This window comes from Dermacentor variabilis, unplaced genomic scaffold (genome assembly GCF_050947875.1).
Source record: "Dermacentor variabilis isolate Ectoservices unplaced genomic scaffold, ASM5094787v1 scaffold_16, whole genome shotgun sequence".
NCBI classification, from domain to species: Eukaryota; Metazoa; Arthropoda; class Arachnida; order Ixodida; family Ixodidae; genus Dermacentor; species Dermacentor variabilis.
In genome coordinates this window covers 8,012,182-8,156,360 of record NW_027460324.1, presented here as the reverse complement: position 1 = coordinate 8,156,360, position 144,179 = coordinate 8,012,182, and the positions used below count along the sequence as shown (strand labels likewise).

At 48.2% G+C, this 144,179-nt stretch overlaps 1 protein-coding gene across 1 annotated transcript; it reads right to left on the bottom strand.

Moving 5' to 3' along the window:
• Window positions 1–75,064: 75,064 nt before the first annotated feature.
• LOC142568065 (uncharacterized) lies at window positions 75,065–134,811 on the bottom strand. The gene is made up of 2 exons (XM_075678148.1): window positions 134,756–134,811; window positions 75,065–76,242 (listed from the first exon to the last, which is right to left on the bottom strand). Exons 1-2 carry the CDS (start codon window positions 134,762–134,764, stop codon window positions 75,904–75,906), a joined length of 348 nt encoding a protein of 115 aa, XP_075534263.1. The 5' UTR covers window positions 134,765–134,811; the 3' UTR covers window positions 75,065–75,903.
• Between the last annotated feature and the right edge of the window lie 9,368 nt (window positions 134,812–144,179).

The window sequence follows — 144,179 nt, the reverse complement described above, 5'->3', positions numbered from 1 at the left end:
GGACTTGCTGCAGCTGTAGCGAGGACCCGCCCTTAAGAAGTTCCTGCAGTTCGGCGTCCGTAGTCTGAGCCTCGGCGAGGACATCAGCTGTTATCTGCGAAGGGCTAATAGCTGCCACATGTGAAGGCGCGTCGGCGACCACGTTGTCCTTCCCGCTGACATATTGGATGTCGGTAGTAAACTGGGCAATGAAAGAGAGCTGGTTCTGCTGGACCGGCGGGAGTTTGTCGCGGCGTTGAGAGAAGGCGTAGGTCAGAGGTTTATGGTCGGTGTAGATAGTGCAGTGCTGTGCTTCGAGAACGTGGCGAAACTTCTGAACTGCTTCGTATATCGCCAAAAGTTCTCTGTAGTAAGCTGGCGAATTCGACGGGGTGGGCGTCGTGGTTTCGTCGGTGGGACTGGCCGCAGAAGGGGTCGTTTTGCGAGCTGAGAGTTTCTTGGAGAACTCCAAGGGAAGCCAGGTGTTGTCTACGCGCTGCATAAGGGCGGCGCCTACGGCGATGCTAGAGGCGTCCGTGAAGAGCCCCAAGGGAGCGCCTGGCACAGGATGGGAGAGAAGTGTGGCGGTGCAAAGAGCAGCTTTGCATTTTTCGAAAAGTTGCGTTAAAGCCGGTGGCTACGTGACGGGGGGTTTTCTCGTAGACCAGCCAAGGCATCATGGAGGGGAGCCTGGTAATCGGCTGCGTGTGGCAAGAAACGCCTGTAAAAGTTCAGCATGCCGAGGAAACAGCGAAGGTCTTTAGCGGTGGTTAGTTGAGTGTAATTTTGCATGTCTGAGATGCGTTGAGGTAAGGTTCGAGTTCCCTCTGATGAAACTTGATGGTCGAGGAATTGGACGACTGAAGCGCCGAGCGTGCTCTTTGTGACATTGACGAGTAGGCCGTGGTCATAGAGGCATTGGAAAACCAAACGAAGGTGCCTGTGGTGTTCGTCGGTGTTGCGGGAAAAGACCAATATGTCGTCAAGATAGACGAAGCAGAAGTCGAGGCCGCGGACGGCTTCGTCGATGAAGCGTTGAAAGGTTTGTCCGGCGTTCCTCAGGTCAAAACTCATGAAGGGAAACTCGAACACGCCGAAAGGAGTAATGATTGTAGTTTTCGGGACGTCGTCCGGATTGATTGGTATCTGTGTGTAGGCCTTGACCAAGTCTAGCACGGAGAAAACGTGGCAGCCAGAAATGCAATGGGCGAAGTCCTGTATATGGGGAACGGGGTACCTGTCCGGAATGGTGCGGGCGTTGAGGGCACGGTAGTCCCCACAGGGCTGCCAGCCTTCGGCCTTCTTCGGGACGAGGTGAAGTGGCGAGGCCCATGGGCCGTCGGAGGGGCGAGCGATTCCCTCCCGGAGCATGGCTTCGAACTCTGCTTTGGCTATGCGCATGCGGTCCGGGGCAAGGCGACGGGAGCGACAGAAACCAGGGGGCTTCGGGTGGTCCGAATGTAGTGCACAGTGGTGTGTTGCACATCACGTGGCAACCCCCTGGGGCGCGTCAAACCGGGAAATTCGGCGAGGATGGCGTGGTACGGTGAATTATGTTCGACACTGAGTACCTTGATGCTTGGCTGGTGGGTAGTCGTTCGCTGTCCTGGCGCAGAATGTCCCGTTGTCGCGTCGATGAAACGGTCGTGGCGGCAGTCTGGAAGGAGGTTGTAGTGCGCCGACAGGTCTCAGCCGATGATTGGCTCGGTGACGTCGGCGATGACAAAATTCCAATGAAGGTCACGGCGTAGGTTTTTAAGCTGGACGTGCAGGCGGAGCGAGCCGCAAGTTTTGATTGTGGATCGGTTTGCTGCGCTGAGCTCGAAAGACATAAAAGGACGGAACCTTGAAGATGGGCTCGCGGGTAGCCGGAAATGTCGGAACCGCTGTAGGCAAGGAACTGCTGCTTGGTAATTTGATCGGTGACGAAGATGCGACGGCCCCGAGGTTGGCAGCTCGCAGCCGTGGCTACGAGCTACCGTTGGCGTTTCCCCGATTTCTAGCGGAGCAGGGTGGTCGACATCGTCGTGCTGTGTCCCCGAAGCGTCGATGGTAGTAGCACCGGTTGTCGTCACCAGGCTGCTGCGACGGGGTAGTGTTCTGTTCACGGCTTTGTGGGTGGCGCGTCGGCAAGTGTTGATCTAGGCGTCGTTGAATGGACCTGAGGAGTCGGTTGATATCGTCGATACGGCGCGCAAGCTCTATGGTGTTCAGCGGTGCAGCGACAGCCTGCATAGCGGGCGACAACAGCGGCAAAGAGACCTCGATGACGTTATCAGCGATTTCGGCAAGTTGGCCGAGAGGTAGCGTAAGGTGGAGCCTACAGAATTTCCTGGACGTGCGGTGGAATTCGTTGAAGCCAAGGTGTTCGCAGTAAGGAATCCTGGACTTCCATGTTGCCTGCGAGAGCACGCATGTGGCGGAGGAGCTGCGAAGGCTTGCGCTCGGCAAGTTCTGCGGACTGAAGTTGTCGCACTTTCTGGTCTTCCGAGAGTGACAGGCGGCCAATGAGTTCAGTCTTGAGGTGTTCGCAAAAGGTTGGCCATTGGTGGGTTGGCAAGGATATCTCGGACCTTGTTCGCGTAGCGAGCATCGAGGTAGGCGACGACATAATCGTAGCAGGTCCGGTCATGCGTGATGGGTGCGAGAGAGAACTGGGCCTCGACTTGGGCGAACCATACCTCGGGCGAGTCGGCCCAAAACGGCGGAAGCTTGACAGCGACACGCCAGACGCCGTGCGGGGCAGCGTGCGGGATTCCATCTTCCGGGGTTCTGACGTCTTCGGCGGAGCAGGCAGGATGCTGCTGCACGGAACCATTGAGTTCGTCGTGCCATTTCTGAAGCTGTTGCTCTTGCTTCTGGATGACCTCTAGCTGCGCGTGAAGCTGTCTGTTGAGAAGTTCGAGCTGTCGTTGAAGGGCGTCTTGTTCGTCCACGGCAATGCGTTCTTGTTAGTTGTCCGGGTGACCAGATGTGGGATGTCGTGTCTGCCGAAGGACGAATCCCAACATAAAAACGTAACGACTATTTATTCTACTAACGATGGCAGCGGACGGGCATACCAACGCTACGTTCGTCCCAGTAGCGGAAGGTAGAAAGGGGTCTTTCTCAGCCAGGAAGCCTGTTTTTACAGCCACCGTTGGTGACGCATACCTCGGGTGACGTGGCGGTGGCGTTATGTTTTATCGACCATGCAGTCCAGCATGCAGCTGTGTTATGCTGGGCCAGGTGATAAGAAGACGGAGGGTGCGCGGAAATATGCGCGGAGTGTGTCGCCACAGGACATTTAAAGGCCTATCCGATTGACAACGTTTCATCTGAGTTCCCAACTTGCACACTGATACCTACTTGAAGGGAGTTCGTATTGTGGGCCTTTCACATATGTCCGACCGTCGAACAAAGGGTTATTCTGAATCTTTCCTATTTCGAGAAGGCGTCTTACCCCCCTCCGTTTCCTTCCGATTCACAACCACACAAAAGAAAATCAATCATTGCATTGCAAGAAACCTGGTTACCAGCAGAAAAGGCATTTCATCTAAAAAGTTATTGTACATTTTGTTTAGACCGTTCCCCTTGTGGTGGCGGCTGAGTTATCTTTATCTCTTCAAAAATTGTGCACCAGGCTAAAATGGATTACCAGCTTATGACTTCAGAAAGCGAAATGCTAGCTCTAGGCATTTCTTTTCCAGGCCTGATCCCATTGAGTAGTTACTGTTTATTACCCCGGAGGTGTTATGAATACTAGTCTCCTAGACACAGTAATTACGTCCTGCAGAGAAGAAATCATTTTTGCCGGCGACTTTGACTGCCACCATACTTCGTGCGGGTACAAGACCAATTCAAGTGGTAAACGTTTGCGGGATTGGGCTGCTAACATTAATTTATCATGCAATATTGCACGAAAACCCATATTTATTTGTAGTAAGCCACTTACCGCAATACGTCTCACTTTAGTCAGTTATAATTTGTCAATCTCCACTTGGTCTGCTATAAACTTGGGCACAAGTAGTGAACATCTTCCTATTTTTTGAGCTCGTATGCCCAGTGGCTCTAATTTCCATGCATTCAAATACTGCTGTTAATTGCAGCACATTCAAAAAGTCCTGCACATGGCTTTAGCGAATCACCAATTGGATAATGAAATAGGTCAGAAATTTATTGTCTCTTTTTAAAAGGTCCATAAAAATCCGAATTCACTTTGCACTGCAATAAAACCGGCCCTTGGTGGAACGCAGAGTGCTCACGGGATCACAGGATAACGTAAGCAGCGTTGCAAAAACTACCCCATAACGAGTACCCTTGCAATTGGAGAGACTAGGTTTGGGGCAGCAACATTTAAAAGGACAGTTGCAAATGTGAGTGACAATAGAGATGGTGAGCATTTCGAATTTCTTTGAAAGACCACCAACAAGGAAGCGCTCTGTCGATTTCTGAGAAATGAAAAGGTCTTTCCGGCACAAATAAACACCGTCTCTGTGGTTCCAACACCCCTTAAGATTGGCCAAACTTCTGGAAGATATTGCTAAATGTCAAGAATGACGCTTGAAGTTGATTTTGCCCAATCATGCTACACTGCCTATTCATGGCGAAGATTTCGAAGGAATTACAATATGATACTAGAAAACGTACTAAGCCAGCTGCATAATTCAGGGCCAGGCCCCGATGGCATTACTAAGGCAATAATAAACAACTTTATTTAACATGTCATCGCACGCATTAGTTACCACGCTAAACCATTCTATAAAAAATTCGTAGATCCCCCTAAATGAAGACTCGGAACAGTAATCCCATTAAGAAAGCAAGATGCCGGTTACGAAATAGATAACATTAGGCCAATATCTCTAGCATCTTACCTAGTAAAACTTGTCGAAATGATCCTACACGACTGCATAGGTAATTGGCTGATAGAGAACATGATTTTGAGCCAAGACCAAATTGGCTTCAGACGCTTGTGCTCAATTTGGTGTGCCCATGTCTGCATAGCAAAGTCGTATTAAACTAGCTCGCGGTAAGAAAAATATTGTTACGTAGGAAGACGCAGACGAAAAGCTATATACAAGTATATATACAGGGAAATACGCCACACTTGGCCAAGAGGCAACATCCCGCGCTAGCCTCTAATCGTCGTCGTCGTCTTCACACTGCTCGCCTCTTCGTGATCGCAAATACTGTTCCGTAGCACTACCCCCGGCGGCAAAAGCGCCATCCCGGAGCGACTAAAGGCCGGACTCAGAAGCAGTGTAGTAGGCCTTGAGCCTACTGACGTGCACGACATCACTAGATGCCAGAGTAGAGGATGAGGTTGAACTCACAGGAGCAATTTCGTAGGTCACAGGCGTCACCTGGCGCAGCACGCGGTAGGCCCCTGTGTATCGCGAAAGGAGCTTCTCTGAAAGTCCGACGGGACGAGAGGGCAACCACAGGAGCACAGCGCACCAGGCGAAAACTGTACGTCACGATGGCGGGCGTTGTACTGACACTGATGAGTGGTTTGCGAGGCCGTCAGTCGAGTACGGGCAAGCTGGCGTGCATGGTCGGTGAGGGCAATGGCTTCGCGCGCATACTCGCTTGTTCAGATCGCAGCAGGAGGAAGTGCCGTGTCTACGGGCAAGGTCGGTTCGCGACCGTACAGTAGATAAAATGGAGAAAATCTGGTTGTGTCGTGCCTCGAAGAATTCTACTCAAATGTGACATAAGGATGGGCAATGTCCTCGTCGTGGTGGTCCTTGAAAACGTACTTGGATAATATATCGGTAAGAGTACGGCTTAACCGCTCTGTCAGGCCATTGGTTTCAGGATGGTATGAAGTAGTCAGCTTGTGTTGAATGGAGCAGGAACGCACAGTGTCGGCGATAACTTTCGAGAGGAAGTTACGACCACGGTCAGTAAGCAGCTGTCGCGGGGGGCCATGAAGCAAGATAATGTCACGCAAGAGAAAGTCCGTGACGTCAGTGGCGCAACTGGTAGGGAGAGCCCGCGTGATAGCGTATCGGCTGGCGTATCAGTTGCGACGGCTGCCCATTTGTTCCCGGAGCATGACGTGGGAAAAAGACCGAGGATGTCTAATCCAACACGAATGACTCGTTCCACAGGGATGGTGATCGGCTGGAGATGACCGGCAGGTAGCACCTGAGGTGGTTTCCGACGCTGAAAGGGATCACAGGCAGCAACATAGCGTCGGACAGAGCGAGCGAGACCAGGCCAATAGAAGTGGCGGCGGACGCGATCGTACGTGCGGGTTACCCCATGGTGTCCCGCAGTGGGTGCGTCATGCATCTCAAAGAGCACAGTCTGTCATAGATCTTTTGGCACGACAAGAAGGAGATCAGATCCGTCAGGGAGGAAGTTCCTTCGGTACATAATGCCGTCCTGGAGGACACATCGGCGAACGGATGCGTCGGTAAGTGTAGAACGCAGACGCTCGATGAGTGCTCGCAGCGATAGGTCTCGGTACTGCTCATCGGCGATGTTAGCGAAGGCAGACACCGAGAAAATGCTGTTGGCGGTAATACTGTCGGCGTCGTCAGGCTCGTCCACCGGGTAGCGAGACAGGCAGTCAACCTCCTTGTGTAGTCGGCCAGATTTGTAGATGACAGAATACGAATATTCCTGGAGGCATAAGGCCCAGCGACCAAGTCTTCCTGTGGGATCTTTCAGTGAGCATAACCAGCAAAGCGCGTGATGGTCCGTGACAACGCAAAAAGGGTCGGCCATATAAGTATGGGCCGAATTTCGCAACCGCCCAAACTAGGACCAGACACTGACGCTCAGTGATGGAATAGTTGCACTCTGCGGGTGAGAGGAGCCTGCTGGCGTAAGCGATAACACGGTCGTGGCCGCGCTGGCATTGTGCCAGTACTGCGCCAATTCCGTGACCACTGGCATCAGTACAGATTTCGGTAGGCGCAGAAGGATTGAAACGGGCCAGAACGGGAGGCGTTGTGAGAAGGTGGATTAGATAGGAGAATGCAGAAGCCTCGTTACCGCCCCACTGGAAAGGGGCATCCTTTTTCAAAAGCTCGTTTAGTGGTCATGCTATGGCGGCGAAATTTTTCACGAAACGACGGAAGTACGAACAAAGGCTGATGAAGCTCTGCACATCCTTGACACACTTCGGAACAGGGAAGTGCGTAACAGCATGGATCTTGCCTGGGTCCGGTTGCACTCCGTTCGCGTCAGCGAGATGTCCAAGGATGGTAATCATGCGACGGCTGAATTGGCACTTCGATGCGTTGAGTTGCAGACCGGCTCGACGAAAAACATCCAGCACTGCTGAGAGGCGCTCGAGGTAGGTAGCGAATGTTGGGGAGTATACTATAACGTCATCCAAGCAGCACAGGCACGTGGACCATCTGAAACTGTGAAGAAGGGAGTCCATCATGCGTTCAAAAGTGGCAGGACTGTTACATAGACCGAGCGGCATCACTTTGAATTAATAAAGACCGTCGGGTGTTACAAAAGCAGTCTTCTCGCGGTCGAGATCGTCCACGGCAATCTGCCAGTAGCCGGAGCGAAGGTTCATAGAGGAGAAATAGCGAATACCGTGGAGGCAGTCAAGGGCGTCATCAATCCGAGGTAGGGGATACACATCCTTTTTGGTAACCTTGTTAAGGTGCCGATAATCCACGCAAAAGCGCCATGAGCCATCCTTCTTTTTTACCATCACAACAGGTGACGCCCATGGACTACATGACGGTTCCATGATGTTCTTGGCAAGCATTTTGCGAACTTCGGTGTGAATAACTTGACGCTCAGCTAGTGATACTCGATACGGGCGGCGATGAATAGGAGGGGCGTCGCCGGTATTAATGCGATGTTTAACAGCTGTAGTTTGGTGCAAAGGACGATAGTTAAAGTAAGAAATATCGTGGCTGGAAAACAGAACGCGGTAGAGTTCACGAGCGTGCTCGGACAGCATGTCGAGCGCAATCATTTTCTGTAAGTCGGCGATGGTACAAGTTACCGACTGCGATGGCAGAGGAGCATCGGCTGAATTGTCGTCTACTGCAATACATGCTACTGATTGATCATCGAATAAGCAAAGCAGTGCCAGAGACATCCCGCGTGGCAGTACTTGTGTCGTCAAGCCAAAATCGACCACTGGCAGGCAGACGGAATTCGCCGTAATAGATAAAACTGTATTAGGTACTGTGATCCCGTGTGTACGGAGGACGTCTTCCATAGGAGCCGCGATATAGTGACCATCGGGGATGGATGGCGATGACACTAAGTCAACGTAAGTCAGTGCCTAAGGTGGCAAGCGAACGAAGTCGACGGAACTAAGGCGACAGCGGTGTGGTTCAGCGGGATCCAGAACAGGCAGGTCAAGGCGGAGAGTACTGGCGGAACAATCGATGAGATCAGAATGTGCGGAGAGGAAGTCTAAGCCGAGGACGATGTCGTGGGGACAGTGGGCGATGACTGTGAATAGCACGATCGTGTAGCGATCGGCGAAGGAGACGCGGGCGGCACGCATACCAATTACGGGGGCTCTTCCGCCATCGGCGACACGGACAACAGGCGTCGTGGCGGGCATGATTATTTTTTTTCGGTCGGTTACGAAGGTCAGCGCTCATTACCGACAAATGCGCCCCAGTGTCTGTAAGAGCAGACACAGAAACACCGTCGACTTGCACGTCAAGAAGGTTCAGATGAGTGGGCAACGTCAGTAGAGGATTTGGCAGCGTAGGGAGCAATGCAGTGTCCCCTCGAGGTCCTACATCGTCTAGTTTTCCGGCTGGGAGTGGCGTCCGACGGGAGTCGGCAAATAAGAGCGACGGGGCTGGGGAGAGCGAGATTTTCGTCGATTTGGCAGCGTAGGGAGCAATGCAGTGTCCCCTCGAGGTCCTACATCGTCTAGTTTTCCGGCTGGGAGTGGCGTCCGACGGGAGTCGGCAAATAAGAGCGACGGGGCTGGGGAGAGCGAGATTTTCGTCGTTGTGGCGAAGGCGAACGAGAATAGGGGCGCTTCGGCGCAGGAGAATCAGTGGCGGCATTATCGGAGCGTGAGGCATAGAGGTGAGAAGGGCCACCTGGGGGCGAGAGTAGGCTGTATAAGTAGACCGGGTCGGAGAACTCCAGCGACTGCGACAGTTCCGAGAAATGGGCCCGATTCGATGGCAGTGAAAGCAAATGGGCTTGTCGTCAGCAGTGCGCCATTCAGATGGGTTGCGGAAATGTGGTGGGGAAGAAGATGCGAAATGGGGCAGACTCGAAGACGCCAGGTGGATATCAGGGCGATGGGCCGAGCAGATGGTGTGAAGACCCGTGTTTTCGAACTACTGGCGGGCAACTGCTTGGATCAGGGAAACCGTGACTGCAGGTGCTTTGGTGGGGCTGGAGTCGAAGGCAGCCAAATAGGCGGCCTCTATCTCATGCCGGACGATCCTGGTAACATCGCCAGTGTTGTTGGGACGTGGAGCGTCGACACAGGAAGGTGCCGCTGGTGTGTTGGGCCGACGGGCAAACTGCTGGTCAATACGTCGGCTTTTAGCGAGTTCCAGGTTGCCGCACTCTTTTATAACTGCATCCACCGTCACCACGTTGTTGAAAACGAGCAAGTTGAAGGCGTCATCGGCATAGCCTCTGAGTATGTGGGAAACCTCGTCTGACTCAGTCATGTGTGCGTCAACTTTGCGGCACAGAGCCAAGACGTCCTGAATGTACGTGATATAGGGCTCTGTTGACGTCTGCGCACGGCCGGAAAGCGCCTTCTGCGCGGCAAGTTGGTGACCGTAGGGGTTGCCGAACAAGTCTCGGAGCTTTTACTTAAGCGAATCCCAACTGGTGAGCTGATCTTCGCGCGTCCGAAACCAAACTCGAGGTGTGCCACCGAAGTAAAAGACTACGTTGGCGAGCATGATAGTAGGGTCCCACGGGTATTACGGCTGACGTGTTCGTACAGGCTTATCCAGTCCTCGACGTCTTCCCCATCTTTGCCCGAGAATACGCCAGGATCCCGGGGAGCGGGGAGAGTGATGTAGATCGTCGAAGTGGCAGCAGGTGTCGGAGCCGGAGCAGTCGAGTTGTCGTCGCCGGTAGCCATGAAGGAAGGCTCGATGTACCCTCCGCTGCGAAGCTCCGTGACGAGGTACCGGGAACGTCCACGTCCACCAGATATGTTACGTAGGAAGACGCAGACGAAAAGCTATATACAAGTATATTTACAAAGGAAATACGCCGCACTTGGCCAAGAGGCAAAAGCCCGCGCTGGTCTCTAATAGTCGTCGTCGTCTTCACACTGCTGGCCTCTTCGTGATCGCAAATACTGCTCCGTAGCAATATGTAGCCTTAGTCACTCTGTATATCACTAGGAGTATGACAGCGTAGAACATGTAAGCCAAATAAACGCGGTTGAGAATGCTGGTTAGCCTTAATATTTTGTCGCGTGGTTTTATGAATCATTAAACGGCAGGAAATTTTACTGCTCTCTACGCGCATTGTCTTTATTACGGTACAGTCAAGAGGTCTACCACAGGGATCACTCCTATCACCATTGCAGTTAAATTTTTTACTGAGTACTGTACCTTTGCAACAGGATGTGCATGTGTATTTATATGTCGACGACATTGCATATTTTGCTGAATCGGCAGACTTCCACACTTTGTACCAAATTGTACAGTCTTATATGAACCTCCTAGATATGTGGCTCTATATTAACCTCTCTCTTTAAATAAGAAAACGCGCCATACTCGTTCTCCCTTAAAGCGTTCCTGTGCCAATTTCGGTTCTTTTTCGGCAAGACAATTTTCCGTAGGTGAATTCACTTAAACATTGGGCTGTAATCTACATTGAAAAGCTTAATTGGAGTCCGCATATGCGGCATATTACCTGAAAGGGAGTACACGCACTAGGAATGCTCCAGTCTAAAATCAATGTTACAGGAACTCTCTTGGAGGGAGCATCTGCTTGTCCTATATTTCCCAGTCTTTTCCAGAGTAGATCGACCCCCTTTGAGAGAGAGCAGAATAACTCCCCCGATAGTTTTATACTTCACCGCAAGGGAGTGCTTGTACTCTTCCGCAGAGTGCTAATACTCTCCCCACAAGGGCAATAGTACTCTCACAAACAGAGTGCTTCTACTCTTCCAAACCGAGTACTTCTCCTCAAAGCCGAGTGTTTCTGCTCCCCCAAACAGACTGCTTGTACTCCTAACAGAGAGATTGTACTCCTTCAGAACATAATGCTAGTACTCTTCTCAATAGCGTGAAAGCACTCACGATGTAGAGCCATGCTCATCTTAGAAGGGATTCCAAATACTTACTTGTGGGGAACATTTTATTCTTTCATAAGCAGTTCCTGCACTTATTCTTGGGGAACTGGATGTAATCTGCAGTCACCGAGTTACTCAAATGAAACATTTTTTGATCAGTCACACGACAAACTGAATAATAATTCGAGAAACACACTGACACACACGTGAAATCAGATTACAATGATGTCCATGAACTTTACAACGCATCCTGTAATAACATATAAGTACATTCTCTAAAGTTTCATCAGCAGTGTAGTGTAGAAATATCCTTCATCTTCAATTGCTTCCATCTTTTCAAAAATAAAGTATAGAATGGAAAGTTGAACATAGAACAAACGTGCGCAAACTCAAAAAGTATTGTCAGACACTGTTGAAGCTTGGGTAAGTTGGTTTGACATTCTTTTTCAACATCGCAAAGTGCATCTGCCCGTGGATTTTGCATGCGGTTAGCTCTTGTGCAATGAGCTTGCGAAATGAACCAACTACCTGAAACAAAAGTTTTTTTCCTATTGAAGTGGTTAAGGCACACTAAAATAAGAAAAATTCACGCGCTTCACAGAATATTCGTCTCAAAATCAGTATATATTGTTACGCGAAGGACGAGTCAGTAGGACGAGCTACTATTTACAGGTTATATTTAGAACAGCGGTTGCAGCGCTGACCAGTTAGATGCACCGCGCGAGCCCACTTCGTTCTTCCTCCTCTTTTCTCGAGAGATGGCGCCCACGCGCCTCGTTCAAACAATCAGATGCCACTCGCGTGTAGCAAAATCCCCCGGCGGCAGAAGCGACGTCCCGGAACGTCTAAATGCCATAAGTGGGAGGGTGATACTGCTTCAGTCGTGTAACGAGCACGATATCACTGGACTGGGAAGCAGATGGGGCGTCAGGAGCGATCTCGTAGGTGACGGGAGTCACGGCACGAAGCACTCGGTATGGGCCTGTATAACGAGACAGCAGTTTTTCTGACAGGCCGACCTGACGTGACGGAGACCATAGAGGTACCAAAGAACCAGGCGGGAACCGCACGTCTCGGGGTCGCCGGTTGTACAAACCCCTTTGACTACCTTGGGATTTCAGAAGGCGGTCACGGGCAATTTTCCTTGCGTGGGCACAGCGGGCGATGGCGTCAATTGCATATTCCCTGGTCGGTGCCGCGTGAACAGGGAGGGTTGTGTTGAGGGGCAGTGCTGGGTCTCGGCCGAACACAACAGAAAATGGTGAATAACCGGCTGTGTCGTGGCGCGACGAATTATAAGCAAATGTGGCAAACGGTAGAGCGAGGTCCCAACCAGTGTTGTCTGAAGAGACATATTTTGCGAGCATGCCTGTGAGAGTGCGATTGAGACGCCCCGTGAGGCCATTTGTTTGCGGATGGTATGACGTGGATGGCTTATGCCTCGTGGCACCGGAGTGCAGTACGTCCGTGAGAACTTTTGATAGGAATGTCCGGCCACGGTCTGTGAAAAGTTGTCGCGGTGCTCCATGTAATAAAATTACGTCGCGTAGAAGAAAACAGGCAACATCTGTGGTGCAGCTTGTAGGAAGCGTTCAGGTGATGGCGTAGCGTGTGACGTAATCCATGGCCACAGCGGTCCACCTGTTCCCAGATGTAGAAAGAAGAAAAAGGCCAAGTAAGTCAAAACCAAGCCGAAAGAATGCTTCCGCGGGAATTTCGAGTGGTTGATGGTACCCAGCAGCGAGTGTCGACGGTGTATTGTGGCGCTGGCATTTCTCACACGCAGCTACGTATCATCGAACGGAGCGAGTAAGCCCTGGCCAAAAGAAGCGTCGGCGCATCCAGTTGCAGGTACGTGACACACCCAGGTGACCGGCAGTGGGGAGGTCATCAAGTTCGTTGAGAAGAGCCAAACGAATGTGTTCAGGGATCACAAGGAGTAATGCAGGGCCGTCGGGGTGAACATTGTGGCGGTAGAGTACGCCATCTTTAAGTGTGAATAAGCGAAGGAAACTGTCGGCCAGTGACGATTCCAGGCGGTCAATGATGATACGCAAGGATTGGTCGCGGCGCTACTCGTCGGCGACATGGAGCAGTGGGAAAACAGAGAGAACACAGGCGTCGGTATCAGTATCAGACGTAGAGGCGTCGTCGACTGGGTAGCGAGAGAAGCAAACTGCGTCCTGGTGGAACAGTCGATGAAGGCAGAATGTGTCGTGGGAAAGTCGAGCCCGAAGATTAGGTCATGAGGGCATCTGGTCAACACGATGAACAGGACTGGAACTTGGCGGCCAGCAATGTCTATGCGAGCAGTGCTAATACCACTGACGGCAACAGTGGCGTCATTGGCAATGCGTAAGGCTCGAGTGATGGCAGGGGCAAGAACTTTCTTGGGGCGACAACATTGGTTAGCGCTCGTTATGGACACTGGGGCTACAGTATCAATTAATGCCGTCAACTAAACACGATCTACGTCTACTTCAATTAGGTTCGTGTTGGTGAGGAGCGTCAACGGAGCATTTGTACACGACGAACGTGATGCAACACTACCTCCAATAGGTGCATGGCCTAGTTTTCCGTCCATTGGTTCGGCGAGGAAAAGCGGTGAGTTTGGGGTGACGGGGAGCGACGGCGTTGAGGCGACGGCGATCGCACGGAGGAGCGGCTGTCGGGAGCATCAGAAGTAGGGTACAGACGGCGTAGTGAATAACGGCGAGCGCCGGCGTATGGGCGAGGAGCAGGGAATGAGCTCCAGTACGGCGGCATCCAAATCGTGTAGCAGTGGCGCGATACATGACCAACGTGGTGGGAGCGGAAGCAGATTGGTTTGTCGTCTGGGGTTTGCCATTCAGCAGTATTGCGTGGTCTGGGAGCGAACTACTCGTCATTACAGGTTGGGGACATGAGAATGGGTGCCGAATCAGATCGGGAGACAGAGCAGGCGGTAGGGATGCCAAGTTTTAAAATTTCTTGCCGTACAACAGCTTAAATACCGGAAATAGTGGCGTCCGCTTGGTCAAAGGTACCGTCAAGGGGTCGTGGAGGAAGGGGTGCCGGACTCACCGCTTCAATCTCACAGTGAACGATTCGTGTGATGTTCTCTTGAAATGGTCTAGTGGCGGTAAGAGCGGAGCAAGAGGACGTGGTAAGGGTGTTTGGGAGCCGGGAAAACTTTGGGACGATGCGGCGGCTTTTGGCTACCTCGAAGCGGCAGCATTCTTTGACGATGGCATCGATGGTAGAAACGTCGTTATAGACGAGCAAATTGAAGGCGTCGTCCGCGATGCCTTTTAGCATATGGCACACCTTGTCAACCTCGGTCATGTGCTCGTCGACTTTCCGACAAAGCGCCAGCACTTCCTGTGTGTAGGAGACATATGCTTAGGTCGACGACTGCATACGGGTGGCAAGCTCTTTTCGAGCAGCCTGTTGGTGTCCTGACGGGTTGCCACATTGGTCGCGAAGCCGGTCATTGAAAATGTTGCAGCTGGAGAGCTCGACCTCATGGGTGCGAAACCTGCCAGTCGTCGATGTCAACGTCATTTTAGGCCGAGAATTTCCCTGGATCACGGAGACTAGGAAGCGTAATGTAGGTTGTGGTTGGCTACGCAGGTGTAGGTGGCGACGGAGTGGTTCCGTCGGAAGCCATGGCTGAAAAGACGACGGTGCGGTCGCTTCGGAGCTCCGTGGCGACGACGGGGAACGTTCCATCTCCACCACAATGTTACGCGAAGGACGAGTCAGTAGGATGAGCAACTATTTACAGGCTATATTTACAAGAGCGGTTGCACCGCTGACCGGTTAAATCCACCGCACGAGCCCACTTCGTTCTTCCTCCTCTTTTCTCGAGAGATGGCGCCCACGCGCCTCGTTCAAGCAATCTGATACCACACGCGTGTAGCAACATGTTTTTGGGAAGACGAATACAGTGCCTTACTGTACACTATATCTTAAGTCCGGAAATTTACTATGTGCAAAAATGCTTTAATTTTATTTTGCCTTTTAAACATTATGTCTGCAGAAGCCATCAATCTAAGGGGATTTTGTTTGATTAACACCATGTGTTCACATCCGCCAATTGCTGAACAAGTATTCCACGCAGATGCTCTCACTTCTTTGCATTTAACACTTCCCTGCCTCCACTACCATAACTGGCTGGCAGGTAGATTGAGTCACCCTAATCAATATCTCAAATACCTGTCAGGAGCACACATGACTATTTCAAAGGACAAATCACAATTTTAGATGTAACAAATTATTTTTCAATTCCAAGCAACTCTGTGGCTTGTAATTAAGACATAAGTTGCGCACCACGGTGCACAGAGTTAAAAGGCCCTGGTACTTGCTCCCGCTTAGGGAGCCACGAGTAGTTCCCATGAACTTGTTTCGTGAGCATGCACGTAAATAATAGTGACTCATTAATCCTGGGTTGCTCTGCCCCCAATGCTTTCCCTTTCTGGAACCTAAGAGGAAGCCGCACATTCAAAATTAGGTGTAAAAAGAGAAAAAGGGAAGACATGAGCAGCGGTCTGCTTCACGTCAGTGTTTAAAATACAGTGACAGTGGTTTGCGTGTTAACCCTTGCATTTACATGCTGTTAAATTATGTCAGCAGCTAACCAAGCATGAGCTGTTGCTTTTTATAGTCAGCACAAGCACTGTGCTCTTTGCAAGTGCCTACTATATCACTAAACAAAACTGCAATATTGTTTTACCACTACTTTTTGTCACGAGATTATATCTGTTGCGAGGCAAGACAAAAAGCGGTCACTTCTTACAATACGAACCAGCTTTTCTTCAAAACACATGTCTAACTTTTCAATGACACTTACTTTTATGTGTGGCTCCAGAGCGCATACTTATTCTTGACTTTCCCATCAGAGTCATAGCAAAAACTTCTTTGTCAAGGTGACTGCCTAGAGCACGTGAGAAGTTTCATCTTGGTGTGACATACCGTCTTCCGAAAGCTTTAGTGACCTTTAGTCAAATGGTACACCCAATGCACCCACATTCTATTTTTCCGGTCCCAATTGCATGGCAATGTATTTTGATTCTTTGGAGTGCGCCCCTCTGCACCATGCGGATTCATGCTGCACTGGCTCTTTAACATCCTTGTGTTCTTGCAGCTGCCTTCTTGCGTTATATAAACCGGGTGCCTGAAAATATCGCGTGCGGAAGTCAACACAAGGACATGGTGTAAAACAACATCAGGATATTCATGAAATAAGATCACTACACTAAAAGAAAGTCTTAGCTCTTAGTCTTCCTACTAAAATACATGCGAAACATGTAAATGACTGCAACAGTCAACTGCTAAACTTCAATTTTTAGATTTAGAGAAAAAAGAAAGAACTGACAGTTCATCCTCGTTCAGCACCAGTGTTACAATAGTACTAAATAGAATGTTGGTCATTGTCAGATGTCATAGTTTGTCATTAGTCTGGTGTGTCACAAAAAACCACTTGGGATCGGTCCTAAGCGCGTGGCCCTCGCTCGCACCATGTCTCGTTGTGCCTATAAGAATGGGCCACAAGATTTCTTATGCGAAGCTTACCCACATTTCAAGACTAGCAAGAAATAGTTCAACAAGGGATGTTATGCCAAGCTTACCCACATTTCAAGACTAACAAGAAACATTTCAACAAGGCTTGTTATCCCAAGTTAACCCACATTTCAAGACTAACAAGAGACAGTTCACTGCGGCATGCATCTAAGCTTACTAAAAGGCATAAACTAATTTTCATTTGTGAGGTGTGCAATGGATTTCTTTTTTGACAGACTCAACTATTGCTACAGTTTGAAATCTAGCATTCGACATTCATGAAGACATGTAAAAGTTGACATGGTTATTAGTTTATTAGCCCAACTCTTTGTTTTGTGTGTGACAGACGACTGGTAACACAGAATTAAGACAACGATTTATTTTGATACTTTATTTCTCCACTAAAAATATAGAAGCGCTACATACATTTTGATCAGCCATGCAATAGCAAAATGCGCAGATTACGCTTGTAACCGCCAGAGGAAGGGTGATTTAACTGTTCACATGACATTACTATGAAGCACCAATTCATAATAGCAAATGCACAGGCATGTCCAAAGCAGTAGGCATATGCAAACTGCCCCTGCAATTGTAGTTCCACGCAGTAGCTTTTATATTCGATTTCGATGCATAATTCGCTACTTGAGAATTCATCGAGTTCGTACACTAAGCACCCTTTCACATTCGCACCCTGCTCGAAACCGCAACACGAGACATAAAATCACACATATAATCACACCATTTCGATATATGAGCAAAAACAGCTCAGTCTTATTCAGCCTAAAATATGAATTCATCATGCGTTTTCTGCAAGTGCCAGATAACGCACCTAACTGACCTCTCACATCATGCAGCTGAATGCCTGCGGCAAAGTTTCTAAGTAGTAATGGCGCTGCACGTAACTTCAGTGGTCGCAGATTGCCCATGGGCGAAAAACGCCGTCAAGTGCGCAGCTTATAAGGAAAGCACGCCGCCCAGCAAAAGATGTCTTCTGTTATACTTCTTTTTCAACAGCGTTTCGTGCACAGTAGACTGCCAAACTGTTGTTGCAAGTCTGTTGTCAATCGCGTCGGCTAAACGCCGAGACGACTTCTTGGCGATGGCATGTGATATACGCAAATGTGCACGTAAGTATGAATTCACTTACCGTGGAGGATTAGTTCTTACATCCAACAAATGACGAACGACTGTCTTGTTTTCGCGGCGACGCAAGATGGCGGACACACGATCTCCTTCGGATGACATTCATTCCTGCCCACTTGACGCATCGCCTTTCTCCGGTGCTGTGCTGTTCCGCGATGTTGTGTGCGAGAGCGCTGGAACAACTTGCAGTGAGAGTTGAGCGCTGGCTCCGCTTCCCATTGCACTGTCACTGCCTGTTCTTTTAAAAGCAAAACGGTGTGCTCTTTTCTCAACGTGCGTGAATGATACATCGCCATGTTCGGTGCCAGCCTCCGGCAGTTGAAGCGAGAGCTTACGCTACGTTTTCTTCTCTTTTGACGCAAGGGTTGAACGGGCATTCTACTCTTTCTCGGAAGGGCAGAGTGAAAAAAAACATTTAACTCTCTCCTTGCTGACGGAGTTAATAATGCATTTCACTACACTCGACATCTTGCGAGAGTAAAACAATGCTTTGAAGTGTAAATCGGCCCCCTTACTTCTGCGACACTCCCTAGTTTTTAGAGTGCGTATACTTAGCAGCAATCGATCAGGGTTGCGTCGGCATGTTCTCATTATGAGATATTGCATGTATGTACGCCCGATAATGGAGTTCGGCTGTGTTTTGTTTTCTGGCAGACCTGTAGACAAAGTTGTGCCTCTGCTTCTATTAGAACGAGAGGCACTGCGTTTATTTCTTGGGCTTCCGAAATTTGTAGCTAACGATATCTAATATAAAGAACCACGCCTGCCTTCCCTTCTCATGCGATTGCATATCCTAACAGTACCAGCATTTCTAAAGAGATATGCGTCACCAAAGAGCAGATCACAATATCTTTTCCTTAGTGGTATCGCTCACGTTGCCCTCAAGTTGTTGTCGTACAAAAACTATTGGACCCATTAAATATGCACCTATGTGAGGTGGTGTTACTAAATTCCTCGGTTCCAGCTGCTAAAATCAAATTTGATGATATTTTTCAAAATAATTCTGAACATCTTCCCTATCAATATCTGAATAGCATTTTGGAAGACCACCTTGCACACCTGTGTACAACGACCGTTATGGCAACTTATCCTTCCGTCTTTGAAGAAAAGGAAAGTCTTAACATTGTATCGCTATATCTAAATTCGTATTTCTAAATTCGTCTACCCGGCTTCACGCCTCTTTCAGGCGGAATTATTAGCATTTGTCTTAGCAATACGCAAACTACCGTCATCTCCGTCATCATCCGTAATATTAACTGATTGCCTGTCTGTCTGTCTGCTCTTCACTACCACACCCAAATTGTCAAATTCATTAGAAACGTTCTATCCTCTTCTCCTAACACTTGCGTCTCGTTCGTTTAGTGCGGGGGCCTGGCCGCAAAGGTCTAGCCCAAACTAATATGCAGATGCACTCGCAGTAGCATCCCACGATGATCATATAACCCCCATTTTACCTACGTCTGCTTTCATCACTGTGGCGCGATTCAGAAGATATGCTACTAGAAATACCTTCCCACAATCACCGTAGGCAACATCTGATTTCCCGCATGTCAGTTTTCCTTGGAACAACAAATGGTGCTCCTCTAGAAATATTGAAGTCACGATTACAACACTACGGTGCCTGGTCCCCCCACTGAATTTTTACCTGCACAGGTCCGGTCTTGCTATATCGTGTTTGTGCCCTTTATCCAATGAGACTGAATCTCGGGAACACTCCTTTTCAACATGCCGCCGTTTCATTATGCAACAAAAAAAAATTTTTCGAAGAATTTCCTGAAAGCTTGGCTTGAATTTCACTCTTCCTGTCACCCTTTCATCTGGGGCTACCGTACTAGGTTACAGTCACAGAAACGTTTGTGAAGCCGTCTGCATCTTTCTGGGTGAGACAGAACAACATGCATGTTAGAATTCTTCTAATTACTTATACTCACAAAATTCACAAAATATCTAGATAATGCATTATTCATACCTATAACAGTAGACACTCTATACCCCAATTGCAACGTACTTATTTTATTCCACCCTAATTTATTCGAACAAATGCTAACAGTTCCTTCACCACCCGATTCATGGCCCATCGCCCAGAGTGGGTTGGGCTATTTCACTAGGGAACAAGAACAAGAAGAAAGGGCTGTGCGACGAGCGTCGTTAGTCCAAACTCACGAGCTACCGTAACTCACCTCCCTTGTATTACTGTCATTTAAGCTTAAATAAGAAATGTATATCTTAAATCGATCTACGCATCACGAACCAGAAAAGAGCTGCCCGCGATTGGCCCAGCTAGGTTTCTTTCATTTCGTGCTTCGCCCTAGGAGACGTGCCTCGTCCTAAGAGGCCCAAAGCTTATTTTTTGCAGTACAGTGGAGTAGCTGACGGTTATGTTTTCGTTACTGAAATTCATTTAGGTAGTCGTAAATATTTATCAAACTCGAGGCGTACTATCTTAATTAACAAAGTGTCAGTGAGGCATTTGTAGGCACAGCCAACGAAAATCTGACTGCGGTAATTTCAGCGACGCACTAATCGCCTACAAATTTTTTCCGACTGACAAACAAATCCTGAGAAATATGGCGAATACCACGTGACTGCGCTCAAACCCCCATTATAAAGCAGCGCCCTCGAACAGGATCCCTCTGAGTTAGCGAGAAACAAATGAAGGAAGTAAAGAAAAAAATCACCCACCAAGCGCTCCATACAGATGGTTAACCGGCAAAGCTAAAATATGCGGCCCCAGTGCTTGTCACTGGGTTAATCCCGACGGTTCATTAAACCATGGCTTGTTAGGCTGTTGTATTCATATAAGAGGTTCGTCTAGTGAGGCGAGTCTAGCAGTGTGATTAGAGGAATTCGCGGGCATTGAAAGGATATAATAGGGCTCAGTGTGGTTAGGAGGACAAATGAAGCATATACAGTGCTAAAAAGCGGGCACGTCCTGTGCCACCGGGGCTTAGCCGAGAGACGAGAACTAGGAGTCGGATTCCTGAATAATAAGGATATAGCAGGTAACGTACACGAATTCTATAGCATTAACGAGAGGGTGGCAGGTCTTTTTGAGAAACTTAATAAGAGATACCAATTCAATGTCGTACAGGTCTAAGCGCCTGCATCCAGTCATGATGACCAGGAAGTCGAAAGCTTTTATGAAGGCGCGGAAGACGTGAAGCATCCATTGCGATTGATCCCCTGAGTTACTAAGCAAGGCAATATCATCAGCGAATCGCAATTTACTAAGGTATTCTCTATTGACTCTTATCCCCAATTCTTCCCAATCCAGGTCCCTGAATACCTCCTGTAAACACGATGTGAATAGCATTGGAGAGAGCGTATCTCCCTGTCTGACGCCCTTCTTTATTGGGATTTTGTTGCTTTCTTTATGGAGGCCTGCGGTGGCTGTGGAGCCGCTATAGATATCTTTCAGTATTTTTACATACGGCTCGTCTACACCTTGCTTCCGTAATGCCTCAATGACTGCTGAGGTTTCGACTGAATCAAACCCTTCATCGTAATCAATGAAAGCTATATATGTAAGGGTTGGTTTATTCCGCACATTTCTCTATCACCTTATTGATAGTGTGAATATGATCTATTGTTGAGTAGTCTTTGCAAAATCCTGGCTGGTCCTTTCATGGAGAGAAGTCCAGGGTGTTCCTGATTTTATTTGCGATTACCTTAGTCTACTTGGCAGGCAACTGACAGTTAGCTGATCGGTCTATAATTTTTCAAGTCTTTGGCATGCCCTTTCTGATGGATTAAGATTATGTTGGCGTTCTTCCAAGATTCCGGTACGCTCGAGGTCATGAGGCATTGCGTATGCAGGGTGGCCAGTTTTTCTAGAACAACCCGCCCACTATCCTTCAACAAATCTGCTGTTACCTGATCCTCCCCAGCTGCCTTCCCCCTTTGCATAGCTCCCAAGGCTTTCCTTACTTCTTCCGGCGTTACCTGTAGGATTTCGAATTCCTCTAGACTATTCTCTCTTCCATTCTCGTCGTGGGTGCCACTGGTACTGTATAAATCTCTATAGCACTCCCCAGCCACATGAACTATCTCATCCATATTAGTAATGACATTGCCGGCTTTGTCTCTTAATGCATACATCTGATTCTTGCCAATTCCTTGTTTCTTCTTCACTGCGTTTAGGCTTCCTCGGTTATTGAGAGCATGTTCAATTCTATCCATATTATGCTTCCTTGTGTCAGCTGTCTTACGCTTGTTGATTAACTTGGAAAGTTCTGCCAGTTCTATTCTAGCTGTAGGGTTAGAGGTTTTCATACATTGGCGTTTCTTGATCACATTTTTCGTCTCCTGCGATAGCTTACTGGTATCCTGTTTAACGGAGTTACCACCGACTTCTATTGCACAGTCCTTAATAATGCCCACAAGATTGTCGTTCATTGCTTCAACACTAAGGTCCTCTTCCTGAGTTACAGCCGAGTACCTGTTCAGTAGCTTGATCCGGAATTCCTCTATTTTCCCTCTTACCGATAACTCATTCATCGGCTTCTTATGTACCAGTTTCTTCCGTTCCCTCGTCAAGTCTAGGCTAATTCGACTTCTTACCATTCTATGGTCTCTGCAACGCACCTTGCCGAGCACGCCAACATCATGTATGATGCAACGGTTAGCGCAGAGTATGAAGTCTATTTTATTTTTAGTCTCACCGTTCAGGCTCTTCCACGTCCGCTTTGTTTATCCCGGTTGCGGAAGAAGGTATTCAACATCCGTAAATTATTCCGTTCTGCTATTCCTAGAACCAATACCATATCCCCCGCTGACTTGTCTCCAGCCTGTTCCTTGCCTACCCTGGCATTGAAGTCGCCCATCAGTGTAGTGAATTTTGTTTTGACTTTACCCATCGCCGACTCTACATCTTCATAGAAGCTTCCGACTTGCTGATCATCATGACTGGATGTAGGCGCGCAGACCTGTACGACCTTCAATTTGTACCTCTTACTAAATTTCACAAGACCTGCCACCCTCTCGTTAAAGCTATAGAGTTTCTGCGTGTTGCCAGCTATATCCTTATTAATAAGGAATCCGACTCCTAGTTCTCGACTCTCCACTAAATCCCAGTAGCACAGGCCGTCCTCGCTTTTTAGCAATGTATATGTTTCATTTGTCCTCCTAAGCTCACTGAGCCCTATTATATCCCATTTAATGCCCGCTGTTTCCTCCAATAGCACTGCTAGTCTCGCCTGACTAGATAACCTTCTAGCGGCAAACGTTGCCAGGTTCAGATTCCAAGGGCGGCCTGTCCGGACCCAGGGATTCTTAGCACCCTCTGCTGCGTCACAGGTCTGACTACCAGCGTGGTCAATTACTTCGCAGCTGCTGGGGACTGAGGGCCGGGGCTTTATTGTTGTATTCATATAGGAGGTTGTGGCCATGTACTGCACCAGGGTGGCCAATCCTGTTATGATCAGGGAGTGTGTTACCGGTTGTGGCCACCAGGGTAAGGCCGCACTCCAGGCCTGTTGCAAGCGAGGCGGATACTTTACCTCTACGCCATCGCTGCATTTATATATATTGTGAGCATTATTCATACTCTTCATATTCTCACCTGTACATACTCATCATCACCGTTTTGGGGCCTCGTGGTGGGGCTCTCACTCGAGAGAATAAAGAAGAGACTGGCTGCCTAAACCTTGTCTCACAAGTGGTGGAGTGTGCTGCCCGGTTCCTTCGCCCTCTCGCTCCCGGTCTCTATCCAGCTTCACCTACGCTACATCCCTGGAGCTCTGCTCGGGTCGCCGCCTCTACCAACTGCACTCAACCATGTCGCAAGACCAGCAGACCCGTACCACGACATCCACCTCGCCTACTCCTGCGGGAACCCCTTCTTGGACAGTCACCAGCCCTCAGAAGGATCCACCGGTATTTGCTGGGCTTCAAGGTGACGACGTTGAAGACTGGTTGGAGCTATACGAGCGCGTGAGTGACTTTAACCACTGGAACGAATCAGCAAAACTTGCTCACGTCGCCTTCTACCTAACCGGAATTGCGAAAACTTGGTTTTACAATTATGAGCTCGATTTGGTCAACTGGAGCATCTTTAAACACCATCTACGCCAGATTTTCGCGAACTCGTCTGTCCGCTCCGATATCGCTAAGAAGAAGCTTGCTGAGCGTGTTCAGCACTTAGGCGAGTCCTACACTTCGTACTTAGAGGACGTCCTCGCCCTCTGCCGCCGCGTGAACACCTCTTTGGCAGAGAGTGACCGTGTACGCCACCTGCTCAAGAGTATTGGAACTTCGGCATTCAATGCTCTTGTAGTGCTGAATCCCACTACCGTCGCCGACATCATCGGTACGTGTCAGCGTCTCGATGAGCTTCATATGCTCCACTTACACCCTGACACATGCATGTCCATATGCACGTACATACATGCATACATGTATGCATGTATGTACGGCGAGCTACGTGCCACATACATGCACGTAGCTCGCCGTCCAACGACGGCGAGCTACGTGCCTTGATTCGCTCCATCATCCGTGAGGAACTGCACGCCCAAGCTTCGTCAAACCCTCCTAAGGTCCATCTGACGCCTCCTGGTGGCGGCCTACGCCATATCGTGAGGGAAGAGATAGCTGCCGTGACCTGCCCGCAAATCACGAGCCCGCACCCTATCCATACGCCAACGTATGCTCAGGTTGCCTCTATAGTGCCACCCTCCCAGCAGCCACCACAACAGGCACCTTCACCGCACATGTCCCTGAATCCTATCACTGCAAGACCATCGCCTGTTCCGTCGTATAACGCATGGAGCCCACCTCGACCAGTTTGTTACTACTGCGGTATCCGTGGCCACATTTCTAGGTTTTGCCGACGCCGTCAGCAAGATGAAAGACGTGGCTATGACGGCTTTGAAAGGGATCAGTTTTCTGGGCCTGTACCATGACGTTGGCGTTCTGACTACGATTATTATCCACGACGTTCCCCATCTCCACAGGACTTCAACACTGCCGATTCATTGCGTTTCCCGCGTCGTCGCTCTCCATCCCCGATGCGGCGCTCTTCTTCCCCTCTACGATCGGCTACTTCGTCCTCCGATCACAGCCGGAAAACTAAATGGTGCAGCTTCAGAAGGGAAAGCTGCATCTTTTGGACAATGTGAAACTCCTCCGGAACGCCCGTCAAATGTACTTTTGGTGTGTGTTGAAGGTGTCCGAATCGAAGCCTTGGTTGACACAGGTGCATCGCTTTCCGTTATTACTGCTGACTTGTGTTCTCGATTGCGAAAAGTGAAGACACCGTATAATGGCCCTCCCCTTCGTTGTGCTAATGCAGTTCTTGTTCAGCCTTCCGGTGTTTGCACTGTGTGCGTTTTCATTGATGGCATCCTCCACCACATTCAGTTCGTCGTGCTGTCTTCGTGCACTTATGCGTTGATTTTGGGATGGGACTTCCTCTCCTCCGCCTCAGATTTCATCTCTTGCCGTCAGCGAACTATTCATATGACGGACACTGAATCTTCGTCTGCTGTCAATGCTGATAGCCTGCGTTTTGTCACGTCTACCGACTGTTTCCTTCCCGGGAGCAATGAGCATATTCTGACACTGACTTCCGACACTATTATTAATATTGATGTGTTCCTTGCACCGAGCGGTTACTGCATTTCTGGTGGGCTTAGCCTTACTCCTAGCCTAGTACGGTTTCAGGACGGTAGAGCGTTAATCGCTGTTCACAACCCTACTTCTTCGCCAGTTGTGCTCTCCCAGGGCTCTACTGTGACATGCTTTACTGACACCGAACCTCTTTCGCTGGTACCGCTCCACACCGAATCACCAGCTTTGTCTACCACAACTGATTATCACACTGCTGCCGCTGCTCTGACGGCCGCGATAAATCCCGATTTGACCACTGCGCAGAAAGAAGACCTTCTGGCACTCCTGCACAAACACAGAGCCTTATTTGACGTCCACTCCAAGCTTCTGGGGCGCACTTCCGTCGCAGTACATCGCATCGAAACCGAAGGCAGTTCGGTTGTACGCCGCCGCCCGTATCGCGTGTCTTCCGCAGAACGGAAAATCATTGTGGATAACGTTGATGACAAGCTCAAAAGAGACATCATTCGGCCATCCTCCAGTTCTTGGTCGTCTCCTGTCGTGCTGGTTCGCAAGAAAGACGGCTCTGTACAATTCTGCGTCGATTATCGAGCCCTTAATAAGATCACGCGCAAAGACGTATATCCGATGCGAAGAATTGACGATGCCATTGACTCCCTCCAGGGTGCAGAATATTTCTCTAGTCTAGACCTCCGATCCGGATACTGGCAAATCCTCATGCACGAAGCGGACAAGGACAAGACAGCCTTTGCAACACCAGACGGACTTTACGAGTTCAATGTCATGCCATTCGGTTTATGTAATGCCCCTGCAACAATTGAACGCATGATCGACACAGTTTTACGTGGCCTTAATTGGAAGACGTGTCTGTGCTATTTAGATGACATTGTTTTTTTTTCTACAACTTTTCGTCAGCATCTTGAGCGCTTGGACGAAGTTTTCACATGCATATGCAACGCTGGACTTCAACTCAACACAAAGAAATGCCATTTTGCCAGAAAGAACATCAAAGTGTTGGGCCATCTTATCAGCAAAGATGGCGTTCGACCAGATCCCGAAAAGGTTGCTGCCGTGCTTCGCTTCCCTCGCCCTGAAAATCGAAAGCAATTAAGAAGTTTCTTGGGCCTGGCATCCTACTTCCGCCGCTTCATCAGTCATTCTGCGGCCGTGGCGTCGCCGCTACACAAGTTGCTCACGTCGGGCACTGCTTTCCCTTGGACAGATGACTGCGAACTTTCTTTTTAAGCCCTCAAACAGGCATTAACCACCGACCCTGTCCTCTGTCACTTCGATGAGAACGCACCAACTTGCTTGCACACCGACACTAGTGGCCATGGGATCGGTGCTGTACTCTTACAGCGTGATACCACCTCACGAGAGAGAGTTGTTGCCTATGTCAGTCGCGCACTCACAGCTGCCGAAAAGAATTACTCGATCACAGAACAGGAATGTCTCGCAGTAGTTTGGGCGATCCAAAAATTTCGACCATATCTTTACGGACGCCATTTCACGGTCATAACCGACCACCACGCCTTATGCTGGTTGTCGTCAATCAAAAATTTGTCCGGACGACTTGGTCGCTGGGTGGTACGCTTACAAGAGTACGATTTTGACGTTGTCTACAAGTCTGGGAAAAAAGCATCAAGATGCCGAAGCTCTCTCTCGCTGCCCGCTGCCACTATTAGCTTCGAGTACATCTCTCCATTGCTCGCCACTTGATGATGAGACTAAGTCGTCACTCCCGTTATTACCGTTATTACCTCTATCGGCTACTGACACGTTATCTTCCAATCGTGTCAGTCACCTCGCCTCGTGTCAACGTTCTGACCCCTACTGCAACAGCATTATCTAACGCCTGCGCGGAACTATATCTGCACCAAATGCCAGATTACGTCGACAACTGCAACTATTTAAGCTTGACAAGGATGTGTTGTACCGCTACATATACAACTCCGACGGACACCGCCGGGTACCTATTCTTCCACGTTCGATGCGCACACAAGTCCTTCAAGCCTTGCACGACGACCCATCTGCTGGCCATTTGGGATTCCACAAAACATACCACCGCGTTAGGAGCCGTTTCTTTTGGCCAGGCATGTCTACCTTTGTGGCCAAGTACGTCGCTTCTTGCGTTCAGTGTGAACAGCGGAAACGACCGACTTCGCCTCCTGCAGGGCTTTTACAGCCCATCCCATGTCCCGAGACACCCTTTGCCATCGTTGGGATAGACCTAGTCGGCCCTCTGCCCATAACGCCGGCAGGTCATCGATGGATCGTGACAGCTGTTGATCAGCTCACACGTTACGCAGAGACCGCTCCTCTACGCTCTAGTTCGGCCTCCGACTTTGCCACCTTCTTTCTAGATGCCATTGTGCTGCGCCATGGGGCACCTCTTGTACTGTTAAGCGACCGCGGCAAGACTTTCATGTCAACAATGCTCGCAGAACTACTCGGAGCTTGTGGCACAGTTCATAAGACGACATCCGCATATCACCCACAAACAAATGGCTTAAGCGAGCGATTTCATCGCACACTAATAGATATGATATCAATGTATATCGGGCCAAACCACGACAATTCGGACAAACCTTTACCTTTCGTGACTTTTGCTCACAACACCGCTATCCAACGAACTACAGGATACTCACCTTTCTACCTAGTTTACGGCCGTTCACCGACATCCACCATCGACGCCGCTTTCTTCAAAGCCCCAACTAACACCTCGGCCAGTATACCCGAACAGTTCGGCTCGAGACTTGAGGAATGCCGTCAACGTGCTCGCTTCAACACAGAAGTCAGTCAGCTAGATCGCAAGCAACGTTACGACATCTCTCGTCGTGACGTCTCCTTTCATCCTGGAGAGGAAGTGCTCCTTTGGGCGCCCATTCGTACACCCGGTTTATGCGAGAAGTTTGAATCCCGCTTCCTTGGACCCTATATTATTAATGAACAAACATTTCCCGTGAACTATCGCGTTACTCCCGTAGACGTTTCTTCCGACCATCGTTGTCGTGGTTCGGAGATTGTTCACGTTTCGCGCCTAAAACGATTCGTTCGGCGTTCCCCTCCTGGCTAAGTCGGGGCCTGGCTGGCCGTTTGCGCGTGCGGGGAAATTAGTGTGAGCATTATTCATACTCTTCATATTTTCACCTGTACATACTCATCATCACCGTTTTGGGGCCTGGTGGTGGGGCTCTCACTCGAGAGAATAAAGAAGAGACTGGCTGCCTAAACCTCGTCTCACAATATATATATATATATATATATATATATATATATATATATATTTATATATATATATGTGTCATCTTGTATCTGACAATAAAATTTCAGTGAACATTAAGTGCTTGACCTCGTTTTGTGCCTGTGACCGCTGCTCCACACACTTTAAATGGAAAACCAACTAGCCCAAACAATCACCCTTCTTTATAGCTGTTGTCTTAGCGGAGATAAAGAGCATGGTTCACTTTTGCTACAAGACCTGTCACCACAAAAGCGAATTCACAACGTAAGTGGAAATGTTTAAAGGTGCGTTTTGTTTCATCGAAGTGGCCATGTCTTTCTCTAGTGAGCAGAATGTAAAAATGATCCTTGCCTAGAGAGCTGGAAATGAAAAGAAGAGCAAGCCCGCAAATATATGTGAGTCTTGGAAGTGTGGCGGAATACACCAAACGCGTTGACTATCCTCGGGAATGATGAAAACCTGAGACAAACCGGCAGCATCAACAAACAGCGGCGGGGGACTCCATCTTTGAGTCCTAGATTACGCACTGATGTTCTAACATTTATGGCCTCAATCCCTCGTGCAAGCGTGTGGGACGTAGCTGCCCAGGGACTCACCGTTGATGTCTGCTTCATGAGGGGTTCCCAAGGCTCAGAACTCGCTCGTCTTTTATTCCTGCTTTATAATATTGATCTCCCCCTACACACCTCAGTTATAATACGCCTTTTTGCTGAATATTGTCCTCTGCATCATAATGTAAATCTCGTACATGTCATGTTGACCTTAACTATTATTTCGCCGACTTCTACAACTGGTTTAAAGCTGAGCAAATGAGTATCAACTTTTCCAAAACTGTCTCCATGTCCTTTACACGACGCTCATACCTTTTCTTCTTTGTCTATGCCTTTACCAATATAACTTTAATAAATCGAGTGTTCGAATTCAAATATTTAGGTATCCTACTAACACACGATTGGTCATGGTCGAAACAGATTGATGTCACCTGTAACAAGGCCTTTAAATGACTACGTTGCACACATCGCACGCTGCGTTTTGGTCAGCAAGAATCTAAAGGTCTATTATATAAAACCCTTATTCACCCCATGCTCGAATATGGTTGCGTGGTATGGAATCGGTTGAAACACTGTGACGTCAAAAAACTAGAATCTGTGCGGAAAAAAGGCAATGCGCTTTGTTTGTAGGAGATGTGAGAAGAACTTTTCTCCGTCTAACATTCTTACCCTCCTCGGTCTCACTCCTCTTGCAGAGCGTCGCAAACTTGAATGACTAACATTAATTCACACGTTAATGAATTCAACTCATCTCTCATATCTAAATTACTATTTCACTTTGTACCAACCCTCATCTACGAGGAGTCACCACGCTCTAACTATTTCAATCTTTTTTGCCTGCACTGATTCCTTCAAATACATCTTTCTTCCACCAACAATTGGTTCGGAATTATTTACCGGGCAACATGCGCTCACTACCACTGCAACAATTCGCACAAGGTTGTTTATAAATGCGTGTATGTTTGTTGTTCATCGCACTCCTGCGTAGCCTCATTGAGGCTGCAGTATGTATAAATAAAACAAATATATATAAATAAATAAGTAAATGTTGATGATGATGATGATGATATGTAGTGTTTAATGGCGCAAGGGCCAGGTTTGGCCAAAGAGCGCCATGACAAGTGGTGATGTTGACGATGTATTGTGGAGATGTGACTTGGCTGTAAAGTGGCCTAAAAATTGTCGCTGTAAAGTGCGTAAAATCTACGTGCTATAAAATTATGGCGATGACTAATGACGATTACTATGAACATTAAAACCCATCGTAGAAGAATGATGCAAAATCAAAAATATGTAGGATGTTAAAATTACATGGAGCACTGCTGCCTCGCCAGAGCCCTTGAAAGACAAGGGCCTAGAGGCATGTGCTATACTAAAGAGATATCGCAGCGGCATCCTCTGAGGAGAGGACCCGCTACGAACATGTGGGGCTAAAAACATGCAGGACGACATCTTTCAGGAAATTTAGTACTGTGTTGGTGTCAAATAAAGGTTCTGGGCCGAGTAGCATTACGGGATGTAGGGGGATGTGCTGCCGGTATGCTAGTGAAAAATGTTTTCTTCTTTCAGATTCGGCTGCCCGACACTCCAGGAGGACGTGGAGGACGGTCAGCCTCTCCCCGCATCTACCGCAGGTTGGAGGATCATTTCCAGTGAGTAAAAAGTTATGTGTGCCAAATGTGTGTCCTATTCTGAGGCGACAGAATAGGACATCTGTCCGGCGTGATTTTGTTACAGGAGGCCAGAAACCTAATTGTGGCTTTATTAAATGCAACTTATTATTTGTTTCCAGGTCCCACAATCGTTGCCAGTAGTTTCGCAGTTTCATTCTTAAGAAGGGTTTCAGGTCTGTGACAGGGACTGCAGCGGTAGAATTAACAGTGTGTGATGCAATTGATGTGGCCATCTGGTCCGCTAGAACGTTACCCTGGATGCCCCTATGGCCAGGCACCCAGCATATAATCACATGCTGGTTAGATACATATGCTTTACATAACACGGAATAGAGTTCAATTAAAACAGGATTTTTGCGCTTACAGAACGATATCAAAGCCTTCACAACACTTAGGGAGTCCGTAAAAATAACTGACTTTTTGAGTTTTGAGTTCCTTATATGCTTCACGGTCGACAATATTGCGTAGGCCTCAGCCGTGAAGATACTAGTTTCCGGATGCAGTAAATCGGATTCCGAGAAGGATGGACCGACGGCTGCATATGACACCCCCTCGCGTGACTTCGATGCGTCTGTGTAAAACTCCGTGCAGGAGTGTTTGTATTGCAGTTCCTGGAAATGCATCTGGATTTCAATCTCTGGAGCGTGTTTTGTAACCTGCATGAAAGATATGTCGCATTGTATCATCTGCCACTCCCAAGGAGGTAGCAGCTTAGCTGGAGGCATTAGGCGGAACTCGAGGGGTGGGACATGCATTTCATCACTAAGCTCCCTCACACGCAGCGAGAAAGGCTGTCTTACGGAGGGACGATTGCGAAAGAGTGTAGCATATGTCATGTCATTAACGGTTTTAAAACAGGGATGTTCAGGATTTGAGTGGACTTTCAGAAAATATGTTTGGCTGATGTACGTTCTCTGGATATGAAGTGACCATTCATTCGATTCTGCATATAAACTTTGTACGGGACTCGTTCTGAAAGCTCCTGTGGCTAAACGGATACCTAGATGGTGAACAGGGTCTAGCATCTTTAGCGCACTTGGAGCGGCAGAATGATAGATCACGGCACCATAATCTAATCGTGACCGAATCAGGCTCTTATAGAGATTCATTAGGCACGTCCTGTCACTACCCCACGTAGTCTGCGATAGAAGTTTCAATAGGTTCATTGTTTTAAGACATTTTTCTTTAAGATGTTTTATGTGTGGGATGAAAGTGAGTCTACTGTCAAATATAACACCTAGAAATTTGTGTTCTTTGTTTACAGGTATCTGTTGTCCACACAGTTCTAAGCAAGGATCCGGAACCAGGCCTCTCTTTCTTGAATACAGAACACAAGAACTCTTGTGAGGATTGATTTTAAATCCATTTTTCTCTGCCCACTGTGACACCTTGTTCAAACCGTGCTGTACTTGTCTCTCGCAGACTGTGAGGTTGCAGGATTTAAAACCTATTTGTATATCGTCTACGTAGACGGAATAGAAAATAGCTGGTGGTAAAGATGCACGAAGCGTGTTCATCTTTACGACAAAGAGCATGCAGCTGAGTACGCCACCCTGGGGTACCCCAGTTTCCTGTATAAATGTACGCGACAGTGCAGGACCTATTTTCACTCGAAATGTACGGTTCTCTAAGTAGCTCTCTATAGTATTTAGCATATTGCCGCGGATACCTAGCGCGGAAAGATCGCGCAGGATTCCGTACCGCCAGGTTGTGTCGTACGCTTTTTCCATATCCAGAAATACAGATAAGAAAGATTGCTTGTGCACGAAGGCATCGCGAATGCTCGCTTCGATGCGCACAAGATGGTCGGTTGTACATCGCCCTTCCCGAAAACCACATTGAAATGGGTCAAGCATTTTACTGGACTCTAGGAGATGCACGAGACGGCGATTGATCATTTTTTCAAATACCTTACAGAGGCAACTTGTCAGGGCTATCGGGCGGTAACTTGCCACTGAGGAAGGATCTTTGCCTTGTTTCAAAACCGGGATCACAATAGCTTCTTTCCATGTAGTCGGGAAGTATCCCGCAGCCCAAATCGTGTTGAAAATTGTGACTAGTGTAACTTGGGTGTCTTTATGTAAGTTTTTGATCATTTCATACACGATTCTGTCAGATCCCGGTGCAGAGCTGTTGCATGCGCTCAAGGCAGCTCTCAACTCGGCAATGCTAAAAGGACAGTTGTATGGTTCATTCTGTTGACATTTTCTCATGAGTGGCTTACATTCTTCTATTTGTTTATGTTTGAGAAATGATTGCGAGTAATGGTTGGCACTTGACACGCTCTCAAAGTGCTCCCCAAGTGAGTCCGCCTGATCTTGTAGGGTATCGCCTTCTGTGTTTACCAAAGGGAGTGCATGTGCTTGTCGCCCTCTTATCCTATTGACCCTGTTCCAGGCTTTCGCCTCATCTCTGAACGAGTTAATACTCGATAGAAACTTATGCCAACTTTCTCGTCTGGCCTGTCGGCGGGTTCGCCTGCCTTCGGATTTTACTTTTTTAAAGTTAACTAGATTCTCTGCAGTGGGAGAAGCGCGTAGCAACCCCCACGCCCTGTTCTGTTTTTTACGAGCGATCCTACAATCGTCGTTCCACCATGGGACACGCCGTTTGCAGGCCAAGCCTTTTACTTCTGATATGCATTTAAATGCGACATCTATTATGAATGCTGTAAAAAACTCAACTGCAGCGTCAATTCCTAACGAAGACAGGTCAGCCCATGAGATACTAGTTAGAGATCGAAATTTCTCCCAATCAGCTGTCTCAATCTTCCACCTAGGAGCGTATGGTAGATATTCGTTTTCTTTATATGATCTTAGCAGTATAGGGAAGTGGTCGCTACCGTAAGGGTTGTCGGTAACTTCCCATTCAAGTTCACGCAGTACAGACGGGGAGACTAAACTAAGATCTATTGACGAAAAGGATCGGTTTGCAAGAGAGTAATACGTGGGTTCTTTCTTGTTGAGAAGGCACGCTCCGGAAGAAAAAAGGAACTGTTCAATAAGGCGACCTCGCGCATCTATACGAGAGTCGCCCCACAGGGAGCTGTGCGCATTGAAATCGCCAAGAACAGCATAAGGTTCTGGCAATTGATCGATCAAGGAGTGAAATTCATGTTTGTTCAGTTGGTAATGCGGGGGTATGTAAAGGGAGCAAATGGTGATGAGTTTGTTTAGTAGGACAACTCGAACCGCCACTGCTTCAAGGGGCGTTTGTAGCTGTAAAAGTTGACACGCAATACTTCTATGAGTAAGAATCGCAACACCACCCGATGATGCGACGGCATTATCGCGATCTTTGCGAAACGTAACATAAGTACGGAGAAAGTTTGTGTGTTTAGATTTTAAGTGTGTTTCCTGTAAACACAGCACTTTTGGATTATGTTTCTGGATGAGTTCTTGCAAATCATCAAGGTTCCTAAGGAGACCCCTGATGTTCCATTGAATTATTTGTGTATCCATGTTTAAGGTAAATTGGTGCTGTGTTTACGGAAACGGAGTGGATGCCTTATATTACAGAGCCCTTTCGAGGCCCTGTAATAGGTGTTTTGTTCTTTCTGAAGCGTTCGAGCGATTCTCGACGCTCCTTAGGCGTTTGGTGCGCCTTGGGGACAGGTGTAGTGTCCATTGCCTCGTGTGAGGCGCCGGACAAGCGCTCTTGCGAGCGAGAGGTTTTCAGAGGGAGTCCCGCCTTGGAGGGCAAGACCCCTGCGCCCACCAGCCCGGAGGTCGATGGGGCTCCCTGAGGGATTTGGGTGCGCTGGCCGTTGCCAGCGCTGGAAGGGGCCTCGGAGGTTGGGGCAGCCTCGGCTGCACCCACCTTCGGGGTGGATGGTCCCTTCTCCTCGGTTGACGGAGCAGCGCTAGCTGCAACCGCCGCGGGGGCAGATGGCGTAACTGCCGACTCACTGCCTGTGGGTCGGACAGCCGCCGGAAGCCGTTGTGACGCTGCCCCCTTACGCGCCACATCGGCAAAGCTGCTCTTAGACAGGTATGACACCCGCCTACGTGCCTCCTTGAAAGATATATTTTCTTTGACTTTGATTGTGACAATCTCTTTTTCTCTTTTCCAGGACGGGCAGGACCGCGAGTATGCGGCATGCTCGCCCTCACAGTTGACACAATGTGGAGTGTTCTGGCACGTTTCGGAGGAATGTTCTTTGTCACTGCACTTGGCACATGTCAGCCGGCCTCGACAGTTCTGTGAACTGTGGCCGAACCTTTGGCACTTAAAGCATCTGAGAGGATTGGGCACGTATGGCCTAACACGAAGTTTGATATAACCGGCCTCGACGGACTCGGGGAGGACACTTGAACCGAAAGTGAGTATCAGGTGTTTCGTATTGATATCTTTACCGTCTCGCCTGATCTTAATTCGCTTTACATTTATGACATTCTGTTCACTGAAACCCTCCAAGAGTTCAGCTTCAGTTAACTCTAGCATGTCATCGTCCGAGACAACGCCGCGTGTGGTGTTCATGGTTCGGTGCGGAGTAACTGTTATTTGGGTCTCCCCAAATGAGACAAGTTTCGCCAGTTTCTCGTACTGATTCTTATCGTGGAGCTCCAAGAGAAGATCACCACTTGTCATTCTCGACGCCTTATATCCTGTTCCAAAAACTTCAGTTAGAGACTTCGAAACAAGGAACGGTGAAATGTTACGCACTAGTTTGTCTGGGTTTTCTGAGTGGATTACATGATATCTAGGAAAGTTCTGGACTTGTCGTCCGAAAAACTGAAAGAGATCTTCGGTGCGCCCTCGTTTGTGAGGGCGATCAGGGAGTTTAGGAAAAGCGTTTTCCATGAGTACAGTAGGGTTTTCGGCCGCGATGCCGACCACCCACCATGGAGCCCAACAGGGGGACGTGACAGGAGTTTCTGCTAGAGAAACCCTGCCAACGCCAGCCGTACATCGCTGCTATAACCAAATACAGCATAACCAAGGCTGGCTAGCTACACAAGGTTAACCCTTGCCGCCGGGAGACTAGGAAGTTAGCAGAAGTGAAGAGAAGACAGGAAAGATGAAAAAGGCGAGAGAGAAAGACGAAGATTGGAGAGGAGGAAAGGAAAAGGCGACTGCCGATTTCCCCCGGGTGGGTCAGTCCGAGGGTGCCGTCTATGTGAAGCCGAGGCCGAAGAGGTGTGTTGCCTCCGCCGGGGGGCCTTAAAGGTCCAAACACCCAGCTTCGGCTCAACCCCCAGGATCCCCTTTTCCCCAGACACGGCTAAGCCGCGCACGGCTACACGCGGGAGGGTCCAACCCTCGTGTGCTCGGGTACGTGGTGTCGCAACACACCAAACGCCTGCTGACGCAGACGCCCCTGCGGGGGTAAATGTTGAAGTAATCAGTTTGGAGGACCCTAACGAAGGTTGTTCACCCGTACCGCCTTAACCTGCACCAATGTTCGGAAGCTAAGGATCTGTAGAATAGTCTAAATCGCTCAATTTTAGTCCTCACAAAAGCCGATCAGTCACCGGACTTTCTGAGCAACATCACGTGCTCAGATGAAGCCAATTTTCACGGAAAGGGCCAAGTAAATTTGCATAGTACACACTATTGGAGTCACTACAATGAACACTGGGTAATGCGCAATCGCCACCCGTACCAGTGGTGCCGATGGTGAAGTGCGGAATTTACGCCAGTCCAAGAATCAGTCCCATCTTCGATCACACACTGACTGGACAATGTTACGTAGAAGAAATCTTTGGAGGAGTGGTGGATCAGTTTCTCAACGAAGTCCCGCTGTCACGTGTACCACTTCTGTGCTATCAGCAAGAGGGAGTATCAGCACACCACAGCAGACGAGCACGAAACTGGCTGGATGCGACTGGCTGGATTGGCTGGCTAGGTCACCTCACCTCTCACTTATCAATTAATTTTTGGGGGGTTATGCCAAAGGTCGCGCTTACACGATCGATACGGACGTCAGATTACCTCAAGACAAGGATAACGAATGTCTGACGTAGAATTCACGCATCGGTCATCAAGGAAGCCACTCAAGATGTGGTAAAGCGGACTCAGTACTGCGTAGCCGCAGAAAGAGACCTATTCGAACACGTCCTCTAGGCTGTATCTGGTGTTCAACGGCGCTTACGAATTTATGGATAGAGAGGGCACACTGACAGCTGATGTATTTTCCGTTTGTTTTTTGTGCAGGCCAATTCGGCTCATCTAGAAGTAGTTATTTACTTTCTTGAACGGATCGGTTTTGCCTTTTCTCAACACGCGGATCACTTCCCGGGCTGTTTATCTCGCTTTTATCTTACGCAATGAACCTGTTTTTGCAGCATGTATACACCCACATGAAAACAAAAACCGTCACTTTAATTAAACTGTGGTCCGCAGCAAGTTTCCCGCGCAAACTATTGACACGTGTACTTGTTTATATTTTTTTCGGGTGAGAACTTTTCGCCGTCTACCAAATGTTATCGCTCAGCGCGCGACGCGCCCGCATGTACCGAAAGTTTCTCGAATGTTCTCGATAGTTCTTTCTGCTGTCTGTTCTCACCGAAGCTTGTGTAATCTGATCGCATGCGCGACGGGAATTCTGTAGAACTTTCTGAAAGACAGGTGGCACCAGCGAAAGGAAAAAATTATTATGGGGTTTTATGCCCCGCGCTGAGTGACTTGGCAGCGGTGGCAACAACGTGTCTACATCGTTAATGGTGATACTTCCCCTGTTGCAGATCGCACTTCACCTTCCTAAGCAATCCCGCGGCCGGGAGCCTGGAAAAACGACAGTTCTGCTGCTGGGAACCGACGCCATTTCTGTAGTAATCACCACCGCGTTTGTTCATCGAATTCGAGGCGTGCTACAGTCAGCACGCTACCGTCAGCCCTGAGCCAATCTGTGCAGGCGCTGACTGGGAGCCCGTACAAAATTAAACGCGAGCGCGTGGATCATTCGACTACTTGGCAGTGGCGGCAGCCACGTGTCTACATTGTTAATAGCAAAACTGCTCCTGTGGCCAGGTTAGTGCAAGATTACTTAAAGTTGAAATGGATTGGACCAAATGCTACTGCCGCTGCTGCCTCCTCTGCTGTTATTGATTGCTTGTCTAAACGCACTTTATGGCATTTTGCAGAAATGTCCGATCACGAAAACCAAGTGTCTAGCGTGTGTTCGTCCTATAAGTTACCTATTTGTGACGATGGGCCGAGAGTCACATGCACGGAGTGTCAATACGCATATCATTTCGGTAAATGTGCGGGCGTGACAGAAAAATCATTTAGAGCAAATACCAATGCTGCAAAGCAATCGTGGTGCTGTCTACTGTGCAGGGAAAATGTTTCTCGCACAAGTAACAAAGAAGGCAATGTTTCTGATCTTGATGTCAGGCATGCTCTTGCCTCTATCCGCGAGAAACTTGATAATTTGCCAGAATTAACAAGAAAAATGGCAGAAATGGAAGAATCTGTGCAACATATTGCCGCAGCAACGCGCGACTGAGGCAAAGAAAGAAGGAGTGTGCGCGCGCGATCTCGGGGTAGTCTGCGCCAGCTGGGCCTGGCCTGTAGCTTCCCTCTCGGACCTCGTTTCACCCTGTAAATAAACTAATTCGTAACATCTTTGGTGGACGTGCGGGGTAAATCTTGGGCGATCCTGGACGACCCAGCTCTACCAACTGTCCAACGGAGTAGACGCTTGGCCGATTTGCGACCACATGCAGCGGACATGGCCGATTCCGGAGAAGGTAATGACGACCCCACCTGCGGCGGACTAGACAGCAATCACGCAGGTCAGGCTGGCTACTGGACGCTGCGAGAGCCACCCACCTTTTCGGAGAACGCGAACGAAGACGTCGACGACTGGCTTAAACACTACAACAGAGTAAGTCGCCACAACAACTGGAGCACTACGAAGCAGCTCGATAACGTGTTTTTTTTTCTCGCTGGAACCGCGCTCCTCAGGTTTGAAAACCACGAGAGCGTTTTGACAAGCTGCGTTAATTTTGTAGAAGAATTCACCAAGCGCTTCGGGGACCCGATCTCTAAGAAAAAGAAGGCTGAGCAGACGCTTTCCCAACGAGCTCAATTACCTGGTGGAACGTGTACAACGTACATAGAGGCTGTTCGGAAATTATGCGGAATCCTCAGCGCTACCATGACAGACGAAGACAAAGTAGGACATCTACTTAAAGGAATCGTTGAAGATGGTTATAATTTTCTTATAACGAAGGAAGACCTTAGTACTCCGTCTGATCTGAAGAAACACTGCCGGGCGTTCGAAGCGCTGAAAATGAGAAGGATTGGGCCAAAGTTTGGACGCTTGGACAATGTTACTACTATTGCAAGTGTGTCCATCCCCAACCCACGACGACATCTCCTTGGTGATTCGGCACGTGGTTAAACAAGAGCTTGAAGGCCTTAAAGTTGTTGACGATGCTCACGTGTGCCATCAGTGTGCATTTCATCATCACTCTCGTGTGCCACCGGCCACCTGGGCATCTCAGAGTTACCGAGAACCTCGCAGGACTTATGCTGATCGTACGGAGAGCAGCAACTTGCCACCGCAACCGACAAGTCTGGGGCACCGACAAGATGCACCACAACGATTTGTTCCGCGGGCTCTTCCCTCCTACAACCAGCCTGAGAGTGCGTTTCTACCCATGACACCCATGTCACCGGTGTCACCCGCGACAAGCCGCGACTCCCGCACTTGCTACAGCTGCGGTGTGCCTGGACACATTGCTAGGTATTGCCACCGCCGCCAGCAGCGTGCTCCACGGTTTAATTCCTACACATCCCGCGTGCCCGCTGACGAGCCCTGGCCGTATCCCAGTTCCTTCCAGCGGCTACAGCAGGGACGCGCTAACCGCAGCGACTCCCCGTTTCCGATCGCAGCCTCACACCACCACCGACACGACAACGGCGCTCTCCATCACCTCGTCGTCGCTCGTTATCACCGCCGGCGTTCTCTCCGTGTCACAAGATGTGTGTTTGCCCCCTCAGACTGCAATGTTTGTACCTGTCAATACTACTCGCCCTCGTACAGGTTCTTGTTGTGGTTTAGCGAGCCCGATTATAACAATGCGCTCAAGAAAAATGCGATAGTCCTTCGCTCCCCCGTTGTCACCACTGATGGTTGTACTCGTTTGCGGATAGTGAACGTAGTAGTAGTATGTTTATTTGGCCATATTATATACAATATGCCCTCGAGGTGAGGCTAAAGGAGGTAGACCAAGCATACCTCCTGACAAGGCCTACACCCCGATCACACATCATGGAAACGGGGGCCGAATGAACAAAAGAAAAGAAAAAAACAAAAAAACAATGAGCAAACATGATCACAATAGAAAAATAGTTAATGATAGACAATAATAAATATCAATTAACAATAAACAAAACATTATACAGAATTATACAGAACAAAACAAGTATACAGAATTAGCTGAAATTTAACCCGGGGGGGAAAAGAATCGTCAGTTTTTTCTTAAATACAGACACACTATAACTTTCTAAAGCAATCTGAGTAAGAGACTGGTAGGCATTACACAATGTTATAATTTGATAATCGGTTGTTTGTTGACCATAATTTGTTCTGGGTCTTGCAGTAGATAGGGCAACGGAACGTAGACCATACGCAACGTTTCGTGAATTATAAGTATTAGAAAAAGAGTTAGAGTCATGCTTAATTTTATAAAAAATGTGAAGAGCCAAACTAAAATTGTATAAATGAAAGAAATTGCGAACATGAAATGTTTCGAAAAGATTTGCTTCAACAGATGAACTTGAACTTAATAAACGTAGAGCTCTTTTCTGGAGAGAAAGCAATTTGTGTGAATCAGTTTGTGTGAATCATAACATTGCCGCTAGAACTTAAACTGGCAAGTTTTGATCAACAAGCCATAGTCAGCTTCGGAACGGTCTAAATGTCAACTGCCGAAAAAAATCCAACCCCGATTCCAACCATGATCATTCTGCAGACTTTAGGCGCATGATTAACAAGCCGCTGTCGTCTAGTGAGCAGTGTCTGCTGGAAGCTGTGCTCGCTCGCTACGCCACAGTGTTTGATTTTGCTCAAGGCCAACGGGCGTCCCATACACCACCGGCGTCTCGTATGCAACACCGCATCCATACAGGGCAAGCAACGCCAATTCGTCAGAAGCCCTACCGCGTTTCACCTCCAGAGAGACAAGTCATCGCCGAGCAGGTCGAAGAAATGTTACAGAAAGGAGTGATCCAGGAATCGTGTAGCCCTTGGGCTGCTCCTGCGATCCTAGTCAAGAAAAAAGACAACTCATGGAGAGTCTGTGTTGATTATCTCAGCCTAAACACCGTCACAAAGAAAGGCGTGTATCCCGCACCTCCACCAAAGATGTTACGAATGATATTTATTTACAGGGTGAAACGAGGTCCGAGAGGGAAGCTACAAGCCAGGCCCAGCCGGCGCAGTCTAAGAAGTTTGATGAATTTGAAAGACATGTTTCCCGCCAGGACACTGAGATCAAGGCGCTGAAGAAGAAAGTAGTGGAACTGGAAGCAAACGACGACGTGACCCAAGTTTTCTAAACGTAGCTACAACAAAATGTTAATGACCTTAGATACCGATGCAGGAAACTTGGAGATACACGGCATTGCAGTTGCACCCAAAGGAAATCTACTTTCCTCATTAAACCCAATTGCACCAAAACTTGAAGTCCCGTTCTAATGGCAGAAGACGTTCAAACAATACACAGATTGCCTGCTCGACAGGGTAGGACGCCGGGAATAATCGCACGTTTCACCAGACAGACAACAAGAGACTCAAGCTGAAAGCTAATAAAAAAGCCGAAAATGGTGAACCACGCATCATTATCCGGGAATACATGACTCGATATAACAGAGACTTCCTTCGAACTGAAGGAGAAAGGGCGAAAGAAAGTTAGCGGTTATCGTTTTGTCTGGCATACGAGTGGGAAAATCCTCGTCCACAAAGATGAAGGAATGAATGTCATTCATATCAAAGGAGCAAACGACCTGGACTATCTCAAATAAGTGCTGCGTAAGCACAGTATGTAAAGAAAGAAAAATGATACGCTGTCTGTATCACCTTCCGACTGACCTGAACCGCACTGCTTCGTCTTTTTCACCTACATCCATTAAAGCGGTACATATCAATGCACGATCGGTGAAAAATAAAGCACAATTGCTAGAAGAATTCTTTAGTGAATTTCAATTCAAGTTCTCCGTGATAATGTTGAGTGAAACATGGAGCACTAGCGCAGATAATGTCTATAAAATGGCAAATTATAGAGCATTCTACCTTAACAGACCTGTTGGTCGTTGCGAAGGAGTAGTACTACTGCTGGAAGCGAATGAAAATTCACATCCAGCAGTCGTGCATCCAGCAGTGCATCCAGCAATGGGCTCTGAATTGCATCCAGCAATTCTGAGCCCATTCAGTACAATTACACCGGATTATGAGATCATGTCATTGTGTTTGGGTAAATTTCTTTACTCCGTCTGTTACCACCCGCCAAGCGGAAATGTAGCTTCCTTTTTTTTAATTCTATGACGATCTTTTGTGTTACGTAGCGGACGGTGGTTACACGCGTATTGCTGGAAGTGATTTCAATCGATGTGAGCAGGGATAATCATGCTACTAGAGAATTTAAGATGTTATTGCCTTCGAATGGTTTTATGAATATGCTCGAAATACCTACTAGAATAACAATTGAAAGTCGGTCTACTTTAGATTTGTTCATTACTAATTTCTCCCATCCTAAAATAGAGATTGGTGCCTTATCATGCCCTTTCAGCGACCATCTACCAGTCTTTTCGTGTATGGGGGCGGTAAACCAAACATTAAACAGCCAGAAGGTATTAGATACCAACATATAACCAATGTTACTCTTTGTGATTTTCGGGATGCTGTTAAGCAAGTTGATTTGACGCACACTGCTTGCCTTAATAATGCCAATGAAACCTATAATAAGTTTATTGATCTCTTTAAACAGCTATACCACTCCTACTCTCCCTCTAAAACATGCAAACAGTCTCGAAAAATTCTCAAACCGTGGATCACCCCTGAGTTTCGGAATGAAATCAAGTATAAAAATAAGCTATACAGAAGGTTTTTAATGAGACGTGCGGTAGAATATCTGCATTTATTTAAACAGTCCCGAAATAGGTTAACAAAGAAACTGCCATCACCTCGAACGGAATGTTACAACATATATTTAGAAGTGAAGAAGGGCCGCTGTGATGTGATTCGGACCCGTCTAAACTCGTTGCTACATCGCATTCAGCCACAAAAACATGTGCGCAATTTAAATTTAAATGTTGGTGGTAAAGAGCTAACGCGAAGTGAACTCGTAAACGCCTTCAATGATTCTTTTACAAAAAGAAAAACTAATAGGTCGTTGTCGGAAATATAAGAGTAGATAAACTTTCATAATGTTAATACAATATTTTTAGATCTTGTGACAAGGGATGAAATACTAACTTTTATACTCAGCCTAAAATGTAGCAGGTGCCGAGATATTGATGACATTCAGATAAAGCCTGTAAAATACGTTACAGGAATCATAGCGCCAACCATCATATATATTTTTAACCTTTGTTTCGCTACATCGGTATTTCCACAACAAATGCAGATTGCAAAAGTAACTGTTTTACTTAAAAAGGGAGATAGAAATGATTTCGGCAATTATAGACCTATGTCCGTACTACCTGTCTTCGCGAAAGCACTAGAGAAAATTTTACACTCTTGATTTACCAAATATATAGATAAATGCAATTTGCTAACACCATGTGAACTCGGATTCCGAAAAAACAAATCTACTGAACTGGCGCTTTTAGAACAAAAAGAGTATGTTCTGTCACAATTCGAAAACATATCTTTTGTGATTGGAATGTTCGTCGACTTTTCAAAAGCATTTGATCTTGTAAACCATGAATTACTTCTAGAGAAACTATGGTACTACGGAATCCGAAGACAGGCTGCAAAACTAATAAAATCCTACTTGTCGAAAAGAAAACAAACAGTTGACATACATAATGCATACTCAGAAGTAAAACCTGTTTATTCTGGTGTTCCACAAGGCAGTATATTAGGACCACTACTTTTCAATATTTACCTTAATGACATTGTAAACATTAACCTATGTGCCGCATTCATAATATATGCACATGATACAAGCATCTTTTTTTTCTCCGGAAGTGACATTTACGAACTGATACAATCGTGCAACACGACGATGATCTCGCTGAAAAAATGGTCCCAATATAATCATATGCGTGTTAATGAGAGCAAGACAAAAGCGGTAATCTTCAGGCCGAAAAATAAACCGGTTTCTCCACGCAAAAGTATCCTATTTAACTCCAGACAAATAGAAATAGTTGATAATTTTAAGTGTCTCGGTGTAGTATTTTCTTCAACTATGTCATGGACAGCACATGTGGACCAAATTGTCAAACAATTAGCTCAAATAACTCGCGCAATAGGCTGCATTAGATACATTCTTCGTAAGCCAATTAAACTGCTTGTTTACAATTATTTATTTTATTCTCACATTAACTATTGCGAGCTGGTATGGCGCACTGCAACACCGTCCTGCCTACAGACAATTTATATTTTGCAAAAAAAAAAGTTTCTTGGCAATGTCTTTAATGCAAATTATGGAACAACCACCAAACGCTTTTTTCTTGAAACTGGCATAATCAAAATCTTTAATTTGTGTCGGTATCGACTCGGCGTTCGTTTTAAAATAGAAACAAGAAATAATATAAGTCACATTCGGCATTTGGCAAACTTACAAGAAAATAAAAAGAGTTACCCTTTCAGACACCCCGAAAACTGGTTGGTGCCAACAGCACGCATCATATACGGGGAAATAGCGCCTTCAACACACACTTGCTTCCCTTGTCGACGCGTACGAATCTGCTAACATCTACTTGTTTACCTGTACCCAACGAGGTATACGTCCGATCTGCAATTCATATGCAAAACAATGTACCACTGAGTAATATTTAGGTGTAGTTAAGCTTAATATAGGATGTTTTCCTTGTTCTATATTTATTGTGTCCATTATCTTTTGTCATTGGTGCTGTTATTTGATGCATGTTATTTGACGAATATTTTAAAGAAGTGTAACCACGCTTGTGACGCAGTAATTTGGTTTCTGCACATGTAAGTGCAAATAAGATTTTGTTTGGTCTTCTTATGTTCTTGCTATATTTTCTTATTTTTTTAACATGAAGCCGTCATGTCTGCGATGAGATTGCCTGTCGCTGCTGCTTTGTATTTCGAGGTAGCGGCCGAGTCAAGCTTTTTAGACAGCTTTTTCTGCAACTCCCCTGTCTGTATCTCTTGATGCAGAAATAAATTATTATTATAAAACCACTTTCTGATTATGAGGCGCGCTGTAGTGAAGGACTCCGCAAAGTTTGACCACCTGGGCTTTTTTAACGTGCACCTAAATCTCAGTACACCGGTGCTTTCGCACTTCGCCCCCATCGAAATGCGGCCGCCGGGGCTGGGATTCGATCCTGCGACCTAGTGCTCAGCAGCCCAACACCATAGTCACTGAGCAACCACGGCGGGTACCAACAATTAGTCTGGAAACTTCGATAGCTCATGTATAAAAGCCGATGGGCTTCACCGCCAGATTTTGATGATCTCCGACCGTGTTCGCCGCTATCGCTGTGCTTTGAGAGTAACTTACTTCTTGTGGACACAAGTTCGCCCAATAAAAGTTGGTTTCCTCATTTACAGAGTTACAGCTGTATTATTCGCCCTCACTACTACGCGGTATGTGGTGCAGGTGCTAGTGCGTTCATGTACCGAAAGCCCCCGCAAAGCCGTGAGCCAAGCCCCAGCGAGGAAGACAACAGCAGCGTCATCAAGGACAAGCGAGCTAGCCGCAGGCTGCAAGGACTACGCCCGGAGCACGTACTTTTACCTAAGAAGACCAGGAAGTGCACGGCCACGACAGCAGCTACAATGATGTCCGTAAGTGTCGCCAACACCTATAATGCTGCAGCAGCCCAGGAAGCCACCCGGAAAGCTGGCTGGAGACGCATGAGAACGTCGCTACGTTTAACAGCTGGCAAGCCGCGACATATGTCTATTTCGCATTGCAAGACGCCGTCAGTACGTGGTTCGAAAATCGAGAAGCCACTTTAACGTCGTGGGACCTGTTCCGAAGCGGCTTCCTGCATACATTCACAAGCGTCGTACGCAGAAAGCGAGGCCCAGCTCTACAAAAAACATGAGTGCAGCTGCACAATGAGACCATCGCGATCTTCACGGAGGAGGGGAGAAGTCTATTCCAGAACGCCGACCCGGAAATGTCTCAGGAGACGAATGTCTGCCTACACATGTGTAGTTTGAAAGAGGAACGTTTCGCTTGAATGGGGGGGGGGATACGAAGCCCACCGAAGACGGCTGTCGCGTTTCTTCGCGAGGCCACCAGCATCGAAACGACACTGGGAATGCGAAACCGGCAATTAAATCGCCACACGGGCTCAACAAACAACGCCCGAACTCAATCCCTGGGCACAGACAATCTACTCGAGACTATCAGAGCGGCCGTGTGGAAGGAGCTTCAGAAGCTGCGTCTTTCATGTCAACGTCAAGTAGCTTCGATTGCCAATGGCGTGCACGAGGAGCTCCAACAATCACTCCGAGTACCACAATCGCCACCGTAGCCCGCCGTCACGTTCGCCCTCCGCGCGTGCACAAGGGCCCGGAAACACCACAGTTCCGTCGTCCGCCACCGCCTTTAGGCCAACCTATCGCCCCGCGCAGCATTCTAAGGAAGACTGAGGTTGCACGAACCCCCGACCACCGTCCACTCTTCTAATACTGCAAAGAAGTCGGCCACATCTACCTCCGATGTCCTTACCGCGAGATGGCACTGCGAGTATTCGCGGTCAATGCACCGCACCCTGAGGAAGGTGAACGCCCTCGTGATATCGCCGACTACTTTGCCGCTACTCAGTGAAGCCCTCGAGAACCATCCCGTTCGCCGTCAACACGCCGCTACCTGCCGCCGCAGCACCGTCCATACACTGGCCCGCCCTAGACTGGTCGGTAAGCACATATCCGAAATCTTAAAAGCAGCAACCGGCGGATGTGCGGTTCCACTTTGTTGAACTGACGAAGACCCTCCGCCGCCGACGAAGACGCCGAAGAGACTATCTCGACGAGATAAACACCACACCTCACCATCCCGACGAAACTTCGTAGCAAAGAACGCACCAACCAAAGATCTGACGACGCGATGTACCAGCCACATGTACAGACGACGCATTCGTGATCAGACACCAAGACCTAACGGCAACGCAAGACAAAGAACAACCAACCTCGACGAACTTTTCGACGTCCAAGGAGTCATTGCTTTGGTAAACACAGGAGCCGACTAGTCTGTCATCAGCGAATCATTCACCACCAAAATGAAGGAAGTCAACTCTGCATGAAATGGCTCTCACATTTGCACAGCTGGAGGACACATCATAACGTCAAAGGGAATCTGCAGGGCAAGAATTACAGTCTAAGACCGGACCTACTCTGCAACACTCGTTGTCCTCCAACAGTGCTCGCGAGACGTAAATCTCTATATGGACTTCCTGAACCAACAGGGCGCCATCATCAATCTGAGGTCAAATCAATATAACGTTGTCCACAGACTAAGTGATACCGACGGAGAGGCCTTCCAGTCAGCGTGTCTTGAGTACACTTCAGTACCAAGTCAGCATCCCGCCTCGCTCCAGCATTGTTATTTCCGTCGGCAGCGAAACACCCACCGACGTAGAAGGCGTCATTGAGGGTTATCAACGTCTACTAATAAACCATAAAATCATGAAATTTGCGTCACAAGAGGGATCGCTCAAATGCACGGAGTGAAAGCGAAAGTGATGCTGACATACTTCAGCCAGGAGTTCTGGAGGCCAGCACTGTGTTTGTCCTGTCCAATGCTACCGCATATACCCCGACGACCGTAGCTCTCCAACCAAACTTTGACATAAGTCCTAGTCTCCCCCTGCGTAAACGGTAACAGCTCAGAACCCTTCTCCAACGATACAAAGACTGCGTTTCGACCTCATCGAGGATTCCACAAACACCAGTGACAAAGCATCGCATAATAACCGAAGAGTGCACTCGACCACTCCGTCAGAGCCCTTATCGAGTTTAGACGGGAGAACGTGAAGCTATTAGGCAACAACTCGACAAAACGCTGCACGACAGCATCATCCAGCCATCGAAAAGCCCACGGGCATCTCCTTTAGGAATGGTGAAGAAAAATGACGGAACATTACGCTTCTGCGTCGATTATCATCGACTGAACAAGATCACGAAGAAGCACGTATATCCTCCCACGGATAGGCGACGCATTGCGTCGGCACTGCAACGCTAAATACTTTACATCAATTTACAGTGTTCACGGAATGAAACGCGTCAATTTAGAACTAAGTAATGCACATACTTTCGTTTCAACGAGCCGCAGTTCATGTCACATCGACGTAATTCTGGCGCGTACACTTACATCGGAGTCCTCATCATCCGGTGACCAAATTCCTAGCGACATGACATGGTGCTCTCGCGTACTTTGCACATATGTAGGGTTCTACTAAATGCTCCGTGTCCCATTTCATTCCGTAGGCACTGTACTTCAAGTCTGGACATTGGCAAATAGAAGTCGACGAAAGGAGTCGCGAAAAGAAGGCCTTCATCACCCCAGACAGCCTCTACGAGTTCAAGGTTATGCCATTCGGACTGTGCTCGGCGCCTGCAACGTTCTAGCGCGTGATGGACACGGTTTTAGCAGGATTGAAGTGGCAGACCTGTCTCGTTTACTTGGATGACGTCGTCGTCTTCGCCGAAAATTTCGAAGATCACCTCAGGCCGCTTGCGACAGTACTAGATGCCATCAAGTCATCAGGGCTTACTCTGAAGCCGGAAAAATGCCGCTTCGCTTACGATGAGCTTCTGTTCGTAGGCCACGTAATCAGCAAATCTGGTGTCTGTCCAGACCCGCAAAAGACAGCTGCCATCGCACAGTTCTAGCAACCCATCGACAAGATGGCAGTGCGTAGATTCCTTGGCATGTGTGCCTACTACTGGCTCTTTGTCAAAGACTTTTCACGCATCGCTGAGCCATTGACACGTCTAACTAAATGTGATGTTGAGTTCAAGTAGGAAACGCCGCAGGCCGACGCATTTGAAGAACTCAAACGACGCATGCAGTCGCCGCCGGTACTTGCGCACTTCGACGAGTACGCCGATACAGAAATCCATACTGACGCCAGTAGCCTAGGCCTCGGTGCCGTCCTAGTCCAGAAGAAGGACGAACATGAATGGGTGATAGCTTAATGCTAGACGGTCGCTGTCAAAAGCGGAAAGCAATTATTCTACGGCCGAAAAGGAACGCCTTGCCATCATTTGGGCTACAGCAAAATCATGCCCTTACCAATATTGCAGGCCATTCAATGTCGGCGGTGACCATCATTCGTTGTATTGGATAGCGAATTTGAATGACCCTTCAGGACGCCTGGCGCGATGGAGCCTCAGACTGCAAGAATGTACAATCTACAAGTTCGGACGAAAACACTATAATTTCGATTGCCTATCGCGCGACCCCATTGACCCACCACCGCAAAATGACGAGTAACGACGCCTTCCTTGGAATATAGGTGTGGAACACTTCGCTGAACAACAACGAGCAGAGCTGCAGCTTAAAAGCCTCGTCGAGTGTTTGGAAGGGAACACCGACGTTGTCCCTAGCTTAAATGCCCTCGCTTAAATTCTCTTAGTTCTCGCATCAAAACAACGTACTCGTGAGTAAGAGTTTCTGAATAGTCCGCTCCAACTACCTTCTTGTTCCCCCAGCGCTGTGTGCAGAAGTACTGCACGCCCTACATGACGATCCGACCGCTGGGCACCATGGATTCTCCCGGACGCTATCGGGGATACAGGAAAGGTATTTCTGGCTGTGCCTGATCTCCGAAATTGCCCGTTACGTCAAGACATGCCGAGACTGTAAGTGATGGAAGAACCGCCGATAAGGCCAGCGGGATTACTACAGCCGATCGAGCCTCCTTGCTAACCATTTCAGCAGAGCGGGATGGATTTGTTGGGACCCTTTCCGACATCAAACTCCGGAAATAAGTGATCGTCGTGGCGATGGACGACCTCTCCCGCTTCGCTGAAACGAAAGCTCTGCTAAAAGGCAGCGCAGCCGAAGTGGCAAAATTCTTCGTCGAGAACATCCTGCTGCGACATGGCGGCCCAGAAGTCCTCATCACCGACAGAGGAACGGAGTTTACAACGGAGCACACCCAAGCCATTCTGCAATACAGTCAGACAAGTCACAGGAGGACAACTGCCTACCACCCGCAGACGAGTGGTCTGACGAAGCGCCTGAATGAGGCCCTGGCCGACACGCTAGCAATGCACGTCGACGTCGAACGCGAAGCCTGGGATACCGTCCTGCCGTACCTAGCTTTCGTTTACAACACGGCGGTGCAATAAACAACGCAGATCACGCCGTTCAAGCTGGTTTACGGCAGGAACTCGACGACGACTCTCGACGCCGTGCTGCTGCCGGTCCCGATGAACAGAACCTTGACATCGCCACCTATCTCCAGCGCGCCAAAGAAGCCCGACAGCTCGCCCGCCTGCGGACCAAGAACCAGCAGAGGACCGAAACACGACCCCACAACCTTCGACGTCGCTACGTTGAGTACCAGCCCTGCGATCATGTTTGGGTTCGGACCCGAATACTGAAACGAGGAGTCAGCGAGAAGGTTTTACACCGCTATTTCGGACCCTACAAGAACATCCGACGCATTGGCGCACTCTATTATGAGGTTGTGCCAGACGGCCCTTCTCTATCACAGCGGCGCCGCTCCCGACCTGAAGTAATTCATGTTGTGTGCTTTAAGCCGTTGTACCAGCACTAAGGAACTTTGGGACTTTGCATAGCTGAACTTTGGACTTTCTTTTTCTGGACTGTGCTATTTTGGACTTTGTTTCTTTGTTGTTTTCCCAGTTGAATAAATACACAAGCCCGGTTTGGTGTGTTGTGGTGTTTTCTAGTGTAAACACCAGCACGGTCTGGTGTTACCTGGTGTGCACACAAGGGTGGGCTGATGTGTTTTGGTGTGCACACCAGAGTGGCCTGGTCTGTTCTGGTGTGCACAACAGAGTGGCTGGTGTGTTCTCGTGCGCACACCAGATTGGCTTGTTGTGTTATGGTGTGCACACCAGAGTGGCTTGGTGTGTTCTGGTGTCCACACCAGAGTGTCTTAGTGTGTTCTGGTATGCGCATCAGAGTGGTCTGCTGTCATCTGATGTGCACACCAGGGTTGTCTTGAGTGCGCACCACAGTAAAGTCTAGTGTTTTTTGGTGTGCACATCATGTTGAACAAAGTTTAAGCTTGCATATTCTGTATCATTATGTTTTAATCTTTGTCCATCATCCCCTAATACATATTCTGTTGTTGATTCAACTGACAAAATAAAAAATCACCACAAAGCAAAACAAGTTATGTGTCATGCAGGTGCCACCAGAGCAAATCTTTATATCTTTGTTTAAAATCTTAATATGATGGCTGCATGGATTCAGTGTATTCTGAGTGGTCACCTGAACGTTGCCACTTATGCTACCGTATGCTCACTATTTGTTTACTATTTTCGACACCTTGAGTAAACGAATATAACCTACATACTCTGACTACATGATCTCACGTTTAATTGCAGCTTTTATTAGCTACAAGCAGTTGGGTGTAGCTGACTGAGCCATTTATATCGAATTTGCAAAATTGCTCATTATGAGTCCAACGCTAAATTCATGTTACATTGTAGAAAACAGCAGTTGCATCTCAACGCCTTGTGGAGGAGGTATATTTGAATGTGAAGACTGTTCTAAAGCACACACATTTTGTGAATGTGATCATTTTATTCAAAAGTGCACTTTATTGCTTCTATTTTGGTGACATTGCAGACGACGCTCAGAGTGACTTGCCAGGCTTGTGGCCGTGTGTTAGTCGAACGACGACACGAAGCACAGGTAACCTATGCATGGCTATAGAAATCAGTTCGAATGCTATATTTGTGCTGTTTTCTTGAAGGCCATTACGACTGTAGGAGCCAGCCATTTGAGCATGAACATTTAGGTAGGTTCAGTGCATCATGTTCTAGTACCAAGGCATGCCGATTTATTCCGTTATTGCATCGACACTTGTCTTCACGAATAGGGTTGGAGAGACGCGAGACAAGCAGCACCCATGCCCGCTCGCCTCTTATGGATGCCTCTCTTCCAAGAAACGACTTCTAACAATAAGGTGAGACTAAGTATATTGACTGCACTGTTGTTACTTATCTTGCCACAACTTGCAGGATCATATGGGCTGAGCAGGGCTTCATTTCCCACTGCTGATGTACTGGCTAGCAAGTGCATATTACTTTTAGTTGATATTAAGCGATAATTTGAATGCCAAGTTTGGTCATGCTCTGTCATACAAGAGGGCCTGACTATGTATATTGCTTTCTGGTACAATAGAGAGTAGATTCCGTTGCAATTTAAAACGACAATACTGCTGAATGAGCTTGCAAAATGTGATTACATTCATACTGCAACCTCGACATTAGCATAGTATGCAACTGCAAAGTTGTGAACTAGAAAACCTTCTTTTGCAATTGATGGGCATTTAATTGGCAAAGAACCTCATGTGGGCAATTCACTCCCAATGGTTAAATTACTTGCAGCACCTACCTCAAGGCCCACAAGCAGGTCGGTTCCAAACGTAAATGGGCCATCTGGTAAGCAAATAACTACGTTCTATTAGAGCGGTGTTCAAATTTGAGAGATGCTTTCCGGTGCTACCTATTCTGCCTGTGCATAATGCATGCCTAGATTCCTTGGGCTTCCTTTAACATAATGGTTAGCATCCAAAACTACAGTTGAGTGTGATATCCTGAACAAAACTTAAGACTTGTGCACATGGATTTTTGATATTGATTTGAAATAGACAAGAGACTACGAGTGTGCGTCATCTGAGTTTTCATTGGCAGCTTGCCTTGTCTAATACAGGTAGATGGCCTCTGCCTTGCATCTCAAGTTGACTGTATGCTTCATCTGCTAAACCTAACCTACTCTTTCTTCATCTCATCACTCTGTCTGCATAATCCTCTGCTGCCCTCAACTGCCTACTCTTCCTTTTATATATTACCGTTCATCTGGTCTACTTATTACATACATGAGACAACCTTACCAGTTTCACTTCCCCTTATTCTAAACTAGAATGTTATTTGCCGACCTTCTATATCTACATATATTTTTTTGTTTCATTGCGCAATGCATGATTGGCTTTTTTTTCAATTTTCTTCGTCACCAAAGTTCTAGCTCTATAGGCTAGTGCTAGCAGAATACAATGACTACATACATTTCTTTTTGAATATGTTAGTAAGCCGCAGATATTTTATTATATTGTTATTGTTACCTCAATCTTTGTAGATTGTGAATACCAGGTCTTCAAGACCTTGCAAACAATTTTAATGAGGGCTGAGCACCAAGGGGGGCAACTTGATGTCATTACATAGCAGCTATGCAGTGGCCCCTTAACAGTTGGCCCCGCAAAGGATGTAGTCCAAAAACAATTCGAGGACATCGAGGCATTTGAAGAATTTGATGCCTAGATATCAACAAATGAAGGAACAAAGGCGCGCCTGGTCTGATGTTCTCTTCTTTACGTGCTGTATGAAATGTATTTGCATATAGGAAATTGACATTCCAGTGCACGTTTTACAGGAATAGTTGTGGTGCAGGCGAAATGTAGCACGGACACTAGGAGGCACATAAAAAAGACAACACACAGCGCTACTAGCAACAATGATTATTCTCAAAACTATACTGCTTCTGTGCCATCAGCCTCAAACAAACATAGATGACGTGGAAGCACTGAGACATGCGCTGTGAAAGTCACACTATCAAAATTGGCATCGCTTACGCAGGAAAGCTAACTCCTTGGGAGCTAATGCTATTGATGGGTTGTTAATGCAAAATTCACCAAGTACGTCGATATACTCTCCCTCAAAGATAAATAGGGTAATCTCTTCTTTATATCGAGCAACAATGATGGCGAAAACATGATTATTGTTGGCCAGATTGATTGCTGAGGCCGAGCATATTGACGTATTAAGTGAATTTTGCATTAGCAAGCCACCAATAGTGTTGTCTCCCAAGGAGTCAGACTTCCTGCATAAGCGGTGACAATTTGTTCTAGTAGATTACGTGGGTCATGAATATAGTTCGATAGTGCGACTTTCATAGTCCATGTCTCAGTACTTCCACGTGATATATGTCTGCTTGCCACTGATAGTATATGAGTGGTCTGGTTTTGAGAATAGGTTGGTGCTAGTACCGTTTGTGTTATCTTTTTATGTGCTTCCTAGTGTCCATGTTACATTTAGCGCTGCATCTAAAGTATTCCTGATGATTCACCAACGAGCCCCCCCCCTCATCACTACCCATGTTTTACAGATGCAGCAATTTCATGGTCTTGGCGGCAGCTGCATAGGACCCGCAACACGGCGCATTTTAGGAATTTTGCTAAGCCAAGAAGCAGCTGTGCAGTACAGTTGGGTTAGCAAAAAAAGAAAGAAAAGTTTTTCTGCATTGCAAGTGGCTGACACAACTACAAGTAAGGCATTGGCTGCCTGAATGTTTATGTTGTACGTAAAAAGAAACTTGGTAAAACTATTTGCTTTCTCGCTTTCAAAGGTCAAACTTGTGCGGGTTTACATACTTCGTAAATTTGTCAAGCTGAGGAGTGTTAAACCAGCTGAGCCAAGTAGTATTGTACTAGGGCAAGCTATGATGGCTAATATGTAACTTCCTATTGTTTCTGGATACTGTTATAGTTTTGCTTTGAGCTAGTATACACACAAATTCGCATACGTAATCTGCAATGCATCTTTCAGGGGCTGTAATGCAAAATTTTTCTACATAAAAAAGTGATGTCGAGCGTGTAATAAAGGTGTGGCTGCGCCATTCTGGGGAAAAACTGCGAAAACAGCAGGCCAAGGCTCCCACGTCTGATGGGGAGTTTTGTATTTAGACTATCGTGAAAATACTTTAAACGTTATTTCTTGCATGAATACTTAACACATGAGGGCGAGTGTTTTCGTGCTTACGGGTTTGATCCCCGTATGACAATTTGGATGCTTTCTGGCATCCAACATAGCTGCATGGGCTGCCTGTTTGAGAAGTTCCAGATTTCTGTACTTGCAATATTTATATTCTTGCAGAACCATTGTCAATATCAGGGCTCATCATCACAGTATATGATTTTCTTACTTACTGGATTACTGGATTTGCACTCAGATTTTTCCTATTAAATTCCTCAATGTTCAAGTACAGAGCCCAATTTCAAGAAGAATCACACTTTGTTCAAGAAATATTGCTGGCCTTGGCAAGGGCCAGCACAGTCATTCATATCATTCTAGTCAGGAAATTGTACTTCATTGAAGAAATGTTGGCCTTGGAAAGTGCCACTACAGTCTTTCATAATAAACTCTAGTCATTGGGAAACTGGTTATATTTGTGTTTGCTTAAACAGGTACCATGACCAATACCCGTATGCATTGCCTGCTACAGATACTTTTCATAAGCAGGTAGATTCATTTTCGTTGGTACAGAAAAATTACATTTTCTTGCAGCCGGATTTCATCCATGATTCAAAAGGCAGAACTGACATTATCTGGGCACGGTGCTCATGGCACCTACAACATTGAGTTTCGTGCGATAGATGAAGTAGCCGATTCAATTTACAGCCACACGTCAGACAATTAAGCAGCACCAAAGCTTACTGTGCATATGTGTTAAAAGCTAGCTGGTCACGGCAAGAGTTTGTGCTAATTTCATCACGTAATGCCCTGTCGACATTTGCTGCTTGTTATATGTAAATTAGCCTTGTATCACCACCATCAGCCTGGCTACACCCACTGCAGGGCCAAGGTCTCTCCCATACTTCTCCAACTACCTCGGTGATGTGCTAATTGTTGCCATGCTGTTCCTGCAAACTTTTTAATCTCATCCGCCCACCTAACTTTCTGCCGCCCCCTGCTACGCTTCCCTTCTCTTGGAACCCAGTCCGTAACCCTTAATGACCATCTGTTATCTTCCATCCTAATTACATGTCCTGCCCATGCCCATTTCTTTTTCGTCATTTCAACTAAGATGTCATTAACTGGCGTTTGTTCCCTCATATAATCTGCTCTTTTCTTATCCCCTAACGTTACACCTATCATTCTTCTTTCCATAGCTCGTTGTGTCGTCCTCAATTTAAGTAGAACCCTTTTCGTAAGCCTCCAGGTTTCTGCCCCGTACGTGAGTACTGGTAAGACACAGCTATTATAAACTTTTCTCTTGAGGGATAATGGCAACCTGCTGTTCATGACCTGAGAATGCCTGCCAAACGCCCCCCAGCCCATTCTTCGGATTATTTCAGTCTCGTCATCCGTATCCGTGGTCACTACCTGCCCTAAGTAGATGTATTCCCTTGCCACTTCCAGTGCCTCGCTACCTATCGTAAACTGCTGTTTTCTTCCGAGACTGTTAATAATTACTTTAGTTTTCTGCAGATTAATTTTTAGACCTACGCTTCTGCATTGCCTCTCCAGGTCAATGAGCATGCGTTGAGATTGGTCTCCTGAGTCACTAAGCAAGAAAATATCATCAGCGAATCGCAAATTACTGAGGTATTCTCCATTAACTCTTATCCTCAATTCTTCCCAATCCAGCTCTCTGAATACCTCCTGTAAGCACGCCATGAATAGCGTTGGAGATGTCGTATATCCCTGTCTGACGCCCTTCTTTATTGGGGTGTTGTTGCTTTCTTTATGTAGGACTATGGTGGCTACGGAGCCGCTATGGGTATCTTTCAGTATTTTTACATACGGCTCGTCTACACCCTGATTCCGTAATGCCTCCATGACTGCTGAGGCTTCGACAGAATCAAAGGCTTTCTCGTAATCAATGAAAGCTATCTATAAGGGTTGGCTATATTCCGCAGATTTCTTTATCACCTGACTGATGGTGTGAATATAGTCTATTGTTGAGTATCCTTCACGAAATCCTGCCTGGTCCTTTTGTTTACAGAAATCTAAGGTGTTCCTGATTCTATGTGCGATTACCTTATTAAATACTTTGCAGGCAACGGACAGTAAGCTGCTCGGTCTATTATGTTTCAAGTTTTTGGCATCCCCTTTCTTATGGGTCAAGTTTATTGCTGTTCTTATAAGATTCCGGTACGCTCGAGGTCATGAGGCATTGCGTATACAGGGTGGCCAGTTTTTCTAGAACAATCTGCCCACAATCCGTCAACAAATCTGCTTTTACCTGATCCTCCCCAGCTGTCTTCCCCCTTTGCATAGCTCCGAAGGCTTTCTTTACTTCTTCCGGCGTTACTTGCGGGACGTCAAATACCTCTAGACTATTCCATCTGCCATTGTCGTCGTAGGTGCCACTGGTACTGTATGAATCTCCATAGAATTCCTCAGCCACCTGAACTATCTCATCCATATTAGTAATGATATGGCCGGCTTTGTCTCTTAACGCATCTGATTCTCGCCTATTCCTAGTTTCTTCTTCACTGTTTTTAGGCTTCCTCCGTCCCAGAGAGCATGCTCAATTCTATTCATATTATACTTCCTTATGTCAGCTGTCTTACGCTTGTTGATTAACTTGGAAAGTTCTGCCAGTTCTATTCTAGCTGTATGGTTAGAGGCTTTCATTCATTGACGTTTCTTAATCAGATCTTTCGTCACCTGCGATAGCTTACTGGTATCCTGTCTAACGAGGCTAGCACCGATTTCTATTGCACAAACCTTAATGATGCCCATAAGATTGTCGTTCATTGCTTCAACACTAACTTAAAGCCGAGTACCTGTTCTGTAGCTTGATCCGGAATTCCTCTATTTTGCCTCTTACCGCTAACTCATTGATCGGCTTCTTATGTACCAGTTTCTTCCGTTCCCTCGTAAAGTCTAGGCTAATTCGAGTTCTATGGCCACTGGAGCCGAGCACGTCCACATCTTGTATGATGCCAGGGTTAGCGCAGAGTATGAAGCCTATTTCTTTTCTAGTCTGGCCATTCGGGCTCTTCCACGTCCGCCTTCGGCTATCCCCCTTGCGGAAGAAAGTATTCATAATCCGCATACTATACTTTTCTGCAAAGTCTACTACTAACTCTCCCTTGCAATTCCTAGACCCTATGCCATATTACCCCACTGATTTGTCTCCAGCCTGCTTCTCGCCTACCCTGGCATTGAAGTCGCCCATCAGTACAGTGTATTTTGTTTTGACTTTACCCATCGCTGATTCGACGTCTTCATAGAAGCTTTCGATTCCCTTGTCATCATGACTAAATGTAGGGGCACAGACCTGTACGACCTTCAATTTGTACCTCTTATTAAGTTTCACAACAAGAACTGCCACCCTCTCGTTAATGCTAGAGAGTTCGTGCATGTTACCAGCTATACCTTTATTAATGAAGAATCCGACTCCTAGTTCCCGCTTCTCCGCTAAACCCCGGTAGCACAGGACGTGCCCGCTTTTTAGCACTGTATATGCTTCTTTTGTCCTCCTAAATTCACTGAGCCCTATTATATCCCATTTACTGCCCGCTAATTCCTCCAATGGCACTGCTAGACTTGCCTCACTAGATAACATTCTAGCGTTAAATGTTGCCAGGTTTAGATTCCAATGGCGGCCTGTCCGGACCTAGGGATTCTTAGCACCCTCTGCTGCGTCACAGGTCTGACCGCCGCCGTGGTCAGTTGCTTCGCAGCTACTGGGGACTGAAAGCCGGGGTTTGATTGTCGTAGTCATATAGGAGGTTGTGGCCAAATACTGCACCAGGGTGGCCAATCCTGCTCTGGTGAGGAAGTGCGTTACCGGTTCTGGTCACTGGGATGAGGCCGCACTCTAGGCCTGTTTATGCAATTTTTTCAACGCACCGAATTTTTTTAATCCGGTGTAAAATTGCGCGGCATCCGGATTTGAGCCACGGTCCTCTTGCACGCGAGGCGTATGATCTACGTCTACGCCACCGCTGCACATTTGTATATTAGCCTTGTATATAACCAGCAAGCCGAGGGTACCAAGGCATTCCATTCATTAATTATCGACTTCTGGATGGAGCAAGATATGTGGCCCATAAGCATGCCTTAGTGTTGTGTTCTGGTAAAAGCTAAACGAGGTTATTGAATGCGAAAATTCAGCATTCAAGCAAGCCTAGTGTGCACCCTGAGAAGTCCTCAAAACATCCTAGATAAATCCTTGTGAACTACCTGAGGATGTTCCGAGGCTGCGCACGAGGACCTTTTTAGGCCTTTGCAAAGACCAGTAGAGGATGTCCTCAGGACGTTGCAATGTCTTTGCGGGGACATACTGAGGACATACTCAGGACGTCAGTGCCTTGTCAGGGAATTCATGGCAAGCAACCCCGACCCTGCATTGACTATCGCAAACTGAATACGAAAACGAAGATGTTTCTTGTTGCTAATGTTTGGGCCTTGATCGAGAAAGTTTCCCCGGCACATCACATTTCTACGTTAGATATGGAACCCGGCTTCTGGCAAGTGCAACTCACGGAGAACGCCAATCAGCTCGCCACTTTTTTGAGTTCAACAGGAACATATCGCCCTCTGGTGCTCAATTTTTGGCCTCAAGAGTGCACCGTTTGTGTTTTCAAAACCAATGAATAAAGTGCTCACAATCACCGAGTCTCTCGCTGTGCCTTATCTCGATGACATCGCTGTATTCTCGAGCATTTGGAACATCTGCAGCAGGTGTTCCTTCGAATCCATGAAGCAGGGTTGACTCTCAAACTGAGCAAATGTTTCCATGCAAGCACTAAAGTCCATTAATTTAGTATAAAAACAGACTAACTTGCGTTCCTTTTGCGGTTTATCTGACTACTACAGAAGTTACATTCGAAACTTCCCACATATCGCAAGTCCTCTTACAGACGCCCTGCGCAAGACCGAGCCTCCTATATGCGTTGGAATACGGCACGAAAGGGCGCATTTGCTGCGATTAAAAAAAATTTTTGTTAGCGATCAGGTTCTCGTGGCACCAGATTACTCTCTGCCTTTCTTAGCTCAATGTGACGCCATGGAGTGACCGCGGAATGGCGTTGTTCTAAGTTAGGTGAACGAAAAAAGCGAGGACCACCCTGTTGTCTATGTGAATCGAAAGCTAACGTCTCGCGAGCAAGCCTACAGCACAAAAGAAAAAAATTTGCTTGCTTGGTGTGGGCTCTCAAAAAGCTGTCATGTTATCTTAAAGGATCTTCCTTTGTCTTTGAAACCGATCACTGCCCCTTAGTGTGGTTGAACCAAATGTCAAACAGAAATGGTCGCTTGATGAGGTGGAGTCTAGCACTTGAACAGTTTGATCTCCTTGTGCGGCACAAGAAAGGCTAACGCCATGCGAATGCGGACTGCCTCAGCCGCGTTCCCTAGTTATTTTTATTATTTTGCTCGTGTGCGTGCAAGTCGATACAAGCCTTTTCATTCTTGTGTTCAGTTTTCATGTGTTCTGCTACTGTGATGTGTGGTGCACGACATGGTGCGGTGTTCGGGACGGTCAGGAGCAGACGACACTGAGTGCACGCGCGCCGAGATGGAAGAAGGAAAACAACGATGCCGAAGAGCGTCCGGCACGAGAACGCGCGGCGCACGAAAGACAACAAAAAGAAAAGCAACCAATTAGAAAAGACCACGGGGCGCCAGGCAGCCAATCCGAGAATGCCAAATCGGCCAGAGCAGAAGAAAAAGCGTGGTGCGCTGGCAGAACGGGAGGACACGCAGGGAGACGCCGAGGAGACGCCAGGAGAGTCCCAGGAAGCGACGGCAGAAGGAGGTCAACCAGAGGAGCGGGCGTTGAAGACGGGCCGTCGGGTTTCGGACCCGAGCCCACCAGGACTTCACCCGACCGGGGCCTCCTGCCAACCTGTTCCTATCCGTCGCCCGTCTACCTGAGCGTGCCGCCAGCTCCTCAAGGCCGGTGAGCTTCTGCGCCAGTGGGCAGGACGAGAACAGTCGGGCTACGGGCCCGAGTTCTACGCCAGCTGCCCGGCCAGAACGCCACCCCCGTCTGTCGTGCCGCCTGCTGCCCGAGGTCGGCGTTCGAGCTTCTGTGCCCGTGGGCAGGGCAAGAGCAGTCGGGCTACGGGCCCGAGCTCTACATCCAGCTGCCCGGCCAGAACGCCGCCGCCGTCGACTCTTGCCACCCAGCCGCCAGCTTTACCTCGCCTAGCCAGAGCTGGCGCGCTCCGGTCGCCCGGTCGGTCAACGTACACCGCGACCTATGGGGAGAACGGCGCCACTCCTTTCGCTAGCCTGCCGCCGCGTCGCCGCGTCGAGACTGTTACGCGTCCCTGCTCTCGTGGCAAGCCCGGACTCGCGTACTCGTTAACCGCATGCAAGCCCCATGTGTGGTTCTATCTGCGATTATGCCTATTTGAGCTTTCTTTTGTTTCATTAAAAGTTTGTGTGTGTGTTCAAACCAACGTCTTTGTCCTCAATTGGGTTCTCGGAGGCTCCGCCTAAGAGAACTAACCGAACCATTTAGTACACGAACCTTTGCCCCATATTAGGGTCATCACAATTCGGCGTCCGCGACAGGACAAAGCCGTTTGTTCGAATTTCTTTTTGCGTTTTTCTAAAGGCTAGGAACTATGGCTGCTGGCACACGAGATCTGTTAGCCTTAGCCGAACGTATGGGGCTAGAAGGTGCGGAGTTGAGGGAATGGATAAACGAGCAGGAAGCGCGTGCGCGAGAAGAGCAGGCAGAGGAGCGCAAGGCTAGGAGGGAGGAACTTGCATTGGAGGAGAAGAACTTACAACTGCGGCTAAAAGTCGCAGAGGCTGAGGGCGCATATGTGGGCAAGAAACAGCCCGAATTTAGATTGTTTGACTTAGCCACCGTGGCCCAGCGATTGGGTTTACATGGGGCAGACTTGAACAAGTGGGTGCAAGACAGATGGTTGCTAATATGCGAGAAAGCTCAGAGGGAGCGTGACAGGCGAATTGCAGAACAGGCAGCTGAGAGGGAACGCCTGGAGGGAGAACTTCGCAGGGTGCGCGTTCGCATCGAGGCACTCGCGGAGGCTTGCTCCGAAGGGACGAGCTCCATTGTTCAGGATGCAGCACAGCAATGCTGGGGCGACCCGAGCGTTCCCTCCGACATGGCGTCACGCCTTGGCGAGGAAAAAATGTCTCAAGGAGAGACACCTTGTAATGCTGCCATTGTAGGCAAGGATACTGAGTCATGGTCACAAGATAAGGAGCATCTTGCTTCCATACCTCAACTAGTGCCGCGTGAGCACACCGCAGGCGATGACTGGTTCGTGCAGGGTTCAGAGCTGCCGTGCATGGGCCTGGTTGATAAAGTTAGAGCAGAACACCCCCTACAGGCTAAAGATAGTACGTTGGGGGGTTCGCATCATGATCAGGATGAACCTGAAAATATTAGGGCTCCTGTGGAACCGTGTTTGGTTTTCCCAAAAAGTATTCAGGGGTCGTTACTGCGTCGCTCGACACAAACTGTCTGTGACACTATGGGCACTTGGGATGGTTCCGGCCTGGGTACCACATCAACTCATGACTTTAAGAATTCAGAACATCCTTTGGGCTTTCATGCACTCGCGTGTGGTTCGACCATTGGCACTGATGCGGTAACCACGCATTACAATGTGCACTACCTTAAAACGCAGGCAGTGACTTGGCCGACACCATGCAGAGACATCAATGCCTGGAGCGTTATGGCCACGGACTGGCCAGTGTACTCTAAACGAGAATATAGATGTCTAGTCCGCTTGATGTGGGAGAGGATCACCTAAAGGAGCCGATGGTTCGCTCATGGCTTTTCTCGGACTTGCGACCTCGGACATGGTGACCTTGGACTTGATTGTTTTTCCTTCAATAGGGTGCTGTGATAGCCTTTGACGCTACCATTTTTTTTCACTTGTTATACTTTCTTTGAATTAGTGTTTTTCTTTAACGGTTTTATCTGCGTGCTCAGTGAACTGTACAGTGAGTTCTTGTGAACGGACCATGACTGTAGTGTTCCGAGCATGTCTGAACTATGTCGCGCACTGAGCGGCAGTTTTTCTTCTGAAAACTTGTTAAAAAAGGGGCTTATGTGATGTGTGGTGCGCGACATGGTGCGGTGTTCGGGACGGTCAGGAGCAGACGACACTGAGTGCACGCGCGCCGAGGTGGAAGAAGTAAAACAACGACGCCGAAGAGCGTCCGGCACGAGAACACGCGGCGCACGAAAGACAACAAAAAGAAAAGCAACCAATTAGAAAAGACCACGGGGCGCCAGGCAGCCAATCCGAGAATGCCAAATCGACCAGAGCAGAAGAAAAAGCGTGGTGCGCTGGCAGAACGGGAGGACACGCAGGGAGACGCCGGGGAGACGCCAGGAGAGTCCCAAGAAGCGACGGCAGGAGGAGGTCAACCACCGGAGCGGGCGTTGAAGACGGGCCGTCGGGTTCCGGACCCGAGCCCACCAGGACTTCACCCGACCGGGGCCTCCTGCCAACCTGTTCCTGTGCGTCGCCCGTCTACCTGAGCGTGCCGCCAGCTCCTCAAGGCCGGTGAGCTTCTGCGCCAGTGGGCAGGACGAGAACAGTCGGGCTTCGGGCCCGAGTTCTAAGCCAGCTGCCCGGCCAGAACGCCACCCCGTCTGTCGTGCCGCCTGCGGCCCGAGGCCGGCGTTCGAGCTTCTGCGCCAGTGGGCAGGACGAGAACAGTCGGGCTTTGGGCCCGAGTTCTAAGCCAGCTGCCCGGCCAGAACGCCACCCCCGTCTGTCGTGCCGCCTCCTGCCCGAGGCCGGCGTTTGAGCTTCTGTGCCCGTGGGCAGGGCAAGAACAGTCGGGCTACGGGCCCGAGCTCTACTTCCAGCTGCCCCGGCCAGAACGCCGCCGCCGTCTACTCCTGCCACCAAGCCGCCGGCTTTGCCTCGCCTAGCCAGAGCTGGCGCGCTCCGGTCGCCCGGTCGGTCAACGTACACCGCGACCTCTGGTGAGACCGGCGCCCCTCCTTACGCCTGCTTATCGCCGCGTCGAGACTGTGACGCGTCCCCGCCCTCGTGGCAAGCCCGGACTCGCGCACCCGTTAACCACATGCAAGCCCTATGTGTGTTCTTTGCCGCAATGTCTTCTTGAGTGTTTATTTTAGGTATGCTTTCTATTTTCGTCTATTTGCTTTATGCCTCTTTTTACGTTTGATTAAAAGTCTTTGTGTGTGTGTTCAAACCAACGGCTTTGTCCTCAATTGGGTTCTCGGAGGCTCCGCCTAAGAGAACCAACCGAACCATTGAGTACACGAACCTTTGCCCCATATTAGAGGCATCACAGCTACAAGTGAATTCTACTCCCGGGCTTTGCTACGCTTGAGTACGACGTTGCTTCTGGCATAGTTACTGCGTTTCTTCCACTCGTTCACTAATACACTTCAGATCCTGCCATGCCGGCTGACAGGATGGGCCCTGCGCCAGGGGTCTGCGACCGGCTCCCTGTTGCTACGTGTTCAGCACCCTTTCGGCACTCGGCGAGCAGTGCTATGAGCGTTGCCTCCTCCTGGGCGACCCAGCCCCCTCTCCACTGGCTTGTTGTTCGAGCCTGAAGGCGCACAGTACCTTCTTCACCCTTTCTGCGATGTCTAGCTCAACTTGCCAGCCTGTGCCACCATGCCCCTCGGCGTCTTCACCCATTCCAAGCGCAAGGACAATGAGATCGTGCAAAACATGTCAGTGCTGTACTTGGAGAATCTTGTTTCCATCGTTGGCTACCTGTTCCCACCTCCAGTTGTTCAAGAAGCGCCATCCTCTTGACACCTTCCGCAATGGGTAGCTTTGGTCGTGCTGTAACATTCGCGGTGCTGGTCTTATTATACGTTGGGGCCTGCAGATAAGATTACCCCACTTGCCGCGATATCTTTTCTTTTTGCCACCCCCTGATTGGCTACTTAGCGCACAAAAAACGCGTCGCTGAAGGCATAAATTTGGTTCTCTTCCTGGCGCTGCGGGGATCGTCTGTTCCTTGGGCCGGTCGTCCTGCCGCCCTCGGCGTCTAGCCGCCGAATACGCAACAGTTAATACTTCCCATCGAATGTCTGCACTCTTCAAATACAGACGCATCGGTTCACCGTTGTCTTCCAGGGTGGCATTCTCCATTATCTCCGTTTTATCTATTGTACGCTCGCGAACCGACCTTGGCCCTTGTTAATGCACCTTCACCTGCTGCGATCTCAACAGGCGAGTTTGCGCGTGACGCCAACGCCCTGGGCGACCATGCTCGCCAGTTTCCCGTACTCCACTGACGGCCTCGCAAGCCACTCAGCAGCGTCTGTAAAACGTCTTGTGCCCCAACCACTGGCACGCGTCGGAAAGCTTCGGCACGCGCCGAAGCGTCAAAAGCGTCAAAAGCGTCGGTCGGAAACACGGCGAAGCGTGACGACGCGCAGCGATTATGTCTACTGCCGTTGCTAGAAGTTTGCCGACGCGCGGCGAAGCTGCGCCGGCGTGCACCAATGAGAGGCTGCAACGCGTCGCACGCGTCAACCAATCGGCGGCTGCGAAGCCTCCGGCTGCTGTGCCTATAATGGCCGCCCATAGGAAGACGCCGGCACCAACGATCGTCCGAGTTCTTTGGACGAGAGGGTTCCTGAAAGACAGTGTTGTAATAGTAGGCCGACAACGACACGACCGACCGACCGACGACCGTGTGTCATGGCAGTGCGACGTGGATCCGAAGCGACTTCGAATGACGCCGACTAATCCAACTTGCCCACTGGGTTCCGCCGGGCTCAGTGTGATCGTCTGCTAAAACAGCCAACCGAATCACGACTGCCGCAACGTCTGTGCTTGTTGTATGTGTATTTTGTTGTGCTCAAAACGAATGAAAACATGTTTACGAGCTCCGAAGTCTGGATAATCAGCACTCGCCTATCGCCGATGTTGTTTACGTTACCCGTAGGCCTAGCGCGTCCATCGAGTTCGTAACTGGCGAGTGAACGAACTCAGCTGAGAAACTCTGTCGAAGGAAATGAATTTTCAGGTGCGTTTGGTGCTGCAGTGATATAAAATATGGCACTCCTGACTTCGTGTGATCTGAATGAACCGTGTGGAAGTTGGGTTGGTCAACCGCGTCGTGTTTCGTGTGGTGTCAGTTGACTTAAGTTTAAGGGGCAAGCTCTGCACTGTTTCCAGTGGTAAAGATAACTTCTGAAAGCGAAAGACACTAGTAGTGGAACTATCGGAAGTACTTACATAATCAGCCATGCCGCCTGTTTCAGCTGTCAATGCGCTTTTCTATTCGGCATGTGAATCCAGTTCAGTACAAGTTCACTGTACTCATTCACTCAGTTCTTTCAAGTGCATCCGTCTTTTGGGCTAGTTGGGGATAAATCGCTCGTGTAGCAATCAAGAACACTGACGCACTGAAGCATACGTGACAACGCAGTAATGTTTGAGTCAGTGTGTCCTTATACTTGAGCACTGCAAAAAGAAATTATCTGTTTGCAACGTGTGCCTCGTGTGCAGTGCATAGCAGGACCTGCATCATGCAAAACCTATGCATGTAGCAGCGTATACCATGATCGCTTCGATGCCCGCTTCAGAAGCAGCAAGTACTGAGTCAATGAAACTGTAATTGATTTTTATCTCACTTTTTGTTTATGGAAACTGTACATGGTGTAAGTGCATTGTGGGGAAGGTGAAAAGGTGTAATCAGTGTTTTGTGCTGTCGGTATTCTCAAACTGCTGGAATCCCTTCAGCTTCTACTAAAATGTTTCTTGCCGCAATACTATAAATTGTAGTTAGAACAAAGATCTACTCAAAACCAAGTTACTAATGCATCTGTGCAGAGTGTGTTTGATTAACAAGTTAGCACTTCCACAACAACAATATGCCGATGCACAGCATATGTGCTTACAATAAATACATTCCGTAAAGGTGAAAGACTGGGCCTACAATATCAAACTTTGTAGTAACACCGTAAAAAGTGCTGCCATGTGTATCAGCCACAACGAAATTGCTGCACGTCCAACCTTCTTCCTTGGAGGCACCTCTATAAAGACTGTTCGGGCCCTTCCCATTCTGGGTGTAACATTTAGCTCTTCTCTCAACTTTTCCGCATATGTCACCAGCACTTTATGTAAGCACCGGCCCTTTCTTGGGTTTGTGTCCCGTGTCTCCCTTCCCTGATGACCTAAGGTTTTCCGAGCACTCTACACTTCTATCATTCTGTCAAGGCTTGAGTACTGCTCATCAGTATAGTTCCCGTACCAAACTCGCGACGCTAACAAACTTCAGCTTGTTCAGCTCCGGACAATACGCACGCTTTACTCCCGCCTTTTCGGTTGTCGCAAGCTCATGCCAGCCTATGAGGATTGCCTCAAACCCCTCAGGTAGCACACCCTGCAATACCAGCGCAACATTGCACTAGTCTATACTGCAGGGTGCTTGACGACTCTCTGGACAGCACTAACCTTCAGTTCGTCTGAACAAGTAGTCAGCACAGCTTGAGCCCTCATCGCGCTTCTATGGCCCGACACCACAACTCCATGTTATATCTGGCATACAGATCTTTCTCTCCACCCCACTGGCCATTTGGATTCTCATTCCTTGAAACCAGACTGAATTGGCACTCCTCTGTATTGTGCACCTGTCGAATGTGTGCGTGTGCCGTGCTGTGTTATTGAACAAGTGTGTGTGCACGCGGGCGTGTGTGTGCATGTTGAGGGGAAGGAAGTGTCTTTTGCATCCTGCAAATTCCTGCTCTAGATGGCTGGTTATCAGATGCTCTAACATACAGGCATCAGCCTTCTTTTAGTCTAGAGTGCCAAGTTGCCACTAAGATCATTATTATTATTATTATTATTATTATTATTATTAATATTATTATTATTATTATTATTATTATTATTATTATTATTATTATTATTATTATTATTATTATTATTATTATTATTATTATTATTATTATTACTATTATTATTATTATTAATATTATTATCATCACGACGACCACATTGATTGTGTTTAAGCCAGCGTGACACATAATTCAAAATATTTCTGGAGCTTTGTGGGCTCTCACTCTTCTAAAAAGAATGCCAAAGATGTACGTCTTCTTCATGAAAATAGTGTTGTTGTCTCTAACACTGCTGATGCCTTTGCAGAACATTTCTGTTTGCTATATGGTATGAACCATGCTTCAAGTAACCTTCCTTCTCAGTCTGGCACAGTGTGTACGCTATCAGTCAACGAAAACCTTGTTTTCAAGTGTATGAAGTGCCTTATACTTTCCATTTCTTGTGGTGTTGATGGTATTTCCTCTGCAGAGCTTAAGACGTATGGAAGCATACTTGTTCCCAGTTCTCACAAGCATCTTCAATAGTTCCCTAAAGTTTACTACCTTTTCTAGCACTCGGAAGGTAGCATGGACATTGCCCATGCACAAATCAGGTGCTAGATGTGCAGTTAGTAACGGCCGACCTATATCTATCCTCTGCAGTGGGTCAGGTGTTTGAATCGACATTGGATTCCTCGCTTTCTGTTAGTGCTAAGAGCATTTTAATAAATGAACAGAATGACTTTGTGTGCCGACAACATAAAACTATTTCAGACTGTCAACAGTGTTCACCACTGCATCAACTTCCAAAAAACATTTTTTCACGCCAGCCTCCAGTCACGCTGGATGACCGCACTGCTCAGCTCTGACCTGACAGCACAACTCTGGGCCGTCCAGCGAGCCGAGGAAGCCGCTTGGAGACAAGGCCTCGGAACCGCGTCCGCGGCGGGCGCCCAGACCCACCAAAAAGACGCCGGACTCAAATCTTCTTGATTTGAAATAAAAGGTTACGCTCTCTCTCACTCTCAAACTGGTGCAGAAACAATAAATACTCTTAAATGCTTCCAACACTATGGCATTAGGGTATATGCAGAAAAACCACTATGTGAAATTTTGGCACACCCTACGTGATGCTCTACTCCTTAGGGTCGATGAAATAAAGATCTTGGTGTCTACTTCGACAAAATGCTAAGCTTCTCTTCACATAGATAATCACACAACATGCCCTTCACGCTCTTGGAATTGCAAGCCGTATATTGCATGATTTCCACTCACCTGTTGTGTTTCTGAAGTTCTGCTGTGTGCCTCTAACTACTAAAGTATGCCTCTGTAGGAGGGGGTACAATGAGCAAATCTAATTCTCGCCTCATTGAACGCATTCAGAATAAATTGATATCTATCTTAAAGCACCACTTTTGCCATTCTGGCGACCACAGTTGAGCCTTCTCAAGTACACTTCAACTCGCACCTCTAGATTCAAGACTTAATTAATCACACCTTTTGTTCCTGTATAAGGTGGTCCATGACAGTATACATTCCCTAAAGCTCCTTGATCATATGCATTTGTTCGTGCCACAACAGTTTACCAGGTAGCATTCCACATTCGTTGTCTGGCCTTGTTGCAAGATTGTGCTATACAAGACTCGACTCGAAAACAGACTTCAGAGTTCATTTCCTGTGTTTTGTGTATCTGTAGATAATCACGTAGGATTAACTCCCTTTTATTTTTCCTCGTTTCCTTTTTTCCCTATTTGTTTCTCTATCTTGCATTTTTTTTTGGCTACAACATTCATGTTTTCTGTACATTTTGTCTCCCAGTGCTCGTTAAGCGCACCAGTACAAAGGCTGTCTAGCTGTTCCTGGGCACTACAATAAAATTTTGAATGATTGATTATTATCGTAGTATAATATCGTGCTTTTCAATTATGTACTAGTATACTATTTCAGTGCAGTAGCTTTTGTGCAATTAAAAAGCGCATGAAATAAGAAAGTGCAATAATAGCATGCTATGTGCCTGATCATATGCATTGTGCTATTAATTTCTTCTGAGTTTTAATAATGGCTGGCTACTGTATGCAGTGTTGTGCAATAAAATAGTATGCCACAGCAATTATTGCGTGCCTCTCAGAACAAATTGAATATATCTTTCTCAGTCAAAACATCATAGCAGGCTGAAAACAATAAACTGCAATTTTTTTGTGGTGACGAAGTGTATAAATTGTAAAAATAACCTGTTTATATATTTTTTATACTATGCAAATGAGCTTCTACCATACATTCGAATAAGCGCTTCAATAGTACGACTTGGCAAAGGGCAATGAAAGACCCCTATTAAAACCCTCAATTTTTCAAGCTTTTGTTATCTGACGGTATGTCACTTCATTAATATAAAGAAAGACAAACTTGACATGCGGAAACCAGTTACAATAGAACATGGCCCTTACACTGTGAAAATTTCTTGTAGCAATACATTCAATGTGAAGGCCTCCGGATGCGGTGTTGATGCATCAAAACAACCTAGAATAATAGAGGTGCTCCATGGGCTAGATTTGACAGAGTCAAGAATCGGGGGGAGACAAGCTACGAATTACATACATTTTAGCTGTTCTAGTTTTTTTTTTGTGAGTGCTACAGGTGTTTCAGCTATTTTTTGCTGATTTTCTCAGAAGCCACTTTTTTCACGTTTCTCCCATGCACAAACAAGCATAATTATATTGACACGGATGCTTCATCTGTATCCGGTTACCGTATTTCACCGGCTAAAAAATGTTAAAGGTTATCGCTCGGTGCAGGATGCGCCTGAACGTATCGGAAGTTTCGCGAATGTTATCGATGGTTCTGTTTGTTTTCGACGAACCTTGTTAATCTGATTGCATACGCGACTCGAACTATGCAGTAGTTTCTGGAAAGCGCGCAGGCACCAGCGAATAGGTTGTAACTTTCGACGACTGATGTATGCAGACCGACGCGCTTGACCCGCCGATGACATTTTCGACGATTGACAACATTGCTCGCCGCTATCGTTGCGATTGAGTCTGCGCTATTTATTTACCGTCACTACTACGTGACAATATTTCCAACACGGTTTTTTTCAGTGATACTTTGCACGCCTAATTCTTACATAGTTGGCTGTGCAATAAGCTACCAAAAAATGAAATGGTGCAACAGTTTTTGATATGATATGGCATCGTCGTGCAGATGTTTGCAAAGCGATATTGCAGACGACGCGCGAGCGCTGATGTCGATATATTGTGGACTATTGTTACTTCAAAAATAAAAACAAACTGTTGCGGCAGGCGTGTATTCATTATTCAAACGCGTTTTTTATATGTAAAAGCGCATACAGATCTCTAACTTATTGTTTCAAGCTTAGTTTACAGCAGGCTGTTTTGGGCCGAACTTTGACGGACGAAGACAGAATAGTCCAGCAACAGTGCGCCGCAGCCGAGGAGCGAGCTTCGGCGCGCGTCAGAGCTTCTGTCCAGTGGTTGCGTGCCCTCTTCCTCCGACCAACGCGAAGCGTTCGCTTGTCGGGGCACGCCGAAGCTTGCCGACGCGTGCCAGTGGTTGGGGCATAACACCTTGACGCGGTGTTTTTGCCTGATGCGCTCGTACTCCTCTGGTCACCCTCTCATCACTTCGGACTTTCAGAGGAGGTCCTTTCGCGATGCACGGGACTTTACCGCGTGCTACGCGGGATGACGCCAGTGGCCTACGAAAGTGCTCTCGTCTGTTCAGTATCGCGCTCTACTCTGGCATCCAGTGATGCTGCGCACGCCAGTAAGGACAAGGCCTACTAAACTGCTTCGGTGCCAGGCCTTTAGTTGCTGTGGGGCGGCACTTTTGCCGCCGGGGGTAGTGCTAGAGACCAGTATTCAAGATCACGAAGAGGCCAATGGTGGGAAGACGATGACGACGTTTGGACAAGTCCTGCGTAGTAATTTCTAAATACACTTTTGTATAGCTTCTAGTCTGCGTCTTCCCGTGTACCAATATACAGCTTCGCTCCAAAAGTGACAGCATTTTACTCGAGGGTGCCTGAGTACCCTGAATAAAAACATACGACACCGATAGCAAAAATAAATTACTAAACGCATAGAATTCGAAAGCAATTTCACTTATCAGTACAGTGTAGTGAAAAAAATAACGTCCTCTTGGTGTTGTTGTGGAGGACGCAATAGAGAAACTGGCTGATAAAAACTGTTTCTTATGTATGTGGTAAACAGGAAAGCCCGTTGGCGTCTTCGTAAAAGGGTAAGAATGCTCCTGAAGGCATAAAGGCGAATAGCCCGGTCGGCCAGTTAAGTCTCGCAGTCATAAAGTTCTGAAAAGGACGCAATTAATGACGACACGTATCTGTTCGCCAACAAATAAAGACAATTTTTAGACTCCTTATTTCTGTTCTAAGGAATCACGCTCAATAAGCGAATGGTTTTATTTGAAGTGGAAGCAAAGCGGCTTTCATGTCCATGGTAAAGTTGACTTTTAACGATTTCAATCCCAGGGCCACAACATGATTGTCGACTTCCGTGGCAGCGCAGTCGTCAAAGGGGCTATCAAAAATAAATATATGAACACGGACCGAGTAAAACAGAATATCATGGGGAAGGTGAAACGGCTGCAAATTTCATGGCAGCGCTAACTTTGATAAAGCCATAACTTTGACAGGGTGGGCGAATTACGCGACAAATAAATTGGCTGTAGAAAGAATCCAGCTGAAGGCCCCTGGGGTCAAATAAGGTGAGAAGCTCGAAAGGCGCTGAACAGAGACGCCGTCTTCCTTGTGGCCGATGCCAGCGCCCGGGAACTGTTGCACGACTGCCCTTATAAACGAGATACCTGTTTGTCAGTCGTTCCTGGGCGAGCCGGAGAACAAATTTAGGACGCAGACCTTATGCCGTCAGAGAGAATGCACTCCATCATGCTATTCTTCGACGGCTGAGATAAGGACAGCGATCCTCGGGCGATGAGGATGCAAAGAAGTATCATGTGACGACTCTCACTTACCTCGAACTGCCAACATTAGTTGATTTCCTTCACAGTCACACAACTCTTGAATACAAGTAAATGCGAGGAGTTGTGCTCGATGCCATTAGGTGGGCAGCCTCTTTGGCTTTCGATATCTGCTAGTCCACATTGCGGCTGTGTTGTAAAGGCAGAATGGCAGCGTGGCAGCCAATATGGAAAACAGACAAATCACGCATGTATTACTGCACTATCATCTTAAATTGTGGTCTTCTTCCACATGGACAACAATGACGGGCATTATTTTCGCAACTGCAAGTAATGTATATTGGTCTGCCTGCCAGTAAATGTAGCCTATTATCAAGCACCTTAGACCATACCATGGACATAGACGACGGCAAAGAGGCAGTTAGCACTATCCTTGTGTCGTGCCTTTTGCCTCGAGGTGCCAAACTACTTTGTTCATGGACCACCATGAGCAAATAAGGGCACCCCGATGCTTAACCCATAAGCATATATTTTCTCGATTTGCAGCTGCTGCGATAGCCCGTGAGCGCTGAGAGGAAAACTACTACGGAATTAATTGCGGGCATGTTAACGAAACCGATCGGTCAAAATGTAGAGCCCTCCACAAGGGCTTCTCGCATAGCCACTGTGCAACCTTCGGACGCTGCCTTGCTAACAAATACACAACGCCTTCCTACTGAAGAAGAGCTACCGCGGCGAGCTTCCGACGATTATCCTTCCACGTCGACTTAGTAACGATAAAATAAAGAAATAAAGGAAGCGTGCCTCCTTTAGGGAAGGCTCTGAAAAGCTCGGAATCAATCATCGCTGTGTTTGCCGGGTCGCGACTTAATGGTCTAACGATAATGTGATTTCCAGAAACGGCCAACAACTCTTTATCAAAAATAGTGATAACTCTGCCGGAACAAGCTTTGCGGTGAAGTTCAGAGCGCCGCCATACCTTTTTAAAGCGAAACTTTCTTTGCCTCTTCCTTCGACTTTCCCACTGCTGCTGCTCCTGCGGGCTGCTGTAGCGCACACCGCGTCTGGGGTGGTTCTGAGCGTGTATATGGATCACAGCGCGAGTAAGAGAGAAAAGGCGACGGGGAAAATCGTTTTCACGCTACCACGTCGAATGAGCACAATGCCCTCTGGAGCTACCTGGGCGTCGCCACATTAGCCGCTTGACAGCTGTAATTATCCGTGACTCCCCTCAGAAGCGTCGCAGAAACTGCAGCGCTTCCCTTTCTACTAAAGTGCGAGGCCAGAGGGGACGCAGATAGAACGGTAGAGAGGAGTAGAAGGAGAGGGAGAAGAAGCCGTTCCAATATAAGAAAGGGGGGAGGTGACGTGAGAAGGCAAGGAAACCCCACCACTATACGACAGCGGTTGCGGGGAAACAGGATAAGCTTAAGTTCAAGATAGGGCACAGTACGTTGCTGCTATTTCTGAAAAATAAATGACATGCAGGTGTGTCAAGCAGGCAATTTACGCAGGTCATACAGAAGCAAAGCCGCATTAATTAAAGCGCACTGCGGAGTCCAGGAGACACTAGGGAAGCAGTCGACCGTCAAATCAACACTTCTGTGGCCACCGCGTTAGCATTGTGGTTATGGCATAACTAGAGGTCGTGGGTTTGATACCAATCGCGGCAGCCGCATTTCGACGGGGGCGAAATAGAAAACGCGTGTGCACTTAGATTTTGGGACACGTTAAAGAACATCACGGTGTCGAAATAAATCCGGAGTCTGCCACTACGGCTTGCCTCATAATCCGAGTGTGGTTTTAGAACGTACAGCCCCATATTCCAGTTCAAGTTTAATACTTCTGCCACAATGCGATGTGCCATGCGAGGAAATGACAACCCTCTCAGAAGTTATAAAATGTGGCGCACAACACCGCCTCAAGCAAACACATTTCCCTGCGTGTTCTGTGTACTACGCAGACAAGCAGCATTGGTGCACGCAAGGTAATGTTTAACATCAACTCACCCCTCTCGTGTTGCCTAAAACGTTGAAGAATTTAAGCTTTAGCCGTCAACATCACCGCTAATTATCGTCAACCAAAGCATTCAGCACGGAAAGCTTCGCTTACATCGATTCCCACAGTGCGTGGGATCCGCATAATTTAATTCTTTTATTTCGTTCGTTGACGTCATCACTACGTCACCGCTGGAAGTTTAAAAAGTATAAGGTCAATACACCACGTGCTGGCACCCACGTGAACTAAACCCCGATTTCGAGGAAAGCTCAATATGGGAAAGCCAAGCACCGAACTCTCTTGCAGTTTATCGAGCAATAAGGGTACCTGGAAAAAGGAGCATGTCAAAAGTTTTCACTACACAGAAGTGTACAGTTTATTCGCGAAAAGAAATAAATGGGACGGATACACACTCTAAGGCGGATTTCGCGATTGTGTCCGCACCCAGTTCAGAGGCACCAACATCGACAACATGCAAGAAAGGTAAGATATGAAGACCCGAATGTGGAAATGAATGCTGCAGAGGCTCTAACAACACGTCAGTGAGCTGCTCAGTGTGTTAGGTAAATGCAACGACTGGTATTCAATAAATGCAGACAGATACGGAAGCTTTGGTCGAACAGCTCTCTTAACACTGGCAGTACTTAGCCATCCACCTAATGGCGAAAACATCAGTACTCGTATTAATTAAAAGAAACAATTCCCTTGAAGCATTAAGAGCGTTTATGTATACAAGGAATAGTGTGCTGCTTTCGACAATTTGTTAAATACAATGAGCGTTGCGAAAAATATCAGTCGAAAAAACGTTTTCCTACTTTATCTTTGAACGCTGTGTACATTTCTCTGGCAACCGGGTGCTCTAAAAAGCACAGTGCAGTGCGGTTACAAAAATCATGCGGCATTTCATTCTTTTATAGAAGGCAGTTACATAGAATAGCCATGAAAAGGATAACAAAGTCACCTTGATATATCGCACTGCCTGCACGATTTTGCCGAGCGAAATAACGAGGTAAAAAGGTGGCGAGAATAAATAGCGAAGATTGTCTGGCATCCATGCTGGAATCAGGCGACGTAATAGAACGGATCCATAGCAGTGGTCTGGGGGATAGCTTCGTAGTTGCTGTTATGGTTGTCAAGGCATCGTTGACGGTGAGAGAGGCCAAAACTACATCCATGAGGAGCATGCTTAGTTGAGTCCGAAGTCGAGGAAGCTAGCGCACCAGGTACGTGCTTCGCGTGTGTTACTGCAGCACATGCGGAACGCCTTGGGGTCCTTGGTCACCTTGGCGCACTGTTGGCAGAGGTCCCGCACGCCGGCGTGTGAAGGACACAGGTCACCGGTGGGCAGCGCTGCCAGAAGCGCCGCCTGGAGGTCCAGCGCCGGCGGCGAACGACGCTGGACGGTCAGCCCCGCCGGAGATGCCTGCTCCGCCCACCAGGGGGCGACTGCTGCCGCCACTCTGGGTGTCAGGAGAGCCGTGGGAGCCAATAGGAAGAAGATGAGCAGCAGGGGGGACAGAGATGCCTGCAAGAGGTTAGCAGTACAGTATCTTTGGTTATGATGCCGTAACACCTGTCCATTACTTGATCAATGTGGCCCGTGCAGAAGTCGGCCATTAAGCTGACGAAATCCAGTACGTAATTGCACTACAGCTTACATTACTTAAAGTGCGGCTGAAGAAGCGACAGAGCTTAAGAAAGACAAATGAATGGGCAAAATATTGAGATTTTGGTACTGCTATATAGGGTTTATGCCAAGCCGTTTACCGTGCTTACACTCGCATTATATGTTGACTGTAGACAATCTACACTGTCGCCGTATAGAAGGAGGCTCCACTCTTCCCTAGCCATACTTACCATTTTATATCGCTTCAGGTGATGTAGAAGAAAAAAGATATTAATATAAGTAATTGATAAGAAAAAGGGCACAGAAGCCAGTCTAGTTTTGAACCTTACGCTGGGAAAAGGGCACGCAGGAAATAAAAATAGACGTTAGAGCAGAAAAGACTTGGGGCGGGAACTCATCGCTTTGGACTCACCATACCGTGCGTAGCATTCTATGGAATTCTTACTTATGAAGCCTATACTCTACCCATGTAACCAAGACTGCTGTATTTTAAGAGATAAGCAACTGCAAAAGAATAGCGCGTATACTATGATGGTCTCGCTAGTAAACCCGTTTTTAACACCAGCGTTGTGTTTTGTAAGTTATAATTTTGCTAGAACACCAAGTATAAGTTATTATATGTAATGACTCAAAAAATGCTATGCACTAATACCGATTCCCCAGGGGGAGCTCCTGCCATTTCTTTTCCCTTATGACTCCTCCTTCCTAAGAGTGCCTATTGTTGTAGCACTTTTTTTCGCGCCTAGTTTGCCCGCCGACGTGCTCGCATTCGTTCAACGTGTCCAATTCAGAAACTTCTCTCAGTTGCTGCATACGAAATTCTCTCGCCGCTTGCCTTTACACATGTACTTTTCACGTGCAAGTCCTCGACAGCGACCTAACTGCGCCTCCTTAAGTGTTGCGTTTTGTATACGTTTTCTCGCCGCATTCTGACGTCTCTATTCCTCGTCAATGAGCAGTTTCTAAGGACGCGTCGTAGTCACAGAATTGTCATAATCAAAGTAATACTAGCAATGAACTCACTCAGAAATTGTTATTTTCTGGCCTATGGTGCGACACAGGCTTTGGGCGGATGTGTGCTGGAAACTGGCAGCTTTCTGACAAAATATCACGTCGGAGGTTCGTCTGCCTACAAGTAGATGGTGGTAATCATAAAGAAGTTTGTGCATTCACATAAGTTGACCTATTCAAGCTTTGATTACGCTATGGTATTATGGGGGGTACCAAACGGAAGGAAGAACAAAACGGCGTAGGATATTATCATGGTCACCTAGCCAAAGACTGCTACGCACTAAAACAGGCAAAGCCCAGACACTAAGCAATAGGACCGCTGTTTGTCGTAAAAGCTCACTGATGCCATTGGGGGTCACGAGAAGAGGCCCATGGAAACATCTGGCTAGCGACAAGCTACAGTTCACCTGTAAAAATACTTGAAATTTTCTTGCCGAACTTCGAGGTCTCTGGTGGAGGCCAGGGAACGGCAAGTGCGGATATGCGGAGAGTCACAAAGTTTTGACAAGATGAGAAAACTCGAAATTGAACAACGGCTGACGGTCACGCTCTGTTCAATCTTCTTCCGTCTATTTGCCACTTTTGCTGCCAATGAAGCGCTGAGGAAACGCCGGTAAAGAGCGTCTACGATAGCGCGTCCAGGAGTTAATGCGAGGCCCCCAAACAGGCGATAAATAATCTCCAAAGTCCAGTACGTACAATGTTCCACACAGTGTTCACAGATAACCGCATTATTTACTTGATGTAGCTGGTTTGCTTTCGAGTGGGGACACTGCCGAATGCAAGAGGAATGCGCGGTTACAGGCATTTCGCCCCTTAACATTTTGTCGGACTGCGAAAACATAGATAACTATTCCGTTGTTAAACATTTTCGTCGGTCCTCCTCGTGCTTTAACTTTGTACATGCTTCCTATTAGCCGAGTTTGTTTTGCATGCATATATCGACAACGTGCTTTGCAGCTCCCCTGCGCCCTTCTTGATCCTAGACTTTATAGTATGTGAGGTTTCGTAGCAATCTAAAAAAAAGCACTTGATGGCACACACTTAACTTCATTAACTCAGCAGAAATAAATTTGTCATGAATGCTAGTTTCGGAGAATGTTTGGCATAAGGCCAAGAATTTTGTGCCATTTCGATGAGCTCGACCACAGCTACTTTAAGGAAGGGCCGATACATTCTGAAGATGAACAGTACAAATTAAGGTTGAACGAAAAGACAAAGTAAAGGTGTCGTTATATGGCTAACACAGCGCGGCTCCTTGCTCTGAGCTGTGAAATGAACTAAACACAACCTAATCGCTCGCAAACAGGCTGTACGCGAAATTGCACGTTCAAACATCCAGCGCAACAAGTCGACGTGCTGGTTATTTAGATGTTTACTTTCACTCTTGTTTCTAACGTTACCGAATGGACGGGTCATAATATAAAAACGACACTACACGAAGCAGCACGCAATTTGAATATACATTTCCCATATTATGAAGGTCAACATGACTCATTTTAGTAGACGCGGCCTTGGGTACACACTCAAACCTCAAGTAGTATAACATGCAAAAAATTCGCCGTTAGATTCGGCATTCGTTATAAGCACATATTTGTTGCACTCTGATATCCGCAAGACATCTTCTATTGAATTTATTATATCCGACAATTCGTTTTATCCTTGTTCGTTATACTGAGGTGGGACTGTACCGTGCAAAAGAAGAAAACAATGACAAAATGACTCTTCGGGATGGCACGTTCATGGTACCGGCAGAAATTAAAGTCCTACTGAGTTTACAGACTTCCGCCTGGTTTCCTTATCTTTGCATTAAGCAGGTAGAAATACTATTTTATCGGGAATGCCATCACACAATATTTGGCAAATATTTTACGCTTTAAGAAGGAAAAAGAGTGAGCGGCTCATTGCCACAGGAAGGAAATCTTTTAAAGGTAATTACTGTGCGTTTATCTTTCTTCTTTTCTTTAGCATGGGCTCCTTTTTATCACAGCGAACACAGCCAATTCATCATTCCACAACACCGCCATGGTATGTTGAGTTCATTGTTGTGCTACGTTCTAGTGTGTCAATCCAGAGCACGCAAAACCGCTCTAAAGTTGCTCTCGCAAGGGTGAGCCCACGTGATGCTGCAGTAACCGAGGAGAGAGCAGTGCTGTTCCGAGGGCTCTTGCTCGACCACGGGAAAGAGACACCAGTGCTTGTTGTTGTTGCTATTGACATTTATCCCTTTCCAACGTGGGACTTGTTGACCTGAGTGGTTGCGCCGAGTACCTACAGTGGGGGACTGGCCATGAATAGGGTGGTTAAATTAAGCGGATCAAAACAAGGGAATTAGGAATTTCCATGTGGGAACTCGAGAAGTAAAATTTTCGTGAGAGGAAAAAAAGAAATCGGAAGAAAGCCGCGAAATAAAATAAGAAAGAAATGTTGTGGCAAACCTGCCTTTTCCGAGTGTGCCTGCGCTGCACAGCAGCGGCGAGCGCCGGAGACGTGCTGCGCGGCGTCGTGCATCACACGACGCGCGCGCATGCAATAGCGCGGGCGGCCTAGTGGACGAGGACGCGAACGCGTGTATTGTCGGCGCAGTGCTGACGACGTGATGTGTTTCGGTAGAAATTTCAGCTATTCACAACGATATTCGGTTAACATCTGGTACGCCACAATATGCCGACAGGACACCGTTGTCGTTAAGAAGTCGATGTCACGGCGCGGCACCAACATTCGGCCGACTATAGTTGGCAGAGTCTGCCTGTGGCAGGCCATGGCAGACCTATTCTCATGATATTGTTACGATGAGGCGAAGAAGAGAACGACGATGGTCCTGAAGACGACGAAAAGTTGACACAGTTTAACTGGTCTCTCTTCCGTCAGCGCCCACGTTCGCTTTTTGTAGATATGTTGTAAATAGGTTTATACGCGTAACATTTGGTGGAGCTGCGGGGGACCCGTCTTCTTCGCAATGGAGCTCCGCAGCGGACGTCACATCCAGCTCGTGACGGTGCCTTCTGGGGACGACACTTGGACTACGCCTGCACCGGCACCGTCGGCTACCCAGACCCAGTACGTCGCCCTTCCACATCCTCATGACCCCAGAACACTACGGTACGGACGTAGAAGAATGGCTCAGCATGCGCGAACTTCTCATCAAGAGGAAAAGGTGGGATTCGGCCATAATGCTGGCCAATGTGATTTTCTATCTGGACGGAACTGCGCGTATTTGTTTCCATGCAGAGGAACTTGCTAGCTGGGAGTTGTTCAAGCAGAAGCTGTCCGTTCTTTTTGGCAATCCCTCTCGTCGAAAGCTAGCCGCCATAGGGCAGCTCTCTGCCCACTCCCAAAGTGTTACCGAGTCATACGTCTCCTATATTCAAGTTGTCCTCGCCCTTTGTCACAAAATCGACACGTCCATGGAAGAGTCCGACGAAGTACTCCTGTCCAGATGTTTGTACTCCATTTTCTTGTGCCTCCTACTGCGTCTGAAGCAGCCACCATTTTCCGTGCAGATTGCCATGCAGAATGCAGATTGCCAACGTACTTCCAATATTTAAAAAGGAGATAAGACACAAAGGGTAATTATAGACCAATTTCAATACTACCCATCTTTCGAAAGGAATAGAAGAAATTATTGGCTGTCGTATAACGGCATTTACTGAAAAGGGGATTTAGTTCTAGTTGCCAGTATGCTTTCCGCAAACGTTTATACGCAAAAATTGCCCTTCTTGAACAAAAAAATTATTTCTGAATAACCTGGAAGAACGTTTTTCAACGCTAGGAGTATTTATAGATTACACTAAGGGATTTGACAGTATAAATTAGGCTGTACTGTTGCAAAAATTAACTTATTATGGCATACGGGGCATAGCTAGCTAGCTTTCGACTTAATCGCATCGTACTTGAAATGCAAGTGCAAATTGACGCTGTATCCCATGTCAGGCCAGTCAAGACTGGCGTTCCACAGGGAAGGAAGTTGGGACCCCTTTTGCTAATTTCTACGTAAATGACTTGGTTAAAGTCGATCCTAACACAAAATTTGTTATTTGTGCTGCCGACACAACTTCCTTATTTAAATCGAAGGATGCACATAGCCTCATAACGACAGCACCCTCGCTTCAAGGAAGATATACCAATGGCCTGTTGAAAACGACCTTCAAATTAATATGCTAACAAAACTAAAGCAATGATGTTTAAAGCCAAAATAAGAAAGTTATACCAGAAGCAGATTTCCTTAGAGGGAGCTCCCAAACTGAAATTGTAAAAACAATGGAAACGATTGGTGTCTTCTTCGATTACCACATGACGGGGAACATCAATTACAAGTTCTTGGCTCGAAAGTGTCCCAAGTTGTAGCCGCAGTGCCTTCAATATCTTCCACGCAACATAAAAATATAAATTTACAATGGTTTATTCTTAATTAGTCATTTAAATTACTACTGTCTAGTATGAGGTGCGGACTCCGAAACCAATATACATTGTCTCTCTATATTGCAGAAAGAATAATACGTTTGATATATGATAAGCTTACGATGTCTCCCTAAGCTACTGTTCACAACACTCAATCTACTTAGAATTCAGAATCTCTTTCATCACCGTTTGGCAATGACATTGCAAGGAACTCAAGCATGCAGTTAACGGTATCCGAAATATAGGTCGTCTACATAAATACGTTGCAGCCAATGAATGACACAAGGGCACCTGAACAATGGAACATTCCATATTCAAGAACGAATTACGGTCAGTAAATGCCTCGACACACACTTCCTACTTTACTAAACAACCTCGCCTTACAAGAATAGATGTTCTGTCCCTATGGAGCTTGCAAATCTACTGGTCAGAGTAACTTTGTTATTCTTTATTGAGTTTGTGCATGCGCTATGCTGTGTATTACCTTTTCCTTTTCTTTTTCTCAGTATGTACTGTACTGAACATATTGCTTGAGTTTCTCTTTATAAAATTTTTTTTAAACTAACGTAGCATGCTCACGTTTAAATTTAATGTTTTCTTTGTGCACACAGACTACTTCGTTTTGTAATAATTAAAATGTATTCCCTATTGGTATACATACATTTCTTTAAGTAGAAGTCTGTCGTCCTGTGCAATCACATGTGAGCACCCGCTGACTCCTGTTGCCTGAATTTCATGGGTTTTTGGGCTGGTCAAGCTGCCTGCGCGCAACTTTTTACCCAAAACCTCACCATAGAAATCATTTTATGGAAAATAAAGCCATTCATTCATCCTCAGAGGCATTGTGGATGACGCATTTAATCTCTTGGTTTCTAACATTTCTACTGTCGACGCCATCCTAAAGAAATACCGTCGCTTCGAGCTAGCGATGAACCACCGTGTCGCCCATAAATTTTTCCGCCTGTCGAATACCGTCGCGACATCCTGTTACAAAGCTGAAGACAATCCGGCACCCTAATGCGACAACGTGACCCGCATTGTGCGCCGCGAACTCGAAGCTGTGTTTCTCGCCTCGCCCCAGCAGACACCCTAGGACAACTCGTCGTCGTCGTAGTCACTTTGAAGATGGAAGTGGAACAGACAATTGCAGCGCCGCAACTGCCCCTCAGTGGACGACACACCAACAGCCCTGCATGGGGAATGGGTGTGGGGAGACAAAGATGATGGAGAAAGAGACCGGAAGCCTCCTCCGCAACAATATCCTCGATCCAGTCCATGGTTTGTCAGGAAGTCCCTAACCTGGACATCACCGCCTACTCTGTTAATCGCCCTGACGCCGGTATGAGTCCTCCTATGACTATGCCCGGTTCGAATCCCGGTGCCGCGCAACATTACATCAGAATAAAAAAAAATCGCGTGTTGATAAAATTGCTGAAACAGGCCTGGAGTGCGGCCTGATCCCGGTGACCAGAACCCGTAACGCACTCCCTCACAAGAGCAGGATTGGCCACCCTGGTGCAGTACTTGGCCACAACCTCCTATATGAATACAACAATCAAACCCCGGCCTTCAGTCCCCATTGCGAAGCAACTGACCGAGGCGGCGATCACACCTGTGACGCAGCCGAGGGTTCTAAGAATTCGAGGGTCCGGACAGGCCGCCATTGGAATCTGAACCTCGCAACGTTTAACGCAGGAACGTTATCAAGTGAGACGAGACTAGCAAAGCTATTGGAGTAATTAGAGGGCAGTAAATGGGACATAATAGGGCTCGGTGAAGTTAGAAGGACAAAAGAAGCATATAGAGTGCTAAAAAGCGTACACATCCTGTGCTACAATGGCTTAGCATAGAGACAAGAAATACAAGTCGGATTCCTGATTAATAAGCTGTTAACATACAGGAATTATATAGCATTAACGAGAGGTTGGCAGGTATTACATCCAGTCACATCCAGTCATGATGTCCCGGAAGTCGAAAGCTTCTATGAAGACGTGGAATCGGCCATGAGTGAAGTCAAAACAAAACACACTATACTGATGGGTGACTTCAATGCCAGGGTAGGCAAGAAGCAGACTGGAGACAAGTCAATGGGAAAATATTGTACATGTTCTAGGAATAGCAGGGGATAGTGATTTGTAGAGTTTGCAGAACAAAATAATATGCGGGTAATGAATACCTTCTTCAGTAAGCGGGATAGCCGGAAGTGGACGTGGAGGAGCCCGAATGCTGAGGATAGAAAGGAAATAGACTTCATACTCTGCGCTAACCCTGGCATCATACAAGATGTGGACATGTTCGGCGAGGTGCGCTGCAGTGGCCATAGAATGGTAAGAACTCCAATTAGCATAGACTTGATGAGGGAACGCAAGAAACTGGTACATAAGAAGCTGATCAATGAGTTAGCGGTAAGAGAGAAATTAGAGGAATTCCGGATCAAGCTACAGAACAGGTACTCGGCTCTAACTCAGGAAGAGGACCTTAGTGTTGAAGCAATGAATGACAATCTTGCACAATTGCACAATCTTAATGATTGTGCGTTAGAAGTCGGTGCTAACTTCTTTACATAGGATACCAGTAGGCTATCAAAGGAGACGAAAGATCTGATTAAGAGACGCCAATGTATGAAAGCCTCTAACCCTACAGCTAGAATAGAACTGGCAGAACTTTCCAAGTTAATCAACAAGCATAACACAGCTGACATAAAGAAGTATAATATGGATAGAAATGAACGTGCTCTCAGGAACGGAGTAAGCCGAAAAGCAATGACGAAGAAACTAAGAACAGGCAAGAATCAGATGTATGCGTTGAGGCAAAGCCAGCCATATCATTACTAATATGGATGAGATAGTTCAAGTTACTGAGGGGTTCTATAGAGATTTATACAGTACCAGTGGCACCCACGACGACAATGGAAAATGGAATAGTCAAGAGGTATTTTACATCCCGCAAGTAACGTCGGAAGAAGTAAAGAAAGACTTGGGAGGTATGTAAAGGGGGAAGGCAGCTGGTGAGGATCAGGTAACAGCAGATTTGTTGAAGGATGGTGGGCAGATTGTTCTAGAAAAACTGGCCACCCTGTATACGCAATGCCTCATTAGCTCAAGTGTAACAGAATCTTGGAAGAACGCCAACATTACCTTAATCTATAAGAAAGGGAACGCCAAAGACTTGAAAAACTATAGACCGATCAGCTTACTGCCCGTTGCCTACAAAGTATTTACTAAGGTAATCGCAAATAGAATCAGGAACACCTTATACTTCTGTCAACCAAAGGACCAGGCACGATTTCGTGAAGGCTACTCAACAACAGACCCTGTTCACACTATCAGTCAGGTGACAGAGAAATGAGCGGAATATAGGCAACCCTTATATATAGCTTGCATTGATTTCGAGAAAGCGTTTGATTCTGTCGAAACCTCAGCAGTCATGCAGGCATTACGGAACCAGGGCGTAGACGAGCCATATGTAAAAATACTGAAAGATATCTATAGCGGCTCCAAGGCCACCGTAGTCCTCCATAATGTAAGCAACAAAATCCCAATAAATAAGGGCGTCAGGCAGGGAGATACAATCTCTCCAATGCTATTCGCAGAGTGTTTACAGGAGGTATTAAGAGACCTGGATTGGGAAGGATTGGCGATAAGAGTTAATGAAGAATACATTAGTAACTTGCGATTCGCTGATGATATTGCCTTGCTTAGTGACTCAGGAGACCAATCGCAATGCGTGCTCACTGACCTGGAGAGGCAATGCAGAAGAGTAGGTCTAAAAATTAATCAGCAGAAAACTAAAGTAATTATTAACAGTATCTCAAGAAAACAGCAGTTTACAATAGGTAGTGAGGCGCTGGAAGTGGTAAGGGAATACATCTACTTAGGGCAGGTAGGGACCGCGGATCCGGATCGTGAGACTGAAATAATCAGAAGAATAAGAATAGGCTGGGGTGCGTTCGGCAGGCATTCTCAGATCATGAACAGCAGGTTGCCATTATCCCTCAAGAGAAAAGTGTATAACTGCTGTCTCTTACCAGTACTCACGTACGGGGTAGCAACCTGGAGACTTACGAAAAGGGTTCTTCTTAAATTGAAGACGACGCGACAAGCTATGGAAAGAAGAATGATGGGTGTAACGTTAAGGGATAAGAAAAGACCACATTATGTGAGGCAACAAACGCAAGTTATTGACATCTTAGTTGAAATGAAGAAAAAGAAATCGGCATGGGCAGGACATGTAATGAGGAGGGAAGATAACCGATGGTCATTAAGGGTTACGGACTGGATTCCAAGGGAAGGGAAGTGTAGCAGGGGGCGCCAGAAAGTTAGGTGGGCGGATGAGATTAAGAAGTTTGCAGGGACAACGTGGCCGAAATTAGTACATGACCGGGGTAGTTGGAGAAGTATGGGAGAGGCTGTTGCCCTGCAGTGGGCGTAACCAGGCTGATGAAGATGATGATGATGATGATGATGATGATGGTGGTGGTGGTGGTGATGATGATGATGATGACGGTGACCATGCCCAACTGCAGCCCGCCCTTTTCTTCCCGTTATTGGAATCCATCGGAATGGTGCACACCGGACAACAAGCCGAGTTGTTTCTGCTGCGGCCGAATTGGTCACGTTTCCCGTCACTGCTGCAGTCGTGAACGCCTCCGTCCCGAAACACCTTTCCTTTTCACTCCGCTTCCTCCCCAAGCGCTTCGCTCCGCCGCTTCCTCGTCGCGTCCGACGCCCCTGGTGCTGACCGCCGTTACAGTCGCTCGCCTCACGTTTCCCGTCACTGCCGCGGTCGTTTAGCGCCTCCGTCCCGAAACACGTTTTGGTATCCCTCCGGTTTGCTGCGTGGCTTCCTCCGCGCTTTCGACGCCGCTGGTGCTGACCTCCGTTACGCTCGCTCGCCTAACGCTTCCCGTCACTGCCGCAGTCATTGGATGCCTCAGCCCCGAAACACATTTTGCTATCCCTCCGCTTCGCCCCGAAGCGCTTCGCTCCGCTGCCTCCTCGGTGCTTCCGACGCCGCTGCTGCTGACCGCCGTTACAGTCGCTCGCCTCACGTTTCCCATCACGGCCACAGTCGTTGAACGCCTCCGCACCGAAACACCTTTTGGTAGCCCTCCGCTTCGCCCCGAAGCGCTTCGCTCCGCTGCCTCCCCGGCGCGTCCGATGCCGCTGCTGCTGACCACCGTTACAGTCGCTCGCCTCACGTTTCCCGTCACTGCCGCAGTTGTAGAACGCCTCCGCACCGAAACCCCTTTTGGTATTCCTCCGCTTCGCTCCGCTGCTTCCTCGGCGCTTCCGGCGCCGCTGGTGCCGACCACCACTCGCTCGTCCTCCCCACAACGTCTTCAGTCACATCCGCCCCAACTTCGCCGCTCTACTTCGCCGCCGTAATCAGGAGCCACCCTGCCGAAATACTTCACGATGCAGCACCTCATGTTGGTGCTGCACCGTCCGATTTGCCGCAATATCCACCACTGATGCTATTAGCAAGACACAACCTACTAGATGTTCAAGTACATTGCACACCTGTCCCAGTACTGATAAATACCGGCGAACACACCTCCATTATGAGCGCTCACCTTTGGCGTAATCTAAAGAAGGTTCTCACACCTGCTATCACTCTGGTCGTACGCAGCGCTGACGGCAGAATGGTTGGCGTATTGGGTACTGCCCACGTAAACATTGCTGGTTTCCATATTGTCGTCCTTTGCACTGTGCTTGCCCACGGCCCCCTGACCTGATACTTGGCCTAGACTTTCTCTCTGGTAATTCTGTGTTCATTGATTGTTCCTCAAGTACTGTCCACCCTGACCTACCTCTGCTCTCCAATCCTCCAACTCAACCCCAGATTTGTCTAAGTCCGACCGATTTTGTTCATGCGCTCCTGCAGGTTTTGACGTACATCGAACCGTTACCTTCGCCGCCAGTTCCAGATGGTGATTGTATCACTGCACCAGTTGCTGCCGTTGTTCTCAGGCACAACGGCACCGTCCCTCATACCTTACTAACTGTCACTAGCAACCGCACTTGCCCTCCCGTGGTGAATTTCGGCCTCATAAAGCAAGTGCTACCAACAGGAATATCCCTGGTCATGATCAGTGCTTACCAGACTGCTACGTTGAGTCTTTTGCTGTCCACGACTCCTGTGAGCCTTGCAAGTCTGCCAGTTGTTCTAACGAGGACACTGCAAAAATGATTGTTCCGGACCTCTTGCCTGGCGAAGCTAAAGCTCTCCCTAACTTACTGTATTTTTATAGAGACATTTTTGCTCTAAATGAGCGTCCCTTGAGCCAGACATCCGTTGTCAAATATTGTACCCTCACTGCAGATGCTCAGCTAATTCATCGACGACCCGACCGGGTTTCAGCGCTGGAGCGCCAAGTCAACAAGGGAGACGTGGACAAGATGCTAGCAAAAGATATCGTTGAGTCATCGTCAATCCCTGGGCGTCATCTGTCGTTTTCGTGAATAAGAAAGACGGCTCGTGGTGGTTCTGCGTTGACTATCGGCACTTCAATCGCATCCAAATGAAGGTTGTCTATCCACTACCCCATATACATGACGCCCTTGGTTGTCTCTATGGTGCCCAGTACTTCTCATCCATCAATCTTCGGTCCGGGTATTGGCAGATTGCTATGGATGATCTGGATCGTAAAAAGAGAGCCTTTATAACACCGGACGGACTTTATCAATTTCAGGTTATGCACTGTGGCTTATGTAACGCTCCATCCACCTTTGAGCGCATGATGAACTGTTTACTTTAAGGGTTTGACTGGACGACTTCTCGTTGCTACCTGGGTGACGCCATAGTCTTCTCATCCATGTTCGGCGCACACCTTGACTGACTCTCGGCCATTCTTGGTATTTCTCGAATAGCTGGCCTACAGCTCACCTCGACAAAATACCATTTTGGCCATCGTCAGGTAACTGTACTTGGACATCGGGTTGACAATTCTGGAATCCGACCTGACCCATGAAAAATTCGTGCCATCAAACACTTTCCTGTGCCGCACTCAGGAAAAGATGCCCGCAGCTTCGTCGGCTTTTTCAGTTACTTCCGTCTTTTTGTTAAAGATTTTGGCTCCGTAGCACGGCCTCTCACAGACCTCCTAAAAAAAGGTGTGCCTTTTTCATGGGGCTTCTCCCAAGCTGCCGCTCCCTCTCGTATCACGACCTTACTCACCACCCCACCTGTTCTCGGCCACTTCAACGTTTTATGCCCTGCTCAGGTTCTCACCGATGCAAGTGGCCACGGAATCGGTACTGTCTTGGCGCAAGTTCAGCGTGGTCATGACCGGGTTATTGCGTACGCCAGTTGTCTTTTGCCTCCTTCGGAGCGAAAATACTCCATTACCGAGAGAGAGTGTCTGGCTCTCTCTCCCTGATGTGACGCGGCTGTTGCGTCACATTAGGGAGGAGCTTTGCGCCGATCCTAACTTTCTTGCATGCGTAATCACGCGAACTACAATTAAAATATGGAGTCGGATATCGCAGAGCACAGACAGGCTAGAAGAAGTCTTCCAACTTATACTGTGTAGAAACACGACTGCCTATAACTTTTCAGTACAAATATACCCACGTACGCTAGTCAAAAAAAGTTTATTTATTCAATTTTAGTTTATTGGGATGCTCACAGCGATAATTATCATCTCCCATTTTTGTCCCTCTGGCCACATAGCTTACTTGAACAGGTGGTCTTCGGGTGCCTCCCAGTGCATAACTTTAAGAAAACCATAAGGCTTAATTTTGAACACCCTGTGAATTCTGTGTTGTGTGTGCACTCGGGTGTCGATTGCGTTCCTTGGTGAGTGGTCCTGGGCCCAAACCTCTCTTATTCCTTCACACCTATATTTTCATACTAGTAAAGTATGGCGAAGACGCTATCGACGAGAGAGAGTCGTCGCAGTGTGACAAGCTTTAATGCTGACGATGCCGACAAGAACAGTGTGCTTATCGCTTTTTGATCGGCCGCCGCGTGAGAACATCGCACAGACAACGCAAATGTCGCAGCATCTGTGCTTGTGTATAGATTATAGACTATACATGTGTATGTATAGGAGAGCAGCGGTGGCGTAGAGGTAGAACACCCGCCTCGCGTGCAAGAGGTCCGTGGTTCGAATCCCCGTGCCGGCAATTTTCAACCGGATTAAAAAAAAATTCGCGTGTTGATAAAATTGCACAAACAGGCCTGGAGTGTGGCCTGATCCCGGTGACCAGAACCGGTAACGCACTCCCTCACCAGAGCAGGATTGGCCACCCTGGTGCAGTACTTGGCCACAACCTCCTATGAACACAACAATCAAACCCCGGCCCTCAGTCCCCAGCAGCTGCGAAGCAACTGACCACGGCGGCGGTCAGACCTGCGACGCAGCAGAGGGTGCTAAGAATCACTGGCTCCGGACAGGCCGCCATTGGAATATGAACCTGGCAACGTTTAACGCTAGAACGTTATCTAGTGAGGCGAGTCTAGCAGTGCTATTGGAGGAATTAGAGGGCAGTAAATGGGATATAATAGGGCTCAGTGAAGTTAGGAGGCCCAAAGAAGCATATACAGTGCTAAATAGCGGGCACGTCCTGTGCGACCGGGGCTTAGCGGATAGAAGAGAACTAGGAGTCGGATTCCTAGTTAATAAGAATATAGCTGGTAACATACAGGAATTGTATAGCATTAACGAGAGGGTGGCAGGTCTTGTTGTGAAACTTAATAAGAGGTACAAAATGAAGATTGTACAGGTCTACGCCCCTACATCCAGTCATGATGACCAGGAAGTCGAAAGCTTCTATGAAGACGTGGAATCGGCGGTGGGTAGAGTGAAAACAAAATACACTATACTAATGGGCGACTTTAATGCCAAGGTAGGCGAGAAGCAGGCTGGAGACAAATCAGTGGGGGAATATGGCATAGGCACTAGGAATAACAGGGGAGAGTTATTAGTAGAGCTTGCGGAACAGAATAATATGAGGATAATGAATACCTTCTTCCGCAAGCGGGATAGCCGAAAGTGGACGTGGAGGATCCCGAACGGCGAGACTAGAAATGAAATAGACTTCATACTATGCGCTAACCCTGGCATCATACAAGATGTGGACGTGCTCGGCAAGGTGCGCTGCAGTGACCACAGGATGGTAAGAACTCGAATTAGCCTAGACCTGAGGAGGGAACGGAAGAAACTGGTACATAAGAAGCCGATCAATGAGTTAGCGGTAAGAGGGAAAATAGAGGAATTCCAGATCAAGCTACAGAACAGGTATTCAGCTTTAACTCAGGAAGAGGACCTTAGTGTTGAAGCAATGAACGACAATCTTGTGGGCATCATTAAGGAGTGTGCAATGGAAGTCGGTGGTAACTCCGTTAGGCAGGATACCAGCAAACTATCGCAGGAGACGAAAGATCTGATCAAGAAACGCCAATGTACGAAAGCATTTAACCCTACAGCTAGAATAGAACTGGCAGAACTTTCGAAGTTAATCAACAAGCGTAAGACAGCTGACATAAGGAAGTATAATATGGATAGAATTGAACATGCGCTCATGAGCGGAGGAAGCCTAAAAACAGTGAAGAAGAAACTAGGAATTGGCAAGAATCAGATGTATGCGTTAAGAGACAAAGTCGGCAATATCATTACTAATATGGATGAGATAGTTCAAGTGGCTGAGGAGTTCTATAGAGATTTATACAGTACCAGTGGCACCCGCGACACTAATGGAAGAGAGAATAGCCTACAGGAATTCGAAATCCCACAGGTAACGCCGGAAGAAGTAAAGAAAGCCTTAGGAGATATGCAAAGGGGGAAGGCAGCTGGGGAGGATCAGGTAACAGCAGATTTGTTGAAGGATGGTGGACAGATTGTTCTGGAGAAACTGGCCACCCTGTATACGCAATGCCTCATGACCTCGAGCGTACCGGAATCTTGGAAGAACGCTAACATAATCCTAATCCATAAGAAAGGGGACGCCAAAGACTTGAAGAATTATAGACCGATCAGCTTACTGTCCGTTGCCTACAAAGTATTTACTAAGGTAATTGCAAATAGAATCAGGAACACCTTAGACTTCTGTCAACCACAGGACCAGGCAGGATTCCGTAAAGGCTACTCAACAATAGACCATATTCACACTATCAATCAAGTGATAGAGAAATGTGCAGAATATAAGCAACCATTATATTTAGCTTTCATTGATTACGAGAAAGCGTTTGATTCAGTCGAAACCTCAGCAGTCATGGAGGCATTACGGAATCAGGGTGTAGATGAGCCATATGTAAAAATACTGGAAGATATCTATAGCGGCTCCACAGCCACCGTAGTCCTCCATAAAGCAAGCAACAAAATCCCAATAAAGAAAGGCGTCAGGCAGGGAGATACGATATCTCCAATGCTATTCACAGCGTGTTTACAGGAGGTATTCAGAGACCTGGATTGGGAAGAATTGGGGATAAAAGTTAACGGAGAATACCTTAGTAACTTGCGATTCGCTGATGATATTGCCTTGCTTAGGAACTCAGGGGACCAATTGCAATGCATGCTCACTGACCTGGAGAGGCAAAGCAGAAGAGTGGGTCTAAAAATTAATATGCAGAAAACTAAAGTAATGCTTAACAGTCTCGGGAGAGAACAGCAATTTACAATAGGCAGCGAGGCACTGGAAGTCGTAAGGGAATACATCTACTTAGGGCAGGTAGTGACGGCGGATCCGGATCATGAGACGGAAATAATCAGAAGAATAAGAATGGGCTGGAGTGCGTTTGGCAGGCATTCCCAAATCATGAACAGCAGGTTGCCGTTATCCCTCAAGAGAAAAGTATAGAATAGCTGTGTCTTACCAGTACTCACCTACGGGGCAGAAACCTGGAGACTTACGAAAAGGGTTCTACTCAAATTGAGGACGACACAACGAGCTATGGAAAGAAGAATGATAGGCGTAACATTAAGGGATAAGAAAAGAGCAGATTGGGTGAGGGAACAAACGCGAGTTAATGACATCTTAGTTGAAATCAAGAAAAAGAAATGGGCATGGGCAGGACATGTAATGAGGAGGGAAGATAACCGATGGTCATTAAGGGTTACGGACTGGATCCCAAGGGAAGGGAAGCGTAGCAGAGGGCGGCAGAAAGTTAGGTGGGCGGATGAGATTAAGAAGTTTGCAGGGATGGCATGGCCACAATTAGTACATGACCGGGGTTGTTGGAGAAGTATGGGAGAGGCCTTTGCCCTGCAGTGGGCGTAACCAGGCTGATGATGATGATGATGATGATGATGATGATGATGATGATGATGATAGATTGTCATGGGTATAAAACTATTTACTCGATGTATTTACGAGAGATACATAAGCAGCAGCTGATAATCCCGAGAGGCTGTTCGCACTTCGTCGTCTTTACCGCCGTCATCATTGTCCTCTTTGTCCACTGTAACACGACCCTCGGCGGAAAAAGCACCGTCCCGGTGCTTCAGACGGGGCTATTCGTAAGGGCATAGTAAGGCTTAGGCCGACAGACGTGTACGACGTCAAATGATGTGGTACCGGCTGGCATGACGGAGGTCACGGGGGTTATCTCGTAAGTGACACTGGTCACTTGACGTAGAATGCTGTAAGGGCCTTTGTAGCACGGAAGGAGTTTCTCAGAGGGCCCCACTCGGCGGCCAGGAGACCAAAGTTGTACAAGAGAGCCTTGTGAAAAGTACGTGTTACGATGGCGGCGATTGGTAACTGTGACGTTGAGTTTCCTGCGATGCCAACAAACGAGTACGGGCAAGCTGGCGCGCGTGGTCTGCGTGGGCGATGGCGTCACGGGCATATTCGGTCCTCTAATCCCGTACCAAGGAGAGTGAAGCGTCCAATGCTTCGGACATCTTTTGCGAACTGTGGAAGAGGAAACTCTTTCACGGCGCGAATTTTTTCCGCATCCGTTCGGATGCCAGTCGCATTAACGAAGTGTCCAAGGACAGTAATCTCGCGGTGGCCGAAGTTACATTTCTTGGAGTTGAACTGTAAACCGACCTTGCGAAAAACAGCAAGTACAGCTGAAAGGCGCTCTATGTGTGTTGGATGTGCGTGAAAACACAATCACATCATCTAGGTCGCAGAGAAAAATCGACCACTTGAATCCTTGGAGTAATGACTCCAACGCTCAAAGGTAGCCGGAACGTTGCATAACCCCAAAGGCATAACATTGAGGTGGTAAAAACCATCACGCGTTATAAAGGCGGTCTTTTCACGATCGAGATCATCCACAGCCATCTGCCAATATTCGGCCTGTAGGTCGATGGACGGAAAATGACATGTACCGTATAGGCAATCGAGCGCGTCATCGATACGAGGTAGTGGGTAGACGTTCTTCGTGATGCGATTGAGGTGGCGGTAATCAACGCAGAATCTCCATGCGCCGTCTTTCTTTTTGACCAGCACGACAGATGACGCCCAGGGACTTGACGATGGCTCAATGATGTCTTTCGCCAGCGTCTTGTCTACTTCCGTTTTGATGACTTGGCGCTCCATAGCTGAAACTCCGTAGGGTCGCTGATGGATTGGTGTATTACACCCTGTATGTGTATGATGTTTGACAAGTAACGTCTTACTTAAAGGTCGGTTGTTGTGGTCGAATATTTCCTTGTACGAAAGCAATAGACTGCAGAGCTGTTCAGCCTCCGCAGGTGAGAGATTCGGGGCGATAATTTTCTGAATGTCGTTATCAATACAATTGGCAGACCGCAAAGGCTCACAGGAAGCGTCGAAGGCAAAAGTCTCAACGGAGCTAACTTCTAAAGCAGTGATCATAGCCAGGGTGATATCTTCAGGCAGAATTCGCTTAGTGAGCCCGAAATTCACCACAGGGAGGTGCGTGCGATTGCCTGTGACCCTCAGTATTGTATGCGGGACAGTAACGTTGTGGTCGAGAACGATGACAGTCATAGGAGCGGAGATGTAACCACCATCAAGAACTGGAGTAGAAGGCGAAATTTCGAAGTATGTTAAGACCTATGGTGGAACATGAACAAAATCAGTCGGTCTGAGGTGAATGTTGTGTGGTGTCGGAGGAACGTGTCGGAGGCAGGCCAAGACGCACAGTACTTGACGAACAATCGATGAGCGCTGAATGGTCAGAGAGGAGGTCTAGGCCTAGGATGAGGTGATGGGAGCATTGTTCCAGCACAGTGAACAGGACGACAGTATGGCAGCAGGAAATGCTCACAGGCGCAGTACACATTCCAACCACGGGCACCGTGCTGCCGTCGGCGATTCGTACGAAGCGAGTAACGGCAAGTGTAACAGTTTTTCTTAAATGGCGGCGGCGAAGGCGGCTGGCCATGAACGATATGTGTGCTCCGTTATCTATGAGCGCTGTGGCGGGTGTGCCATCAACTTGGACGTCAATAAGCTTATGTCTCATAAACAGCGTCAAAGGGGGATTTTGCAGCGAGTCCGACATTGCAACACCACCTCGAGGTGCCGCATTGCCTAGTTTTTTTGCTGCGACGGACCTAGATAGGTCGGGCAGGTGAGCGGTGAAGCAGGGGCGGACGTCACTGACGACGTTGAAGCGAGGGCGAGTGAGCGTAGCGGCGAGTCGAGGTAGTGGCGTTGCAAGCGTTATAGAAGCGACGGGGTGAAGAACTTCCGCGCAAACTTGAATTCCAGAAAGTGTTTCGAGGCGGGGACGGCCAACGGCTCCGGCAGTGACGGGAAACGTGACCGATTCGGCCGCAGCAGGAACAGATCGGCCGGTCGTCAGATGTACGCCAGTGTGACGGATTGCGGGCATTGTAGGGATAACGGGCACTGTAACGTGGACTGATAGGACCGAGGCATAGGAGCATGACAGGTGTCAGGACGACTCAAGGAGCAGGTGCTGGGAAGGCCCGTATTAGGGATTTCCGGGCGAACCACGGACTGAATCTGCGATATCCTCTCAGCAGTGTTGTTCCAAGACGCCTTTTGAGGCGAGGCAGGAAACGCTGCTTCGAGTTCGCGGCGTACAATGTCACGGTTTCGCTTGGTGGTGGCAAGCTAGGTTGGTTGGTGGGGCGGGTACAAAAAGAGGTTGCTGCAGTATTTGGAAGCCGTGTAAACTGATTGTGTAACGGCGACTATTCGCCTGCTCGAACCGGCAGCATTCCTTCATGATGGCGTCGACATCGCTAGGTTTAAACAGACCAGAAGGTTGAATGCGTCGTCCGCGATGCCTTTGTTAATGTGTCCAGCCTTGTCCGCCTCTGGCATGGACGGGTCGATTTTATGACAGAGGGTGAGGACGTCCTGAATATAGGAGACATACGACTCGGTAGCAGTTTGGGCACGCGTGGCGAGTTGTTGCTTGGCAGCTAGTTGTCGACCGGTCGTACTGCCAGAAACGTCGGACATCATCATCATCATCAGCAGCAGCAGCAGCAGCAGCCTGGTTCCGCCCACTGCAGGGCAAAGGGCTCTCCCATACTTCTCTAACAACCCCGGTCGTGTACTAACCGTGGCCATGCCATGTCTGCAAACTTCTTAATCTCATCCGCCCACTAAACTTTCTGCCGCCCCTGCTACGCTTCCCTTCCATTGGTATCCAGTCCGTAACCCTTAATGACCATCGGTTATCTTCCCTCCTCATTACATGTCCTGCCCATGTTCATTTCTTTTTCTTGATTTCAACTAAGATGTCATTAACTCACGTTTGTTCCCTCACACAATCTGCTCTTTTCTTATCCCTTAACGTTACACCTATCATTCTTCTTTCCATAGCTCGTTGCGTCGTCAACAATTTGAGTAGAACCCTTTTCGTAAGCCTTCAGGTTTCTGCCCCGTAGGTGAGTACTGGTAAGACACAGCTATTATATACTTTTCTCTTGAGGGATAATGGCAACCTGCTGTTCATGATCTGAGAATGCCTGCAAAATGCACCCCAGCCCATTCTTATTCTTCTGATCATTTCCGTCTCATGATCCGGATCCGCCGTCACTACCTGCCCTAAGTAGATGTATTCCCTTACGACTTCCAGTGCCTCGCTACCTATTGTAAATTCTTGTTCTCTTCCGAGACTGTTAAGCATTACTTTAGTTTTCTGCAGATTAATTTTTAGACCCACTCTTCTGCTTTGCCTCTCCAGGTCAGTGAGCATGCATTGCAATTGGTCCTCTGAGTTACTAAGCAAGGCAATATCATCAGTGAATCGCAAGTTACAAAGGTATTCTCCATTAACTTTTATCCCCAATTCTTCCCAATCCAGGTCTCTGAATACCTCCTGTAAACAGGCTGTGAATAGCATTGGAGATATCGTATCTCCCTGCCTGACGCCTTTCTTTATTGGGATTTTGTTGCTTGCTTTATGGAGGACTACGGTGGCTGTGGAGCCGCTATAGATATCTTTCAGTATTTTTACATACGGCTCGTCTACACCCTGATTCCGTAATGCCTCTATGACTGCTGAGGTTTCGACAGAATCAAACGCTTTCTCGTAATCAATGAAAGCTATATATAAGGGTTGGTTATATTCCACACATTTCTCTATCACCTGATTGATAGTGCGAATATGATCTATTGTTGAGTAGGCTTTACGGAATCCTGCCTGGTCCTTTGCTTGACAGAAGTCTAAGGTGTTCCTGATTCTGTCTGCGATTACCTTAGTAAATAGTATGTAGGCAACGGACAGTAAGCTGATCGGTCTATAATTTTTCAAGTCTTTGGCGTCCCCTTTCTTATGGATTAGGATTATGTTAGCGTTCTTCCAAGATTCCGGTACGCTCGAGGTCATGAGGCATTGCGTATACAGGGTGGCCAGTTTCTCTAGAACAATCTGTCCACCATCCTTCAACAAATCTGTTGTTACCTGATCCTCCCCAGCTGCCTTCCCCCTTTGCATATCTCCTAAGGCTTTCTTTACTTCTTCCGGCGTTGCCTTTGGGATTTTGAATTCCTCTGGACTAATTTCTCTTCCATTATCGTCGAGGGTGCCACTGGTACTGTATAAATCTCTATAGAAATCATCAGCCACTTGAACTATCTCATCCATATTAGTAATGATATTGCCGGCTTCCTCCGTTCCTGAGAGCATGTTCAATTCTATCCATATTATACTTCCTTATGTCAGCTGTCTTACGCTCGGTGATTAACTTCTAAAGTTCTGCCAGTTCTATTCTAGCTGTAGGGTTAGATGATTTCATACATTGGCGTTTCTTGATCAGACCTTTCGTCTCCTGCGATAGTTTGCTGGTATCCTGCCTAACGGTTAGAAACGTCGGACAGCTTCTCTTTAAGCAACTCCCAGCTGGTTAGCTCTTCCTCGTGTGTGTAAAACAACGTTCGTGGTGTTCCGTTGAGATAGAACACGACATCGGCCAGCATTATGGTCGGATTCCACCTGCTCACCATGCTGACGCGCTCATACATCTTCAATCATTCTTCTACGTCAACACCGTCAAGCCCGGTGAACTTGTCGGGGTCTTGCCGCTCAAGTGGAGCAACGTACTGGGCATGCGTAGTCGGCACTGCAGCTGCCGACGCGGTTCCTTCCACTGGAAGCACGTTCCCAGGCTGGGTGAAACGTCCGCTGCGAAGCTCCGTGGCGAAGACGCTTACCCCGCATGTCCACCAAAATGTCGCGGGCATGAAACTATTCACACGTTGTATTTACGAGAGGTACGTAAACAGCAGCTGAGAATCCCGAGAGGCTGTTGCCACTTCGTCGTCCATACCGTCGTCGTCACTGTCCTCTTTTGCCACCGTAACAATATTCATTGACGCTCTAATTTAGTCGAAACGTGCTTCCTAAGTTGAAATGCACGATTTCCAGCCCTGGCCAGCCGTCCACATTGAGTTTGAGGTAGCCTCGATCTCGTGCAGCGCAGCTTCATCAGGCCTAACATGGCCTATGAGTTCGTCCACTATACGGCGGACCTGAAACATTGGATAAGCAAGTACAACGAAGTAAACTGCTTCTATAGTTCAGTCCTCGCCATACCGACGCGAAGTGAACCCCTCTTACCATTGTAGGATGCGCACACAAGTGGGAAGCGGCGACAGGGTGTAGTGCCAATACCACGGTACATCGCCATTTTTAATCGAAGGTCAAAGGTGTACTTCTGAGAGCGGAGGGGGGCACTTTCTCAGGACTGGGGAGGGGCAAAGTAGGTCATTTGCCTCCCCCCCTTTTTGAAACTTGGAAATATGTGCGCCTAGAGTCCCGACCAAGATCACTTGGGTCTACAGAAAACAGCCTGAAGCCCTGGAAATGGGGGTCTGGCCTGTCCACCAGCTGCACGTGGAGTCTCAGCTACATTTGTTCTTCAGCGCACTCATCGCTGGTATCTATATACACACAAAGTCTACTCGGTAACAGCTGGTAAATTTTTCCACCTCCTGAAGTCTGTAGTATTCTTTCAATTCTTGATCTAGACATTGATTCGGGCTACTTGGTCTGTCAGTAGTGCAACTGAACCTCAATAGCGCAATTGAGGTTCCCAGAAATTTGAAAATTGCTTTCACTTATTTGGTCGCGGTGAAGGTGAGGCAGCACGAAGCATTTGGTTCTCGATGCCGGCGCCCTTCATCACGTCAGCTTTGTGACAACCAGTGCTCGTCGACATTAAGAGAAAAAAATGGAGCTGGGCAGGTCATGTAATGCGCAGGTTAGAAAACCGTTGGGCCATTAGGGTTACATAATGGATACCAAGAGAAGGGAAATGCAGTCGAGGACGGCAGAAGACTAGGTGGAGTGATGAAATTAGGAAATTCGTGGGCGCTTGTTGGAATCCTTTGGCACAAGACAGGGCTAATTGGAGATCGCAAGGAGAGGTCTCCGTCCTGCAGTGGACGTAAAAAAGGATGATGATGATGATGAGTGCTCATGGTCAACGAGTTAGGTGCGTTTATATTTGCCTGTGCGTGCGTGACGCTATGCTTGTCATAGGTGTATCTACCGTTTCGGGGGAAGGTATGCCCCTCCCCCCACAGTCAAAATTGAAAACGAAAAGTAGACCATTTATCCCCTCGCCCTTGCACACACACACTTGTGAAAGTGGCCACTGTCGATTGCACCCTGCACAAATACAACAAACAGCAGCTGAGGCCAAGTTTTCTCGCAGAATTGGGCTCACATAGGTACGATTTATTTATTACGTGCTTTCGGGCCTCGGCCCCCACGTGCTCTAGCAGATGACGCTCGGCGGGCCGCACTAAGCATCCAAGGGTTGCCTCGTGACTCGCGGTGCGAGACGCTTCCGGGACGTGCCTTGCAAGCCTGCATTGCTCAGAAAGCTACCGCTAGGATTCTCAAAACGAGTTTAATCTACCATCACTTGCATCATGCCGTGTTTGTTGGGGCCGTCTAAACTAAGCATCTTTGAAAACACAAAATCAAAATTATTTTTATAATTTACCCGTATTTAAACAGTGTTGTCATTTTAGCGATATTGACGCTAGGTTTAGTGCTTTAGTTGTCTGTTTACGGCAAGGTTTGCTATTTGGAAATCAATGACTTTTTAGTGACCTGAATGAACAGTTGGCGAAAATTTAACGACTTTAAGTTAGAAAGATTGCCTGGAAAATGGCCTTCAAGAGCGCGCTTTGATATTAAACGCCCGACACTCGTTTTACGATGCGCAGGCTCCGTGACCATGAAGAACCAACGCGGTGGCCCTCACATTGTGATTGTGTTTCACATCGCAGTGGTCATCATAGCCTTGACATTGTGGGCACGAAATTTAAATTCCTTTATTATTTACAAAACCTTCTTGAATGTGTTTGAACGCTGCGGGTTCAGCGGTGTCACTAAATCTATGCGTTTAGTAGACGCTTGGCAAGCGTGTCAGAGAACTAATTTACCAAAAGCAAGTGGAATAAATTTTATGTTCAGATTTCGAACACAGCAGACGAATAAGACATCGACGGCGTAAGAAAGGCGTAAATATCGGAACGGCAGCTTAAGCTAGATCAAGGTGAGAATATGGCATTTGACCTGGAGAAAGCTCTGGTAATTGTCCTTACCATGCTAGCAACATGCGGCCAAGTGCGTTCCACATAATCTAGTTATGCTACCACGAATGCCGAGAAGCACGAATGTTCAGGATAATATGCAGACTAAATGCATTTTCATGCTAGGAAAACTAAGTTGCTCGTGTTCTTTTGAATTGTGCTGTATTTGCTGGTTTCCAATCTGAAGATACTGAAAAATTTGAGCTGTCATAATTCAGTATGTAAATGATAGAGGTAGGCGATTCAATATCGATTTTTCAAATACGAATCGAATACGAATATTAAGGATCGATTACTGAATAGACAAACGCTTACGCTAATTATACAGCAGGAATATTTCTTTCAATATAATTAGGAACCCGCTTGCACGGAATAGATAGTCAACTATCACGCACAATTAAGATCGTTTTAAACACAAGATCACAAGAGTCTTGAAAATAATTACACGAATAGCTACTTGACATCTTTAAGCCTGCTGACAAAACAAGTTTTCCAAGAATGACAGGCATTTGAAACTAACTTTTAAAGCACACAATAAATAGTTTGAAAATATCAGAAGTTTTGGAAAAGGAAAATAAAACACTAAGAACGTATGTGTGTACCCCAGAGAGAATGCAGAGCCTTTTACACGAAAAAACATCACTGATTGCAACGTAAGAGATAAAACTCTTGTATGACCAGGCTGCAAGAAAGACCAATTGCCACGCCATAAGCACATTATAGCGGATTGTCCAGCATTAGATGAAAAAAGGGAAAACGAGGGACCCAGTATTGTAAGGGCACCGTTTTTGTAAGAACGCTGGCACGTATTTGTTAGTCAGAACCATATAAAATCAACAGATAATGAAGAAAGGGAAAGCTTAGGATAAATTATTTGTAGTTTCTAATTTAGGTGCAAAAATGAAAAGCTAATGGGAAATGCAGGAAAACTCAACTTGGGGCTGACGGTAAGAGCCTAATCCACAACTTCTGCATTACGCGCCCGTTGCACAACAAATTGTGCTAAGGCAGCGGGAGTTCTCACGTCCATGCATTTTGTGTAGTTATGTATTGTTACGTTTCGCCTACGACGCGCGGTAAAGCCGGCGAGGATACAACAGACGCCAGGGCTTCGTTCAAAGCGGCAGACATTTTGGCCCGTTCGGCGCCGCCGCTACGCCTTCCTGCCAAGCGCGTCCAGGCATGTTCCAATGCCACGTGTCTTCATGTGCGTGTGTGAGTGTATGTGCATATTGGTGCCCACGCTTGTCGAAGCGCGGCAGCCGGGGAGAGGAGCTCCCAACAACTGTGAAGCAAGGGGGTCCGAGCGGCGCCGACACGACGGCTGCTCCTCCTTCTCTTCCCATTGTGCCCACGCTTGTCAAAGCGCGGCAGCCGGGGAGAGGAGTTCCCAACAACTGTGAAGCAAGGGCGTCCGAGCGGCGCCAACACGACGGCTGCTCCTCCTTCTCTTCCCATTGTGCCCACGCTTGTCGAAGCGCGGCAGCCGGGGAGAGGAGCTCCCAACAACTGTGAAGCAAGGGGGGTCCGAGTGGCGCCGACACGACGCTGCGCCACCTTATCCCATTGTGCCCGAGCGGCACCGTCACGTGCTCGTCTATAGAGGGGTTCCTTCTTGCCCTCAACTGCGAGAGTATAAAAGCAGCTGCCCCCGGACGCCAAGAAGGGGGCTCCGATTTCTTCTGTTGAGTAAAGTGCACTCCCGTCTCTCTACTTCGGTCAACCTGACCGCCAACTCTTTGCGTTGTTAGAATAAACAAGTTGTTTTGTTGTTACCAGTCGACTCATGCTTTGCTGGGACCTTCGGATGCTTCCAGTTGTACCCCAGGCCGCCAGGCCAACGCTACCCTTGGGGCTTGCGACCCAGGTGCAACAACGGGCGTCAGCGCCGAGTTCCCAACAACTCGCGCCAGCGGTGCGATTACAACAGTATGTGTACAAGATGTAACTTGTTGGGGTTCTCACACCCGTCGTCTTGGGACAAAGGAACGACAACACAGTAGTGCAAGCAATCGCAAGGGCATTTATTGCACTTATCATTACATCAATGCCTGCTAGCCGAGTTGCTATCCACAAAACATGCCGATGGGCGCGCGAAAAATCGCAGAAGTCCGACTCACCGCGACCGGATAGCCAGCGAATATGTTCGCCCCTTGCTGGATCCCAACGCCTGGTCGTTCGCGCGTACGGTCACGCGACCGGTGGCTCTTTCGCACGAGGCCTCACGAGACGGTCTCGCAGAAGCATGGATCGGCGCACGCGCGGCACGTCCGCGCTGCTTTCCGTCGCGAACCAAAGAGACAGCGCCTTATCCTTTTAGCGCCCAAGTAACCCCGCCTGTAGGCGGCGCTAGCAGCGCAACACTCGCGCCATCTCTCGTACTGCGCTTCAACCACTCCGAGCGCAGCGAGCATCACGGCAGCACGCAGGCCACGCGGCGAAGCCGGGTTGCTGGAGACGGGAGCTATGCGGGAAAACAAGATACCAGGGGACGCGTGAGAGTCACGCATCCCCACATCCCCCCAACCTTAAATCATTACATATTCCGGCGAAACATGTCACACGGTCTAACATCAACGCGTGCTTCGCGAACAAGATGGTACATGCAAGAGTGGCCGCGCCGAGGAAATGTTCCCATGCTGTCCATAACATGCGAGCAGACATTGTCCTTGGGGTACACAGCTGGCGTCCACTGGTCGCAGCAGTAGCTCTGCAGACTCGACGGCACGATTCCAGGCCAGGACTCCGGAAACGGCGACGCAGTAGTCGGCACGAGCAAGCGTCGCTCGCGCCGACGCGCCCTGCAGGCGAGCCGCGGTAGCTGTCGGTGATCGCCGACTCTTTTCTCCGCCGCCGAGGGTTGCGAGCTGGATACAGGCGGCCGCCGAAGCCTCTGCGCCGAACTCGCCACCGCATCACCATTGCCCGGTGGCTCGATCGTAGTCTGGGGCATCAGCGCAGACGATGCCCCGCTGGGCAGGTGACGGCAAAGCAGGGGGGACTCCAATCATGCTGCGTACACTCAACACACTCGGCAAACACTAAAGTAGTGGAAGGGAGAGGAATTCCGCATGCGCATCGCCCACGTGGTACGATGTTCATTAGCAAAAGATCGGGCAGCTACTCAGACGCTAAGTTCACGTGAACGAAGCTCGCTTCCTTGAGTCGAACGAGTAATTTCAATTCGTGCGAGGCTAACTAGAATGAGGGGAGCAAAGTGCAGCACCTCAACGCCATGGTCCACCAGGTTGTGTCCCTCCACGTGCGACCGGCAGCTTCGTTAAGCCTTAGGCCTAAAGCGTCGCTACCCTGACAACAACCGGCATCCAAAACACAACACCCAAAATGGGCGCAAAACAGGCAGCCTCGAGGAAACGTCAGCTCTGTTAGGTGGTCCTACCCCGCTCGGTGCACACAACATCCGAGTTGACGGTGCCCACCGTCCCAGACGGTGTCGGAGCTACCCGTACCAGGCCGCAATACCAGTCAGCCCGTTGTGGCACCCGTGGCCCGCGCCCACCGGGCTCCCAGAGCCGCGACTTCATCAGAGTCAAAGAGATAGAAGAAGCTATTTACATAAGAAATTCGGGCCACCCACGAGGCTTCCGTACTCACTCGCTTCAGGCTTGCCAATGCTCCGCAAGTGCTAAGCCTCGCTCTCCCAGGATGCAGACCACGTGGCTCTCGTACCGACGAATGTCATTAAAAAAACACTTGCGAAAAGGCTTAGCACGTTGACATGTTCAAACACACTACAGCCACCGTCGCCTCGCTCAAGAAAGCACGCCGCCAACGCTAGCGATCAAAATCCACGCTAGCCCTACGCTTCGGTTCAAACAAAGGTCTCGAACGAAGCAAAACTGTTAAATTTATCGTTCGATGCCCCAAGAGGTCCACGTTGGGCAGCCAGATGTGTGGTTCTCACAACCTTCCTCTTGGGACAAAGGAACGGCGACACAATAGTGCAAACAATCACAAGGGTATTTATTGCACCTATCATTAGATCAATTCCTGCTAGCCGAGTTGCTATCCACAAAACATGCCGATGGGCCCGTGACAAATCGCAGAAGTCCGACTCACCGCGACCGGATAGCGAGCGAATATGTTCGCCCCTTGCTGGATCCCAACGCGTGGTCGTTCGCGCGTACGGTCACGCGAACGGTGGCTCTTTCGCACGAAACCTCACGAGACGGTCTCGCACAAGCATGGATCGGCGTACGCGCGGCACGTCCGCGCTGCTTGCCGTCCAGAACCAAAGAGGCAGCGCCTTATCCTTTGAACACTTCCCCTCCTGTAGGCGGCGTTAGTAGCGCGACACTCGCGCCATCTCTCGTACTGCGCTTCAACCACTCCGACCGCCGCGAGCATCACGGCATCACGCAGGCCACGCGACGAAGCCGGATTGCTGGAGACGGGAGCTATGCGGCAAACCAAGATATCAGGGGACGCGTGAGAGTCACGGATCCTCACAAACCCAACGAGTGTTAACCAGCGCCACACCTCCAACGCAGAACCGAAAACAAAGCTTGTATTATCCATCTGGTTTCTGCATTGCGTCAAAAACTTTGTCGCTGTTTTACCTCTAATAATTATATTCTGCGATACTTTGTTTAGCACGTGGAGAACAGTAACCCCGATTTGTACAGTCGATTGTTGCGAAATATTCGGTTAGTTTTGATATTCTAAAATACCTAATAGTGCATTTTCGAATACGAATAAATTATTACACACCAACTATTCATATTCTAAACTCAGAGATTCGCCTCTCCTGCAGCAAATACATTACTAAAGCTAAAGGCATCTATACTCTGTTGAGAAATTCACTGTTTTCCTTCAGCTGCGCGAACATTAGACCAACGTGACACGTCTACGTAAATGATTTACTTCATGCTAGCTTATATTAGAGTCCTTCAAAAAACCTACATTCTTAAGATCCACTTGACAGGTATAGCGAGAACTTTAGTCACTTTTTTGTCTAACTTGAGTGACATGCTTCCGAAAATGTTGGCAACACTAGACGGTAATGGTTCATAATGTGCCATTGAAAAGCAAATCTGTCGATGACAAAGGTAACTTTCACTGACGCATTTTCAGCCTTTTTTATTTCAATGGCAATCGCGTAATCCGCAAGTGAGGCAGACTTTGCAGGATACGTGTCACCTGGGCCCGCTTTTAGTATGCATTCTCCACCAAATCGGGAAACTGAACTTCCGCATAATCTACAATGACGATTTTCCAACACATCAACATGCCATTAACACATTAAATAAAAGAACGTGTCATCGTTTATTGGTCTGTGGAGCGGCACCTACCCAACCTCCTACCGGTCCGCTCCGCAGCCTATGGAAGGAGCTCCCACTCCGTGTCGGAGTTTTGTGGTAAAGCATACGAAAAAGGAACATGTACTGCAGAGAAGTGAAAGGGGAAATTATATGCAGGGCAGTGTAGCTGCCGTTGCTGGCGTGGGGCGTCAATACGGACAGAGTAGCGGCGGCGGAGCGATCCCAGTTGGCACATACTGCGAAGATCACTTTACACACACACACACACACACACACACATATATATATATATATATATATATATATATATATATATATATATATATATATACATATATATATATATATATATATATATATAGAGAGAGAGAGAGAGAGAGAGAGATTACTTGCCCCCCACTCGAAAAACAGTTGGTACGCCCCTGTCGAGGGCCGATGGTCGGACTCGCCGGCGATTCCATGAACGACGCGTAACTACGGAGAGGGTTATATGTATGTGTATAATTATGCTGACAACTTTATTAGTTACCAAGAAACAAAGTTTGCCTCTTATGTCAAGCAGGCAGCAAGTGATGGCCCTTTCTATACTCCGGCATAAACATCATCGCTCGTTGCCACGCGAGTACGGCAGGCTTTGTCATTTTCTCTTGACCGTCTACACGCTCTCTAAATGAGCGCTTATGTGCGCGGAGTTTACTCTCGCCATTCGAACACACAAACTATATGGCTGATGAAGAACGCAGAAAGTGAGGAGCACGTACTTGTAAAAATCAGCAGTATAGCCACTTTCTCCAAAACGACGACTAGGTGGTCGTAGTCGCCAGTTTCGACGTGTCCGGGACACATGCGTCTTCTTCTCAGTGTGATGGAAAGATTCTGATATGCGCATGAGAAGTGTTCCTATATGTTTTTTAGCATTTCATCATTACTTCGTGCCAACGGTGCGCGGTTTCTACCGTACTTGAAGCGAACCGCGAGGAGTGGCTGTTAACGTACCGATGCAAACAAGTGCGCCGTACTTGTTTTGCATAAGTATCAGCGCGCAGTATTACCCATTTAACGAGCTCTTGCCACTATGGTCAAAACTGAGCTATAGAAGCAGTTTTTATCATCCGATTGGTGCACTGTAAGTGCACGTCTAACAACGGCAATTAAATACGCGAAATCGGCTTCTATGACAGCGGTAAGCTCCGCTGAGTGAAATCGACCCCATCTCGAACTTGATGTGGCGGCTGGCGAGTGCTCATCAACTTTCGAAGCACCTTTGGATTGAGTGTGACTAAATATGAATAATAGGAACACAAGCGCAGGCGCGGTGGCTATCGCGTTACGGTGCAATGTATTTGTTTGAGAGCCACATCGCACGGCTTGTTGGCGTAGCTGCACCAAAGCCCGTCGTCATATTTGAACGACTTGCGGTTGTAAGTCGCGCCAGAGTCGTTGCAGGCCTCGGTGTCTTGCCCAGGAGGCGTCCAGTCACACAAAGCGAAAATTACGACCACCGCCAAATGCAGATTGGTGCGTTTTCGAATCACTACGCCGGAACACCGGCATGTATTGGCCTCTTCTTCTTTACTTTCGGCCCAGTTTTATGCCCTTTCCTTAGCTCAAGTACAGCTGTCATGTGAATTCGTCGGAAGACCAATGGTTTGCGATACTTCCTACACTCTTCATCGTAACAACGCAGTGCTAGAAAAAATGCTGCCATGCTGGCAATGTTCCACAATAGGCGAGCTGTTTGCAATGCAAGTTGTGCATCTATCTTTAATGGTTATGTGCTCAATGCACTCGATTTTCGGTGCGGATACAAAAGCCAGCAAATCGATTTTGGAGACTATGTGTACCACAGACATGGCGACGATACAACAATGGGGTGGGTATCTTTGCAACAGGATACCAGTCTGTAGGTGACAGCCTTCGCGAAATGGTTGTAAAATATCCGACGTCATAGCACCACCGTATTGCTACCGTTATTAAAAGCGATGACAATTGCAAACTGCGCGCGTTCCAATGCTTGGCCAATTTCTGTATTTTCCAGTTACCGTTGATGGGTAAATTACAGTTATTGAACGACAAAAAGACCCCCTTACCAAGAAAAGCTACATAAAGGAAAAGCAAGAGCAGCTACACACGAGTGGCCATGTTTAAGTTGCAGCACCCAATTACCACGAACTCACCAATCTTAAGCCCGTCTGCTCAGTTCTAGCCAAGTGTTCATCAGTAAGGAATAGTCTCATCTTATAGAGAAGTAACCACGAGCTGGAACCTAGCCATTTCTTAAAAAACGTTTATTCTGACAAAAGCAACCTAAGTAAGTGAAAATACTTAGAAATACTCGACATCGTGTTGCAACGTTCTTCAGGCGCCAAATTAAAATACCGAATAGAAGTTTGTGCTTCCCTTAAAGGGAACCTAGCGGCTTCGGCGAGTTCGCGCAGCATGCACGATGACCGAGATACACAACTTGGAACTCATTCTTCATTAAACATTTTACATATATAGATTAGGCAGCGCATGATCACCGCATTCCCATTTCATTTTCCCGAGAATTCAATTTCTTGGGTTTTAGGTGCCAAACCACGACTTAATTATGACCCACGCCGTAGTGGGAGACTACGGGTTAATTTTAACCAGCAGGGGATCTTTAACGTGTCGCAGATGCGGAGGACACAGTTGTTTTGGCGTTTAGCGCCGACCGAAATGCGGCCACGGTGGCCGGCATATGATTCCGCAACGTCGTGCTTAGCAAAGCAACATCACAGCCGCTATATGCCTCCACCGCGGGGTTTTTAACGCGTTAGAGTTAAGGAGCTCGTGTCGCAGAAAAGCCGGTGTCGTCGGCGGCGTTGGCCGTGGGCGAAAATGGCGGAAGGCAATTCATGAATAAAAAATTGGAGGACGCTTAAGCTTCGCCTTCAAGAGTGGAACGCGACAGCGTTCCTGTCGGCCCGCCAAGGGGTATTGGGCTACGGCGCAGCGACAACGCGCCCCGCATCGGACGCGGTGAGCGTCAAGCAACGCAGCGTTCGGCGCGACAACGAAATGCGCGCCTCAGCAAGCGACGCACGCCTGAGCCTTCTAAGGTAACACCGCGTTCACTAGAGGCGCTTTTGTACCGCTTTGAAGCATCGAACTCGTGGCTCAGTGGTAACGTCTCCGTCTCACACTCCGGAGACCCTGGTTCGATTCCCACCCAGCCCATCTTGGAAGTTGCTTTTTATTTATGAAGTGCCTGCCGTGATTTATCGCTCACGGCCAACGCCGCGGACGCCGACGCCGACACCGGCTTTTCTGCGACACGAGCTCCTTAACGCTATCGCGTTAAAACAATTTGCAAGATGGGCTGGGTGGGAATTGAACCAGGGTCCCCGGAGTGTGAGACGGAGACGCTACGACTCAGCCACGAGCTCGATGGTTCAAAGTAGGACAAAAGCGCCTCTAGTGAATGCGTTGTTGCCTTAGAAACGGGCCGTAGAAAGTTAAACTGCGGTGTATATGGATAATTATGAGCACGTAAATTACAGAAGACGCAGTTAAACGAGTAGCGAAGTACGTTTCCGCTAGATTTCTTCTGCGCGTGGCACACACACACAGCCATCTTGCGCCAAGCACAGAAGACCCCCTCCTCTCAATGTACGGCAATGCCGCGACAGGTGGCACGCCACTCGCCCGCTTCTCTCTTTCGTCTCCTTTGAGCGCATTGGGGCCGTGCGGGGACCGGTGCAAGGATGCCCCAATACCCTTGCGTTTAATAAGTTTTCTCGCTCTTTCCCCTTCCAACTTGCAGCGTGCGTCACTCGAACCCTCGTGTTTAGGCGACCCGGCTCCTCTTTCGGCTCACAGCGCGATTCCTAGGTGTAGCATCCGATGCGGGACGCCTCTGACGTGATCGCTGCGCCGTAGCGCGTCTGGTAGGAAAGCGTCCCCTGCGATGTGTGCCGTGCTGCTGGCGAGGAGTCATGCGCCTGCGTGGGACTCCCAAGCGAGATAGAGGACGATCCCATCGAGGCGTCAGCCCCATGATCGCGTCCGCCTTCATGGCACGTCACGGCCCGGCTGTCCGTGCCCATCACGACGCTTGGCTCGCGTAGATCGTTTCTCCCTCCGAGACACCGAGTTATTTGGTTCGTTCCGCTTGCTCAGGCGCACATTTCGTCTTTGTGTGACTCAAGTGCATGCCGAGCGAATCAGTGGGCAGTGCGAACGGGGTGCGATAACGCTATCGCATTCCACTCTTGAAGGCGAAGCTTAAGCGTCCTCCAAGCTTTTTTCGCTACCGCTACATAATATCACTACCGCTGTCATAATATCTACGATTAGATGCTGAAGAGAACGCAAGCTCGTTGTGGTTCCTCTCAAGAATCGTGCTTCTATAAAAAAATGACCAACAGCCACAGGGTGAACAAAGCGTTATTTTCGTTGGGATGCTCTCCATTTAGCATCTCTGTGCCTGCATGACGCAGTAAATGACAAGCCTTGTGAGCCTATTCACATCGCGGCAGAAGTGGTGGGCGCACTGCGCCGCGCGCGTCTGTCTTGTCTTTTGTGGTATATTCATTTCTTCGTTATCGCCATAATAAAAAGTATGCGCCTATGGTAATAGCACAGAGTTCTGAACGAAAAACAAATGCTTTGCCAGTGTAGATTGATCAAGCGTCGACATTCTCTGTCCCTCTAAACTCAAGAAATTTTCATCCTGCGTTCATGTTTTGTTTTTGTTGCCCGTACGTTTTGCATAGAGCTTGCTTGACAAGCAGGGAGTCTCTCAGCCACTTTCTTTACCGCAGTCGTGTTCCGAGTGCCGGGATATGCTGCGCGGCCACAGCCATCGATCGTGCTTTTTGCGCGAAAATATTTTGCCGGGTCGTCCAGCCGGCGGACGTAAATTGGTCGTACGCATCATACAAAGGAAAACAACGCCGCGCTGGCCTCGATGGCTGTTGACAAACCGTGCGCGCCGTGTTTGCTCACCTTCTATGGCAGCGGCTGGCGCGCTGGTGCCGCATCCTTGGTTCATAGCGTGGAACACACTTGTTTCGTCCTGCAAAAGTTTGGGGGGTTTTGGTGCTCGGAGCTTTGTTATTGCGTTGTGAGCGACTCATTCCTGTACTTTCCGGTTCCCGTTGAGGAGCACGTGGCTTTTCGCTCTATCGATTCGCATGCCATACGCGTGTTCCTGTCGCAGCGCCGGTTTGTATGGACACCTGCCGGATCGCCGTTGCGCTCTCGCCTATCGTTGTTGCCTCTTCTCCCAGGGGACGCAAGGTGCCAGGCGACGCTGACTGTTTGCTGTGGGTGTTCGCTCTTACACTATGCGAATTGAATCGGTGGCGTTGCTGCATTATCAGAGATGTCATGAGGGTACCCCGTTTTACCGTGTTTCGAGTCGCGGAATTGATTACTGGGGCGCCTAGCCTTAATATCCTCACGAATAATATGGCTCACTCTTTCCACCAGTCAGTTCAGGAGCCACACCTTTCACTAACCTCGGGCTTTGCGTAAGCCAATGGACAAGATTTCTCTAGTTAGCTAAGGCTGGAATCCAACAACAAATACTCGGGTTTTTCACTGGCGTTACGATATTTTCTTCAGTTTGCTTGTATTGGCGTTTAAAATAACTAAATGTATTGAGACTGTGAGTTATTACCGGAATTTTGCTCATAGTAAAGGTAGATTTCAGGGTTGAATGTCACGTGGCTGCACGAAGGATTATCAAGCACGCTATAGTGCAGGGCTTCGGAGTCTTCTTTTGACAAACGTGAGCGCGTGCTTAAACCTGTGTGCGCGCACATTTCTGCATTTCGCTCCCGCCGATATACTACCTGTGTGACGGAAAATATAGTCCCCAACCTCTATAGGCAACAAGCGCTACCGCGGCCGGGTTAACTATCAACTCATTCACTTCACCATACGGAAATTGTCAAAATATGCAACCTGACTTTATCAAAAATTAACCGTACTCTCCTACTTTTCTTTCTTTTTTCCAGACGATAGACCACAAACCAATGACTGCTCACTAAACCCACGGTTTAACCAATATTAATCGATGTCGCTAGCTGATGCACTTGTCCACAATATATACTGTTCTTGTTAATCGAATGGATCTATTAATTCGTTTTGAAATCCCTACACTGCAGTATTTTGCATCTATTTTAAAGCTTCAACGTAAGATTCATTAATTCTGCAAATTCTTGGCTTATCGAGAGAAAAGTTTTCTTCAGACACTCTCTAGGGCTTGCCTATACGCTTGCGTAATAAAGTCCATTTGTGTAATAAGAATAAAGGCAAAATGTTTGTCTAGATACTGATCATTTCGCATTGAACGCTAAGAGGGCCGTCATGAGAAAACAATACCTGATACGTAACCAGATTACGAATATATCTTACATCAATGTGGACATTAGAGGGCCCGTGCTAGCGTTTCTCTTCCTATAGGTACTTGAATGCTTCCCCTAAAAGATGGTTTGCGCGAGCCACGTTTCTGCCAAACTTGGTACCACTCTTCTGATTTTCTGCGATATGGTAAAGAAAGAGGCAGGCCTCAGCTCGGAGCAAACGTATTGATGAGCGAATTTGTCTGCTGTTGTTGAGGCCACATGTGAATATACTATGGGCGTTTATTACGCTCGGCTTCTTCATCTGTATATTACCATCATCATCCTACGTTGATCGTTCATCATTTTCAACAGCTCCGCCATGTATTTGGTGCCCCGACGGTTCGTTCTACCATCGCCAAGCAAACCCTCGATACTCGCCAACAACAGCCAGGCGAGTCTTACACATCGATGATATTATTGCGCTCTGCCGCCTCTTGAGTTCATCTACCTCAGAGTCAGGCAAAGTACGCCACATTATGAAGGCATTATAGAACAGTCGCCTTCAATGCCCTTGCCGTCAAGAACCCCGCTGCAATCACTGACGTCGCCACAACGGGACAGCGTCTGGACGAGCGTGTCAGCGTGTGTTCGCCTTCAGCCGGACGTTGGCGACTATTCTTCCACGGTGGACCCACCACTGCTTCTCGTGATAAGAGCAATGATATGCGAAGAATTACGATGAATTGGCTTGTCATCGCCGTCGGTGTGCCATAGTGCGCCTTCTGGCACGGCCTTCCCTTACGTCATCTGGGATGAACTGGCCTCGTTCACCTACTCCGCGTACGTGCAACCATCAGTGTCTCGTCCGCTACCAGGGTACGCGCAAGTTGCTGCCTCGCCTCCAGGTAACGCCAACTCAACGGTGCCGTTAACAACGTACGCGTCCGTTGTTGCCACGCCTCCACAGAACACTACGTCCTTGCCGCCTGCGCCTTAATCGGCCCATTTTATTGCACTGACTCCCGGAGCACCTAGCACTCCCTACTACCCGCCTTTGCGTCCTCCACGATCCACGCTCTATTATTGCGGTTATCGTGGCCATACTTGACATTTCTGCCACAAGCACTCGCAGGACGAGCGTCGGGGTACGAAATGTCTGAACGAAAATTTTTCAGTGGATCCACTTTCCAAAGCAGGCGCTTCTCTTCACCACCGCTCCGCTATACGTCTCCGCACGCAACGACCGAAGCCCATCCAGCCGGACGCCGCTCCACGTCACTACTACGGCCCGTCTTACTCAACTCCACCGTTCGTCCGGAAAACTAAACGATGCACTGTTTGAAGGAAGAACTGCACACGTCAACAGAACTGAAATTCCTACAGTGCACCCGTCCAATATGCTTCTGGTGTTTGTCCAAGGAGTGCCCGTCGTTGCTTTGTTTAACACAGGTGCAACAATTTCCGTTATGCATGCTGATTTATGTTCCTGCCTCAGACCAGTCGCGACGTCTTACGATGGACGGACGCTAACTGCAGCCCAAGGGGGCGCTGTTCGGCCTTTCGCTCTTTGTACGGCCCGCGTGCTAATCGATGACATCCTGCCCCATATTCAGTTCGCTGTGTTGTCCCCGTGCGCTCATCAACTTAATTTAGGGTGAGATTTTCTTTCTTCTGCTTCCGCGGCCATTTGCTGTGGGCGACGCTTCGTACATCTGACCGGGGAAGAAACATACGCGCCGGTGCGCCTGATCGCTGCGGAAAATACCAAACTACCTCCTGGCCGACATCGAATTGTTGCCATTCTATCAAACGATATTGACCATGGTGACGTCTCGGTCTTGCCCTCTTCCCGTTGGCTTCATAAAAGCATCGACTTTGCACCAGGCGTGGTTCGATATTACAATTGTCACCGCCATGAACGCAACATCGGGGAAAATTACCCTTCCTCAACGCACCCGAGTGGCTTGCGCGGCCGACCCAGGGCTTGTGTGCGTCGTGCCCCTTAAACCTATGCCCTCCAAAGACCCTTCTACTTGTGTTACTGCTTCTACCTTCGCCCTCACTGCAGCCATCAGCAGTGACTTGCCACCTTCAGAGATGCAGCAGCTGCTTGCTTTGTTGAACAAACACGCAAATTATTTTGATGTCCATTCGTCGACTTTGAGCCAAACGAGAGTTGCAGTGCATCGCATTCACACAGACGAAGCGTCTATAGTGCGCCGACGCCCATACCGCGTATCTTTAGCCGAGCGGAAAATCATAGAAGAAAATGTCGCAGACATGCTAGAAGACGTCATCTGACCCTTAGCTAGCCCTTGGTCATCTCCTGTTGTTTTGGTCGACAAAAAAGATGGTTCCGTGCGCTTTTGCGTCGATTACCAAGCCCTCAATAAGATCACTCGAAAGGACGTATATCCAATGCCACATATTGACGACACCATTGATTCTCTGCAAGGCGCCGAATACTTTTCAAGCCTCGTTCTCCGTTCTGGCTATTGGCAAATTCCCATGCACAAAGATTATAAAGAAAAAATTGCGTTTGGTACCACCGACGGACTTTAGGAATTCAACGCCATGCATGCCTTTCGGGCTATGCGATGAGAGAGAGAGAGAGAATCAACTTTTGTGCTGAGCCCTTAGTGACGGTTGGTGCGCGCTGGCACCAGATGGGGTGGAACCTTCTTCTCAGGTCCCATATGCGTCCAGCAGTTCCTGGCCCCTAGCCGCCAGCGCGAGCTGGGTCGGTAGGTCGGGGCTGGACAACAGGGTCTCCCATCGCTCGGGGGGGTTGGGACTGGGGAGGGTGGGGGGTAGGGATGGTGGGGGGTTCTTGAGCTTAGTGCACTCTGCAAGAATGTGTGCTAGAGTGCCTTTTGACCGTCTTCAAAAAGGGCATGAACTGTCATGCTCTGTTGGGAACATCTTGTGCAAGAGCACGGGATGCGCTAGCGACCCCGCTTGCGTGCGTAGCACGATCGTTTGCTGCATTCGGTTGAGTTGCGGATGCGGACGGGGAAGCCTACATCTGCCGCTTCTGTACATTTGCGTGATTTCTTTGTAGCTTGTCACGGGGTGCGGTAGCTCTGGCTCGTCCTCGGCCCGGATTGAAAGCTCTCGGGCGTAGTGGTCGGCGAGTGCGTTGCCTTCCACGTGCGAGTGAGCCGGGACCCACACGAGCTCAACGGCCCGTCCCGGTGATTTGCATTTGGTGAGGATCGCTAGTGCCGCGGGAGAGATGTTCCCCTTGCGGTAGCTTGCGTAGGCGGTCTGGGAGTCTGTGACCACGGTCCTCACTCCCGGTTGTGCGAGTGCGAGGGCCACGGCCACTTCCTCTACTTCGGCTGTATTCGTCGTCCGTATCGACGCGCCTGTGACCAGTTTATCAATGGTGGTGACGACCGCCGTTGCTCTGGTTCCGTGCTTGGGAAGCGAGGCGTCTGCGTAGAGGACCTCGGGGTCCTCTTCCAGCTGTCGAGCCAGTGCCTTGGCCCGCGCAGAGCGTCTCTCGTTGTTCCTCCCCGGCTGCATGTTCCTGGGGAGTGGCTTGGTTTTAATAATGTCTCTCCACGTTGTGGGGAGCGGCTCCGTTGTCGGTAGCTGTTCAATTTGCCATCCTATCTTGCGTAGGACGGCCCGACCGTGCTCTGTCCGGCTCAGCCTTACTCTCTGCTGGGATAGGTGTGCTTCCACCAGCTCTTCCACCGTGTTGTGGGCACCCATTTCCAGCAGCTTCTGCGTTGACGAGTAGACTGGGATGCCCATGGCGAGTTTGACTGCTTTCCTTATCGTCGTGTTCAGCGTCTCGCGGTTCACCTTCGCAAGTTGGAGGTACGGGGCGGAGTACGTTACGCGTGACACGACGAATGCCTGCACCAGGCGCAGTGCGTCTTCTTCTTTGATTCCTCTGTTCCGGTTGGTGGCTCTCCGGATCATGCTCAGGACTTGCTCGGATGTGGTCTTGATTTTGTTGACGGCTGCGTGCGCCTTGCCATCGCTGCGCAACAGCAGGCCCAGTATCCGGATCTGCTGCGTTGGTTTGATCTCTGTGCCGTCGATGGTGATGATTATGTTCGGCGGCGGCTCTTTCTTTGGTCTTCCGGGCTGTACCATGAGCAGCTCCGATTTCTGTGGAGCGCAGCTCAGGCCGCAGGTCCTGGCATACTCGTGGACGGTCGTTGCCGCTCTCTGCAGGGCTTCCTCCGCCCAGGCATCGGATCCCGCGCGGTTCGTCCACACCGTTATATCGTCGGCATAGAACGCGTGGTCCACGCCCTCGATCTGATTGAGTAGTTCGGGCAGGGGCAGGAGTGCTAGGTTGAAAAGCAGAGGCGACAGGACAGACCCCTGTGGGGTACCCCTGTCTCCAAGCTCCACAGGCTCTGACCGTTCATTTCCTATCCGGATAGTTGCTGTTCTATTGCTTAGGAAATTTTTAATATAGCCGTAGGTCTTGCGGCCACACCCCGTCTTGCGATGCACTTGCGAGTTTTGAGCGCATGATTGATACCGTACAGCGCTGCCTGAGATAAAAAACTTGCCTCTGCTACCTGGATGATATTGTCGTTTTTTCATGAACATTTCCTCAGCACCTGCAACGCCCGGATGAAATTCTAACGTGCCTTACCGATCCTGGCCTTTAGCTCATCACGAAGAAATGGCGCTTCGCCAGCAGATCTATTAAGGTCCTAGGAGCAATAACGTCTGCTTATTACTGTTCCCGTGTCCACAAGTGTTGCGAGAAGTTTTTGTAATTGTTTCTCTATGAACCTTTTGTTGTTGCGCGCGGGTATTGTTGAGAGCAACCCTGGGCTCACAACCACCCACTCGGTAGCTCTTTTAGACATTCAATCTTTACCTTCCGATCCCACTGAACAGAGGAAAGTTATTTTTCATTTGGTAAAGGACGTACACACCCGTTCGCTGCATAGTTCTAAAACACAAACGGAATTGGCGGCTGACGTTAAAGCTATTAAAGCTGGACAGAAATCCATTGAAACCAAAATCACTGTGATTCAAAACCGTTTAGAGGAGCTAGAGGAAAACTATAAAAGGTTAGACGAACTCAGCCAGGATATTGCCGCCATTCAGACTCAAACAGAGGACTTTTCCGCACTGGTCACCACTTTGCAATTGCGGCAGGATCTTGACGAAAGGTCACGGCGTAACAATTTAATTTTCTGTGGCATCCCAGATTACGATGAAACCTGGCAGGTGACTGAGGAAAAATTGACTTTTTTTCTTAGTGATTGCCTAAGTGACCCCCTTTCGCCTCCCGAAATCAAACGCGCGCACCGCTTAGAAAGTTTCGCACCTAACAAATGCCGTCCTATCATTGCAAAATTCTTGAGCTTCAAAGCACAAGACCTAATACTCACCAAACCCAACAGCCTGAAGGAAAGTAAGGTCACCATTAGTGAAGAATACTCGGTCGCAACACGCCTGGCACGAAAAAAGTTGCTCGACTTTGCCAAAACGGAACCTGCATCCCCAAACTACAAACTGCGTCACAACAAGTTGCTTATGAACAAGAAATCTTACATGTATGGCCCTGTCACTGGCACTGTCGTTTGCACTGATACGAGAAGTGCACATGCCAGCTCGCCCGCTGCCGCTGTCTCTGACAACACTTCCTAGGGACGAGTGAGGGGTAGTGGCCAGACATCCTCGGCTTCACTATCGCTTCTTTTTACTAATATCAGAAGCGTCCTTAACAATTATGACTCACTCACACCAGCAATCGATACATGTTCCGCTAAAATAATCGCTCTGACGGAAACATGGCTCACTGCGCATCTCTGTGACGCTGATATCTTCGTCAATGCTCATCGCTTCTCATTCTGTCGCTGTGATCGTAGCACGCAGAGAGGCAGCGGCGTGCTTCTTGCAATTCGCAATGATGCACCATCATCATGTATATACGTGCAGACTGATCTATAATTAGTATGGTCAGCAATAATACTTAATCAACAGAAAGTTGTAATAGGGATATGCTACCGTCCACCTTCGTCGTCACCTAACTTTAGTAACGAACTTTATGACGCTGTTAACATCGTTGCAACACGCTTTCCTTCATCACTGCTGTTTCTACGTGGCGATCTTAATTTACCAAACATAACAAGGAATAGCGATCCCCTTTAATATCCCCACTCTCATCTCAAGCTCGCTATTCTTTAGCTGTGTGTTCCCTATTCTCACTCGTGCAGATGTGCGCTCCGGCAACTAGAATAGCAGCTGACACGGCGAATGCACTTGATGTTTTCCTAACTAATTGACCCGACATAGTATCGCCTGTAACGTACCTGCCAGGAATTAGCAACCACTTACTTCTACAGTTTGATATTAAACTACACCGCCCGAAAACTAACAAGAAGAAAAATATAATACGAGACTACTAAAGAGCAAGTTATCAGGGCATAAATAATGCACCATATTCTTTTACCGGCGTTTTCCTTGATGATTTGAGCACCATAGTGAACAAACTAATTGGAACATGCTGGCAGCTATCGTCAGCCATCTAACTGAAGAGTACATTCCACAACGCGCCATTACAACTCACACAAACTCTTCCTGGTACAATAATCACATCAAGCGTTTATCAAATAACAAGCAGTGCTTCTACTGCATTGCCAAGCTTTCACCCGCAAGCAAACGCTGGGCACCGCACACGGCGGCGTCAAACGCCACACGTGCAGGCGCCCAAAGACGCCACAAGGCGCTTCCATCCACACGTTCTCCCTTCAATGCTTACCACAAAAGTTGAAAAATTTTGGCGTGCAGATATTTCTTCGACTGGCAACAACCTTGTTTCAACCGACTTTTCCGGTGTTCCAATTTCCTTTACACCTTTCTTGTCATACCATACTAAACCATACATTGTCAGAAAATTTCACAGCCACATCTAGCGAACATATGCCAAATACACAGCACTTTAACTATGTTAACAAGCCCTCCAAACTTGTTGCTCTGTACGGTGCCAGTAAGCTTATTGATGGAGTATGCATTCATTATGCTCCCGGATACGATTGTATTAACTCAACATTCTTAAAAAATACACTTCAGATTAGTCTTTTATCATACTATCCAAGCTATTCCAGCAATCCCTTGACCATTGTACGCTACCTAATGAGCGGCAAATAGGCAAGGTGATTCCATTGTATAAATCCGGCAACAAAGCATCCCATAATAATTATCGTCCAATCTATCTCACGAGTACATGCTGTAAAAGGCTCGAACCTATTATTTTTACCAGCCTGGTTAATTTCCTTGAATCGAACTCATTGTTTACGTCAACAAAACACGGTTATCGGAACTCTTACTCCTGTTAAACCCAATTATTATCGTTTACACATGGACTACACTATATTCTTGACCAATCATCATTAGCTGATTGTATACTCTTAGATTTTTCAGAAGCATTCCACAAGGTGTGTCACAAACTATTGCTTCACCAACTAAAGCAACTTAACGTTGACTGCAACCTTTTCAAATGGATTGAGTGCTCTCTTCTCAACCGTTCGCAATTTGTTTATGCTAACGGCACTAACTCCGGTTTTACAGAAATCAGTTCAGGTGTTCCAGAGGGTTCCGTCCTTGGACCCCTATGGTTCCTAATTTACATTAATGATCTTCCCTCGTTTTCAACTCCCATATCCATCTGTTCACTGATGATTGCGTCACATTGAGAGAAATTGCCATTGCTAACGCTATGGAATTACTTAACGGACATTACCACGGTAGGGAACTGGTGCAACGAATGGTTAATGCAGCTAAATATTAACAAATGGAAAGTCATGAGTGTGTCAAGGAAAACGTCTACCATACCGTCGTACTACATTGACAACATCTCGTTGAAATCTGTGTCTTCATATAAATATCTTGGTGTTTACATCCCTTCTAACCTCAGCTGGTCTTTCCATACTGAGAACATAATTCAAAACGCTAATCGCATCCTTGGCTACCCACGACGCAGCTTTTCAACGTACCTGCTAATTTGAAGCTTTTGCTATATAAATCTTTAATACCACCCAAATTTGAATATCACTAATGACTGACCTCGAGATGGTTCTAAGTAACTCTGTACGTTTTATTCTTGCTCACTACAACCGAACAGCGAGTGTAACTAACACTAAATCTAATTTTTGCCTCCCAGCGCTGGCATCTCGCAGAAAAGTGTCTCGTATTGCCCTCTTCCACGAGTTGTGCCATCATCATACTCTACGAGATCACCTCATCCTCCATCCAATTTATGTATCTCGTGACATCGATCATCAGTACAAAGTCGGCATTTTGTCATGCAACGCTAAAAGCTTCTCACAATCATTCCTGTCGCCAACCTCACGTGACTGGAACCATCTTCCCGCTGAAGTTGTAGGCCTTACTATATATGAACAGTTCCGTGAAGCCTTAGCTAATATTGTAGATACAGGTGCCATTTAAACACTCATGTAACCAACTGTATTTGTCTTCTTTATTCTTTTGTATTTACCACGCCCCCTCTGTAATGCCCTTCGCCTTGAGGGGTATAATAAATGAAACGAAATAAAAAAGCGTGTCGTGAGCAAGGACGGCATACGTACTGACCCTGACAAGGTTACTGCGGTCCTTCGCTTCCCTCGCCCAGAAAGGCCTAAAGACTTGCGAAGCTTCCTTATGCTCGCTTCTTATTTCCGCCGCTTTGTACGGAGCTATGCCTCCGTCACTGCGCCGCTACACAAGCTACTTGCTTCCGGTGTACCCTTCCTCTGGTCTCGAGGATGTGCAGCAGCCTTTAACAGGTTCAAGGGCGCCCTCACGTCTGAACCTGTGCTTTGCAATTTTGATGACACTGCACCGACTCTTGCGTATAGATGCTAGCGGCCGCGGCATCGCTGCCACTCTTCTACAACGCGACAACTCTTCGCGAGAGGGAGTCGTTGCATACGCCATCCGCGTACTCATCGATGCCGAGCACTATGCGACCACTGAGCAGCGCTGCCTGGCTGTTGTTTGGTCCATACAGAAGCTTCGACCCTATCTTAACTGGCGTCATTTTACAATTGTTAAGGACCACCGTGCCTTATGCTGGCTCTCCACGCTCAAGAACTTGACCGGACGCCTGGGTCGCCGGATTCTGCGCCTCCAAGAGTATGACACGGACATTATTCAGAAGTCTGGCAAAAAACACCAAGACGCTGACGCTCTTTCTCGTTGACCACTTTCTGCGCACTCACTCGACATCTCGACAACTCCGTCGCAAAGCAGCTCTTCGGATGTGACTTTTACGCCGGTTCCTTCCCTAGCCTCCAAAGACCGCCTTCTTCCAGACTTTCCCATCTCGCCAACGGGCTGACCCATATTGTCGGCGTATGATAAACTACCTCTCTGACACGTCTCGCCCACCTAACACGCGGCTTCGACGCCAATTCGCACAATTCAAGCCGGGCAACGGCGTGCTGTATGGGCGCATTTACCACCCGGACGGTCAACGCTAAGTGCCCGTTGCTCCACGGTCTCTTCGAGCCCATGTCCTCGAAGAATTCAACGATGGCATGACGGCTGGCCATCTCGGTTTTCATACAACCTACGATCGCATTCGAAGCCGTTACAAATGGTCTGGCCTTTCTATTAGTGTAGCGAGTTACGTTGGTTCTCGTTCTCTGTGCCAGCGTCGCAAACTCCCTACTTCTGCTCCTGCCGGCGAATTACTACCTATTCTCTGTCTCACCTCACCATTTGAGGTTGTTGGTATCGACCTTTACGGCCCCCTCCCTGTTACTCTCGCTGGTAATCGCTGGATAGCTGGAAGCTTTTCTCTCGCAACTTTTAAACAAAGTCCTGCACGCCTGTGGTACCCCCAACAAAACAGCCTCGAGCTACCATCCACAGACACAGAGGTAGACACAGACGCTTGACAGAGCGATTTAATCGCACCCTTGCCGATATCATCGCCATATATATTGACACGTGTACTTATATTTATCGGACGACCATGTTTCGCCGCCTAACGAATGTTATCGCACAGTGCGGGACGCGCCTGCATGTATCCGAAGTTTCTGGAAAGTTATCGATGCTTCTAGACGCTGTCTGTTATCGCCGAACCTTGTGTTATCTGATTTCATCACGTGACGCGAATGGTGTAGAACTTTGTGGAACGCACGCGGGCCCGAACGATCAGTCTGGAACGTTCGACGACTGCTGTATAAAAGCCCACGCGCTTGACCCGCAGATCAGATTTTCGACGATCGCCGGCTGTGTTCGCCGCTCTCGTTGTGCTTTAAGTGTAGCTTGTTTTGTGGGCACATGTTCGCCCAATAAAACCTAGTTTTGCCTTTCACAGTATTGCTACTGTGTTCTTTGACGTCACGACCACGTGACCTCTGGTGGAGGTGCTTTTCGTCCATGTACCAGACGCCCCCGACAAGTCGTAATCCAAGCCCTGACCGTAAAGAGAGCACCAACGTAGTCACGGACCATCGAGCAAGCCGTCGTCTACAACACCTGCCCCCGGAGCACGGACATCTACCTGAGAAGACCAAGAAGATCCTGGCGAAGACAACCACAATGGCTGCCCCAGTCTCACCCATCGTACTTCAACAACCCAGAGAGCCCCCTACCTTCCGTGGAGCTACGTCGGAGGATCCTGAAACCTGGCTCGAAACCTACGAAAGGATCTCGACCTTTAATAACTGGACCTCTGAGGATAAACTACGACACATGTACTTCTCCTTGGAAGATGCCGCGAGGACTTGGTTCGAGAACCGGGAGTCCACCCTAGCAAGATGGGACCTGTTCCGCAGTAACTTCCTGAGGACGTTCACGAGCGTTGTCCGGAAGGAAAGGGCCGAAGTTCTGCTGGAAACCCGAGGCCAACTACCCAATGAGACCATCGCCATCTTCACAGAAGAGATGACCCCCCGTCTTTTCCGGCACGCCAACCCGGAAATGTCCGAAGAGCAAAAAGTGCGTTTCTTGATGCGAGGCGTCAAGCAAGAACTTTTCGCCGGACTGATCCGAAACCCACCGAAGACCTTAGCTGAGTTCCTGACAGTGGCTACGACGATTGAGAAAACGTTAGAAATGCGCACTAGGCAATACAACCGCCAAGCGCTCACGCCTCAGTGCGCCATCCAACGCTGGGCTCCGTTGACCTCCAAGAGACCATAAGCGCCATTGTGCGCGAAGAACTCCGCAAGGTCTTGCCTTCGTCGCAACCTCAAGTAACCTCGATCGCTGACATCGTGAAAGATGAGGTTCAGCGATCGCTGGGAGCTCCTGAGGTGCAACCTCAATTACCGCAGCCCCAGCCAGAAGCGATGACCTACGCCGCCGTCGCACGCCGTCAAGGTCCCCCTCCGCGACAGCGCCAGGGCCCTGTCACGCCGCAGTTCCGTCGTCCGCCGCCGCCGCCGCCAGCACGACCACCCGTCGCCCAGCGCACCTACGCGAGGAAGACGGACATTTGGCGCGCCCCCGACAACCGCCCGCTCTGCTACCACTGCGGCGAAGCCGGCCGCGTCTACCGACGATGCCCATACCGGGAGATGGGACTGCGAGGTTTCGCCGTCAACGCTCCGCACCCGCAGCAAGGTGAACGCCCTCGCGATATCGCCGACTACCTGGCAGCCACTCAGTGGAGCCCTAGACCACCGTCCCGTTCGCCGTCACTAGGCCGCTACCTGTCGCCGAAGCGCCGACCATACACCGACCCAGCCCGGGGCCGCTCTGCGAGCCCATATCCGGAAAACTAAAAGCAGCAACCGATGGAAGTGCGGTTGCTGTTCGTCGAACTGACGAAGATCCTCCTCCGCCGACGAAGACGACGAAGAGACCATCTCGACGACATAATGACACGACGCCGTCACGACGAAGTCAGGAAGCTAAGACTGCACCGACGAAAGACGACTTGACCACTCGACGTTCCAGCTTCAGTTCAGCACGACGCAGCCGTGATCCGACGCCAAGACCTAACTGCAACGCCAGACAAAGAACCACCGACCTCGATGTGCTTCTCGACGGCCACGCAGTTACCGCCTTAGTGGACACAGGGGCTGATTACTCCGTCATGAGTGGACACATCGCCGCCCAGTTGAAGAAAGTTAAGACCGCATGGGAAGGCCCTCAAATTCGAACCGCTGGAGGACACCTCATAACGCCGACTGGAATCTGCACGGCAAGAATGAGCATTCATGACCGGGCTTACCCTGCCACCTTCGTTATCCTGCAACAGTGTTCACGAGACGTCATTCTCGGCATGGACTTCCTGAACCAACACGGCGCAATCATCAACCTGAAGTCGAAGTCAATAACGCTGTCGGAAGATCAAGCGATACCGCCGGAGAGCCCTCGTAGTCACCACGCCTTGAGTGTGCTCGAAGATCAAGTGAGCATCCCGCCTCGCTCCAGCATTGTTATCTCGGTTGGCACCGAAACGCCCGCTGACGTAGAAGGCGTCATCGAAGGCGACCAACGTCTACTGCTCGACCGTGAAATATGCGTCGCAAGAGGAATCGCTCGACTGCACGGAGGAAACACGAAAGTGTTTCTGACAAACTTCAGCCAGGAGTTCAAGCGCATCAACAAGGGCACGACGATCGCATACATCGAGGAAATTCTGGAAACGAGCAATGCGTTTGTCCTCTCGGATTCTGCCGCATCTACCCCGACGGCCGTAGTTCCCGAGCCAGACTTCGACATAAATCCAAGTCTACCCGTGATTAAGCGGCAACAGCTCAGAAGACTGCTTCGACGATACAAAGACTGCTTTTCGACGTCATCGATGATTCGACAAACACCAGTCGCAAAGCATCGCATAATAATCGAAGAGTGCGCTCGACCACTCCGCCAGAGCCGTTACCGAGTTTCGACGCGAGAACGCGAAGCTATTAGACAACAAGTCGACGAAATGCTGCGCGACAACATCATTCAGCCGTCGAAAAGCCCGTGGGCGTCTCCAGTTGTTTTAGTGAAGAAAAAGGACGGAACCCTACGTTTCTTCGTCGATTATCGTCGACTGAACAAAATCACGAAGAAAGACGTATACCCCCTCCCACGGATAGACGACGCATTGGATCGGCTCTGTAATGCTAAATACTTCTCATCGATGGACCTCAAGTCTGGCTACTGGCAAATAGAAGTCGACGAAAGGGATCGCGAAAAGACCACCTTCGTCACGCCAGACGGCCTCTATAAGTTCAAGGTCATGCCATTTGGACTGTGCTCGGCGCCTGCAACGTTCCAGCGCGTGATGGACACGGTTTTAGTAGGATTGAAGTGGCAGACCTGTCTTGTTTACTTGGATGACGTCGTCGTCATCGCCGGAAATTTCGACGATCACCTTAAGCGGCTTGCGACAGTATTAGAGGCCATCAAGTCATCTCGGCTCACTCTGAAGCCGGAAAAGTGTCGCTTCGCTTACGATGAGCTTCTATTCCAAGGCCACGTCATCAGCTAATGAGGGGTATGCCCAGACCCACAGAAGATAGCTGCCATCGCAAAGTTCCCGCAGCCGATCGAAAAGAAGGCAGTGCGCAGGTTCCTTGGCATGTGTGCCTACTATAGGCGCTTTGTCAAGGGCCTTTCACGCATCGCGGAGCCGCTAACACATCTAACGAAATCTGATGTCGAGTTCAAGTGGGAAACGCCGCAGGCCGACGCATTTCAAGAACTCAAACGACGCATGCAGTCGCCGCCGGTACTTGCACACTTCGACGAGGACGCCGATACTGAAAACCACACTGACACCAGTAGCCTATGCCTCGGTGCCGTCCTATTCCAGAGGAAAGACGGACTTGAACGGGTTATATCTTATGCTAGCCGGTCGCTGTCAAAAGCGGAAGGCAATTACTCTACGACTGAAAAGGAATGCCTCGCCATCATTTGGGCTACAGCAAAATTCCGCCCTTACCTCTATGGCAGGCCATTCAAAGTCGTCAGCGACCATCACGCGTTGCGTTGGCTAGCTAACATAGAGGACCCTTCAGGACGGCTGGCGCGGTGGAGCCACAGACTGCAAGAATATGACGGCACCGTATTATACAAGTCCGGAAGAAAGCACTCTGACGCCGACAGCTTATCACGCGCCCCCATCGATCCCCCGCCGCAAGACGACGAGGACGACGACATCTTCCTTGGAATAATAAGCACGGAAGACTTCACAAAGCAGCAGCGAGCAGACCCGGAGCTAAAAGGTCTCGTCGAGTATTTGGAAGGGAACACCGACGTTGTCCCTAGGGCATTTATGCGCGGCGTGTCTTCGTTCACGCTACAAAACAACCTGCTTGTGAAGAACTTCTCACCAGTCCGCGCCAGCTACCTTCTTGTTGTACCGTCAGCGCTGCGTCCAGAAGTACTGCACGCCTTACACGACGATCCCACCGCTGGGCACCTCGGATTCTCCCGGACGCTGTCGAGGATACAGGAAAGGTATTACTGGCGGCGGCTGACCTCCGACGTCGCCCATTACGTCAAGACATGCCGAGATGGTCAGCGACGCAAGACACCACCGACAAGGCCAGCAGGATTACTACAGCCGATCGAACCTCCTCGTCGACCATTCCAGAAGATTGGGATGGATTTGTTGGGGCCGTTTCAACATCCGGGAATAAGTGGATCGTCGTGGCGACGGACTATCTCACCCGCTTCGCTGAAACTAAAGCTCTACCAAAAGGCAGCGCAGCCGAAGTAGCGAAATTTTTCGTCGAGAACATCCTGCTGTGACATGGTGTCCCACAAGTCCTCATCACCGACAGAGGAACGGCTTTTACAGCAGAGCTCACCCAAGCCATTTTGCAATATAGCCAGACAAGCCACAGGAGGACAACTGCCTACCATCCGCAAACGAATGGTCTCACGGAGCACCTGAACAAGACCCTCGCCGACATGCTAGCGATGTACGTCGACGTTGAACACAAGACGTGGGACGCGGTCCTGCCGTATGTAACATTCGCCTACAACACGGCGGTGCAAGAAACAACCCAGATCACGCCGTTCAAGTTGGTTTACGGCAGGAATCCGACGACGACGCCGGACGCCATGCTGCCGCACGTCACTGACGAGGAGAATCTTGGCGTCGCTACCTATCTCCAGCGCGCCGAAGAAGCCCGACAGCTCGTCCGCCTACGTATCAAGAACCAGCAGTGTACCGACAGCCGACACTACAACCTCCGACGACGCTTCGTCGAGTACCAGCCCGGCGACCGTGTTTGGGTATGGACCCCGATACGCCGACGAGGACTGAGTGAGAAACTATTGCGACGCTATTTCGGACCTTACAAAGTCATCCGCCATATTGGCACACTGGACTATGAGGTCGTGCCAGATGGCATTTCGCATTCACAGCGGCGCCGCGCACGATCTGAAGTGGTCCACGTGGTTCGTCTTAAACCCTTTAATGAACGCTGACGAACTTTCCTTATTTGGTTGTTTTCTTTGCTATGAGTGCTTCTTTATTTCTTTCGTTTGTTTGCAGCATCGGGTCGATGCTTCTTAAGAGGGGGGTATTGACACGTGTACTTATATTTATCGGGCGACCATGTTTCTCCGCCTAACAAATGTTATCGCACAGCGCGGGACGCGCCTGCATGTATCCGAAGTTTCTGGAAAGTTATCGATGCTTCTGGACGCTGTCTGTTGTCGCCGAACCTTGTGTTATCTGATTTCATCGCGTGACGCGAATGGTGTAGAACTTTGTGGAAGGCACGCCGGCCCGAACGATCAGTCTCGAACGTTCGACGACTGCTGTATAAAAGCCGATGCGCTTGACCCGCAGATCAGATTTTCGACGATCGCCGACTGTGTTCGCCGCTCTCGTTGTGCTTTAAGTGTAGCCTCTTTTGTGGGCACAGGTTCGCCCAATAAAACCTAGTTTTGCCTTTCACAGTATTGCTACTGTGTTCTTTGACGTCACGACCACGTGACAATATTCAACCTGACCACAAAAATTGGAACTAGCTTCTACCATTCGTTACTTTCGCCTACAACACGGCCGTTCAGCGCATCACCGGCTACTCGCCATTTTACCTAGTTTACGGAGGTCGCTTACTTCCCTTCTTGAGGTTTCTTCCTACGACGTTCCTGTCAACCCACCTACATCGTAAAGCGAAGAATTTGTTTCACGACTCGCTCAGTGTCGCCAGCGGGCCCGTGTAAACACAACAGCCTGAGAATACCGGAATATAATTTCTGACACATTCCATCGCGTTGTGTCCTTCCGACCTGGTGACGAGGTACTCCTATTGACGCCCGTTCGCGCTCCTGGTTTGTGTGACAAGTTCCAACAGCGATTCATCGGGCCATACATAGTCATGGAGCAGACATCACCCGTCAATTATCACGTGATTCATGTTTTCGCTGCAACAAACCGCCGTTGTCGCAGCACCGAAGTTGTTCACGTCTCCAGCATAAAACCCTTCACGCGGCGTACTTCGTCACCTTGGCCTGCGCCCAGAATGGCTGCTTCCATGTGGATGGGAAATTAGTGTGGGCGTTTATTACCTCGTCTTCTTTATCTGTATTATATCATCATCATACTACCTTAATTGATCCTCATTTTCAGTTCAGGGTGTGCTCATCATCATCGGGTGTGTGCCTGTGCTGGTTCGACGCCGGGTACTCGGGCCAAATAAACATTGCTCCAACGGAGACGTCATAATACCCTTGCCTTGTCTGTCTGGCAGTAGATGCTTTCTTCCGGAAATAGATAAATTCCCTATATATCATGCGCTCTTTGCTGGCCACCTAAGTTATTGCTTCTTTTTCTGTGTCATCAGAACGTTGCGTAAATTTAAGTACCATTCGTCTGTTACAAATAAAATTCATGCAGAAACTCCTCGGGTAGTTGTCTAAGTATGCGTAAGCACTGTGCCACTTGCTCACCAGGCAGCCCGGTCTCATTATCAACCGTATGGAACTTCGTCCGACCAGTATAAACCCTTATCAACCCTTATCGGTCGTTCGCTTGTCATGTTCGATAGCAAACATGATAAGACATGTTTAATTGACATGGAGTTCATTACGGTACGCGAACCCGCGACCATTGCTGTTAAATAAAGTGACGTTAATTAGCCACAATTAAGATAGAGTTAAGGCACTCAAACCCTGGACGTTTGGCGGGAGTCGAACCCATGACATTAGGTAATCATTAAGTTGAATTAGACTTAATTTATAGAAGCCATTGCAAAACTACCTCTTCATTTGCAGAGATCCGTATGCGATGTTCTCTGTGGCGTCGGGCGCGTTGTTCCCGATGATGCTGGGTATTCCGGGCTTCCCGCGCTTGTTCTGCGTTGCAGCCTTCAGTAAAACACGTTGTGGGGCTAGTTGGTGCATAGCTTTCAATAGAATAAGCGCCAAAATTGACGGCACACAAAAAGAAATACAGACAGGACAAGGCGCTTCCTTGTCCTGTCTTGTCCTGTCTGTATTTCTTCTTGTGTGCCGTCAATTCTGGCGCTTATTCTATTGAAAGTTGCAGCCTTCCCTGGAAGGTCGCTGCCGGACTCAGCGGCATGGCGTCCCTCCTCTAGTCGCCTCGCTGTTTCCCCGCTCTGAGAAGAGTCGTTGAGTCGTTGTTTTCTTTATTGACGCTGATACTCTGCAGTCGTGCTTTGCCCTTCTTCATCACTGAGCGGCCACCGTGGTCTCGGCGACATTATGGCAAATTTGGCAGCGCCGCGGCGACACGAACGAGGCAGTTGCTCACGTTGATGCAGCCTGCTGTCATTATCAACCTTACCGAACATGATGCGACGCTTATACATCCTGCAATGCTTCGTTGATGGTTCGGATGCATGTTTAGAGCTTGTTCTTTATTCAAGCGTATGCGGTTGTGTGCGTTGTATGGTTTATTTAAATGAATTTTTCTGCTTACGGGGGTATGACCCATTGCATTCCTCTTATGTGACGAACGGGTTTCTCGTTCGGTTGGCATAGAAATGTTTGCGCGTTTAAACGAGTGGTTCGGAAGATTACGAAGGTCCCGGGGACTAAATCCACACGCATTGGTTCCTCGTCATAAAATAATTAGTATAAAGCATACGTAAATTCTCGTTTACCTTATTCTTATTCCTTTGCTAATGAAGAATTGAAGTGTTTATCAAGCAATTATATGCAATGCGCGTACAGCACAATGACTCACACACCCCCAACAGGTGGCTCGTTCCGCCTTGGCGCACCGGCTATTTACTACAATCTCTAACGCTTACACGGCCATCCTTGCCCAAGACGTGTGAAGAGAGAGAGATGTTGGCTTCGCTACATACAGCAGAAGACAAATGAGAAAATATTTCAGCTCTTGGTTATTGTTCTTATTTTATGTTGCCTTATTACCGTTAGAACGGTGATTTTTAGCTTTATGCATTGTGTCTATGGCTATTTGCAGTTTATTGTGCTTTGCGCTCATGTCCAACATTTCATGTTCCCTTAATGTACTAAGCATTGCCTGAATCCATGTATTTATTGAATAATTACCTTCGCTGTATCTGTAATAATTCTTAATTTATTAATACGCTATTCTTTTTATTGACTTTCTTTATTACTGTATTGCGCTAGCGTACATTTGTACACATCTGGCCTATAAAACCTCTGTCAAGTGCTGGGTCCCTCAAGCACTCTCAAGTGGTTTACAGCAGCTTTGCGCTTAAGGCACCCCGAACTGCTGTTGTAAAGTGACTAATTGATTGATTGGTTGGTTGATTGATGGAACGATTGAGTGACTGAATTCCGGAAGTGACCCAATGACTGCGGTGTTTGTGGCATAGCGATGATGGCATGACAACCACGCGAGAGAAAGGATGGACTTACACGCATGACTCAGTTTCTAGCTCTCACTGCTCTCGCAGTAAAAATTAAAGAAGTAACAGAGGCACAACCGCAAAAACAAGAGCTGTAAACAAGGAGACAATTCATCAATGAGTTCCGACAGGGGTGGTGGTGCTGAAACAGGCAGGTTTGTCCTCGTTATTTAGGCTGACAATTTCATTACTTGTAGTGCCTTTCTTAAGGTGTTAGACTTTCTTAGGGTGTTTTTTTTTTCAATCGCTGGCGGCAGATAACATAATTCTATTACTTGAAGCGGATCACTCCAAGACGCGTTAATTTCTTGCACGAAACATCTAAATGTACATTTTAATAATTAATAGATGGTTATTAAATTTGGATTCGTTACTTTATGACACATACGGATATTTACGAATTGTAGCCCATGAGATGGGACGAAACCAGGAATTTCAGGATGACGCGAGTTTTGAGATATAATTTCCTAATCTTTGCGACGAAACGCACAGAACTTGCAGTAACGTTGGAGCTTCAATGCATAAATGACATTTTGTTAAAAACTTGTAAGGGTAAGAAAACTGCATTTTTAACGCGAGCTCGATGGCGCAGATCTCAAAACCCATGTCATTCTAAGAATTGATTTTAAGTGGATATGCCTAGCAAACTCTCAGGTTACAATTCGTAACTACCCATATTACTATTAAGTTAAAACTTCTTCGTGAATTTTTGTTAATTAGACAGTTATGCATCTAGTGGAAGTAATGCCAGCCGCTTCGAGTGCTGAGTACGGTATTATATGCCGCAGTCAAGTTTTAAAACTTCTGTAATGTCTAAGAAATTTAAACAGGAAAAGCACCCCTAGAAGGGAACTAAGTTCCGTCTTTTCATTAAGCGTACAATACTATTACCAATAGAGCTACAGCGACGCCGTTTTGTCATCCACTTTTCTTATATTTGTGTTGGTGTACTATATCTGGCCCTAGCAGTACACAAACATTAACATTGTTAGAAAAGCAAAACTTTATATTTTGTGACAAACCACCCTAACGTTTTACAGAATGGCATAGTGCAGCTACCAGCCGTCCAAATCCGCGCTCGGCCACACACACACGCCCAATCGACGAAGGTGTTTTGAATGCTAGCTGTAGCACCACTACTCGCAGCCATGACAGTGAATGCACCTCCAGTTTTCTTTTTTTTACCAAAGGCGTCTCACCAGTACGCAAGCTTCCGTTAAATCAACCGGTCAATAAACCCTCGTATGCAAAGAAGGCATCAAAGCTGCCGCACTCGGGACGCTCGCTGGGAAGACAAGCAGTAGCTGCAATATTAAATATTACTCTTCCAAAAACTTCATGACCGTCTGGAAACACTAAAAAATTTTGTGCACAGCTGCCGGGAAATCGCATTCTCCGCACACCAAAAAGCGATACGTTTCGCTTCGCAGTGTAGGGCCGGCCGTATAAATTGTTGCTTATCGTCGAAGCTTGCGTTAGACGCGCGGGCGCCCCACCACCTCCTCGTTTCACTGCAGAATAGAAACCACGACATAAAATGCCTGTTAAAGAGCAGCCTTCGTAAAGCTAAGACCGATTGTGTGCGTCCCTGTGGAAACATAGGTGATGCTGAAAGAAGCAGACTGTTTGACATAAAATTTACGAAAGTCATACCCTTGTTGCTCTCAGCCAGCATCTTTGCTGCAGTCGTGTGGCGGGTGCATAAGCTCCCAAAAGCATACGCGAGTTGTTTAGTTTTCTTATCACATATTAAAAATCACCTTGGCTACCGGGCTACGCGAAAGGTAAACGTGTGTGGCACAAGAAATTGAAATTTTTTTTTTGAATAATGCGTCTATGAATCAGTATGTGGAGCAGCGCATGGAGCAATTTAGGAACTTGACCTAGCGATACACGAAGCATATCTGTATCCGAAGGTGGCGTCACCTTTAACACATGATTCTGAACATGTGCGGCAGCGTACAGTGGCCCTCCTGGTCTATCTCTCCTTTACTGCTTCAGCTGGGATCTTGTTAAAGAAGTGGAACAGCAACGTACTTAGGCGCAAGTTTGTCGGCGGTTATCCCGAAACTTGTAGTACTTTTGAATTCCTTCCAGATCATTGGAAGGAATTCAAAAGTAGTACAAGTTTTGAAATTAGTAGTAGTACAAAGTAGTACATTGACATTTTGGTAAATGTCGAATATGCATTTACATTTCTGCAGCAAGCAATCTGAGCTTCTTAGGTCAAACCATTTGACAGAATGGAATTCCACTATCAGCCACAGGGAAACCTCAGAAATGTTTGTAAGTCTATAAAAGCCTTGGATAAAACATGATCAAAGAACAAATCAAGCTGAACTAATGAAGTAACATAAACAAGAAAAAGATTGTCTTACACTTCCTGGCACATTTCTACAGGAAGTGACCGAAAAAAGCGAGACACGTGACCTAGTTTTGTGGCAGTGAACGCCATGGAACTGCATAGTTTGCCGCAATTCCTAATGTTTTGGAACGCCTCCTGAATCATTACAGCCATGTTCAGTTAGTGCGCCTTATAGGAGTAGTTGTTCGTGTCGCTCTCCCGTGCGAATGCGACCGCGGCTGCGGGAAATACGAACGAGTGACCACGTGCTCGGAAAGGCAGAATTGCATAGACCACTGAGCCACTGTAGGACGTGCATGGCACGTTTTGGGTGTAGAAAAATTGTTGGAAAGATCTCTAGCCTTCCGCAATAGTGGTATTCTCCACGCCTGTAATGTTGCAGACTCCGTCGGAATGATCATTGAGGAACTTTCTTTTCTCGAGAGCAAGCTAAAAGACGCGCCTGAGAGTCTTATATTAAGGGGTGTGCGAATAGTAATTTTTAGGCAGATTTGAATACAAATACGATTGTGCTATTTACGAATGAAATTAAGTTGTATATTTTTAAGCATTCATTCTTTTTATACGAATAACTATTCTTACAGTTGATGTTCCCATTCCAGTTCACTGGCAATTTTGCTATCATGACATTCGACATTATAAATCGTTGTTTACAAAAAGCTAACACAAAGCATCACGAGAAAACCGTTTACTAACTGACGAACAGTGACTATTAGATTCGAAAACGAATTCGACTCAAGCAATATCGAATTCATCTTGTGTCTCATGGACACGTGATAAAAGGGGTTGATGGTATCGTCAACGCCACTAAAAGAAGGTATATTACATGTTTGCACTTACATATCTGGGCCCGAATCAACAATACTTCCGTTATGCTAGAATTGTTTGTAAGAGCAAATTTCAGCCAATCCCTATACTGGACGTAATATCAGCGAAGGATTCTGGCCAATGGCAAAGAATATGTAGGAACGGAAGCCTTTCTGAATTAAGCCCCTGATTAGTCAAAGCAATGTTCACATGATTAGCAGGAATATCAACATTCTTCCGCCCTTCTATGCACGATGCCCCACAAAAAGAGTTTACTTTGCCGCTTGCTCCAATTGTAAACAAGGCTCCCATGGGGCATCCGAAAAATATTTAATTGAACACAATGTTTCTTTGTTGACACTGTATCTATTAATTACTAACACAATTCTGCATTCGAGTTTCGAATATTCCCACGCTTCCATAAATTCTCTGCAAGCTTTGGTTGACGCCTATGCGAGTGTGCAAGCACCTCCTCACTATCCCCTTCAGCCACGATTCGGACAACGCTCACCTGTGCCATGGTCGGTAGGCGGACGTTGGCGCGGCGTGCTTGCTCCGTGACGTGATGCGCAACTGGGCGGGTCGACCACGGGCGGCCGCTTTTAACCGCTCAGGCGGCCGCCATCGATCCGCGGACAGGTGCCGCCGAGCGGCGGTCAAGTGTCCCAGCTTCCGGCTTGTGCGGTGCCTTCTCCCGCTAGCACCCACTTGTTGTATCGGGGCGTCCCGGTGATGCATTACATGCGGCACCACGAGTGTGTCAGACAGAAAGGTTGCGGCAGTCGAGTGCCTGAAAGCCTCTTCACGCGCATGCCGTAAACTGCATGTTGCAGCTGCTGGGCTGGACACAGTCAGTACAACATCCACACGTAACTGCTGGCCGTGAGTAACCGTGTTTACGTCGTATATGCTGGCAGCTGCACGAGTGCGACTATCTCGCAGCATTCCTGAAACGGAAGTATCTTAGCGAATGGTGTAATGTTGCTGCAGCAAGAAAACGCAAACAAAAATGTAACACCAACCCGGTTGCTATCCAAGAATGCGTTTATTGTGATTTGGGAGGCGATTTTGTCGCACTATGTTGCACTATGCGGTATACAAGATGCTCCTCTTACGACTGTGCGTTACCCATACGCGGGAGTCAACCGGTACTTCGAGCGGCACTTCCTCGACAACCACTTGGGAATCCGCCCAGGTTGCACTATACGGTATACATGGTGCTCTTCTTACGACTGTGCGTTACCAATACGCGGGAGTCAACCGGTACATCGAGCGCCACTTCCTCGAAAACCACTTCGGAACCCGCACATGTTGCACTATGTGGTACACATGGTGCTCCTCTTACGACTGTGCGTTAGCCATACGCGGGAGTCAACCAGTACATCGAGCACCACTTCCTCGATAACCACTTGGGAATCCGCACATGTTGCGCTATGTGGTATACATGGTGCTCCTCTTACGACTGTGCGTTACCCATACGCGGTAGTCAACCGGTACTTCGAGCGCCACTTCCTCGAGGACCACTTGGGAATCCGCACATGTTGCACTATGCGGTATACATGGTGCTCCTTTAAGGACTGTGCGTTAGCCATACGCCGGACTCAACCGGTACTTCCAGCAACACTTTCTCGAGAAATAATTCGGAACCCGTTAAGTGTCTGTAGACGCTCAGCGTCTCAAACCGGATCATCTGTATCTCAGACCAGAGGCGCAGCATTTCAACGAAAGGTCTCAAAACACTAGCTGTCACGAATGAACAATGCGACAACGCTCCCCTTACTACCGCTGCTTCCGGGGACGGTGGCACCACCTGAGGGTGGCACAGTGTCTCCGTGACATTTTCACGGCATAACGTTATGAGCCCCGTGTCGCAGAAAATCCAACGTTTTGAGCAGAAAATCATTCGAAACTGCGGATACCCTACCACACAGTCCCTCAGTGTAGCGCAGACATTAATGAACGAATTGAATTTCTGCAAGTTAAATGTTTTAAGAAATCGTAAAATACCGCATACACACAACCTACAAACATGATAGCGTCGGATTGTAATTTGACTATACGAGAAAATATAATTTTGTTACGCGGAAACTCAAACATAAGCCCCTTTTCCAGTGTTTCTGCCATTCATAAAGCGGCATGCTGAGATCGGTTCCTTTGCAACAACGCCATCCAGATGGCGCTCGCCTCAGCGCATTCGCGGTCCACGCAAGAGGCCGCGTTTCTACCAGAAAGACCGCCTTCATGCATAGCGTTCGCCACCAGCGTTTCCCGGCAAACATTACCGCTACATAAGCTGCATCTGCAGGGAAACCTGAGACGCAGTCAGGGTATCTTTGAACGGCATCGCGTTCTACAGTTGAAGGAGAAGCTTAAGCATCCTCCAAATTTTTACTGCTCTGGTAGATCACACTGTCTTTGAGATCAGTCCACAAAAATAGTTACATGAAAATAAACATGGACTTGTGGGCAACTTTCTGTGTAAAAGAATAGGAAGCTACCAGGGTGCAGTTTCTGCGCCTGCCTTGCGGCGCCAAGTTGTGCAGCATAGCTTGACAACGCCGGAACAGATGCTTGAAATCAGCGTAGCTTCCGAATGCGACGGCTTTGCATTTGCCCAACGCGGAAAATAAAACATCTTCTTGCTGATGTTTTCGTCTTATTTTACTGTTGTATATGAAATCTCCACTTCCTAAGCTAACGCGTATAAGAATTTGAGACTATTTTAAGGAACGCACATTCAGTTTTCCTTTTATTACCAGATAAAGTTAAATCATGGGGTTTTACGTGTCAAAACCACGATTTGATTAAGAGGCACGCCGTAGTGGGGGACTCCGGAATAATTTCGACCACCAGGGGTTCTTTAACGTGTACCTAAATCTAAGTACACGGGTGTTTTCGCATTTCGCCCCCATTGAAATGCGGCCGCCGTGGCTCGGATTCAATCCCGCCACCTCGTGCTTGGCAGCCCAACACCATAGCCTTTAAGCAACCACAGCGGCTCCCAGAGAAAATTGTTGGAGAGTATAGTACCCCAAAAAATGTAAATGTTTTTAGCAAATAGTGGCAGCTTTCGAGTGGTCAGAGTTGCCCGCGCACAGATTCCGCGATGGGGATAGCAGCCGTATACAAAAAGAGCACCTCTCTGATCCCACTTCGTGCATTGATCGAGGCATTGGCTGATTCGAGTCGTTGGATGCAAGCATGACTTGGGATCAGGGCAGCTAAATAAACTGGCATTGCGCACTCAACTACAGTACGTGCCAGGCCAGATCAACCGCCAAAGGACTTTGTCAGCTCGCCTGGTTGGTCTATGTGCGGATACCTGAAGTAGAAAAAATATAGAAAGGGGAAAACCACGAATTCTGTTTCGAAAAGCCTGCGTGTGCATGATGGCCCCATAGGAAACGCAAAGAAGGTTCCACCGTCCTCGCTGTTGTAACTTGATCTTTGTTTCCGCATAACGAACGGCGATGGTGAAAGAAGATGTTAATTCGTACTTATAATCAGCAACAAGATAAATGCCTGCAGTTAACTTCTTTGTCATAGCTATGTCAACTTCATGTAAGCTGGGAAACGAACGGCGAAACCATTATTGTTCTTCAGGTTCACTGTGTGCGCATGGTGCACCGGCTCTGGTTCCCCAGCCTCCCTTTCCTTTTTTTTTGGAATGCGCTTTCCCACGCTCGTTGCTGGTTTTCAGGTTCAGCAGCCGGGACTCAACCATTCTAATGACCACGTTAGAGCAGCGAAGTAGTGCCAGTTTGTGAGACCCTGCTGATCTAACTCGTCCCATAGAAGCGGCAGCAGCTGCAAATACAACAGACACGATGATCATTGTAAAGTTTTATGAAATTTTTAAACAAAGCCTGTTGCAAATAACATAACTTTAGTCCTTCAGCTAGATTATTCAGAGAGGCGAACATTACTTGCACGAAAAATTGAAACATAAAATCAACTTCACTAAAATTCACTAATAATCTTTTGAATTAGTTACGTTACAGCATACACTGCAATTTATGAATTGTATCCGTCGAGTTTTCAAGACGTATTCACTTCAAATGAATTTCCAGAACGACGCCAGTTCAGAGATATGCGCCATCGACGTGCCCTAAAAATGCACTGTTGTTTCACTTACTTTTTAAACAAAATGCTCGTTTATGCATTCAAGCACAAAAATAACAGGAATGCTTTTGTATTTCGTTCCACACAATGGGAAGTATTATTTCGAAACAGCTGCCATCCTCCAAATTCATCTGAAGTAGGCACTTCTTACAAGCTCACCCGGCTATAATTAATATATTGCGATAGCTACAGAAGGAGGAGGAGGAGGAGGAGACAAAGGAGAGGAAAGACAGGGAGGTTAGCCAGTGTAAGTACCGGCTGCCTACCCTGCGCTGGGGAAAGGGGTAAAGGGAATAAAAGGAGAAAAAAGAAGAGAAAAAAAATGGAAAAAAGAAAATTCACACAGTAACGCGAAACTACGCGCTACAACGTTCAAAGGCGGTCGCACAATTCGCATGTCCTTAAAAACTTCAACAAAGCCCCTAAGGCCTTGAGTGCCGAAACCCGTCTGGGCCAATGTCCTTGAGCATTTTCCTCCGTAAAGGGGCGATTGTCCACTTTTGCGAGAGCGGTCCCGAGCACTTTTCTTCGCACTTTGTAACGGGGACAGTCACAAAGGAGGTGTTCAATCGTCTCCTCGCAGCCGCAGGTGTCACGAGTAGGGCTGTCGGCCATTCCAATGCGGAATGGATAGGAGTTCGTGAATGCCACACCGAGCCACAGGCGGCACAGAAGTGTTGCTTCCGCTCGTGGCAACCCTAGTGCTAGGCGGAGTTGCAGACGTGGATCAAATCTGTGGAGACGTGCGTTCGTGAATTCACCGGTGTTCCACGGATTCTGTGTAAGCTCGCGGGCGAGGGAGCGAAGACTTGTGGCTGCATCTGTTCTTCACAACGGTATGAGTATAATCTGGGCACCATCATGAGCCGACCGGGCAGCGTCATCCGCACTGCCATTTCCTGAAATTCCGCAGTGACCCTGTATCCACTGGTAGATGATGTTGTGTCCCTTGTTGATTGCGTGATAGAGGAGTAGTCGGATGTCTGCGACTAGTTGCTCAATTGGTCTATGGTTGAAAGGGGACATCAGACACTGAAGAGCTGCCTTTGAGTCACATAAGATGGACCATAAATGTGATGATTTGTGAACAATAAACTCTAGAGCAGCACGAATAGCTGCGAGTCCTGCAGCCGTCGATGATGTAATGTGAGATGTCTTGAACTTGAGGGTGACAGACTCTGCGGGAATCACCACGGCTCCAGCTGAACTATTAGAGGAGACAGAACCGTCCGTGTAAACGTGGATGCGTCCTCTGTGCTTTCCAAGTAGCACTGAAAGCACGGTTTGTTTGAGGGCGAAAGTTCACATCTTTGTTTTCTTTTTGGTACCGGGAATAACAAGAAGAGCCTGGAGTGCATGGAGGCACCACAGCGGTTGAAATGGCCGTGCTGCAGGCGTGGATTTTGACGGTAAAGTTCCATGGTTGGCGGCAATAATCTTGCTAAACGCTGAACGAGGTCGAGCGGCAGGAAGGGAGGCGTGATGATGCGATGGAAGTCGGGCGAAGTGCCTGATATGCATCCTTAAAGTGTCGACTTGAAGATACGTGTTGATGGGGTGGTCATGCTCAATGGCTATTGTTGCTGCCGTGGACGCACATCTTGGAAGAACAAGGCAAATTCGCAGAGCTTGAGCTTGTACAGATTGGAGGGCACGGAGGTTGGTCTTACCGGTCCCATCCAGTACAGGTAAGCTATAGCGCCGGAGACCGAGGAACAGTGCGTTATAGAGTTGGAGCATCGCACTCACAGACGCACCCCATGACTTTCCCGCAAGAAATCTGAGCACGTGGGTTATCATGACTAATTTCCTTTTTAGGTAGGAGATATGAGGACTCCAGGAAAGGTCTCGATCTATTATCACTCCTAGAAAGCGGTGCGTCTTCTCGTAGGCAATTGGCTGTCCATTAATTCTGATAACGTACGGTTTCATTGCTTTACACGTGAAAGCGACTATAGAGAACTTCTCGCAGGACAGCTCCAGACCTCGTGCTCGAAGATAAACTGCTGTTACTGTGGCCGCTTGTGAAAGTCTGGCGCGCACCTGAGGACGCGTCGCTCCTGATGACCAAATGCGTATATCGTCTGCATAGATCGACACATGGACGGATTTCGGAAGGGTATGAAGCAGGTCGATGAGCACCAGGTTAGAGTGGGGCTCAAGACTCCGCCTTGTGGTACGCCTCGGTAGGTTTTGCGTTGTGATGACGCACAGTCCTCTGTTTGCACAAATAACCTGTCCTTCAAGAAGCTGGATATCCAACGAAAAACAAGGCCGCCTAGGCCGACATCGCCCAAGGCGTCCAGGATGGCTTGATGGGTTACGTTGTCATATGCGCCTTTAACATCCAGGAACATCACCGCTGACAGTCTCCTGAGGCTTTTTTTCGTGCTGAACAGACGAGACAAGATCTATGACGTTGTCTATAGAAGAGCGTTCGCGTCGAAAGCCTGCCATAGCGTCAGGATATAACTTGCAGTGTTCTAGATACCACTCTAGACGCGTCAGCACCATCCTCTCCATCACCTTTCCTAGACAACTGGCCAGAGCAGTGGGACGTTAAGACGCCACGTCTAGAGGTGATTTACCTGGCTTGAGCAAAGGCACAAGCGGCTGGACTTCCATGCAGCAGGAACTTCTCCTTCACGGCATGAATTATTGTACACGTCTAGAAGTGCATGCCGGGCTGTTTGACCGAGGTTTACCAGAGCTGCCTATGTCACCCCGTCAGGCCCAGGCAATGAGGAACGTCTGCACGCTGCCAACACCGCCTGCAACTCCTCGATGGAAAACAGAATGTCCATACGAGAATCCCACGAGATTGGAACATCACGGGGATCACGTCTAGCGAACGATGGCGGTAGACCAGCAACCTTAAACAGAAGTCCTGCGCTACGTCGATCTCTCTGCGACCTTGGTAGAGAGCCAGGCGTTTGAAGGGGTGGCGTTCTTGCGGTGATGTCGAAGACCACGCACTCTTCTCCATATTTGTGACAGGGGTTTATGCAGATCAAGGGTATCACAGAAGGTTTTCCATCTTAGAGACTGCAGGGAGTTGATCCGACGCTGGATCTTCTTCTGTATGCGTCTCGCCTCCCTGAGGTCGTAGATTGACTTGGTGCGCCTGTACCTTCTTTCCGCGCGACGGCGGATTGCTCGAAGCCGCTCCAATTCCGCTTCGAATTCAGAAAATTTAGGAATAGGCCTAAAAGATCTTGTGGCTTCTTGAGCAGCGGCGTTAATTAGCTTCTCGATGTTGCCAGGCAGACAGTCCTGGATCTCTTGGCAATTCTTCTCTATGAGCAACGTGTATTTAGGCCAGTCGATGTGATGAAGAACTGTAGTAGAGCGTGACTTGCGTATGCCGTCGATTTTAACATATGTTGGAACGTGGTCACTAGCATGCGTTGCGTTGTCCTTGAACCATTTCACACTGGCAGTGAGGCATCTTGAAACAAAAGTCAAGTCCAGGCAGCTGCTGTATGTCAATTCCCGCAGAAAAGTGGGACTGCCATCATTTAGGCAGCAGAGCTCATGGTCCGACGCAAAGGATAGTACACGCCTTCCTCGACAGTCCATCTTTAAGCTTCCCCATAGCGGGTGATGCGAATTGAAGTCGCCGGTAATAACCCATGGTCCAGGTATCGCTGTTAAAATTGCACCTAGTCTTGCGTTGTTAAATCGACTAGAAGGTGAAATGTAGGCGCCTATGAGCGTGAGTGCGACGTTATTGCATTTTATAGTCGAACACACTTACTGGTTGTCGTCATCAGGTACCACTGGGCGTAAAACATCTGTGAAATCGCATCTGATATAAACGATGACTTCGCTGCGGTCGCTACAGGTGGCAGACATGAGAGCTTCATATCCTGATAGGCGGATGGCGCTCTCAACGTTTGGTTCACAAGTGATGATTATTGGAAATTTGTTCTTAAGAACAAGCGGATGAAAGTCCGAAATGCGGGATTTAATGCCTCTGACATTCCATTGGAAGATAGACGCTTCCTTCACCTCTTTAAGGAACGAATGTAGAGGAGCAGCCATGGTGCTTCTCAAGACCGGACAGTACCGGATTCAGGGCATCCAATATTTCAAGTGCGCCTCGAGCCGCCGGAGTGTGTATGGCGGTCAGTAGAGCTCGTAGCGTGTTCACAAGGGCCCTTATCATGGTGACAACTTGTTTGTGGTTGTCTTGGTTGCTGCCAGAAGGTGAAGCATGATTCGGCGAGCGTGCTACATCTTGTCGCTCCGCTGGTGGATCTAGCCGTGGCAATGGCGGCCACTCCTCGCCTGAGGCAATGATATTGGAGACTTTCTGCTGAGGAATCTCATTGCTGCTATTGCTAGTTGTATGCGGAAGTTTGTGGACTGACAGTGGACGCACTGCATCCTTAGCAATAACAGTGGGTTTCCTAGATCTCCGGCGACGTGAACGTCGACGTCGCACTTTAGCGGCAGCCTCTCTGTGCGAGGAACCATCCCTGACCATTTGCCTCAAGACTTTCGCCTCATTTTTAACATGTGGGCAATTCGTGAGAGCCCTGACAATTGGCGCCCTTTTGGTTTTCTGCACGACAGGCGTCGGAGCTGTGAGACCCAGAGCACCGTGAGCATACGGCAGTATTTGTGCAAACCGCACTAACGTGCGCTATCCTTTGACCCTTCCTGCACTGAAGCGGCTTTGGAACAAAAGGCCATACAATGTGTCGGAAGTGACCGACTTTGACGTGTGACGACAGGCTCTCTCCCTTGAAAGTTAACTTGACACACTGCGAGTTTCCCAGGCGACGGGCTTGCAATATGGCAATTTCCTCTGTCGCCGGCTTGATGAGTATATGCAGGTCCGCATTGCTTATGGAATTAACTACGTCATACACAACGCCGGCCGTAGAGTCATGATGGTCTTGTTTATAGCAGCGTAAGTTGATGCTATCCAGCACCTTAACGTTGCTCAGCATGTCTAGCGCGCTGCGGTTTGTGACATCTATAGCGAGAATGTTCTTACGGGCGTTGATCCTTACATCTTTGATATGACCCGGAACAAGTGCCTCGAGCGATACAGATGTGGCTTGGTGGTTGATCCGGTTTAGATTTTCGCTAGCAGCCACAGGCACAAATAAAATGGTGAGGTCGGATGGCTTTCGCATCGGGATCACAGTTGCCTTACTTGTGGAAGGAGATGTCCTGACGAGTCTTCTCTTTGCTTTGTACTTCGCTACAGGCCCGCAGTCGCTGTCATCCGAGGTTTCATCACTGGTCCCTCAGTAGATCACAGTGTCCTCGCTGTCGGTGTCACTCGGGCGACTAGACCGCTTTCTCGGTGCGGCCTCTCTTGACGTAGAAGGACCAGGAACCTCTCCAGGCGACTCCACGCTCATCGCCGTAGTTAAGGGAGCGGCGTCTCCCACAAAGTAGCTTCAAATTCTCAGAGACAAAAAGGCAGCGTTCCACACAGGACACTTCGTCGTCGTCTCTTCGATAGCTACAGAAAGCAATTAATTATTATTATTACGATATTGTCACGAGAGGAAAAGCCAGTCAGTCAGTACTAAGCAAACGGCCGTTTACAGTTCGTGTTTGCAGCAGCTACCACGCACACTTCTTCTTTCTCGACTTCTAGCGTAACTAGTGCGTGCCATTACCCCTCCCTCCAAAAATAAATAAATGAATAAATAAATAAATAAATAAAGTTGGGGAGATGTGAAATGCCACAACAAAAAAATAAAAGAAATGAGAAAGACAACGGACGAGGCGACAGGGGCCGCATCACAAAGTTTGTGGATGAGAGTCAGCGCGAATGGTAAGGCTTCATC